At 49.6% G+C, this 130,363-nt stretch overlaps 40 protein-coding genes across 40 annotated transcripts; 23 read left to right on the top strand and 17 right to left on the bottom strand.

The window, feature by feature from the left end:
- Nucleotides 1-484: 484 nt before the first annotated feature.
- On the bottom strand, nucleotides 485-4,249 carry M438DRAFT_278647 (HECT-domain-containing protein; the record flags this gene model as incomplete). Its single annotated transcript, XM_029901021.1, has 3 exons — nucleotides 485-1,470; nucleotides 1,529-3,694; nucleotides 3,751-4,249. 3 exons carry the CDS (start codon nucleotides 4,247-4,249, stop codon nucleotides 485-487), a joined length of 3,651 nt encoding a protein of 1,216 aa, XP_029758090.1.
- Nucleotides 4,250-4,804: 555 nt separating this feature from the next.
- On the bottom strand, nucleotides 4,805-5,706 carry M438DRAFT_347629 (60S ribosomal protein L15; the record flags this gene model as incomplete). The annotated part of the gene is made up of 3 exons (XM_029905945.1): nucleotides 4,805-5,343; nucleotides 5,403-5,559; nucleotides 5,620-5,706. The coding sequence occupies 3 exons, from the start codon at nucleotides 5,704-5,706 to the stop codon at nucleotides 4,976-4,978; spliced, it is 612 nt and encodes a 203-aa protein (XP_029758089.1). The 3' UTR covers nucleotides 4,805-4,975.
- Nucleotides 5,707-6,250: 544 nt separating this feature from the next.
- M438DRAFT_278513 (uncharacterized protein) lies at nucleotides 6,251-6,505 on the bottom strand (the record flags this gene model as incomplete). Its single annotated transcript, XM_029901010.1, has 1 exon — nucleotides 6,251-6,505. The coding sequence occupies one exon, from the start codon at nucleotides 6,503-6,505 to the stop codon at nucleotides 6,251-6,253; it is 255 nt and encodes an 84-aa protein (XP_029758088.1).
- Nucleotides 6,506-8,236: 1,731 nt separating this feature from the next.
- M438DRAFT_252211 (putative glutathione S-transferase) lies at nucleotides 8,237-8,988 on the bottom strand (the record flags this gene model as incomplete). The annotated part of the gene is made up of 2 exons (XM_029899659.1): nucleotides 8,237-8,440; nucleotides 8,494-8,988. Coding segments are annotated over 2 exons (699 nt in total), but the record flags the coding sequence as incomplete, so codon positions are not given.
- A 427-nt stretch (nucleotides 8,989-9,415) lies between these two features.
- On the bottom strand, nucleotides 9,416-13,324 carry M438DRAFT_337436 (multidrug resistance protein; the record flags this gene model as incomplete). The annotated part of the gene is made up of 4 exons (XM_029903993.1): nucleotides 9,416-12,242; nucleotides 12,298-12,954; nucleotides 13,009-13,196; nucleotides 13,244-13,324. 4 exons carry the CDS (start codon nucleotides 13,322-13,324, stop codon nucleotides 9,416-9,418), a joined length of 3,753 nt encoding a protein of 1,250 aa, XP_029758086.1.
- Nucleotides 13,325-13,935: 611 nt separating this feature from the next.
- M438DRAFT_278606 (uncharacterized protein) lies at nucleotides 13,936-16,385 on the top strand (the record flags this gene model as incomplete). The annotated part of the gene is made up of 9 exons (XM_029901018.1): nucleotides 13,936-13,992; nucleotides 14,047-14,070; nucleotides 14,130-14,251; nucleotides 14,303-14,739; nucleotides 14,790-15,088; nucleotides 15,144-15,476; nucleotides 15,527-15,643; nucleotides 15,696-15,922; nucleotides 15,977-16,385. The coding sequence occupies 9 exons, from the start codon at nucleotides 13,936-13,938 to the stop codon at nucleotides 16,383-16,385; spliced, it is 2,025 nt and encodes a 674-aa protein (XP_029758085.1).
- Nucleotides 16,386-17,595: 1,210 nt separating this feature from the next.
- M438DRAFT_64910 (uncharacterized protein) lies at nucleotides 17,596-19,132 on the bottom strand. Its single transcript, XM_029910223.1, has 2 exons — nucleotides 18,703-19,132; nucleotides 17,596-18,648 (listed from the first exon to the last, which is right to left on the bottom strand). Exons 1-2 carry the CDS (start codon nucleotides 19,010-19,012, stop codon nucleotides 17,660-17,662), a joined length of 1,299 nt encoding a protein of 432 aa, XP_029758084.1. The 5' UTR covers nucleotides 19,013-19,132; the 3' UTR covers nucleotides 17,596-17,659.
- Nucleotides 19,133-19,706: 574 nt separating this feature from the next.
- On the bottom strand, nucleotides 19,707-23,902 carry M438DRAFT_347626 (uncharacterized protein). Its single transcript, XM_029905944.1, has 4 exons — nucleotides 23,553-23,902; nucleotides 23,422-23,503; nucleotides 21,052-23,367; nucleotides 19,707-21,002 (listed from the first exon to the last, which is right to left on the bottom strand). The coding sequence occupies exons 1-4, from the start codon at nucleotides 23,723-23,725 to the stop codon at nucleotides 19,998-20,000; spliced, it is 3,576 nt and encodes a 1,191-aa protein (XP_029758083.1). The 5' UTR covers nucleotides 23,726-23,902; the 3' UTR covers nucleotides 19,707-19,997.
- Nucleotides 23,903-24,158: 256 nt separating this feature from the next.
- M438DRAFT_347625 (acyl-CoA dehydrogenase) lies at nucleotides 24,159-25,739 on the top strand. The gene has a single exon (XM_029905943.1). The coding sequence runs from the start codon at nucleotides 24,301-24,303 to the stop codon at nucleotides 25,615-25,617; it is 1,317 nt and encodes a 438-aa protein (XP_029758082.1). The 5' UTR covers nucleotides 24,159-24,300; the 3' UTR covers nucleotides 25,618-25,739.
- A 2,040-nt stretch (nucleotides 25,740-27,779) lies between these two features.
- M438DRAFT_407547 (uncharacterized protein) lies at nucleotides 27,780-31,648 on the bottom strand. The gene is made up of 2 exons (XM_029909902.1): nucleotides 31,263-31,648; nucleotides 27,780-31,205 (listed from the first exon to the last, which is right to left on the bottom strand). The coding sequence occupies exons 1-2, from the start codon at nucleotides 31,596-31,598 to the stop codon at nucleotides 28,083-28,085; spliced, it is 3,459 nt and encodes a 1,152-aa protein (XP_029758081.1). The 5' UTR covers nucleotides 31,599-31,648; the 3' UTR covers nucleotides 27,780-28,082.
- A 3,918-nt stretch (nucleotides 31,649-35,566) lies between these two features.
- M438DRAFT_278784 (uncharacterized protein) lies at nucleotides 35,567-36,208 on the top strand (the record flags this gene model as incomplete). The annotated part of the gene is made up of 1 exon (XM_029901028.1): nucleotides 35,567-36,208. One exon carries the CDS (start codon nucleotides 35,567-35,569, stop codon nucleotides 36,206-36,208), a length of 642 nt encoding a protein of 213 aa, XP_029758080.1.
- Nucleotides 36,209-37,063: 855 nt separating this feature from the next.
- Nucleotides 37,064-42,401, top strand: M438DRAFT_357419 (type II DNA topoisomerase; the record flags this gene model as incomplete). The annotated part of the gene is made up of 2 exons (XM_029907170.1): nucleotides 37,064-37,141; nucleotides 37,200-42,401. 2 exons carry the CDS (start codon nucleotides 37,064-37,066, stop codon nucleotides 42,399-42,401), a joined length of 5,280 nt encoding a protein of 1,759 aa, XP_029758079.1.
- Nucleotides 42,402-43,604: 1,203 nt separating this feature from the next.
- Nucleotides 43,605-46,924, bottom strand: M438DRAFT_398854 (uncharacterized protein). The gene is made up of 2 exons (XM_029909384.1): nucleotides 46,097-46,924; nucleotides 43,605-46,046 (listed from the first exon to the last, which is right to left on the bottom strand). The coding sequence occupies exons 1-2, from the start codon at nucleotides 46,681-46,683 to the stop codon at nucleotides 43,838-43,840; spliced, it is 2,796 nt and encodes a 931-aa protein (XP_029758078.1). The 5' UTR covers nucleotides 46,684-46,924; the 3' UTR covers nucleotides 43,605-43,837.
- Nucleotides 46,925-47,049: 125 nt separating this feature from the next.
- On the top strand, nucleotides 47,050-49,003 carry M438DRAFT_347619 (uncharacterized protein). Its single transcript, XM_029905942.1, has one exon. It carries the CDS (start codon nucleotides 47,213-47,215, stop codon nucleotides 48,791-48,793), a length of 1,581 nt encoding a protein of 526 aa, XP_029758077.1. The 5' UTR covers nucleotides 47,050-47,212; the 3' UTR covers nucleotides 48,794-49,003.
- Nucleotides 48,875-49,978, bottom strand: M438DRAFT_323394 (PQ loop repeat protein; the record flags this gene model as incomplete). The annotated part of the gene is made up of 3 exons (XM_029903008.1): nucleotides 49,883-49,978; nucleotides 49,803-49,820; nucleotides 48,875-49,663 (listed from the first exon to the last, which is right to left on the bottom strand). The coding sequence occupies exons 1-3, from the start codon at nucleotides 49,925-49,927 to the stop codon at nucleotides 48,875-48,877; spliced, it is 852 nt and encodes a 283-aa protein (XP_029758076.1). The 5' UTR covers nucleotides 49,928-49,978.
- A 227-nt stretch (nucleotides 49,979-50,205) lies between these two features.
- Nucleotides 50,206-52,092, top strand: M438DRAFT_301433 (uncharacterized protein; the record flags this gene model as incomplete). The annotated part of the gene is made up of 3 exons (XM_029902096.1): nucleotides 50,206-50,364; nucleotides 50,421-51,581; nucleotides 51,639-52,092. The coding sequence occupies 3 exons, from the start codon at nucleotides 50,206-50,208 to the stop codon at nucleotides 51,774-51,776; spliced, it is 1,458 nt and encodes a 485-aa protein (XP_029758075.1). The 3' UTR covers nucleotides 51,777-52,092.
- Nucleotides 52,093-52,537: 445 nt separating this feature from the next.
- On the top strand, nucleotides 52,538-54,329 carry M438DRAFT_323387 (acetyl-CoA synthetase-like protein; the record flags this gene model as incomplete). The annotated part of the gene is made up of 3 exons (XM_029903007.1): nucleotides 52,538-53,158; nucleotides 53,212-53,232; nucleotides 53,289-54,329. 3 exons carry the CDS (start codon nucleotides 52,538-52,540, stop codon nucleotides 54,327-54,329), a joined length of 1,683 nt encoding a protein of 560 aa, XP_029758074.1.
- Nucleotides 54,330-54,672: 343 nt separating this feature from the next.
- On the bottom strand, nucleotides 54,673-56,489 carry M438DRAFT_376382 (MFS quinate transporter-like protein QutD; the record flags this gene model as incomplete). Its single annotated transcript, XM_029908657.1, has 3 exons — nucleotides 54,673-55,368; nucleotides 55,420-55,893; nucleotides 56,067-56,489. The coding sequence occupies 3 exons, from the start codon at nucleotides 56,487-56,489 to the stop codon at nucleotides 54,673-54,675; spliced, it is 1,593 nt and encodes a 530-aa protein (XP_029758073.1).
- A 2,489-nt stretch (nucleotides 56,490-58,978) lies between these two features.
- Nucleotides 58,979-60,676, top strand: M438DRAFT_376381 (nucleotide-binding domain-containing protein; the record flags this gene model as incomplete). Its single annotated transcript, XM_029908656.1, has 3 exons — nucleotides 58,979-59,908; nucleotides 60,395-60,503; nucleotides 60,648-60,676. 3 exons carry the CDS (start codon nucleotides 58,979-58,981, stop codon nucleotides 60,674-60,676), a joined length of 1,068 nt encoding a protein of 355 aa, XP_029758072.1.
- Nucleotides 60,677-61,625: 949 nt separating this feature from the next.
- Nucleotides 61,626-62,147, top strand: M438DRAFT_260345 (uncharacterized protein; the record flags this gene model as incomplete). Its single annotated transcript, XM_029899770.1, has 1 exon — nucleotides 61,626-62,147. A coding segment is annotated over one exon (522 nt), but the record flags the coding sequence as incomplete, so codon positions are not given.
- Nucleotides 62,148-66,525: 4,378 nt separating this feature from the next.
- On the top strand, nucleotides 66,526-68,296 carry M438DRAFT_347614 (uncharacterized protein). The gene has a single exon (XM_029905941.1). The coding sequence runs from the start codon at nucleotides 66,626-66,628 to the stop codon at nucleotides 68,216-68,218; it is 1,593 nt and encodes a 530-aa protein (XP_029758070.1). The 5' UTR covers nucleotides 66,526-66,625; the 3' UTR covers nucleotides 68,219-68,296.
- Nucleotides 68,297-68,596: 300 nt separating this feature from the next.
- On the top strand, nucleotides 68,597-70,687 carry M438DRAFT_323377 (MFS general substrate transporter). Its single transcript, XM_029903006.1, has 4 exons — nucleotides 68,597-69,542; nucleotides 69,596-69,829; nucleotides 69,883-70,105; nucleotides 70,164-70,687. The coding sequence occupies exons 1-4, from the start codon at nucleotides 68,698-68,700 to the stop codon at nucleotides 70,488-70,490; spliced, it is 1,629 nt and encodes a 542-aa protein (XP_029758069.1). The 5' UTR covers nucleotides 68,597-68,697; the 3' UTR covers nucleotides 70,491-70,687.
- A 338-nt stretch (nucleotides 70,688-71,025) lies between these two features.
- Nucleotides 71,026-73,049, bottom strand: M438DRAFT_407534 (putative transporter). The gene is made up of 3 exons (XM_029909901.1): nucleotides 72,682-73,049; nucleotides 72,239-72,628; nucleotides 71,026-72,189 (listed from the first exon to the last, which is right to left on the bottom strand). Exons 1-3 carry the CDS (start codon nucleotides 72,803-72,805, stop codon nucleotides 71,123-71,125), a joined length of 1,581 nt encoding a protein of 526 aa, XP_029758068.1. The 5' UTR covers nucleotides 72,806-73,049; the 3' UTR covers nucleotides 71,026-71,122.
- A 1,423-nt stretch (nucleotides 73,050-74,472) lies between these two features.
- On the bottom strand, nucleotides 74,473-75,197 carry M438DRAFT_407533 (uncharacterized protein; the record flags this gene model as incomplete). The annotated part of the gene is made up of 2 exons (XM_029909900.1): nucleotides 74,763-75,197; nucleotides 74,473-74,656 (listed from the first exon to the last, which is right to left on the bottom strand). Exons 1-2 carry the CDS (start codon nucleotides 75,149-75,151, stop codon nucleotides 74,473-74,475), a joined length of 573 nt encoding a protein of 190 aa, XP_029758067.1. The 5' UTR covers nucleotides 75,152-75,197.
- A 1,838-nt stretch (nucleotides 75,198-77,035) lies between these two features.
- Nucleotides 77,036-78,412, bottom strand: M438DRAFT_278516 (N amino acid transport system protein; the record flags this gene model as incomplete). The annotated part of the gene is made up of 1 exon (XM_029901011.1): nucleotides 77,036-78,412. The coding sequence occupies one exon, from the start codon at nucleotides 78,410-78,412 to the stop codon at nucleotides 77,036-77,038; it is 1,377 nt and encodes a 458-aa protein (XP_029758066.1).
- Nucleotides 78,413-79,807: 1,395 nt separating this feature from the next.
- On the top strand, nucleotides 79,808-80,782 carry M438DRAFT_337414 (uncharacterized protein; the record flags this gene model as incomplete). Its single annotated transcript, XM_029903992.1, has 1 exon — nucleotides 79,808-80,782. The coding sequence occupies one exon, from the start codon at nucleotides 79,808-79,810 to the stop codon at nucleotides 80,780-80,782; it is 975 nt and encodes a 324-aa protein (XP_029758065.1).
- Nucleotides 80,783-82,140: 1,358 nt separating this feature from the next.
- M438DRAFT_398842 (putative bicyclomycin resistance protein) lies at nucleotides 82,141-83,728 on the top strand (the record flags this gene model as incomplete). Its single annotated transcript, XM_029909383.1, has 5 exons — nucleotides 82,141-82,253; nucleotides 82,308-82,847; nucleotides 82,886-83,245; nucleotides 83,310-83,441; nucleotides 83,506-83,728. The coding sequence occupies 5 exons, from the start codon at nucleotides 82,141-82,143 to the stop codon at nucleotides 83,726-83,728; spliced, it is 1,368 nt and encodes a 455-aa protein (XP_029758064.1).
- Nucleotides 83,729-84,919: 1,191 nt separating this feature from the next.
- On the top strand, nucleotides 84,920-86,598 carry M438DRAFT_376375 (monocarboxylate permease-like protein-like protein; the record flags this gene model as incomplete). Its single annotated transcript, XM_029908655.1, has 7 exons — nucleotides 84,920-85,133; nucleotides 85,183-85,464; nucleotides 85,526-85,817; nucleotides 85,869-85,985; nucleotides 86,037-86,100; nucleotides 86,161-86,338; nucleotides 86,411-86,598. The coding sequence occupies 7 exons, from the start codon at nucleotides 84,920-84,922 to the stop codon at nucleotides 86,596-86,598; spliced, it is 1,335 nt and encodes a 444-aa protein (XP_029758063.1).
- Nucleotides 86,599-87,218: 620 nt separating this feature from the next.
- On the bottom strand, nucleotides 87,219-88,924 carry M438DRAFT_301409 (uncharacterized protein). Its single transcript, XM_029902095.1, has 3 exons — nucleotides 88,314-88,924; nucleotides 88,095-88,266; nucleotides 87,219-87,761 (listed from the first exon to the last, which is right to left on the bottom strand). The coding sequence occupies exons 1-3, from the start codon at nucleotides 88,883-88,885 to the stop codon at nucleotides 87,342-87,344; spliced, it is 1,164 nt and encodes a 387-aa protein (XP_029758062.1). The 5' UTR covers nucleotides 88,886-88,924; the 3' UTR covers nucleotides 87,219-87,341.
- A 678-nt stretch (nucleotides 88,925-89,602) lies between these two features.
- Nucleotides 89,603-94,549, top strand: M438DRAFT_301406 (uncharacterized protein). Its single transcript, XM_029902094.1, has 2 exons — nucleotides 89,603-92,190; nucleotides 92,240-94,549. The coding sequence occupies exons 1-2, from the start codon at nucleotides 89,683-89,685 to the stop codon at nucleotides 94,442-94,444; spliced, it is 4,713 nt and encodes a 1,570-aa protein (XP_029758061.1). The 5' UTR covers nucleotides 89,603-89,682; the 3' UTR covers nucleotides 94,445-94,549.
- Nucleotides 94,550-95,309: 760 nt separating this feature from the next.
- Nucleotides 95,310-97,097, top strand: M438DRAFT_323358 (general substrate transporter; the record flags this gene model as incomplete). Its single annotated transcript, XM_029903005.1, has 4 exons — nucleotides 95,310-95,415; nucleotides 95,468-95,732; nucleotides 95,786-96,303; nucleotides 96,356-97,097. The coding sequence occupies 4 exons, from the start codon at nucleotides 95,310-95,312 to the stop codon at nucleotides 97,045-97,047; spliced, it is 1,581 nt and encodes a 526-aa protein (XP_029758060.1). The 3' UTR covers nucleotides 97,048-97,097.
- Nucleotides 97,098-97,724: 627 nt separating this feature from the next.
- On the top strand, nucleotides 97,725-101,309 carry M438DRAFT_278801 (uncharacterized protein; the record flags this gene model as incomplete). The annotated part of the gene is made up of 5 exons (XM_029901030.1): nucleotides 97,725-99,740; nucleotides 99,799-100,506; nucleotides 100,556-100,802; nucleotides 100,852-101,177; nucleotides 101,238-101,309. The coding sequence occupies 5 exons, from the start codon at nucleotides 97,725-97,727 to the stop codon at nucleotides 101,307-101,309; spliced, it is 3,369 nt and encodes a 1,122-aa protein (XP_029758059.1).
- Nucleotides 101,310-102,032: 723 nt separating this feature from the next.
- M438DRAFT_278825 (uncharacterized protein) lies at nucleotides 102,033-104,482 on the top strand (the record flags this gene model as incomplete). Its single annotated transcript, XM_029901034.1, has 4 exons — nucleotides 102,033-102,176; nucleotides 102,230-103,473; nucleotides 103,782-103,837; nucleotides 103,893-104,482. 4 exons carry the CDS (start codon nucleotides 102,033-102,035, stop codon nucleotides 104,480-104,482), a joined length of 2,034 nt encoding a protein of 677 aa, XP_029758058.1.
- Nucleotides 104,483-104,850: 368 nt separating this feature from the next.
- Nucleotides 104,851-105,363, bottom strand: M438DRAFT_357398 (uncharacterized protein; the record flags this gene model as incomplete). Its single annotated transcript, XM_029907169.1, has 1 exon — nucleotides 104,851-105,363. One exon carries the CDS (start codon nucleotides 105,361-105,363, stop codon nucleotides 104,851-104,853), a length of 513 nt encoding a protein of 170 aa, XP_029758057.1.
- Nucleotides 105,364-106,315: 952 nt separating this feature from the next.
- M438DRAFT_323351 (hydroxymethylglutaryl-CoA reductase) lies at nucleotides 106,316-107,428 on the top strand (the record flags this gene model as incomplete). The annotated part of the gene is made up of 1 exon (XM_029903004.1): nucleotides 106,316-107,428. The coding sequence occupies one exon, from the start codon at nucleotides 106,316-106,318 to the stop codon at nucleotides 107,426-107,428; it is 1,113 nt and encodes a 370-aa protein (XP_029758056.1).
- A 1,337-nt stretch (nucleotides 107,429-108,765) lies between these two features.
- M438DRAFT_278572 (alpha/beta-hydrolase) lies at nucleotides 108,766-109,727 on the top strand (the record flags this gene model as incomplete). The annotated part of the gene is made up of 2 exons (XM_029901016.1): nucleotides 108,766-108,846; nucleotides 108,903-109,727. The coding sequence occupies 2 exons, from the start codon at nucleotides 108,766-108,768 to the stop codon at nucleotides 109,725-109,727; spliced, it is 906 nt and encodes a 301-aa protein (XP_029758055.1).
- A 735-nt stretch (nucleotides 109,728-110,462) lies between these two features.
- M438DRAFT_382708 (general substrate transporter) lies at nucleotides 110,463-112,594 on the top strand (the record flags this gene model as incomplete). Its single annotated transcript, XM_029908921.1, has 4 exons — nucleotides 110,463-110,542; nucleotides 110,593-110,633; nucleotides 110,689-111,626; nucleotides 111,685-112,594. The coding sequence occupies 4 exons, from the start codon at nucleotides 110,463-110,465 to the stop codon at nucleotides 112,249-112,251; spliced, it is 1,626 nt and encodes a 541-aa protein (XP_029758054.1). The 3' UTR covers nucleotides 112,252-112,594.
- On the top strand, nucleotides 112,595-114,464 carry M438DRAFT_64435 (uncharacterized protein). Its single transcript, XM_029910221.1, has one exon. The coding sequence runs from the start codon at nucleotides 112,938-112,940 to the stop codon at nucleotides 114,303-114,305; it is 1,368 nt and encodes a 455-aa protein (XP_029758053.1). The 5' UTR covers nucleotides 112,595-112,937; the 3' UTR covers nucleotides 114,306-114,464.
- Nucleotides 114,465-116,579, bottom strand: M438DRAFT_64434 (uncharacterized protein). The gene is made up of 3 exons (XM_029910220.1): nucleotides 116,378-116,579; nucleotides 115,429-116,283; nucleotides 114,465-115,370 (listed from the first exon to the last, which is right to left on the bottom strand). The coding sequence occupies exons 1-3, from the start codon at nucleotides 116,457-116,459 to the stop codon at nucleotides 114,625-114,627; spliced, it is 1,683 nt and encodes a 560-aa protein (XP_029758052.1). The 5' UTR covers nucleotides 116,460-116,579; the 3' UTR covers nucleotides 114,465-114,624.
- A 2,970-nt stretch (nucleotides 116,580-119,549) lies between these two features.
- Nucleotides 119,550-121,280, top strand: M438DRAFT_337401 (uncharacterized protein; the record flags this gene model as incomplete). The annotated part of the gene is made up of 4 exons (XM_029903991.1): nucleotides 119,550-119,925; nucleotides 120,006-120,169; nucleotides 120,223-120,329; nucleotides 121,229-121,280. The coding sequence occupies 4 exons, from the start codon at nucleotides 119,550-119,552 to the stop codon at nucleotides 121,278-121,280; spliced, it is 699 nt and encodes a 232-aa protein (XP_029758051.1).
- Between the last annotated feature and the right edge of the window lie 9,083 nt (nucleotides 121,281-130,363).

Raw genomic sequence — 130,363 nt, 5'->3', positions numbered from 1 at the left:
GGAGTGCTCGATCACGAAGATGATCTTACTGAGGTGCTTTTGCCAGAGACTGCTCTAGTACGAAGAGCCTCGTGCACTTCCACTGACAGCCAAGTGGTAAGGAACATTTGATAAGATTCCCAGCTTTTTAGTCAGGCCCAGCCATCTTTTGTCATCAACCGCTACTGTATTAGCGTATGAGATAGCGACTGCAATAATCGAACTCCAAAGCGAAGTTGGATGTTAGATGATGATGATGATGACGCAGAAAGAGAATCGGGTGATAGCGATGTGGAAGGTGATAGGAATTCCTTCCTCCAAGCAAATCCAAGTATTACAGGAGCACATATCCAACGCACAGTGATACATTGATTTTTGTAAAAGAAGTTTCCAAAGCATTGTAGGAAAGAAGACGTAAATGAATACAACAGGTCAGAAGGATATACGCTACCAGAAGCTCCCCTGCACCATTACCGTCACCATAACCACCATGGCCATCAAACAATCACTTCAATCCAAACCCTTCACTCTCAGCCACGGCCCTCCAAAGCTTCTCTTCCAGTTTCGCTTTACTCTCATACCCCCAAAGCACAAGCATGTTGAAACAAGTGCGCGCAATAGGAAACCTCTCTTTCTCTTTACCACCAGCTTCTCCTTGTCCAGCTGTTCCATCACCGCCACAGACAATGCGTAAGATCAGGTTCGTGGCGCCGACGGCAGGGATACGGTCGGAGCCTGTAATGAAGCCGAGGAGTTTGCGTTGTGCTTCTGGTGTGGCGCTGCGGAAACATTCCCAGAACCACGAGATTACTGGGACTTGCTCTGCTGGATTGGGTAGGGGTTTGTGAGGTGGAGATGCTTCGCGCCAATTCTCGTATACAGCGACGGCTTTTAGGGAGTCGACGTCGAGAGCTTCGTCGGAACCGCGGACCATGAGTTCGATCTCCTCTGCACGGAATAGGGACAACGCATTGCCGGCGCAGACGGTGAAGAAGCCACGCTTGAAGGGCTCAAATTGCCTAGCCACGGACGTATCGAGCAAATAGCGGATATAAGCGTCAACATACTCGCGTCTATTCTCATTGGTGACTGGTATCGCTTCACCGCCAGGAAGCAGAGGAGTATCAGTCACAACACCATATCGCTCAACACTTGCGACAAAGTCTCGGCAGTATGTCGCCTCAACATCTCCGTCGTATTCAAGAAGGTCTCGTAAGCCCTTTGCAAGCACAGGTCGCCACTCGGCCAGGTCTTCGAGAGTATAGGTGACTTGCGTTCTGCTACTCGAAGGTAAGGCAGGATTTTGGGCCGAAGGAGGGGCCGATGCAAGTAGCTTGCGGAAAGCGAAAGGTGGGAGAGCCACATCGAGGATAGTGGAATTATAGATTGCGAGTCCAAGAAGAGCGCCTACAAGGTAGTACTGATCGCTCGTCTCGAAAGAAGATGGGTTGAAATAGCAGAAGCCTGAGTCGTCGTCATAGAGGAACATGCCTGAGGTGAATGTTAGTCTCAATTCGCCAAAACCGAGGTTGCTGCAGTTATATCTTACCATGGTTAGGATCGAAGATGTCTCTGACGACTGTCAAGAACCACTCCTTCCTCAAGCCACCTGCATCAACACCCTCTTCATCTGTGAAGTGAACCTTGAGGCCCTTCTTCAACTCTTCTGGACCTGACCCTACGGCACCACTGATTTGCTTTAGACTGTCGTCGACCATGCACTCGCGTCTGACACGCAGATGGAAATAGCCATCAATTGATCTGCGCGTCGTGACGGAATCAAAGTAGGCCTCGCGAGCCATGATCTCCATCTGTCGACGAGCATCATACTCCATGATACGAATTTTGGCGCCCATCGAAAGGAATAACGGATATTGACAGAATGTGAACTTCGCCTTCTTCGACTCCCAAGCTTTGAAATCGGCGACCAGATCATTGTAGTCGAGCAGAGTGTTGTAGAAGTCGGAAGTGGGAAGTAATTGTCCATGCATCTTTGTGCGAGGCCGAGATAGTGTGGAGATGCTTGTCTGAGCAGGGGTGAGGCCACCTTTCTTGGTCTGCCATGTGTTATTTGCAGCAAACAACATTGCCATGATTTTGGCAGCGGCCCTCAGCTGCCAATCTTCACTGTAGTCGACCACACTAATTGTCTCCATTTGAGGCATCTTGTTTCTTCCAGCTCCACTGCCGCTGCCACTCAATCCAGTTGCTGATTGGAGCTGAGCGAAAGTGTTTCTTGCAGATCCCGACAGATCAGGAATGAGACCGCCGTCTTGAGGCGTCACACTACGAGGCCTACTCTTACGGCGTGAAAGACGATACGTGACAAATCGCGCTACCAAATCGACCGTCTTGATGAACTGTTGCTCGGGCATCCTACTAAACCAGTTGGTAAGACAACGATGACAATTCTCAGAGGAATTCGCAATCAATCCGAAGATACGCTTGAGAATACCAGCATGCTGCCCTGGTTCGTTTCCAACAGGTGTACCTGGCGGCTTTTGTGGGGAGATCATTCTTGACGCAGACGGTGGCGCCAATGTTGAGCTCTTGAGCCCGGAAGGAGTACGAGGCATGGGTGGTCGGTTTCCTGAGTTTCGGTTCGAGGGATACAACGAGGGGTTGGCCAGAATGACAAGCAAAAAACGTATGTGATCTGGCTCTATGAGAGGTCGAGTGGGCCGCTTGAGGATATTTTCAGTAATCTTCAGCAGTGCGCGTTCAGCATGTAGTCGAGCTTCCGCAATATCCTCATCAATCTCCTTAGCATTGGCAGGGCCGCGAATATGCTCGTCCACCTTCTCCCGGTCGACATTCCTCAGGTTTGCAACTCTGTCGCGCCATCTAAGCCCAGCAGCGTGAATAACATCGTACCAGTGTGTAAGCTGATCCCAATCGATATGAGGGGATCGGGAAGTGGTCAATCGTCTACCTTCTGAGCCATGATGGCCGCGTTTGTCAGATTTGTCGGAGCGGTTGCGAGTCACGCGACCTGTCCACCAGTCTCCGTTCTCAGCAAAATCACCAAGTAGTAACGTTTTTGCATCCATTTGAGAGAACAAATCGATCGGACTTTGATTGACACCTTCGACAGGTTCAGAAGGGGGAGTTTTGATGGCACTCTCGCTTTGTCTGCGAACAGCAACATGCTGACGTACAGTGCTGAAAGAAGTGTTTAGACAATTGTAGTCACCGAAACTGCTCAACATGTAGTCCTCCAGAGGCTTAAATATAACTTTGACGCGATCGTAACGTGAGATATTTCGGTCGTTCGAATTAGGCGGACCAGGACGCATCGGAAGGGGCGAAGAATGGGATCCAGGAGGTGGAGGCGGTCTTCTGATGGGTGGCAGAGGTGGCATTGGCGGTACTAGAGGCTCATGAGGAGCTGTGTATGCCGAGCCGGCCGTCTTCGGACGTGAAGGGCTCTTATTCGGCGAAAGAGAGTTCGAGTATGAGAAATATTGAAAGTCGTCCTGTGACTTCAAGGTGGCAGAAGCAGTTTCTGGCGTCTCGGTCGGTGATTGCGCGAAGCGTGGTGATGGTTGGAGAGTCGCATGGTCTGTCGTCGGATCACGGCGAACGAAAGGATCTTGGAGGACTGATGGACCTGGAGAAGTTGGCGTATCTCCTCTCCGGCATCGTGCTTCGAGGTATGTGATGAGACATCGATCAATGATGGCTCGACTGCGTTCAACGGATAGCGGAAGGATTGCTGTACGGTTATTAGCTATTGGTGATGACTTGCTGATGCAGTAGTTCGAGACTCACGGCGCGGCCCAGGCTGCTGGTTCGGATATGTTGAAGGCTTGGGGTCCCGAGTCTCCTTGACGTAGGGCTCGAGGTCGTTGATGGTCAAGCAATTGGTGCAACGAAAGACCTTGAGATCACGAGGAAAGCGTACAGTGTTGTCGCAGCACATGCATTGACGTGTGGTCAATTCTTCATCCCTCTTGCGACCGCCAATCGGCTTGTCTGACTTAGGTACTCCGGACGGACCAGCATCCAGCACAGGTACCAAGGATTCATCAAGAGGAACGTCTCGCAAGACAGGGGCACTCTTCTTCTTTCCAAAGATCCTAGGTAGCGGGTGGCTAACGGCGCGCGTGTGTGGTTGCTGACGTGGACTCGAGGATTGACCGCCTCGAGGAGACAACGGTGGCTGTTGCTGGTCGCGAGTGAGGCGCGGAGGAGAAGTAGGCGAAGGACGGTTCGTGTTTCCCGATGAACTCGAAGTTAAGGATGTGAATCGCGGCGGCCACAGAGACATGATTTCCCCTGGGGCTTCAAGTGGCTCCTGGCTCGAGATGGCTGAAGGCGAGGGTGGAGGGGTATCTTGTTGACACGGACGGGCAGCAGCAGGAACGGTCGCTGGGCGTACCGACAGGATCAACGACAGTCATGTCCTGGACACGGTTCGAAAGAGGAAAGATTATCTGAGAGGTGTAAATACGAAGCACCGAGCGGTTGAGCTCGTGTTCACCACTATTGCACCATGCGAATGAACCACTCCCTGACATTGAATCCCTGACCCCCGAGGCCCGTCACTAGACTCACTAGACTCACCACTGTCTATTTCTGGGGTTGCCTACAAGTCCCGTTGCCGAACCTAATCTGTCATTCTGGCAGCCGCGACTGACAAGTCCAACCTACTTGTTCCCTCTTGTCCGGAAAAAGTACAGCTGAAAATTGCGACAATTCCCATCCGTTTGCTTGTCGTCCCTGCCTATAACCTTCGGGCGTCGTAAGCCTTTGCATTTTGATCTCTTGGCTCTCGAAACATGTCACGATTCACAATACACATTCGAACAAAAGGAAGTGAGCGGGTAGTGTTGTGATTTTGAATGACAACAATTTGGCTAGTTCATGATAATGCCCGCTAATCCCAGAAATTTTGTGGATGCCCTCGTCCCAATATCTTGACGACATGAAACAAAGACCCTTGCCCAGAACCCCTTTAACAACCACCACGTCAACACCCAGATGGGCGAGACGTTTATCGGTAGCGCCAGAGAGACAGGGTGTTCTGTCTCTTCCAGGTCTTTCTGCGACCGGCAGAGGTGTTGTTGTAACGGTGACCCTTGTTGATACCACGGTTGTGCTTGCCGGTGGAGGTCAAGCCACGGAGTTCGCGGTGCTTGTGGACGGGGTTGACGATCCAGTTGATGCGAGCATCCTTGCGGATGGCCTTGTGCTGGGGGTCGACGAGGATGATCTCGAAGTACTTGTAGGTCGAGTCCTGGTTGATCCAGTACGAGTTCAGGACGCGCAAGTTGGCGCAGCGGCGGCCGACACGCTCCTCGGCGACGGAACGGAGAGAGCGCTGGAACTTGAGCTGGTTAACACCCTGGTTGGTGGGCTTGCCTGTAGGGGAATATTAGAAAGTGTTGACTTTTTTCGCAATGCAAAAACTTCGATCGTACCGTAGGTGGCACCCTTGGGCACGGGGCGCTTGCGACCACCGCGGCGGACGCGGACACGGTAGATAACGTATCCCTGCTTGGCCTTGTATCCAAGACGACGGGCCTTGTCGGGGCGCGAAGGGCGCGAGGCGCGGTGGATGACGTTCAACTGGCGGAGCTATATTGATGTACTCTCAGCAAAGTTCAACGAGTAGCATCAATCTCATGTAGCGCGTACCTCCCAGCAGCGAACACGGAGAAGGAAGCGCAGGACATCAGACTGCTTCTTCTTCTGGAGCTCTTCGACGTATTTGAGGGCGCCCATCTGTCGTGTCTGTCAGCAACTGTGCCGACTCTTTCCAGGACGTTTGCAATCACGATTGATGCAGGATTTCGGTTCGACGTACTTTGACGGTGTTGGATTGCTGGGATTGTTAGTATCGAAGCGCGCACGAAATCAAAAGAGAAATCAATCTTCAAGCGGTTTGAGGAATTTGCAAACTGTGGGAATGCGCTCGGGGCACAACGCCAAGCCGCCACAAAATAACCGAAACTGTCAGCTTGCTTCACTCGTTGAATGCTCTTCTGATCAAAGAAATACAAAAGTCATAAACAATGCAAGCAGTGAAGAATACTTTTACATTCATGACTGTGCGTACTGGCCCATCATCAAATGGGATAATGTTATTGAGATTGGTCGAGTAGTTCATCGATAGCAGGCTGTCTCTGCAAGCTTACTGGGGACAACTCCGACTTTACCAAGAGTTCCTCGCCTCAAAATCATTGTCAACATTGCTAACAAGAAAAGAGAACCACAACTCGAATACAATTTCTCTGCAACCAACTCTGAAGTATGAAATGCTTCTATACTAAGCAAACTCCATCGTCAATGGCAGATCATGGTACATCTGATAGTCAAAATCAGTGCTCCACTCCAGAATAAAGCACTTCACCAAAGCAACAACATCCATCGTGCCCAAAATCTCCCTCTCTGAAGTCCAAAACTCAGTCACATCCAATTTCTTCGCATCGCTGGTCTGTGCAATACATACTGCAATATCAGTAACCACTCTCACAGAGTCACCAGAATCTCCTTTACCAGCACTGACTGCCGCAGCCGCCATGTCTGCCATGTAATCAGAGACAAACTTAGACTCCCACCCCTTGGCTTCCAGTTCAGTGGCATGTTGCTTTACAGCATTGTGCAGTATATTGGCCAATTCAGCTCGATGGCGGTTCATGCGAGATTTGCTGAATGCGACCAGGATATCTCGTAGACCGCGATGTATGCTGTAAGAAAGAGATGACCATGGAAAAAAGTCCATAGCTTGACCAAGCACTTTCTGCTCTTCCTTTCCCACAAACATCTCCACTTTCTTGTCTGTTTCTGTGCTGTCGAGGATAAGTTTGAGTGCATCTTCGGGATCTGGGTGGTGAGGTTGTAGGAGGTCGGCTCTGAGCCAGTCGACTTCGTACACCCTGCCTCCTAGCATGTTGTACAGATGACGTCCACTGTGAGCTCCAGGAAACCCCTTGGAGGCGAACTTCAAGATGTAACGGCCTGGACGCTTGCGGCCAGAGAAGGCAATTTTGAAGGTTGGGTTTGATTCAGTGGAGACGATGCCGGCCATCAACTCCATACACGGTGCTACCCGTCGCTCAAACGAAGAGGGATACACATCCGTTCCTGCCGAGTGTGAATCATGGGCTTCGAAGTGGATTATGGCAGGCCCGCCTAGAGGCCAATCGATACGCCATTGGCCAGAATAGCAGCCATATGCGACACGATGGCCTGCAGCATCGCTGTGGTGATAGACTGGTCGAGCATTGGTCAGGGCCAACATGGTCATTAGAGTTGCTCTGTTCAAAGTGACGCAGGCAGAAGTCCCTCTACGTATGAGAGGTGTTGTCTTGAGATTACTCCAATTACCAGATCCAAGGTTTTTGAGCTCCACCCCCTTTCCTGGCCGGACGATTTCGCTCTCAAGCTCGCTATCCGCAGATGGGGTTCTGGATGTCTTGATCGCTTCTTGATGAACAACAGACAACAACACAGCTCACCCAGCCAAGCCAGCTTGACCCTGCGGAACACGCGATAGATGAACAGTCTTGAGTCCGCAGAATCCACCTTCACGATGTGCAGTCAACACGGGTCCAAGTAGCGGAGGCTTAACTATCTTGTAGATTGGCAACTGTGGTTGGCGTTGGGACCACACACCCAAGTACGCCACGCTACGAGTATCGTGGAAAGGATCAAGCATATCCGTTACAACAGTGGCTTGCGAGATCAAAGTAGTCAAACCGGCCGTAGTGACGACAATAGACAGCCATCCAACCACCGTGTCAGGGGCGTTCGTCATGTGAGAAATACCAGCGACGACTGCAAAAGCTGCAAGATGAGAGCGAAAGTCATGGGTCGAATTTGGGAGCGGGTTCCAGGAAGCCATGATTGTTTGATATGTATGCGATGATAAAAGTACATTGCATCAAGCAAGCTGTGGAGGCATAGACGTCTTTAGCAGAACTACTCCTTTTGGTCCATGTCGGCAAGATACATATCCAGTAGAGTCGAGATTGGCGCGCAACTCGAGTGGGCGCATACACGCTGCGGCTCATTGGCTGGCAATTTGAATAACCGGTTGATGTAATCGGAAGGTCAGGCCATGTCAGAAACACGAACATTGGTTCACAATACTGTTGCAGCTCTCGATCTTGCTAAGGATCATGTTCTGTTGCATTGAAAATGTCAAACTGCCGTTTCTGCATGTCATTCATATCATGTCTTTATAGTCTGCCTTCTCTCAGCTTTCCTCCTCTTTTTGACACTGTCTCGCCAACGCTTACTTGGAAGCCTCCTTCATCTTGGCCACACGGGCAGATGTTCTCTTGACGACATCCTCCTCATTCCAGATGGTGAGAGCGCTGGGAAGCTCAACGACAGCCTTGGCCCACTTGCCAGTGTTAGGCAGAGCCTCGATAGACTTCTTAAGCGACGAAGGCAAAAGGTTGCCCTCCTTGGAGAAAGCGAAGAAGCGGATCAGGAAGGGAGCGATGATAGCCTATACCTCAAGTCAGTACTACAATTATCAATGCGATCGACAGTAAAACACACCTCAGCAAGCGTGGGCTTATCCTTTCCACCAAAGAAGGGACCAGCATTGGCCAGCAAAGGCTCAATCTCCTTTTCAATAGCAGCCACAGTCTCCTTGGCCAGCTTCTCCTTCTCCTCACCCTCAGCCTTCATCATAGGGTACAAGTTTCCCTGCACCTTTGTATTCCACGTGTCCACAAAGAAAGCCAATCTGGCTCTAAACAGCGGGGAGAAAGGGTCGTGAAGACTGCTAGGCAGCAAGTGCGAAGGACGAGCGTCGGCGAGGAATTGTGCGACAATGCTGGACTCGGTGATGATTTCCTCATCGTAAAGACCGGGGACTGTGTATTTGATGGATGGCACAAGACCGCGAGGGTTGATGTCTAGGTACCATTGTTCGCGGGGCTTGTCGAGGTCGATAATTACTTCGTCAAAGTCCAAGCCTAGCTCTTCCAGAGTGATGTGGGCGCGGTGGGCAAAAGGGCAGAGGTGGTTGGTGTAGAGGGTGATCTTGGGTTGGATACCCTTGCTGTCGCCGTGGTTGCTTTCGCCGTTGGTGTAGCTTGCCATGATTGCTGTGTCGTGACTGATTCAAATGTGTGGAGATTTCGAATAGACAAGTCTGATCAGCTTCTTATGAAGGTCATGTTTCGTGATATGCCGTGATCTTTTGGCGGGTGGGGTACTTCGTCATCAATGGATTTAACCGGAGTTATACATTTATCCCTACGGCTGCGGAACGACATAACTTCCGAGGACAAGCATCATTATAAATGGAGGATGGATCTGTTGCAAGTGATTATCAAGCGTGCATGTATCTCATCGATCCTGCGAGGTCCAACCATAGCTGTCAAGATGCAGAGAACTTTTGTGAAGCGAGGACATGGAAGAAGAGAGAGATGTCTAATCATTAATCTATAGAGGAGTAGTTCTATCAGCCCATTCAAAGTGACTGTGACTGACAAAGGCGATAGTATACACCTTGCTGCTTGATCAACTCAACGTGAGTACCCTGCTCAACCACATTGCCTTGATTCAAGACAAAGATTTTGTCTGCATCCTTGATTGTTGAAAGGCGATGAGCAATGGCAATCGTGGTACGACCAGTAGAAGCTTGAGCAATAGCCGCTTGTACCAGCTTCTCGGACTCCGTATCCAGTGCCGATGTTGCTTCGTCAAGTAGCAGGACTTGTGGTTGGCGAATGAGTGCTCTGGCGATCGACACGCGCTGGCGTTGACCTCCTGACAGTCGCGTACCTCCTGCTCCGCATCCAGTTTCCAATCCCTCAGGAAGAGATGTGACAAAGTCCCAGATATTTGCTTGACGACAGGCAGCTTCGACCTCGGCTTCTGTAGCTGTGTCGACCGATCCCAGGAGAATGTTGTCGCGGACGCTCGTGTTGAAAAGACTTGGCTCCTGTTGCACATATGCAATGCCATCTCTGTACTTGCGAGGACAGTAAGAGCTAAGCTCTTTGTGGTGATGCTTGATTTTTCCAGCAGATGGCTCGTAAAATCGCTCAAGTAGCGAGATCACAGTGCTTTTGCCGCAGCCTGAAGCTCCAACGAATGCCACAAACTCGCCCTGACTGATCTCAATATCCAAGCCTTTGATGATTGTGTTTTTTGGGCGAGTGCTGTAAGCAAACTCGACCTTTTCTAGCTCGAATGTAGCAGAGTCCTTCTGGGCCTTCTCGTTCTCAGACGGTTGAAGACACTGGTCATGCATACCAATGCGAGGGTTTTGAGAACGAAGCCAGAGTATCTCGTTGGCGCCAGCACGAGCCTTGCTCAGACTAGTACTGTAGGCGATCATCTGGACTGAACCTTCGGCAGCAAAGACGACTGCGATAAATACGGTGAAGAACTGTGTCGTGCTGTATTCACCATAGGACATTAACCGAGCACCGTACCACAAAGCCAACGCCATAGCAGCAAATTCGATGGCTTGAGCCACAGCAAAGAACATGTTGGCAGTGAGGATCATCTTGCTCGACCTCTTGGTAATGTTTCTGAGTTGTGCCTGGTATTGGTCGATGATGTGCTGTTCCAGTGCAAGGGAAGCAACTGTTCGGATGGCTGAAACTGCCTCGCTCGCGGTAGCTGCACTGTCAGAAAACAGTCTCTCGGTCTTTTCTTCAAGCCTCACTTCCATTCTTAGACGGCCGTATCCCATGCCCACAACAGGCACCATAATCGTGAAGATAGCCACAAGTGCCAGCTTCCAACCAAAAATAATGGCGGTGACAGATGAGGATACCAGCATGATCAAGACGATTAAGAGGAGCGCAGAATTGAGGCCGATAAACTCGAGCAGGTTCGCAGGCGCTTGAGATAAGCGAGACACGATTGCTCCAGTGCCGTTCTCTGGTAAGTCGAAGTACTCCATGTCTTGGTAGATGATATTCTTGAACATGTCTTCACGATAAGCTCTCGAGATGACCTGGCAGACAACATTCGAGACATAACCAGCGACAAAGTACAAAACGCCGTTGATGATCGCCACGATGAACAACATCAACGCGTAGAAGTTTCCTCGGTCGGTCAGCTCTGAGCCTTGCAGCTGGAATGTGGTGATAAGTCTGCTGATGAGAATCGCAATGGCAGGATAGGTTAGACCTCCAACCACACAAGCAATACCGATGATGAGTAGATTCAGCCAGCAGTCCCGGCGCTCTTTGACGAAGATGGCAAAACACTTCAACAAGCTGTAATTGAGCGTGTGTGCGCGTTCATCCTGAGATCTATCAATCTCTTGACCAACACCAGCCGACTCCTTGCGTGACAAGACACGGTGGGCACCAGCTTCTGTAGAAACAGCGTCTTTGTTGTCAGAAGTCTCGTCGTCGTTTCCAAGATCTTGAGCCATCACGAGACGGTAGTAGGCGCCTTGTTGTTCTAGAAGTTCTGCATGGGTGCCTTGCTCTCGGATGACACCCTTGTCGAGTACCACAATCCTGTCGGCGTTCTTGACGGTGGAAAGCTTGTGTGCAATGACAACAGTCGTCCTTGATCCTTGCAGGCGATCGAGTGCGCTTTGTACTTGGTGTTCAGCCTCAGGGTCGAGAGCACTTGTGGCTTCGTCCAGCAGAAGAATTTTGGGGTTTGAGATGATGCTTCGGGCAATTGCGATTCGCTGTTTCTGTCCGCCTGAAAGCATACTGGCTCGCTCACCCACGACAGTTTGGTACCCATCTGGAAGGTTTCTGATGAAGTCGTCTGCATTTGCATCACGACAAGCTTCAACAACTCGAGCCTCGATCTCCTTCTCGGGTAAATCTGCTGCGCCAACGAGACCAAGTCGAACGTTCTGGTAGATGGTAGTGTTGAATAGCACTGGTTCTTGTTGGACGAATCTGACCTGAGTACGGAGCCATTGGACGTCAAGATCGCGAACATCTCTTCCATCGATCTTGATGGTTCCAGACTCCGCCTCGTACCAACGCTCCATCAAGCCCACGATGGTCGATTTTCCGGATCCGGATGCACCGACCAGAGCAATCGTACTTTTCGCAGGAACCTTCAATGAGAAATTGTGAAGGACTCGGACATCTGGTCTTGAGGGGTAGGAGAAGTTAATGCCGTTTAGCTCGATCTCTCCATCGACAGTTGAAGGACGCTCTCCCTTCTTCTCGAGGGGATCAAGGAGAGACTTCCGTTCAATCACCTCAAGCAGTTCCTCAGCACTCGAGGCACTCTTAGCAATAACCTGCATCTGAGGAGCCACTTGGGTGACAGATTGTGCGGCGACAAGGACAGCGAAGATTACTCTGAGCCACGTCAGCAGTCATTTCCAAAGATGTCAAGGTCAAGTATAAAACGTACGTTATAATCTTGCCAGGAGCTTCAATCTCGCCCCTAGCATACATGTGAATTCCTTGCCAGAAGGCGAGGCCATAGCCAGCGAACACGAGGAAGAATTCGTTGCAGTAGAGCACTCCCCAGTTGAGTGACTTGCGCATACCTTGCTTTTTAGCATCGTCCAGAATCTGATTGTGTCTCTCAATCATTCGAGGTTGAGACCAGTAAGCGTGGACAACGCGGATGCTGGAGAATACTTCTGTGGCAAGTTCACCGGCCTTTCCGTATAGTTTCATGCACTTGTTTTCCTGAGAGGCATCAATTGCAACACCAATGCCAGTTGTGATGACGATGGCTGGTAGGATGCAGATTGTGATGAGTGCAAGTTTCCATTGTACTGCCAGAGCAACGATGAATGCTGTGACCAGCGCACTAATGGCCTGAACTATTAACCCAAACTTCTCAGCAATGCCCTGCTGCACAAGGTTGGCGTTCGTGGTCACTTTGACGGCAGTAGCTCCGGTGTTGCCACTGTCAAAAAAGGCAATCTCTTGCCTCAATGTCTTATCGATGCAGTCAATTCGTAGAGCTCGCACAGTTCGCATGGCAGCGAACGAGATAGTGACTGTTCCGACATAGAACACAACCAGTTTCGCTATTGCGAGGTAGACAAGGTATAGACTTAAGGAAGAGGTTAGCATTATTTCTCATTGATTGATCAACTGATATTCGTACCTAGCTCGTGCAATCTCAGAGCGGAAGTGTCCAACACTGATGTTTCCTTGGGCGAAATCATTGAAGGTGTTGACGAATTGGCCAAAAATCAAGTCTAAGAGAGGTAGGGCCGTTCCTGATACGATCATGCAAAGGATACCAACAGCGTACAAGATGATACCGAGTCGGTCGGCATATGTGAACATACGCTACACAACATAAGCTGATATATCTCGGCAAACATGACCTTACTTACAAAATACGCCGACCATCCTTGTGTTTTTGCTGTTTCGCCTTCCGAGCTAGCGACTGAGGACGCCTTTTCGTTATCTGACATTCTGGAGATTTTGAGTTGTGCCTATGAAACTGCATTGCGAAAGTCTAGCAGAAGCCACGATGTTATATTCTAGAGATCAACACAGGCTCCTTGCTGTCATCAGTCAAAATCGTTTGATGTCGATGTCTTTTCGGTGTTCGCGGAGCCCGGCTTGTCGCAGGACATTCTAGGGAGGCTACAAACAGAGACCAGCTTGAAAGGGTGTTAAATACACAGCTTGGCGGCTTAGCTTTGCGCATTTGAGACGGATTGGGAAGGTCAAGCCGTTCTTTACGCTTGACTCTCGCTGTCCGCGGGTCACCGAAGCTTGCGAAGGAACAAACAATCGTCCACTTCTTCATCATCCTTTGAGAATTGTTTGACTATGCAAAGTTATCTCCGCTGCCTGCAAATCATTGCAGCCTGCCACGCGCCCAGTCTTGGCTCATGCAATATATTCATTGAAGGCGCTGTTAGTGCATCTTGCAAAAGCATTCAGGGCAAACCGAACATCTACCATACGCTGTACGGTGCTGGTCATTGACTACGTTCTCGGGTCCTCGGTCATTCTGCTATCCGAGAAGGGCCCAAGACTACTGCTTCCTGTCGATATCGAACGTTTCATAGCCAGGATGACAGATTCTGAGGATGGAGGGTCGACTGCTTTCAGCAAGTCATTGCCAAGAGCTGTATGTCCATCAAGCCAATGCACCGTTTCTTTACTGACATGGAATCGATTCTAGTGTGACAACTGTCGTGTCAGAAAAGTAGGGTTTTGACACCACTCGATAAAGTGTTCAATTGTGCAAGGCTGACAAGCTCTTAGGTCCGTTGTGACAAGACTACACCCTGTTCCAATTGTCGAACTGCTGGGGTTACATGCAAAATTACTAGCCGGCAAAATGATATCACTAAACCACGATCCAGAGTTCTCATTTCTAATCAGTAGTAAGTAGTTGACTCTTAATTTTCGTAATGCTCAATGCTCACCTGAAGTAGCGAACAAAAAATAGACCGTATGGAACAAAGACTCGAAAGTATCGAAAAGTTGTTGCAAGTATTGGCCTCGACAGCGAAGACCCCTTCAGACAACGAACAGTCTACATCGTCTTCGTCAAACTTTACGCCTGCAGGAACTGCAGCTATAGCCGTACCCACTCCTCAAGTCGAACAATTCGAGGGTGAATCATCTTTGGTGGCTCATTCGAGACAAGCCCATGAAGCCCTGCAAAGACTCTTAGAATCAGCACCGATCACGATTCGAAACGACCCTAACACAGTCAGCGCTCTGGCCGCTTTGCGAAATCTCCTCGAGAAACACCGATCCGAACCACCTAGTCTTAACCTGCTGTCGAAAGATGGATCGCCACAAGACTTACAATACTCCGATCTACCTCCAAGAGAGGAGGTGCTGATACTTCTTGCTTACGTCGAAGGTATTGATCAACCTCTTCTTACTGCTGAGCCTGACTGACCCTGAGTTTAGCGGATCCAATGAGCGATCTGTTCACCTGGTGGTTGTTCGAAGACATCGAGGATTTTTACAAAATGTATGACGAGTTCTGTCAATCACCGGTAAACTGTCCACTTGCAATATCTATACTGGTTTACTGTGCGTTATGCTGGCTCTTGGACGGCAATCCGATCATGACAAGAGCGGGAGTCGATGTTACCAAGTACTCTCGATACGTCTCCACATGCGAGAGGCACCTGGAGTCATTAATATCATCCTACAGCCTCTTCTTGGAGCCCACTGAACTCAACATAGCAGCTCTATCTGCAGCTGTATGTATCTCTCTACTTGGGTATATGTGGCAGTACACATGCTGACCGGTCTTAGGGCGCGTACGCGATATATGTGGCTGATGTCAATGCGGCTTGGATCATGACGAGCTCTGCAGCGCGGCTATGTCAATCTTTAGGATGGCACCGTTTGACTCCTGAAAGGTGTGGCGGAGATGAAAAATACCACAGGAAGGCTGTGTTGTTCTGGTCAGTGTACTTTATCGACAAGTCGTTATCACTGCGCCTCGGTCGTGCATCCGCCATGCAGGACTATGATATCTCGACTTCTCTCAAGGACCTTTGTGGTGTCTGGGACCGCCAGGAGGGAGGTCACCATAAAATGTTCGCGGGATGGGTTGAGCTATCAATCGAGATGGCGTCGCTGCAGGTGAGCATTCAACCCGTCTATCCGATACATGCGGGTACTCATCGTTCTAGGGCGTCATTTATGACAGACTGTACTCACCGGGGAGCACGAAGAGTCTTTCAGAGCGACAGAAGGTTGGACAAGATCTCATTATCAAGATCCACGAGATACTGGTACTAAATAACAAAGTCAGTCAAAACAGCTCGATACATTGGTTGTCTATACTGACTCCAACTCTAGTGCTTCGGAAACGGGGACTGGCTACTCGAGTACACTGATTTCTACAAAGAGTCCGGCGACGTTGTTCTCTACAGCCTGTTTACACTCGTCTATCGAGCCATGCCAGATGTCTCCAACGCTCATCAATTATCTCTCCAAGCAGCAAGATCAACCATGCAGGTCCATTATAGCTGCAGCAAGAAGGTCGAAGCCATGGGTGCAGGTGTCAAAATCGAATATATGACTTGGTAGGTCGAATCTCCACATTCTCTAACTCAACTCGAGTACTAACAGAAGCACAGGTCCATCATGCTATGTCCCTTCACACCCTTCATCGTCCTCTTCCGCAACGTAATCACCGACCTCAATCTCGACGATCTGAAACTTCTCGAAGATTTCGTCACCAGCATAGAATGGATCAACGACAAAAGTCAGCGCGAGCCCCTCCAACGCTTCGGCCAACTCTGTCAAGCATTCTACAATCTCGCCAAACACTTTGTCGCTGCCAGGTTGCGTGCAGATAATGAACACAGAGCCATGACGAGTGCGGGTCAAACACTGGTATTGAACACAATGCAGCAGCCTGATTTTGGAACGCCACCGCCGCAGTCACAGTTGGGTGATATGGCATTTCCCGAGGACTTCCAAACTTGGATGGACACGAACATGGATTTTATGAACGACAATTGGTTGGCTTTTGGAACGCTTTGAGGGTGGGTTTTCTACCTTCCTAAGGCTTCCTTCGGTTATCGAAGAAACCATCTTGTGATGCATCAAACCCGACACGACAGCCCATCCAAAACCTGGAGCAGTAGCCTTGATCAGCACCTGCAAGACAGGATGATGATATTCAACGCGCGTCTGGTCGCTCACTATTTCGTGGTTCTACAACTCGTTCGTCATTTTGCTCTATGGTGGAATGTCCTACAGAGCAGCCCGATGTGAGCACACCACATGACTATGGCATCAACGATTCTCACGTGTTCCACACCCAACACATCAACACCCCACATCTTCCACGGATTGTCTTCGGAATCTATACTCCGAAGGTTTCCTTTTCGCGCAACCAAGCCATACTTCATGGAGATAAAGAATGTTCAACTCCTCACATTTCTTCTCGGCTGGCAGGCGTACACGTTCTCACTGCTCTTCTGGAAATTGGTCGGGTTGGCAATCTTTCTCCAATGATGCACAAAAAGTAGATCATCAGTAATCACTGGAGTGTCGCACTGATCATTAGTCCATACCCATCACGCTTTTACCTTTCACGATTACCCTCAACTACAACAATCCATCCATCCATAAACTTCTCCATTACTTTCCTCGACAGTAACATCCAATCGTCATCATGACGTATGTTATTTTTCCCAAATCATTCTCCATGTTTAAAGGTTGTGCTTATCTGCTGTGGTATAGACCCATTTTCCAAAAACAGCCAGAGTTAGAAACACATGATTTCAATTCGCGTCCTCAGTACTCAGTCTGCATATCTAAAACTCTCACATCCGCTACACATACCTTATAGAAACACAAGAAACATGAAATTACCATGTTAGAACCAATCGTGTTGGTGTTACCGTCGATTATATCGACACAAATATTGTAAATGGTGTCACCCTGTCAGAGAGGCTTTACCAGTCTTGGCGCGTTTCAGAGTGCGACATAAGATCAACGTCGATCACAAAAAGATTTGTGCCCGTCACAACACGTAACGATCAAAAACACATGCAGGTCAAAAGGAAGCAGGTGGAGAAATGGAAATATTTGCTCGCTCATTCGAAAGACAAACAACAAAAAAGGATCCCTAGGTATCAATCTGTGTGTTCCCCAGGCGCAATCCTCCTTTCAATAAACTAAAGACTACATTATCGACTCTTTGTTCCGATTGTGCTTTTTGTGATGTTCATGGGTAATGTGAAAAAGTTTCATCAATCTTCGTTGAATCCATCATCGCGACCGTATCAATGTGTGGTGATGTTGGCTCTTTACAGAAGAGGTGCCTCCTCTCTGACTTGCTCGGGGGCAGAGTTCTCGTGGTAGACATTCTCGTCCTTGAGAACGGGAAGAGTGTGTGAGGCGGCGCTGGGCTCGGTGGTAGGGACGCTGGGAGCGTTGAACTCAGTCAAGGGCTCAGTGGAGCGGTCGATGCTTTCCGAGGCAGTGCTCTGGGAGCCGAAGGAGTTGTAGGAGTTACCAGTGGCGTTCGAGGTCTTGTCGGCGGCAGACTGGGCAGTGGCAGAGGTCTTGTCAGCAGCGACCTGAGCGGTGCTGGCGGCAGAGTCGTAAGCGTTCTGAGCAGTGGCCGAGGTCTTGTTGGCGGCGTCCTGAGCGGTAGCGGAAGTCTTGTTAGCAGCATCCTGGGCGGTAGCAGCGGCCTTGTTGGTGAGGTCGTTGGCGGCGTTCTGGATGTCCTCCTTCTTGATCTCTCTCTCGGGCTCGTTCTTGGCGGGGTTCAGGTTGGCAGGGTTGGGGGCATCAGCCTGACCGGCACGGTGCTTGGCCTGACCGATGAGCTCGGAGGCGCGGTTGGAGAGGTCAGTGGCAGTGCTCTTTGCGATGTCGGTGGCATGCTGGGTCTGCTCGGCAGCGATGGTGCGAACCTGCTGGGTCTGCTCGTTGATGATGGTGCTAGCATTCTCGATCTGGGCGTCAATGACCTCGCGGTTGTTGATGTAGACGAGGGGGACGGTGTAGATCAGAGTAGTGAAGAGAAGAGCAAGACCCCAGGTAGGCATGATCTTGACGAGGAAGTAAGAGATGAAGGTAACGAAGAAGGCACCGACGGTGACAAAGACGTTCTCGCCGAACATGATGCGCTGGAACTCAATGACGAAGAAGTTGATGAGTTGCTCAACATCGTCCAGAGAGGCCTCGAGGGTCTCACGGGGGATGGTGTAGTACTTGCGAGGGCGCATCTGCGAGGCGAAGCCACGGTTCATGACAAGCTTGCCCACGACTTCAGCGGCAGCAGTGACTGGAGGGTTGTCAGTTGGAGATCTCATCAGAATGGCTTGGTGGAGCTACTCACTGCCGAGGACGATGTAGAGCGCCTTGAAAAGGTACTTGAGGATGGGTACGTAGCGGGTGAAGAAGATGAAGGTGAGGATTGAGGCGAAGGAGATGGTGGTGACACGGGGGTTCTCCCAGCTGAGGAGGTTGTAGAAGAAGGAGTGGTAGTGGGTCAATGACTGGCCAGTGGCAGCGGGCTGCTCGGGCACTCTCTTTGAGTCCATCAGGTTGGAGTACTCTTGCGAAGTCTTCTCGCCCTCAATTCTGGCCTTCTCGGCAGCGGGGCCGTTGGCGATGTTTTGGTAAGCAGCGTTGGCATCTGAAGACATGGTGAGTAGGAGCTCAGATTTGCTCAATTGTGTACGAGTACTGTGGAGAGAAAGAAGTCAGCAAGGTTGAAGTCGAATTGGAGGACAGCTTCAGTTTGTTGACAAGGCTGATTGGGTAGCGAAGCAGCAAACGCCCACCAGGAAAAAGCTGCCGCTGTAGATTGATGCGTCACACAGCGTGCCTCTTCTCGATGAGCAGAAACCGCCAGAGCTATGGATATGGGAAAGTCGGCCACGTACCTTACTGTTGACGACAGCGTCCTTTGCGTTTTGCAGCTGGGGGTTGAGGTTGGGGTAGTTTGTGTTCGACATTGCGGCGGCTAGTCTGTGAGATGTTCAGCAACGATGCTCGAGGAAGCAAGGGCGAGCAGGTGCAGATGATGCCTACCGATCGATTGGAATAGGAGATGGGAAAAGGTGAAGATGACAGACAAGGATGCGTTGAGGAAGAAGCACGCGACAGAAGAGATGTTAACACCCGCAGCCCGGCAGCTTCCCAAGCTCGCGCCCTGATTTTTGGTGCAAAACGTCATCCGCGCGAAACAATCCGCCATCCGTGCACTTTCACATGCACGACTGTTGCAACAAACACAAGGAACTTTGCTGCCCTCGTCATTGATCGTGCCTTCCCCGATTCGCTGTCTTTCCTGCTGCCTCCAGCCACAAAGACACACATATTCCGGTATTCACTCCACCCAATCTTGTTTAACACATAATGCATTTAGAGAGTAATACCATCGACTTGCTGCCAGAATCTTCTATTCGACTCCCCGTCCTATCCCGACGCTGTATCGTTTCATCCGTCCTTTTCGGATCCACCCAGCATCGCAAACAAATAAAGATCGACCACTAAAAGCCACAGACCCGCTACCCAAAACTCCGTTGCGGCTGAAAAACGAGCCTCATGCCCAGAACAAGAAGAGATGAAAGAAATACGAAATTCTTGTGCTCTTGAATGCACACATGCTCATGCCGTCCATCATGTTTAAGCGTCCTGTCCGAACCTCCAGCCACCTTCCTTGACCACGCGTGCACGCATCTCGCGATCCTTGACCTTTTCCTCTTTCGTGACTGCATCTCCGGTATCAACCCAGCGAGCTGAAGATCCACGCTCACGGAACTTCTTCAATCGTTCGGGGTTCTTGCTGTTGCGGAACACCTCCTCCATCTGTAGCGGTGCGATGGGTCCGAAGATGCTTTCAGGATCCACCAATTGCTGCTGCGTGAGCAAATCGCGAAGTGCTGGTGAAGCAACCCAAGATGGTGCTCGGAAGCCGCCAGTTTGATCATCGTCCGAGTCTTCATCTTCACTGTCTGTGGCAATCTCAGGCAGGTTGATGTTGTCGCCGTTGGGGTACAAGGGCGAGGATTTGGCAGATTTAGGCACCGATTTCTTAGAAATAACCTGAGCTGCCGGTCGTCCAGGAGTCTTGAAGGCGGATGGGGGTGGTCCCTTGCTCGAAGATGCTCCAGGAGGATTGGAGTTTTCTGCAAAAGGAATTCGGGCGGTTGACAGCTTCATCATGTCATTAGGGTGCATGCCTGCTTTGGCGTGCTGTGCGTAATGTTGCGCGGTAACTGTAGCCTTCAACATGTTCTGAGAATGGTGAGCAGCCGGTGGAGGTGCATGCGTGTAGCCATGAGGGAACTTGTTCAAGGTAGACTCCTTGCGCATGTTGGATGGTCTCTTGGGAGGAGCTGTCAATGCATTGTCTGATGGTCGGTCGACCTCATCATCCTCGCCCTCCAGAGTCTTGCGTCTCTTGTCACCTTGCTGCTGGTACGATGCTGGCGCTCTGCCAATAGTAGGACGCTGCGATGACTCTTCTGCATCTTGCTGGAGTGGGCGCTTGGCGGGCTTTGCAGTGTTGGCTTGTGGTGCGGGTCGGTCCTGCTTGGACAGCTGTCTCAATGTGCCGCCAATGTCGCCACGGGGGAGCGTAGATTGTGCTTGTTGCTTCTCCTGTCTCTCCTGCTCGAGAGTGGCAGCCTGAAGTAGTCAGTACATGTAAAAGCCTTGTCAAATAGTCCAAACTTACCAGCTCAGCACTCTTCTTCTGTTGCAAAGCTACCTGTCTTTGCTGCTCGATCTTCCTCTGCTCAGCCTGCTTCTGTGCCGCGATTCTGATCTCTTGAAGTCGCTGCTGCTCAGCCGCCTTACGTTCCTGCTCTGCTTTGCGATCTTCTTCGGCCTTGGCAGCTCGCTTGCGTTCAATCTCGCGCTTTTGTTCTGCCTTCTTTTGAGCCACCTTCTCATCTTGCTCCTTCTTTCTAGCTGCAGCCTCGAGGGCCTTGACACTGCGAACTGAGCCAGCACCAGCGCCGACTGACTTTGACAATGTGGGAGGTTGAGCGCTGCCAGCTCGCGATGGCTGTTGACGGGTCGGCGGAGCGACGCTCATGTCCTGAGAAGAGCTTCCCGGCTGAGTGGAACCAAGTCTCTGTGATCCTGATGCAACCTTGATGCTGACAGGAGCAGGCTTTGGTTGAATGCTACCCAATCTAGAAGGCTTGGCTAGTCTGCCAGGTGCTCTCAGCTTGCCTGCTGGGGCGCCAGTTTTCGGGGGTACTGGAGGGCCTGTCTCATCAACATCGCTTCCCTCGTCCGCAGTTGACCTCCATGATTGTTGAGAAGCAGCTCCAGGGCGAGCGGCAGCTGCGAGTCTCTCCTTCTCCAATCGTGCAGCCTCGGCAGCCTTTTCTTTCTCTGCCTTTTCGTGAGCTTTTTGGGCCTCTTGCTGTCTAACTCTTTCCAGATCGTCCATGGCACTTTGTTCGTCTTTGTTCTTACGGGCGTGTTCAGTAGAGCTGCGGGTGCGTCTGCTTCCACCAGTTGCAGCAAGAGCGGTGGCCGGCCTGTTTTGGCCAAGATCAGGGTACAATCCACCAGGCATCCTAGACATGTCCGGATCAGGGCGCTCGAAAGTTGCAGCAGAAAGTGGGCGGGGAGAAGAGAGTGAGCCCAATTTCGCATGGGCGCTGGCCGCAGCACTACTGCCAAACATGCCCTTGGCAGATTTAATGACCGAGTAGAATTTGGCCTTGGATGCACTGATTGGAGCATCTGCGAACTTCTGTTTTGCTGGAGAAGCGAGAGGAGAAGCGGTAGGAGTAGAAGCGCCAACAGTGGGAGGGAAGTTGGGGTTAGAGACCGAAGTGTTCTTCTGATGATGAGCATGGTGAGGAGCGGTTGCGACCTTTGCGGGAGAAGCGAGGGTGGCTGTTGAGTTGGACTTGTGGTGACCCATGAAATACTTGGATGGCGATTCGCGTAGTGCAGGCTTGGGGATTCCACTAAATGCTGGCTGCGCTTCCTCGACCGAGGCCGAATCAGAGACTTGGTCGTTCAGCTTCTGAGTGTCGACGCCACTAGCGGCACGAGAGCTGGTACGGATAGGAGCAATCCAGTCATCGTCGTCGTCCACAAGCGGTTGAGTATCTCCAGGCATGTTCTCTTGAGAAGCCCCGGCAGTAGACCTGTGTTCGTGAGCGGGCAGAGAAGGATAAATCGGCATGTGAATCGACTTTGAGGTGCGAGGCTCCTTTTGCTGGCCGAGTAAAGTTATACGCTCGTGCAGTCTCTGAGTTGACGTCTTGTTATGTTCATCGGCATCGTCTGCTGGCTGAGAGGGTCCCTGCTGTGTAATACCAAAGCTCTTACCCAAGGCACTGGTACGAGCACCACCGAACGCGTCCATGTGACTACCTCTTGGGCCAATGCTTCGCTTAGCAGTCAGAGGCTCGCGAGCAGGCAGCGCGGCGAAAGTCAAACTGCTCTTACGCGTCAATGGCTTGTCGGGTGTAGATGTGTCGGATGGCGATTTGGCGTTCTCGTCTTCTTCCTCCAGCTCTTCCTCATCTGCCATGTCGTTTTCTTCCTGGGCCTCCTCGGCTTGCCAGTTCTCGTCGGCGAACGGCGCGTTCGAGTCCTGTGTGACGGGTCGGCTACTAGACTCGGGGTCAGGCACAGTGGCCTGGTCATCGTCTTCTGCGACGTTCTCTGCGACGTTCTCAGCATCTTCGTTGGCCGAAACAAAGGAAGCCGTGTCGTTAACTACGGGATCATTTGTGACGTGCTCTTGCAGAGGCTCGAGATCGGGGGCTTGGGCGTGGCTGTTCTTGATCATGGACTGCTGCGAGTCCACATCCATCTCATCCTCGGTCATACCGTGGTAGCCAGAGTCGGTGTTCTCCTTGCCGACGCGTAGAGGGCTTCTTCTAGAAGTTCCTGAGCGAGGGCGCTCTTGGTCGGCATCCTGGGCAATCTGGAATTGGGCGACCTTGGAGTAGAAATTGTTCTTGGGAGCAGGGCTGAAGGTGGATTGAGGGTTGGGCGCAAAAAGGTCAGTCAGAGGCTAGACATCTTGTTAGCCTGCTTTTCATCATCATCATGGTTGAACGTCACTTACGGCACGAGCGGCGTTCTTGCGCGCAGTACGGGGAGTCTTTCCTCGTAGCTTTCCAGGAGTCTTAAAAATGTCGGCAAAGCTTCTGCGCAAAGGTAAGCGCGTGTCCTCAGCAAAGAGTGTGGGCAGCATACACAGGATTGCTGCTGAAAATCTCGGCCATGTGCTCGTTCAGCCATTCCATCTCATTCTGAGCAGCATAGCCAAACTCCTCGACCTCCATGTCCACGAACTCGGCGGCCTGGTCGCGCTCAGTCTGGATCCATTGCGACGAGCCGACAGGGGCCGTCTTGAAACGAGGCGCCATGGTTGTATGTTAGACGCGTTGTTGTTGTGCTTCGACGGCAGCTAGCCAGGGAATGAATGCGCCGAAAGTTGTCTGAGCTGGACGTGCAGTTGATCAGACTAGATCATGTCGTTAGTCGTAATTGGTTGGTGTCGAGTTTCCGGACGACGTGTTTGGGGAGGCGCAAAGATGAGACCTCGAAGCTGCTTTGTTGTGACATGTTGCATGCATGTTTATCCCCGTCAACTTTGGCCCATCATTGTCTTGGCGCCACCTCGACCAATCACGCTTCACCTTACCTCGATGATCCAGACTGTCTCAATTCCGACATTCTACCGATGTCACGAGACAGACACGCTTGCGGTTAAATGTCGGCTAGACAGTCTGGGTCTCCGAGGTAAGCTTCACCGGCCCGTATTGCTTTCTCCCCGCCGCTTGATCAACCTTCCATCATCATCGTCTGAAACCCCTCAATCGGCGTCTTCATCCTCTAGCCGAGTACCAGAGCATTATAACAGTAGGTTGTTCAAACAAGTATTATCTCTGTCAATTCTGTCCCCCTTTTCTCTTTCTCTGCGTCCGTTGTCTCTTTCAAAATGTCCAGACCCTTACTATCTCCTTTCCGTGCTCTCTCAAGACCTTCCCTCATCAAAAGTGCTCTTCAACCATTACCATGGGCCAGGACTTTCTCTGTTTCCAGACCTACTCGTCTAATGGAGACCTCCGGCTTTTCAGAGGAACAATTGGAAGTTCGCGAAGCAATTTCAAAAATCTGCTCAAACTTCACAGATGACTACTGGCTCGAACACGACCAACAAGAGAAATATCCTCACGAACTCCATGCTGCCCTAGCAAAAGACGGCTGGATAGGAATCGCCCTGCCAGAATCCCTCGGTGGAGCAGGTCTAGGCATCTCAGAAGCAACCATGATGCTGCAAACAATCTCCGAATCTGGTGCTGGCATGGCAGGAGCTCAATCCATACATGCAAATGTGTACGCTACACAGCCAGTGGCCAAATTCGCAACCGAAGAACAACTCAATCGTATGCTTCCTAAACTCATTAGTGGAGAATGGCGAGCTTGCTTCGGCGTCACAGAACCAAACACTGGTCTAGAAACCCTGAAACTAAAAACTACTGCTCTCAAAGATGGAGACCACTATAACGTCACAGGACAAAAGATCTGGATTTCTTCTGCTCAGGTTGCGACCAAGATGATATTGTTGGCTAGAACCACGCCTATCGAACAAGTCACCAAATCCTCCGAAGGCCTCTCCCTCTTCTTCATCGACTTCGACAAAACCCAACCCGGTCTCGAGTTGAAGAAAATTCGCAAAATGGGTGGAAGAGCTGTGGATGCGAACGAAGTCTTCTTTGACAACTACCGCATCCCCGCCGACTCGCTCATCGGCAAAGAAGGCCAAGGTTTCAAGATCGTGCTGCACGGTATGAATGCAGAACGCTGCTTGTTAGCTGGAGAAGCGCTGGGCTTAGGGTATGCAGCTCTGCGCAAGGCGTCACAGTATGCCAAGGAGAGAGTCGTGTTCGGACGGCCCATTGGTGTTAATCAGGGCATCCAACATCCACTTGCGCAAGCGTATATGCACCTTGAAGCTGCTAAATTATCGACTTATCATGCAGCTAGACTCTACGATGCTTCTGTTCATGACAGCAGTATTACACAACATGCTATTGGTCTGGCATGTAATACTGCAAAGTATCTTGCTGCCGAAGCGGCGTTCACAGCTTGTGAGAGAGCAGTTCTGACGCTTGGTGGTATGGGATATGCGGCTGAATACCATGTCGAGCGATATCTGAGAGAATGTTTTGTTCCCAGAATTGCACCGGTGAGCAGGGAGATGATTATGAATTACGTGGCAGAGAAGGCTCTGGGCCTCCCGAGAAGTTACTAGTACAACAAGATTGTTGCATCTTTCACACCTAAGCATTGCGGAATCTGTCCAGCTGCGAGTATCTTGCGTTGATTGACTGACTGTAGGAGTATCCACTCATGTATGTATTTCTCCTGAATTCCCTCTTTTCTCCATCTAGTCTCTGCCTTTCTCGTTTACCTCTCCAGTACTTTCAGATCTTGACCCTTTGATACATGAGAACAAGTATCATCCCCTCTCAGCCCATTCATTCAGGAATATGTAAACGGCAACGCACCCATCTCTGTACGCAAAGGCGGCAACCCAGCCACATCTCCCTCCCCCAAAGGCTTATACGGCCTCTCCTCATGCAATGCCTTCACCAAAGCCACCGCCCACTCCGAATCATTTTCAACCCCAAACCTATCCAATTTCGGCGCCATCCTCATCAACATGTTCGCATATTCGCCCGCCAACCAAACCCCCATGAAGTCATCAACATTGTGGACTTGTAGGTTCGTCAGATTAGGCAAGACCGACAATGATGCACCGAGTGCATTCAAAACACTCAAATTATGTGTATACATCAACGTACACGTCTGCAATAATGGACACGCATCTGCCAGTGCTTGGATAGCCATGACCGTTAGCTCCGGACACTCACATCTTATTTCCAACCTCTGCAATTTCGGAAAATTGGCAATCCACTGACGGAAAGTGGAATCGTCAAGATTGGGCATTTGAGCGGGTCTCCAAACTGGTACTTGGCTTACAATAGCCAGAAGTCTGAGGTTTTTGAGACTTGATAGAGCGAGGAGATTTGCGTTGGTGATGATTTGGAAGGCGGGTAGTAAGATAGCCAGGGTGTGGAGGTTCGTTTGGCGGGAGATGGAGGTAAAGAATCCGGCGGTGATGTCGCTGGGGAAGAGGTGGAGAGTACGGAGGTTAGTGGAAGTGTGACGTAGAGCAGAGATCATGGTTGCGGAATCGGTCTTCAAGCGTAGACGTTGCAATCTTGCAAATGGAGCAGACGTGTACAGCAAAGTCTGCTCTATGAGTTCTGGAGTGAGGAAGTCTACATCTAGACATATCAGAGGGTTGACGTGCAGAACATGCGCCAGTAGTTTCCCAGACAGTAGTCCTTGATGTCTGCTCTCTTTTATGTTGTAGAGGCAGAAATGTTTCAGCGATTTGCAATTGGCCATGAACTTGCGAAAACCTTCTGGTTCTACGGATCCAGTGAGGTAGGGTAGACACAATATCTCAAGTCGTGGTGCCAAAGTATCCGCCGTGATCTTGAAGAGCGAGTCTATGGTCGCGGTCGTGGACTCATTACCCAGCGTCAAATCGCGCAGGCAGGGCAAAGATTGGAGGAACTCTGCAAACACGTCGTCGCCGAATTCCCTGACAGCGTGATGGAGCTCGATGCTCGTGATGAAACCACAGTGACTCTTCACCTGACTCAGAATATTCTGAGGCATTATGCAGTGATGAAAGCTTATCGCCTGAAGTTTGGCCTGCAAGTACGGACCAGCCTGGATACTGGATCTTGATCCTGGCTCGCAGGTGTTACCGCACAATCCAAGATACCTCAAGGATGAGAATACCAGACTGCTGTAAGCAGAGCAACGCTTTGGCTCTTTGATGTGGACTACATGTATCTTCGAGGCGTAATACTGACGTCTTTCCAGCGGCTGTATCACAGCCAAAGTTGCCATTCGTTGAGCAGACGGGTAGCTCCAGAGTATACGGGCGCTGAGATCGTGCCATCGTTTGTTGACTTGCACCGTAGAGTGTAGTGTTGCTCTGTCCATACATTCGAAGACATCAAGTTGGAGTTCTGGCGGCAGATTCGAGAAGAGGAAGATTTGATCCATCGTAGTTATTGCGATACTCGCGATCGGACAATCCCAAGATTGTAGTAGCGGTAGTGGTGACTGATGGATTTGATGATGCGTAGGGTTGTGAAAAGATCCAGAAAGAAAATAGAAAATGCTTGCAGGTAGACAAATGACTCAAACCCACTCTGAGTCGTAGTTGTCCTAGATAGAAGAATTCCAGCAACTCCCTCCAGACAACGTCAATAGCGATATTATAGAACATCGTGTTGACGCGGATGCAAGATGCCAAAGTCTGTTGATCATACTGCAACTTCTTAAGAATCGAACTGATGAGCTCTACAGGTGGTAAGTGAACAGGGGGGACGGGGGTATCTGACGATATATTGAACTTTCTGTAACGTTGGGGAAGGAGGACTCGATATTCGGAAGACAAGGGGGCGCTCATGGCACATAAGTAGATGCCTGGGAGGTAATGACGAACCCAGCAACAAGGCACCAGTGGCATGGGGGTACTTTTACGGATCCCGCCGAGTTCTGTTGAGACCAATCATTTCACACCCTTCAAACATGAAGAACCTGACCATCGTGAACACAAAAAGGAAGGAGCGTTGGAGGAAAAACTGGACTACCTTACTCGCTATCCTGATCCTGCGGCCTTTCGATCCTTCATTCTTCTTCATCTTCGTCCTCGTCCTCATCATCATCATCGTCCTCGTCTTCCTCATCACTCACTTCCTCTCCAGCTTTCCTCAATCTCTCCCTATACCCCTTGGCTTTGTCTTCCAGATCCGCCAATACCATCAACATATCCTCAAGCTCTGTTCTAGCCTTTGTAGCTTCCTCCTTCTCCTTTTCAACCTCCTTGGTCTTTGCTTCCAAGTCTTTCTGCAAAGTCTTGGTCTTGTCGTCGTTATCAGATTTTCTGGACTTATTGTTGGAAGTGGTGGCGGCAGTAAGCTTTTTGGTGGTTTCTGCCAACTGCTTTTTCTGTTCCGCCAACTCTTTTTCCAATGCTTTGACTTTGTCGCTGTGGTCGGGAGTGGCAGGTGCGGACTTGGCTTCCGAGACCTGCTTTTCGAGTTCCTTATTTGCAGATTCCAATTTGCTGTTTGTAGCTTTGAGTTCGTTGATTTCGGTTTCCAAATCATTGTATCCTTTTCTTTCACCCTCGAGTTCGAGTTTCAAGCCTGAGATTTCCTGTTCCAGTTCCGAGATCTTCTGCTGCTTGGTATCGAGTTCTGACTTTGCGGTATCGCGCTCTTGGGTAAGCGTTTGGACCTTTGTGGCCTGAGATTTTGCTTCTTCTTCCAAGGTCTTGACTCTCGCCATGGCTTTTGTGTTTACTTGTTGCAGATCCTTTTGCAATGTCTTTGTGGTCTCGAGCTCCTTTTCCAACTTGGCCTTTTCTGCTTTGCTTGCGTCAAAGTCGGTGCGAAGTTTTTCGAGTGTGGAGGAAGTGGCGGCATGGTCTTGCTTGAGAATCTTTTCGCTGCGGGCGTGATCTGCAATTGCGGTTTCATGCTCTTTGATCGTCTTGTCCTTGGTCTGGATGGAAGTATTGAGTTCCTCGAGGGCTTTGCGGTGCTCAGAAGTGATTTTATCAGTGCGGATGCGGTGTTCTTCTGCGGTCTGCTCCGTCGCCTTGCGGTGTTCTTCCGTGGCTTTGTCGACGGCAGTTCGTTGTTCACGAGCAGCGTGTTCAGCGGCTTTGCGTGCCTTGTCGTCCCACAGGGATCGCTCGCTTGCTAGAGTTGCGCCGTGTTGACCCTTCATGCGCTCCAATTCTTGCTTGTGTTGATCGCGGAGAGTCTGGAGGTTATTCCTGCTTTCTAGTTGGAATTGAGCGAGTTGACTGCGTAATTCGCCTGATACTCGTTGCAACTCAAGATCATGATCGCGTTGAAGGGCTTCGTTGATACGTTTGACGCGCTCGACCTCGGCCTCCATTGATCGTTGTGAAGACTGCAAACTTTGGAGTTGATGACGGTACTCGGCTTCGGCTTGGTCGGCCTTTTGTTTGGCGGCTAGATCGTCTTGCTCGATCTGTTGTAGCTTGTCGTCGCGAGTCTTGATCTTCTCTCGCAAATCGTCCAGGACATCGCGATCTACACCAACGTCTGAAGGGCGAACTACCTCGATACCAGGTTCGCGATCAATGACTCGCTTCAGACGACCATACTCGTCTTTGAACCAGTCTACAAATTCATCATCAAACAAGATGGCAGCACCCTCAATCTCTGGTGCGAGGAACTCTGAATCGCGGATGATTGGGTTCTGACGGAATTGCATCAGTGCATCAAAGTACTTTTGGCGGCCAAGTTTGGATGTTAAGAGAGGATGAAGTGTCCGTCGAGGAATAGGGCTGTCCTTGGTACTGAATTCATAGATTGTTCCAAGCAAAATAGCGCAAAGACCAGGGAGTAGAGATTTGATCGGGTCTGCAGCGACTTGAGAATTGGCAGCAAGAAGAGCATTGTCAATCAACACGCCCATGAGAGAAGAGCCTTCGGCCAGACAATCATTAACAGCGGCTGGTTCATCGAATAGGAAGGTGATGAGCAGACTCAAGTATGAAATGGAGATCTGAGGGTCGAAGTCATTTTGCAAAGAAGAAAGGAGGTGGCCGGAAAGCGTCTGGATAGCTGTGATGACGTCCTCACCCTTCTCAGCATCGCCTTCGGATACACCCATCAACATCGCTTTTGCGTCTTGCAGATTGAACAAGAGCTGGCATGTGATGTCGCTGGCAAAAGCAAAGCGGGGTGGGTCAGGGGTGGCAGGGCCGAGTTGAGGACCATTCAGGAGAGTGCTCAAAATGTTGATATCTTCTTCTTCACCCTCAGTATATCCTGCAATAGCTCTTTGAAGGAAGTGGAGCTTTATGCGATCGTGGCCATGGAAGTAAGCCTTGATAAGAGAACAACCGGCAGATCTCAGATCCAGAGTGCGGGCCGATGAAGCAGAGAGTACAAGATTCAGCAAAGCCTCGATCACATACATGGTCTTTTGTTGAGATTTGCCTGCAACGCCGTTGACTGGTGCAGGAGTTTCGGAAGTGACGGGCACTTGGAAGGAAGCAAAGGCTTCTTGTAGCGGGGCATTGAAGATGATAGCGTCGGCACAGGTCTTCAAAGCATTCATACGGATATGCGGAGCGGCCCTCTCGTCGAAAGCAAGAGTCAAGACGAGATGTAGGACACCGCTGCGCCAGAAGACATCTTGATTCTGCTTGGTGCCCAATTCGCCTCGTTCCAGGAATAGGCGCAAGACAGCGAGTAGACCCCAAGCATTCTTCTCGCGATCGCTGCGACTGAAGTCATTCTCATCGTCAGGCGGAGTTGAAGCCTGCTTGATCAAGTCGATCAAACGGGGAATACAGCCGGATTCACGGAAAAGAGCCTGGTTGGAATGGCTGTGTCGAATGAGGTTGGCCAGCAAGGAGAGACAGTCTTGGGCTACTATGCCTCCTTCTGACAGACCTCCCTCGGACTGGATGAGGTTGAAGGTGCGTTGGAAAGCATCCTCAAAAGCAATGAGCTTCTGCAATTCAGTTTGCGACACGTTGGTCAGATCAACCAGAAGTAGCAGGGCAGCATTGCGCACAGCGTCTCTTCCATCATCCAGTACGCCAACCAGTCGGGCTGTTCCAAGAGGTGCTTGCAGAATGCATTCCTGGGTTCTCTCGGGTCTGGCGGCGGAGACAGCTGTAAGTAGCTGGATCGAGTATATACGGGCGTAGTAGTCGGGCTGATCGAGGAGGTCTAGCAGAATGGTGATGTTGTCTTGACGCTGGGCCTTAGCTCAGTTTCGCGCAAACAGTGTAGAAGCAATTGTATAACGACATACCTGACTAAACTCATCGGCCAACCACAGGGCTATGTCCTCGCTGGCCTCGGCACTCTCTCGGTCTGGCTCGAACAACATGAGCAGTGTCTCGAGCACCAGCCGTACTGTATCAACATCACCCTCTCCATCCTTTGTCAAACCAAGACCATCGGTGCGCAAGACGGCGATCAGATCGCGAAGGGAACCGCTGGCGACTGAAGCGGGATACTGTTTCGCGAAAGAGCGGAGGCCGAGGATAGCTGCTCTCCTGTCTTCGAGAAGAGTGGCCGATGACAGGCGCGAGGACAGAGTGGCAATCGTGTCCCCGGCCGTTTGTTTGATTGGCGCCTTTAACATTCTCGACTCTATCTCACGCCATAGACATGAAGTTGCAAGTTCCAAAAACAATCATGACCATGTTCTGGAATCTGAACAGCTCCTATTCCGTGATTCGTGTATCGATACGAGCACCTTGACGCGAGTCACGCACATGCAGAGGAAGCTCGGTCCCATCGGACGTAGTTTTGGAGCAACGCCGACCGAAACTACGCAAGGGCAGCGAGGCGAGTCCATGGTGCAAGTCTCTGCCTGTTCTTCTTAGAATTCATCCACTTTCGTGCCTTCTTACACATTTGTCGCCTTTATTTTTCTTATTGTCAGCGTCGCCAACTTTAACTCGACCCACTTTCAGCTCAATTTCTGGACAAACTCGACCGAATAGTCACATTCGCGCAATCTGATGAGCGCAATCTAGAAGTCGCAACTCTCAAGAAAGAACCAAACTCGACAAGGACGCCAACATGGGTGTCCCCGCCTTGTTCAGATGGCTGTCGCAAAAGTACCCCAAGATCATCTCGCCTGTCATCGAAGAGCACCCGGTAGATGTCGATGGCCAGAAGATCCCCATCGATGCCCGTAAGCCGAATCCCAATGGCGAAGAGTTCGACAACCTGTACCTCGACATGAACGGTATCGTCCATCCCTGTTCTCATCCCGAGGATCGCCCTCCGCCCGAGACCGAGGAGGATATGATGTTGGCCGTCTTTGAGTACACCGAGCGCGTCGTCAACATGGTCAGACCCCGCAAGCTCCTCATGATCGCCGTCGACGGTGTCGCCCCCAGAGCAAAGATGAACCAGCAGCGTTCAAGACGTTTCCGCGCCGCACAAGAAGCCGCCGACAAGGACAAGGAAAAGGAGGAATTCTACAAGATGTTGCGCTCGCAAGGAAAGGAGCCCGAGGGAGGAGACGGCAAGCCCAAGAAGACCTGGGACAGCAACGCCATTACCCCCGGAACTCCCTTCATGGATATCCTTGCTGCCAGTTTGCGCTACTGGTGCGCCTACAAGCTCAACACCGACCCTGCCTGGGAGAAGCTGAAGATTATCATCTCCGATGCGACCGTTCCTGGTGAGGGAGAGCACAAGATCATGCAGTTCGTCCGCTCGCAGAGGAACTCACCTCAGCACGACCCCAACACTCGCCACGTCATGTATGGTCTGGATGCTGATTTGATCATGCTGGGTCTGGCTACACACGAACCGCATTTCCGCATTCTCCGTGAGGATGTCTTTGCCAACGATACAAAGCCTGGATGCTGTCGCATTTGCGGCCAGCCTGGACACATGGCTGCTGAGTGCAAGGGTGTTCCTGCAAAGAAAGAGGGCGAGTTCGGTGAAAAGAAGGGTGGTGCTCCCTTGAAGCCTTTCATTTGGCTGCACGTCGCAGTGCTGCGTGAGTACCTGGCTGTCGAGATGAGTGTCCCCAACCAGCCCTTCAAATTCGACCTCGAACGTGCCCTGGACGACTGGGTATTCATGTGTTTCTTCGTCGGCAACGATTTCTTGCCTCATCTGCCCTCTCTGGACATCCGCGAACAGGGTATAGACACTCTGATTGCCATTTGGCGCGACAACATGTCCACCATGGGAGGCTATGTCACCAAGGATGGCCACGTCGATCTTGCTCGTGCACAGCTCATCCTCGAGGGACTGGCCAAGCAAGAGGATGCCATCTTCAAGCGTAGAAAGGAGGTCGAGGAGCGCAAGGAAGCTGCTGCAAAGCGTAGAGCCCAACAAGCCAACAAGCGTGCACGCAGAGGTGGTCCGAACGGAGACGATGCTCCTGTTACGCCCGCAGGAAATTTCATGGGTAGCCGTAAGCGTGGTGAAATGGTGCCTGATATCAACGCGCTGCCAACCTTCAATCCTGGTACCGCCCAAACAAGTTCAGACCCTCGCTACATGACACACGATATGGTGGTTAACAAAGCCAATGTCGCAAACAAGAGCGCTGCTGCTGTCTTGAAGGAGAAGCTTCTTGCTCAGAAGAATGGAGCTCCCGCTGAGTCCCAGAAGGATGCTGTCGACCAACTGATGGAAACTGTTGATACTTCAGCTCAAACCTCACCGGCTTCTGTCCTCGGCAAGCGCAAGGTCGACGAGGACAACGATGCTGGAACTCCAGGTCGCAACTCTCCCGATCCGGCCCAGAACGGTCCAGCCAAGGATCCTGAAGGCCCTGCCGAAGACACTGTCATGCTCTGGGAGCCTGGTTATGCCGATCGTTACTACGAGCAGAAGTTCCACGTCAAAGCTGGTGATATTGACTTCCGTCACCAAGTTGGCCGCGACTATGTCGAAGGCCTGGCCTGGGTCTTGCTCTACTACTTCCAAGGATGCGCCAGTTGGACCTGGTACTACCCTCACCACTACGCTCCTTTCGCAGCTGATTTCGTCGATCTCAAGGATATGAAGCTCGACTTCCAGAAGGGAAAGCCTTTCAGACCATACGAACAACTCATGGGTGTCATGCCTGCCCGCAGTAACCACGTTCTGCCTGCAGTCTTCCACCCTCTCATGACTGACGAAGACTCCGACATCAAGGATTTCTACCCCGTAGACTTTGTGGTAGATCTTAACGGCAAGAAATTTGCCTGGCAGGGAATTGCCCTCTTGCCTTTCATCGACTCAAAGCGCTTGCTAGATGCTATGGCCACGAAATACCCCCTGCTCACTGAAGATGAGAAATCACGGAACGCTTTCGGTCACGATGCACTGTTGTTCAGCACAAAGCACCCATTGTATGAGGATGTTGCCACGAATTTCTACTCCAAGAAGGCCGGCGCTGCGGAGTTCAACATCAACCCTCAGGTCTCCGAGGGCCTAGCTGGCAAAGTTGAGAAGAACGAGGAATACCTCCCATCTTCTTCCCTGTCGTTCCCGCTTCCCGGTGCCACACCGTTCCAGGATGTTGACGATGACCAGAGTATCACTGTACACTACGTCATGCCTCCAACCAATACCGTGCACAAGAGTATGCTGTTGCCCGGCTTGAAGCCCCCAAACCCTGTTCTTGACTACAGCGATATTGAGTCGACAAGGCAAGCTTCGCAAAAGTCAGGTAGACAATTCGGTGGTGCACCGCTCTATGACCAAGGCTCAGGTCGCGGTCGCATTGACTACGGCGCGGGTGGCGGCTATGGAGGCAACAACGGCGGCTACAGAGGCGGAAGAGGTGGAAGAGGAGGCGGCGGCGGCGGCTACAACAGTGGTCCCCGCAACGATGGATATGGCCGCGGAAATGGTGGTGGTGGCTATGGTGCACCTCCCCCTCCTGGCGGCTTCCAAAACCTGCCGCCTGGATTGGCTGCACAAGCTGCAGCACACTTTGGCAGAAACGGCGGTGGTGGCGGTGGTCTGCCTCCACCTCCTCCTCCGGGCTGGATGCCTGGTATGGCTGCTCCCCCTCCTCAACATCAACAAGGTGGTTACGGTGGAGGTTATAACAACAATGGAGGCGGCTACAACAACAACGGTGGAGGCTATGGAGGCGGTGGCTACAATAATGGAGGTGGCCATAATGGAGGCGGCGGCGGTGGTTATCGTGGCCGTGGCGGAAGAGGGGGCGGTGGTCGTGGCAGAGGAGGCTACGACAGATACTAGGCGTCTATTTTGGTAATCGACCCAAAAGAAGGTCTACAGAAAGTTTTGAAAATATGTGGGAGTCATAAGAACTAACCCATTTTACCGCACAATCATATCTTTTGCCCAACCATCCTTGTCAATGTGATTTTACTCTTGAGCACAGCACATCGTGAATCAATGCCGTTGCTTCAAACAATCATAAATTTGATGACCCTGACTTTGAGCTTCCCCACACTTTCTCAGAGTCTCTCCCATTCAGCTCGGCCTCGACTTCGTCACCTTGAAACCATCAACCACAAAAAGTCAACTCCATCACTACGTGTCTCTTGTTTCCAGCGACCATCCCCAGCCACAATCGCACAGCACTCCATCCGCCCCAAACACATCACACAAACAACCATGGCCGACCGCAAAGGCGCATACGGCGGCGCCCCAGCCAGCGACACATCCTTCCGCAAAACTTGGGACCGCGAAGAATACGCACAAAAAGCCCTCGACCGCGAATCCCGCATCAAAGAAGAAGGAAAAGCCAAATACGAAGCGGCCATTTCAGGAAAAAAATACCACCGTCGCGCGTCCACACCACCCGACGCTCGAGACACGGAAGCACGACGAACACGACTAGATGTTTCCGCACAGATTGGCAAGACAATGTTGGTGCCCGCGGGCTCTGCGGTGGGGAAACGAGGCAAGGGGGCGGGGTTTTGGTGTGATGCGTGTGATTTGACGTTTAAGGATAATTTGCAATTTGTGGAGCATTTGAACAGTAAGCAGCATTTGTATGCTACTGGGCAGAGTGGAGAAGTCAAGAGAGCTACGTTGGAAGATGTGGTTGAGAGGTTGGAATGGTTGAAGAGGAAGAGGGAAGAGGAGAAGGCGAAGGAGACTGTGGATTTGGGGACGAGGTTGGAGGTTGCGAGGGAGGAGGAGGAAAAGGAGAGGGCGGAGAAGAGGAGGAGGAGGAATGAGAAGAGAAGGAAGAACAAAGGTGGAGAGGAAGAGGTCAAGGTTGAGGTGGAGAATGATGGGGTTATCTGTTGAAAGACCTGGACACCTCTTCTCGTTGAGTAGGCTACTTCTAACAGAAGTCATGCAGAGGCCTGCAAGATGAAAGCACCCTTACCAAACAGGCTGGTCTTCTGCCTCTCGAAACCTGAGACACTCCTACAGTTGGGAACAAAATCGATCACCATCGCCTTAGCATCTACCAAGGCTGTCAACAACATATTCAGGTTACTCGGCACCCAGATTTGACTCGCAATCGAGCCACATTCGACTGCTGCGAACACATTGACCAGAGCATTCCGCCATTCCCGATTTCAGCTCGATTAAGAGCTAGATCACAGCCACGAGTGAATGGATTCTGGGACGTCATTTCGAAATCACGTTCAACTAACAGGCAGCGTGTGACCGTCAAGGTCTGCTGCTGTAATGTTCTGCGAATGAAAGCTCAAGCGAGAGCATCTGACGACGATGGTCATTACATGAGAAACGGATTTCGATTAGTGAGAGCATTTCTTCAGTAAACACCACACATCTTCACAAACTATCAATGCTCTTCACAAGCTGTGTTCCAGAATAGATAGTAATGATGGTTGTGCAATTAATCCACGATTTATGACGACGCGACTTCTCGTGTGATGGTCGTGAAAGTTGCCAAGGCCGCAGCGATTTGTGCTTGACGTGTTGTGGTGTGGAGTAAACAAAACAGTTTAGCTATTGTAATTCTTGTGATTGCCCCTTCGAGTCCTTCCTTTCAACCAAACGACGACGACGACACCATACGCCCAGCGACTCAGGACGACGATACTTCAGTGATAATTCGATCGTTCACTTACCCCCTTCGATGATTGTTGATTGAATATTGTAAACCTATTCAGCCAAAAAGCCGGCGCAATGGACGACTCAATGGCAGAGTCCGACTATAACATGGACGCCAGCAGTGACTTTGAACCACCAGTCAAAGCACCAGCAGTTCGTATTGTTCCTTCGTTCCTTCCACTTTCACACCCTAACTTTACTTCAACAATAGAAGAAGGCTGCTCCTGCAAAGAAGGCAGCTGCACCCAAGGCCAAAGCAGCAGCTCCCAAGAAACAAACCACTCTCAAACCTACCAAGACGACGAAGGCCGCCACAAAGAAGCCGCCGACACCGATAAGTGACGAAGAGAACTCCGACGACGACGCACATCCGGCCAATCACGACGACGACAGTCTCCTTGCCGAGACCCCTCCCAAGAAGGCCGCAGTCAAGAAAGCACCAGCGAAGAAGGCAACCAAGCCGCTACAAGAAGTCGACAACGAGAGTTTCACAGCAGAAGGCGCAACCATGGATATCGACGGCGCAAGCGACGAAAAGATGGTCCAGCCCAAGCCGAAGAAGGGCAGCGCCACATCGCAATACCAGAAGCTCACTCAGCTCGAGCACATCATCAAGCGTCCTGACACATACATTGGCTCCGTCGAACGCCTCGAGAAACAGATGTGGGTCTACAACTCGGAGAACGAGGCCATCGAGAGCCGCGAAATCAGCTACGTACCTGGTCTTTACAAGATTTTCGACGAAATCCTGGTCAACGCAGCCGACAACAAGCAACGCGACAAGAACATGAACGAGATCAAGGTCTGGATCGATCGCGAGAAGGGAGAAATCTCAGTGCGAAATAACGGTCGCGGTATCCCAGTCGAGATGCACGAGAAGGAGGGCATTTACATCCCGGAGATGATTTTTGGTCACCTCCTCACATCCTCCAACTACGACGACGATGAGCAGAAGGTCACTGGTGGAAGAAACGGTTATGGTGCAAAGCTCTGTAACGTCTTCAGCACCAAATTCGTTCTGGAGACAGTCGACTCGAAGCAGGGCAAGAAGTACACACAGACATGGCATGACAACATGACCAAGAAGGACAAGGCAAAGATTACCTCGGTGAAGAGTGACGACTACACAAGAATCACTTTCTACCCGGACTTCTCAAAGTTCAACATGGACAAGATGGACGACGACTTCGAGGCTCTGGCCAAGCGTCGCGTTTACGACATGGCTGGTACTTGCCCTGGAGTCAAGGTCTGGCTGAACGACACTCGCATCAAGATTACGAAATTCAAGCAATACATGGAAATGTACACCAAGGCCATCAAGACTGAAAGCTTGATCAATGAGGGCGTTGAAAACCAGGTCATCCTGACTGACAACCCCAACGAGCGCTGGGAGATTGGTTTCGCTGTTTCTGATGGCTCTTTCCAGCAAGTTTCTTTCGTCAACTCGATCGCCACTACCTCAGGAGGAACACACGTCAACTATGTGGCTGATCAAATCATCAACAAACTACTGGAAATTGTCAAGAAGAAGAACAAGGGTGGTGTCACACTCAAGCCTGCCCAGATTCGTAACCACATCTTCCTCTTCGTCAACTGCCTGATTGTCAACCCAGCCTTCAACTCTCAGACAAAGGAACAACTCACAACCAAGGCCTCTCAATTCGGTAGCAAGTGCACGCTAGGCGACAAGTTCCTCAAGGATATCGCAAAGACTGAAGCCGTGAACAACATCATGCACTTCGCCCAACAGAAGGCCGATCAAGTCCTGAAGAAGTCAGATGGTAACCGCCGCACTCGCATGAGCAATACCAAGCTCACAGACGCCAACAAGGCCGGTACCAAGGATGGCCACAGGTGTACTCTCATCTTGACAGAAGGTGACTCGGCTGCTATGCTTGCACTTGCTGGACGAGCTGTTGTTAACCAGGATCTATTCGGTGTCTTCCCTCTGCGTGGTAAGATGTTGAACGTTCGCGACGCATCAGTCGATCAGATTTCGAAGAACGCAGAAATTCAGAACATCAAGCAGTTTATGGGACTGCAACACAAGAAGGAGTACACAGATACCAAGGGTCTTCGCTACGGCCATCTGATGATCATGACCGATCAGGATCACGATGGAAGTCATATCAAGGGTCTTTTGATCAACTTCTTGCAAGTCCAGTTTCCCAGTTTGCTTAAGCTTCCTGGGTTCCTGCTGGAATTCATCACACCTATCGTCAAGGTCTGGAAGGGCGACCCCAAGTTCCCAAAGGCGAAGCGCGACTTCTTCACGATGCCTGAGTACGAGGCCTGGAGACAAGAGCCTGGCCATGATAAGGGCTGGGATCACAAGTACTACAAGGGTTTGGGAACTTCGGATACCAGAGATGCCGAGATCTACTTTAGCGATCTAGACAAGCATCTCAAGGAGTTCCACACCATGCAGGATCACGAGAAGCAGTTAATCGACCTCGCCTTCAGCAAGAAAAAGGCCGATGACCGCAAGATGTGGCTCCAGAACTTCGTGCCAGGAACATACCTCGACATGTCTGGCAAGGAGAAGATCAGCTACGATGACTTCATCAACAAAGAGCTCATCCTCTTCAGTATGGCTGACAACTTCCGTTCAATCCCTTCTCTGGTCGATGGATTCAAGCCTGGTCAACGCAAGATTCTGTACACCGCTCTGAGGAGAAATTTGAAGAAGGACGTCAAGGTCGTTGAACTTGCCGGTTCAGTCTCAGGTCTGACCGCATACTCTTACGGTGAAGCATCTCTGCAGCAAACGATTATTGGTCTTGCTCAGACGTTTGTCGGATCCAACAACATCAACGTTCTAGAGCCCAGTGGCAACTTCGGTAGTCGTCTCCAAGGTGGTAGCGACGCAGCCAGCGCTCGTTACATTTACACCCGTCTGTCTCCTTTCGCCCGCCGCATCTTCAACGCGCATGATGAACCCCTCTTGACATACAACACTGATGATGGCAAGACCATCGAGCCTGAGACCTATGTGCCTGTTGTCCCCATGGTTCTCATCAACGGTGCTGATGGTATTGGCACTGGTTGGTCGACTTCTATCCCCAACTACAACCCTGAAGATGTCATTGAGAATATTAGACTCAGAATGGCAGGAAGCTCAAAGTCTGACATGAAGCCCATGCAGCCTTGGTTCCGTGGCTGGAAGGGAGAAGTCGAGGACATTGGCAATGGACGTTTCAGATTCACTGGTACTGTCACCCAGACAGACAAGGATAACGAGATTGAGGTTACCGAATTGCCTGTTCGCTTCTGGACTCAAGACTTCAAGGCTCACCTCGAAGAGATTATCAAGGCTGAGAAGACTCCCTCTTTCATCAAGGACTACAGCGAGTACAACACACCCGAGAAGGTTCACTTCATCATCACCTTGGACGACAAGGGCATGAAGGTCTCGCTCGACAAGGGCCTCATTGAGCAATTCAAGTTGAGCAGGACCATGGCAACCACCAACCTGGTGGCATTCGATGGCCAAGGCCGTATTCACAAGTATGAGACTCCTCTGGACATCATGGAAGAGTTCTACCACATTCGTCTCGCTTTTTACGAGAAGAGAAAGCAGTACCTTCTCAACGAGATGCAGAAAGAGCTGGACAAGCTGAGCAATCAGTCGCGCTTCATCCAGATGATCATCGACGGCAAGCTCACTGTCTCCAAGAAGAAGAAGGCTGTCCTTGTCGCCGAGCTTCACAAGCTCAACTTCAAGCCCATCCCCAAGTTGGCAGATGCCAAGAAGCAAGGCGAATTCGAAGAGGTCGTCGAGGAAGACGATGATGCTGAAGATCCTGCACCTGGCGCCAACGACTTTGACTACCTTCTCGGTATGGCCATCTGGTCGCTTACCCAGGAGCGTGTTGAGAAGCTTCTCAGACAGATTGGCGACAAGGAAGCAGAGGTCGATGCTCTCATCAAGCTCTCGCCCAAGGATCTCTGGACCAGAGATTTGGATGAGCTTCTCGAGGAGTGGCACACCCAGCTGGAAGTTGAGGAGACCCGTGCTAAGAAGTCAAAGAGCAAGGGCCGTCGCACATCTGCAAAGCTCGGGTTCGGTGGAGCCAAGAGCAAGAAGCGCAAGTCGGAAGATAGCGACGACAGCGATGATGATTTCATCGTTTCTAAGAAACCGAAAACCGCCGCAAAGCCCGCCGCCCCCAGGGCTGCTCCAGCTCTCAAGTCAAAAGTGTCGAAGGGAGCGACTGGACTGCTAGACAATTTCCTCACCAAGTCCAGCAAGCCTGGTATCTTCCCCGTTGTGGACGGAGTCGAGCAACAGCCTATTGAAGCACCTCCTGCAGTCAAGGCAGGTCTTATCGAACCTTCCAACATCACAAAGCCGATTGCAAAGAGAAAGACCGTCTTGTCAGACTCCGAATCTGACGACGATATTGAGACGATCCTTACAAAGGCAGTCGCAAAGGCACCTGTCGTTAGAAAGAAGACAGCCCTTGATACTGAGGATGAGGAAGAAGACGAAGACGTGAAGCCACCTGCCAAGGCTGCGGCGAAACCTGCTCAGAAGCCCGCACCCAAGAAAAAGCCAGTCATTGAGTCCGACTCTGGAGAAGATGTCGACATGTTTGATGCCGCGAAGATGAAGCCCGCCGCTCAGCCTGCCGCTGCTTCTCGTGCCGGACGTGCTGCCGCGAAGAAGCCAATCAAGTATGCCGCCGACTCAGACGAAGAGATGTCCGACGACGACCTCGGTGACATCAGCAAAATGGTCAAGGAAATCCCCAGCGCAGCTCCAGGTCGCTCTCTCCTCAGCTCTGCCCATCGCACAGGCGCAAGCCACGGTATCAAGAGCTCTCACGGCAGAAAGGAAAGTGTCGAACCTGTAGACGACACAGACTGGGCAGAACTCGCCAAAGGCACACCAGCCAAACCCATCGCCCAGGCCAATAACTTCTCAGACGATGACGATGTGAACATGGACGACGACAGTATCTTGTTGTCGACTCGCAAGCCTGCTCCTCTAAAGACAATCTCCAAGAGCACTAATGCAACCAAACCTACGGCATCTACAGCAGCAAAGGCCAAGAAGCCCGCAGTCGCACCAGTAAAGACTCTCTCACCTGCAGCCAAAGCCTACGCAGCCAAGCAAGCCAAAACCGCTGCCGCGAAACCAGTAGCCAAAGCACCTCTTCGCAAGAAGACTGCTTTGGACACTGACGACGAAGATGACGATGCCGATAACCTCGCCAACAGCATTCTTAGCGATGATGAAGGAGACGAGTCGATCGTTGCTAAACCTGCTGCTGCTAGACCTTCGCGCAGAGCCGCTGCCGCTAAGCCTAAGGCTAGTTACAAGCTTGACGATGAGGATAGTGAGGAGGACGAGGAGTTTGCAGAGGAGAGCGAGGAGGAAGAGGAGACTTTTGCTGATGATAGCGAGTAAGGGCGGTGCGTGATCGTGTATCCCACGGTTCGAAGGCGTTCAGGGGTCTATGTGGCCATGGGTGTGAAAGGAAGGCTTGGTCCTTTCTAATGCGGTCGAACAGACGGCAATTTCGTATTTCTTCATTTTGGCATCACGCGGGCTCTTCATGGTTCAGGGGAAGCATGTCGCTTTCCTAGCCTTCTCAATCGAGAGTATTTGTTACTGTAACATCCTGTGCCATCCTTCGTTGTTGTGAATCACGGTAGTTGGAAGTCGAGCGCAGCAAGGTTGACAGAACAATCTCTCACCAGCAGAGCATGTAAGAAGGAAAGTCAAAAACTTTACTCATGTCTGAGCCGGATCAAATTAGGGGTCGTCGATCTGTGTTCCGGGTCGTCAAGGTCAAAAAGGCTCCACAAAATAGATTTGGAGAAATTGAAGCGCTGCTGACTATCCAGTTCTCTTCTCGGATGTTCTTGAACCTCATAACGAAAGAGTGAGATTTGCACTAGAGAGCTTTTTTTCTCGAGTATCCTTGGTACTGTTCTCTGCTGATCTACAAATGAAAAGGACGAAGAAGAATTCGAATGTTTGGTAAAAGTGTTTAGGTAGAGCAGCAGCAGCAGCAGCAGTACAGCGATATCACCTTTCCATCTGCCAGCCACCCGATCTTTGAGAATAGCATTCTGCAATTTTTTGACCAATATATATAAACATCGAAAAACCCAACCACTTAAAAGCTTTTTTTGCAAATCGCCGAGTCCAAATTTTTCTTGATTAATAGTACTTGCTTGCTTGCTCCCAATGAAACCGAAACTTGTTGTTGTGTGGAAAAATGATCTTTTGCATTTTTGGGATAGATATAAGTAGAGGAAGTGTGGATGGAAGTGCTAATAGGGGAAAACAAGGGTTACTATTGTATTTATGGTGAAATGTGCAGTTGACTGGATATATACTATCCTGGATTTTGACAGTTGAGAAGGAATCAGACGTGTTATTCGAGCTGGGAGTGACGGAAAAATTGTCCGAGGATCTCGCTTTCCTTGCTTTGTGAAGACTGATTCGTGGAAACGAGGCTTACGTTTTGATGGACAGTTTGCTCCGGGAGGTTTGCGAGAGATAGTGTTCATGGGCACTGCTCTCTTTCACGCCTAGGGACTGTTGTTGAAAGAGTTCATGCCATTTTGACGAATAAACCAGAAAAGGGGATGTGAAACAGTGGACGATATAAATGCCAATGCACCAGAGCGAGGATGACGGTCAGAATGAGTGCGCGGCTCCAAGGCGCCTGCGTTTCTAACAATTAGGGACATTGTGAGATTTGCAGTGCACAAAGAAGAAGGCAATATAATGTCAATTCGTTCCATTTCAAAACTCGCTATGCTAAATGCTCGTAGTGATCAATAACCAAAGGAAAAAACCTAAACCCGTAGCCAGTGATGCAAAAGAGGAATCTATCCTGATTTCAACCCTCCTCCGCACCAACATCTTCCTTCTCCTTCTCGCTCGACTTGGACCACGACATCCATGTTCAAAGCGGTAAAGTACTGCACCACGCGATCTCTGACGTCTTCTGGGTCTGCTGCTCGTGCGGCAAAGACGTGAATGACGCCCAAAATCTTCTTTCTCTTTTCTTCGTGCTCGTGTTCGTGATGGTGGTCATGGTCGTGATGATCGTGTGCAGCGTGGTCATGGCTGTGGCCGTGATCGTGATCATGTCCGTCGCCAGCTTCATCCTCGACCCAGAACCTAGGTACTGCATATCCAGTAACGCCTCTAAGGCCACTGAGCTCTTGCAGTGCATTCTTGAGTCCGTACTCCAGCTCATCAGGTATGACTAAAAGTAGTTTACCGCCAGAATCGCGGACCAAAGGGACAGCAGCGAGGAAGATGAGGATGGCAATGACGATGGTTGCGAGTGGGTCCCAGAGATACCATGGTTTCCAGAGTGTGAGGATTGTGCTGAGGATGACTGCCAGAGAGCCTCCTGCATCGGCGGCGACATGAAGGTAGATACCGTGCATGTTCTCGTTACCATGGCCATGAGAATGATCATGTCCGTGATCATGTCCGTGATGGGCGTGACCAAAAGCAAACAGACCAACCATGTTGACCAGGAAGCCGAGAGTACTAACGACCAGCAGTTCCTCGACGTGGCGCAGCTCAGTTCCTTCCATGATCCCTTCGACAGCTTCCCAGATAAATTCAACACTGACCAGCATGAGGAAGATACCATTGCCGAAGCCTGCCAGGACGTTCAACTTGCCCCATCCAAAAGGCATTTCTGGGCTGGTGGGCCATTTACTGGCGACAGCAGCGCCTAGACCAATGACAAGTGCCAAGCAATCGAAGAACATGTGAACAGTGTCGCTCAAGAGACCAAGCGAGCCACTGACCCATCCATAAAAGGCCTGTACAAGCATGAAACCAAAGTTGAGGCAGGTAAAGTAAGCAATTCGGCGAGAGTCGCGTTCGCAAAGAATGCTGTGAAAGAGAGAGCCCGGACGGCAACGTGCCAGGAGGAAAGATGTGAAGACTGACGTCTCGGCGTGAGTATGATGTTGATGGCCATGATGATGATTGCAGTGCGTATGTGCAGCAGCATGGGCGTGTGCGTGCCCAGTGTCGTGAGCATGAGCGTGACTGTGTTCATGAGAGTGGGCGTGAGAGGTTGAAGTGTCGTAAAGAACTCCGACGTAGGACAAAGCGGCAATTGCGCCGTTGCAGAAAGTACCGGGCCAAGTATTGGGGGAGAAAAGGAAGGATAAAGCGGCGGTCAGAAGACAGCCAAGCGCCAACCCAGCCTTCTTGTGAGTGCGGAGATGAGCTGGTCGAGCGAAGAGGACCAAGGCAGCAGTAATGGCCATGGAAAAGGTAGAGAAGGTGATCGAGAGGGGCGTAATCGAAGGCGCAAGAGAGAAAATGATGGAAGCTCCTATGGTGAGAATGGAGAGAATGACACCAGCATACAAGGTGGCCGAAGTGTCCGTATGAGTAGCAATGAGTGGAGACGTAGATGAGCCATTTGCTGGCAGAGGAGGGTTTAATACGAAGATGGACAAAGCAAGAGCCAGATAACCAGTTACGAGATGGTAGGTATCAGCGTAGACGGTCAAACCAAAGGCATCACCCAAGACACAAAGTCCAATTGCAGCCAGCGTAAGAGGACGAGCGGTCAGAGAGCCAAGTAATGAGTGCGAATGCTTGTCGGAGCAGGACAGGTTTGAGGCGAGTGCTACCAACAGGATCAAGCCGACTCGCATGCCACCAATCTGGATGGCAGCATAGTACGGCAGTCCGACTTTCAAAGTGCTCGTCACCATGTTGACGATGGAGCTTGTCGTCAAGGAGGCAGGATTTGCCAGACCAGCATTTGAGCTCTTTCGTTTGTCCAAGCCTCTTTCTGATGCTCGTATGCTCGCCAATATCGCAATCAGTAGCAGCGTACCAGAGGTCAAAGTGCATGCTTGCAACAAACTTGATGCATGGTGTGCGTTGGTGTAATCTTCAATCTTCTTTCCTTCTGGAACAGACTCTTGCAGGCGTGCGTATGCAGAAAGTGGAGGGAAATTTGTGTTCGGTGTTGAATAGGCGGCAGATGCGAGGAGGTATGGCAGAGGTATGAGAAGGCCAGTCAAGGCTTCAGGGAAGGAGAACCACGAGCTGTACAAGAGTCAGCAAAGATGATGGGATAACAGGGGAACACGACGAACCTCTTGGCAGCCGCTTCTGAAACTAGAGAAGATGCAGCAGACGGCGGCGCATGTACGTGGCCGTGGTCGTGGTCGTGTCCATGATCGTGGCTATGACCATGGCTGTGGGATTGGTTGTGCGAATGGCCATGGGAATGACTGTGCGAATGGTCGTGACCGTGGTCATGCGATTGCGCATGAGAGTGGCCATGAGAGTGACCATGTGTGCTGTGCGCGCTTTGGGTGCTCTGGCTGTGCGTGTGGGTGCGCGCAGGGCTGTGACTACCATTGGGGTGTTCGAGAATGTGCTCAGGGAAAGCGGCCGAGACTGGTGAGAGAGCATATCCAGACCCCTGACGGAGATGGCCCTTGAACGAAGGCTTCGCAGGCGTCCGTATCGGCGACTTTGGACCAGCAAAGGAATATGTGCGTGTGTGACCGCCATGACCGAGGCCATTAGGGTTGAATTGGTCCGTCTCTTCAAAGTCGAGTCCGCTGTCGAATGCCTCTGCCGCTGTGTTTTGCTTGTCGCTGTCGTCGTCAAAGGGGCTGTCATTCAATGCCCATGATGGCGCATAGCTCATGGATAAAGGTCGACTTGTCGTCATCCTGGACACCGGGTGCGTTGCTCAACGTGGGACAAGATATCGTGGCTGATCACAAGAGATCAATTAGAAGCAGACAACAAGACTTTACTTGGTCGTATCCATCGCCGTATGAATAAAGCTTCTTTGTGTGTCTTTGTTCACTTCAAGTCGCGACTTGAGAAAAAAATAGGTACAATACAAAGAGGAAGTCAAGAACTAGCAACAGCAGCTTCCTTGTCGCTTATCGATTCCCATGTCATGGACGTTGTTCACATTGCCCGCCTAAGAGAGCGAGGAGGGTTCAGGGGTTGGCCTAAACTTTGATCTGAATCATCAAACAGCCTTTCCGTCCCGCCTCCAGATCTTCCGCCCGTCGTTCACCGCCCTGTCCGCTGCCTTGGCACACCACGGCAGAAGCCCACATGAAACACAGCCTCGTTGCGTAGGTGTAGCTATATCACAAAAGTGACGTCGACAGTTTGCAACATCTTGCTTTTCTTCCAAGTCAAGACCTTCATCCTTCCCAATTTCGCAAGGAAAGGTCGTCGACATGGATGTACCATTGATAGAGGAAGGCGGCGTGCATCCGCATCCAGGACGTTCATGGCTATCTCTACTCTGGACTATCCTTCTTCCAATCGCTGTCACAGTATCTACTCTGGTAACTGGATTTATCCTCACTCTGCCGTCTCCATACAATCCTCACCAACAGAACTCGATAGACGAGTCATCATTCTCTGAAGATGACAAGAAGAACAAAGACTCTGGATATGCCTATTATACCAAGACTCGTGGTGCCAACAAGTCCATAAAATCAGATGCTTCAGTCACTGTTCTGGTCCTGGGCGATATCGGGAGAAGCCCTCGCATGCAGTATCACGTCGCCAGTATAGCAGCTTCTGGAGGCCACGTCAGTCTGATCGGTTATCTCGAATCTGAGCTGCTGCCCGAGATCCGCAACAACCGCTTCGTCACCGTCATTCCCTTGGCTCCTCCACCTGAGGCTCTTCGCAATGCCAACAAGATGTTATTCCCTATCATCGCACCTCTCAAGGTCCTCTGGCAAATTGGAACGGTCTGGCATGCATGTGGCTACCGCACCAAGGCCACAAAATGGATGCTGGTTCAAAATCCTCCTTCAATTCCTACTCTGGCAATCGCACAAGCTATGTGTTTCATCCGTCATACACGTCTAATCATCGACTGGCACAATTTCGGCTACACCATTCTCGCATTGAAGCTGGGCAACAAACACCCTCTAGTCAGGATATCGGAAATGTACGAGCGCTACGTAGCTCGCGCTGCAGATGCACATTTCTCAGTCACAAACGCCATGGCTCGCGTTCTGAAGCAGCGTTTCGGTGTCGAGGCCACTCCTCTCCATGACAGACCTGCTGAACAATTCCAACCACTTTCAGCAGCTGAGCGCAAGGAGTTCTTGCACAGACTTCCCGACACTGCGCACTATGCCAAACACATCACTCATGGAAGCTACAGACTCCTCGTCAGTTCCACATCCTGGACCGCCGATGAAGATTTCTCCGTTCTTCTTGACGCTCTCGTAGCCTACTCAGCCACTATCTCCATGTCGCCCACCTTCCCCAAGATTCTAGCCATTATTACAGGAAAAGGGCCACTGAAACAATACTACCTCAACAAAATCGAGCAACTTAACAAGGAGAAGAAACTTTCTAACGTCAAGATTCAAACTGCTTGGTTGAGTAATGAAGATTACGCTTCTTTGCTCGGTTCAGCTGATCTGGGAGTCTCATTGCATACGTCATCTTCTGGTGTGGATTTGCCTATGAAAGTGGTGGATATGTTTGGTACTGGGTTGCCTGTCATCGGATGGTCTCGATTCGAAGCTTGGAAAGAGTTGGTCAAGGAAGGTGTCAATGGTTTCGGTTTCAGCAGTGCTGACGGGCTTGAAACTCTGCTGGAGGAATTGTTCAGAACAAATCACGGACAGACTTTGGCGGCGATTAGGAGAGGCGCGCTGGAGGAATGCAGCAGGAGGTGGGGGGACGAGTGGTTCCCTGTTGCTGGCAAGTTGTTGGGACTGCAGAGAGAGGGCGAAGGCGAGGGCAACAATGTGGATGCTGTTGCTGATGGAGAGTCAAAAGTCATTTGAGGTTGTTGATTAGAAGCTTTCCAACGACAATCCATGTATGTATCTATATATGTAGCGAAAAGTAGCGAGCATCTGAATTTTCTATTCCTGCAGTGCTGTGTGATTGGTGATACGAGAAGCCACCTGTCTATCCCTTAACCCAACAGCACCGACACTCGCCGAAGACGTCCTAAACGCCGACGTCGAAGAAGGCAAATCATGCATATAAACACCCCCCGCCGTGCTCTCAGCCCCATTATCCACAGCATACCTCCTCTGCGTCCTCGCCGACATCTTACCCTGCAACCAAGGCCTCAAATTATAATACCCACCACAAGCGAAAATCCCCAACCAAAGCACCAACTCAACCCCATAGATAACGATGCCCAAAACATCCAGCTCTGGTTGAAAGAAGACCGAAATCAACGAAGTCAAATCCCCCAGCGCATCGATGGAGCAAAAGGTAAAGGAAATACCTCTGACGGTGCGATGGGTGCAAATATCCCAGTAATGTGCCAGCACACCCAAAGCTAGAAACAGAGCGGCCAAGACCGCCATCAACGTCCGCGGCCACTGCACACCTTTATCCTCTCCAATGCGCAACGCAAAGATCAAAGCGACTTCAATCCCAGCCATGCAGCTCGCAATGGGAACAACTACGGCGAGACTACGAGCCACGGACCATTTCTTTTCGTAATAGTAGACTTGGATCCAGGTGGCCAAGCTCAGAAAGGAGAGGATTTGAGGTTGGATTTGCAAGGCGATGTTGAAGGAGGAGGTGATGTTGTAGACGCCCAAAGGTACACCTGCCCATGCCCAGAACATCATCATGGAGGGTTGGAGACCGGTGGCATTGTGACGGCGGTGGTTTATTATGATCTGGGGGATTAGCTTGGGATGTGGTTAGTCTTGTGGTCTTTTGCGTTCGTGGCCTTCTTCCTCGTGACAGATGGTACGGGTGCCTGTCTGAGCAGAGTCACAGTAATACCATGGGAGGGAAGCTCGTGGAAGATGAGTGAAAAAAGCGTACTTGAACAGACCAGCACACCTGCATGTCGCGAGATTAGATTAATTTATAAGAGATGACTGCAGCAAGCTAGAGAGACGTACAGCTCCGAGAGTGCCGAGCACATTGGCAGCTACAGGAACATCCATGATGGATACAGAATGGATACCGGATTGAAATGTACTCAATGATGTGAAAAGTATAGGAAAGTCACAGTATGTGTGATTGTATAGAGGTCTAGAAGAGTCACTGTACTCCTCGCGTGGTGTGATTGGTCGGGACTTGAGGTTCTCCGCAATTCGTCGAGGGTCTAAAAATCACCCGTCGTCGAGACTCGAGCACGGGGAGATTTGGCAAAGGTTATTGCAACGCTGGCTTCTTTCTCCCTTTCCCTTCGACCAGCAGTCTTAACCTCTGTACAATCACAATGGCCGACCTCGCAACACCGTCCGCTGCCACCATGAGCACCATCGACGCAGGCGCCCAGAAGCCCGCCTTCTCCAAGCCCGAGAGACCTGACCAGGCCGACTATGAGAAGTCCCTCGCCGAAGCACAAAAGGCCCTTGATGCCGCTGTTGAGAGACAGGTGCGTGCATAATATACCCACAAGAGCTTCTGATGTTTATTGACATGTGACTGCAGAAATCCATCAAGGCCAAGCTCGACTCGCGCCCCAACAACAAGGAGTCCCCCGAGGCCAAGAGACAGCAAGAGCTCCGCTCAAGACTGAACGAGATCCGCGAGGCACAAAAGTCTGGCAAGTCGAGTCGCGCCCAGCAGATCGGCCAGATCCAGCGTCTCGATGAGCAGCTCAAGTCGCGCATCACAGAGCAAAAGACTGCCCGCAGCCGTGTCGCTTTCCGCTCCGTCGAAGACATCCAGAACGAGATCAACCGCCTCCAAGCCCAGGTCGAGACCGGCACCATGAAGATTGTCGACGAGAAGAAGAACCTCGCCGAGATCACCGCCTTGAACAAGCAAAAGAAGGGTTTCGCCGGCTTCGAGCAGGCCCAGAAGCAGATTGACGACATCAAGGCCCAGATTGCCGAGATCAAGAAGTCCATGGACGACCCGGCAAGCAAGGCTCTTTCCGAGGAGTACACCAAGATCACCACCGAGCTCGACGAGATCAAGGGCAAGCAGGACGAGGTCTTCAAGAACTTGAACCAGCTCCGCGACGAGCGCACCCGCGCAAACGAGGCCCAGCAGGTCGCATACACCAACGTCAAGGAGATCAAGGACAAGTACTGGGCTGCCAAGCGCGCCTTTGCCGAGTACGAGAAGGAAGCATACCGCGTTCGCAGAGAGCGCCAGAAGGCTGAGCGTGATGCTTACGAGGCCGGCAAGCGCAAGCAGGTCGCCGAGGCCAAGCTCGAGGAGGCCAGCGCTCCCGCCTACGGTGACGAGATCCAGACCGCCCAATCCCTCATCCGCTACTTCGACCCTTCATCGCAAGAGGCCAAGGCTGCTGCTGGTCCCGGCAAGTTCGCTGCTCAGGCCAGCCGTACCGTCGAGGCCACTGGCATCAAGGGTACTGCTCTGCCCCGCAAGGGTGAGGCTGAGGAGGACTACTTCGCCGGTAATGGCGGCAAGAAGGGCAAGAAGAACCGCAAGAACCAGAACGCTTCTCCCGCCCCTGACGCCCCCGCTGGAAAGTTCAACCTGTCCTTCGGTGTCATCGAGCAGCTCGCCAAGATTGATGTCCAGCCCCCATCATCCCAGGCTGCCGTTGCCGGTGTTGTTGAGCAAATCAAGTCCAAGCTTGAGAGCTGGCAAAAGGACCAGGACCGCAAGACCCAGGAGGTGAGTTTCTGAGATACCATGAAGACCATAGCCAGCATACTGACAAATATTTCCCAGAACGTCGACAAGGCCAAGAAGGAGATCGAGCGCCTTGAGGCCGAGACCAGCAACGAGGATTCCGCAAAGACCAACGGCAACTCCGCCGACAACGTCGCCGCCGACCTTGAGAAGACCAAGATCGAGGAGACTTCGTAGAACCAAGCGTCCACCATACTTGTGTCTCTCTGAACCCTTCCCAAAAGTTATGCTTCACTTCTTTCGGATTATGGAAAAATTGAGCAAGGAATGCTGGCGGATACAAGAGAACGAGAAGAGAGAGTGATGTTGGAGGGATTTTCTTCCATCCATTTCTTTATTTCCACGAGTGGGTTCCAAAAAATGCCTTTCTTACCCTTCTTATCACCTTTTTTTTTATGTTGCAATCATCCCGATGAGCGTTCAGGGATTTTCTCACTACACTCTTGTCGTCTTTTTTGCATTTCAGGAGTAAAATTGATCCTCTTGTGCAGACACGTCTCTACTTTTGACAGTCTCGGAACCTCTTGTGAAATTTGTTTGCTGCTTCAAGGTGGGCTGCCGCTCCCTGTTCGACATGGTCGTGCAAAGCGCGATTGATTTGTACCTTTCCTGCAACAATCCAACGTTTCACAGCTTCTCTCTTGCACAGCCAAGAATCCATGGTTATGGTCATCCTTGACAGTGGTTCAGAAGTAAGGAGCAAATTACTGCTCAAGTATAGCCTCGGAGTGATGCAGGTAGACGTCTGTATACAGTACCCCGCATCCTCTTCGATCGACACCATCCTTCTCCGCACTCCAACCACAACTCTTCCATCCGAGGCTGCGAAACATGTAAAAGAGCAGTAGCACCTCGAGCTTATTTCCACTCCCTTTCGCAACCTGCGATTTCGCGCCGAACATTCGAGCAAAGAACAATATCTTCAAGATTTCTTGACAATGCCTTTTGAATCTCCCCATCCACCTATCGATCTTCCTTCAAAAGAATCGATCTGGTCCTTTTTCTTCAATTCAACGCATAGCCCATTATCTCAATCTCCTCTACCTTGCCCTCTAGCCGGTTACCTGGACGCCAGCACAGGACATTCCCTCTCCTATCTCGATGTTAAGAATAAAGCCACAGCCCTCTCCACCGCTCTGGTCAATCATCACAATTTCAAGCCCGGCGACACGGTGATCTTGTTTTCTCAAAACTCGATATGGTATCCGGTGGCCATGTTTGCCGTCTTGCGTGTTGGCGGTGTGGTCAGTGGAGCCAGTCCTGCTTATGGGGTTGAGGAAATGATATATGCGCTCAAGACTTCTGGGGCCAAGGTTTTGATGACGCATCCGGAGAGATTAGGGGTTGCTGTTGAAGCTGCGAAAGCTGTGGGGATAGGAAGGGAGAGTGTTTTTTTGTTGGAGGGAGAGGAGAATGGGTTCAAGGGGATTGGTGAGTTGATTCAGATGGGGGAGATGGGGGAACAGGTTGAGGAGTGGGAGGGTGTGAGGAGGATGGGGAATAAGCATGTTTGTGCATTCTTGAGTTTTAGTTCTGGGACTACTGGGTTGCCTAAAGCTGTGAGTGCTGCTTTACCTCATGTTGGACGAGAACCAAGCTGATGTGATTCTAGGTCATGATATCCCATCAAAACGTACATGAGATCAAATCACATACATCTGACAATCAACATGCTAACACCAAAACCAGGTCATAGCCCAATGCCTCCAAATGCTCAAAATCACGCCTCCAGATCTCGATCGCATCCTCGCGGTCCTCCCACTCTTCCATATAACCGGTCTCGTCCACATCCTCCACCTCCCCATCCTCTTGAACGCCCAAGTAATAATGCTCCCCTCCTTCTCAATGCCAACCATGCTCTCCACCGTCACGAAATACAAAATCAAAGAACTACTTCTCGTCCCTCCTTTACTCATCCGCTTGGTCCGCGATCCAGAAGTCGACAATCATGATCTCTCCTGCATCGAGCGCTTTTCCTCCGGAGCTGCCCCTCTGAGCGAAGAAATATTACAACTGCTGCAGAACAAATTTCCGAATACCGGGTTTAAACAGGGCTATGGTATGACCGAATCCTGCAGTTGCATCACCGGTCATCCTCCTTCCCATTACTCCTACAAATACGCCCACGCGGTCGGAAAAATCGTTTCCTCCACCTCCATCAAGATCATCCGCGAAAATGGCACGGAGGCCAATACAAACGAGCCAGGAGAAATCTTGGCAAAAGGCCCACAAATCACCATGGGATATCTGAACAATGATACCGCGACAAAGGAAATATATGATCAAGAAGGATATCTGCACACTGGCGATCAAGGATTCATCAACGAAGAAGGTCTTCTCACAATAACCGACCGTATAAAAGAAATGATCAAAGTGAATGGTCATGCGGTGGCGCCAGCGGAATTGGAAGATTTACTCCTCGGTCACAGTCTCGTGGAAGATGTGGCTATCCTTGGGATACCCGACACTTATACCGGGGAAAAGCCAAAAGCTTTTGTAGTGCTGAAATCAAACAGTGTTGGGAAAGAGGAGGCACTGGGGAGGGAATTGCTGGATTATGTCAGGGAGAGAAAGATTAGATATAAATGGTTAGCGGAGGTGGAATTCGTGGATGTGATTCCTAAGAGTCCTAGTGGTAAGATATTGAGGAGGGTGTTGAAGGATAGGGCGAAGAAAGGGGAAGTGGGTGTTGTGGTCAAAGAGGCGGTAAAGGAGAAGGCGAAATTGTGAGGGTCATGTTCGATGTTACTGTGGTCTTGAATAGAAGTTTGCAGATGCTGGAGAAAAATCAAGACTTTGTTTCACTTTTCTTCATAAGGTGAGTAATTGCGATTCCGAAATTGTCGATGTGCAGGATGTTGTTTGTCGATATATGAGTGTGACCGGAGAGGCCGCTCTCGGTAAACACGTTTCCAAAGACAAAAACATCTTTGCTCGAATTTTGCAAGGTTGAGGAAGAACCCGACATCGACTGAGAATCCAAAGAGTATGAACGAACGTATGTACAAATACAGCAAAAAAGTCTATGCATCTATCATCTAAATCTATATTCCAATTGCATCATCACAAAAATCTACGCCCTATGCTCTGAAGACTGACTCATCCTTTTCCCATTCGCAACACTCATTTCCAAATTCTCATCCTGCAACTCCTGCATCAAAATCGGCTGCGCTTTTCTCGGCGGCTGGATCTCAAACAACCTGTTCATCTTATCCAGAGGCACTGATTTGGTCTCTGGCAACAGATACCACACAAACAACAATGACAACGTGCTCATACCCGCAAAGAAGAAATACATGCCACAGCCATCAGGTCCCATGCCGGAAATCATGTCTGGAGTGAAGCGAGCGATGATGAACGTCCACAGCCAGTTGGCCATGGATGCGGAAACTTGGCCCACGTTGCGAGAAGCGGTTGAGAACATCTCCGAGTTGATGACCCAGGGAGTACCGTTCCAGGAGGGAATGTAGAAGGTTGTCCAGAGGTATACCATGACGATTGTGGCGATACCTTGGGAAGACAGGTGGGAGGTATCTTGGTTGCCTTGGCCAACTTTGGCAGTGATGAGGGCGCCAATGATGTACATGCATGAGGCACCTGCGATGGATCCGTAGACGAGGAGTTGACGGCGGCCCCATTTATCGACGAGCACGGTGAGCCAGAGGACTGTCATGACTGTCTTGAGAACACCGAAGATGCCGGTCATGAGGTCGACGGTATAGTTACTGTTGATACCCATAGTTCTGAAGATGGTGGGGGAGTAGTAGTTCTGATAAGTGTTAGTATAAAAAGTCGCAAGAAGGACAGGAGCGACACTCACAATAGCATTAATACCCGAGAAGTTCTGCAAGACGAAGAGCATATGTCCAAGGAAGAGGCGCCACAAGATCTTTCTGTCGGTGAGTGCGAGCTTGATGGGCTGGAAGAATCCTTTGGGTATCTCATCGTTTGCGGCCTCCATCATCTCGACTTCTTCGATGATGTACTGATCGGTGGGTTCGAGGTTACGGATCCAGCAGAGGTTCTTGATGGCTTGCTCACGGCGACCCTTGCTGAACAGCCAGCGTGGCGTCTCTCTGAGCATAACACTTCCGATCAATACCATACCGGCCGGGACGAGTTGAATAGCGAAAGGAACCAAGAATTGATCTCTTCCAGTAAGGGGCGACGACTCGGAAACACCAAAGATAATCCAGAAGCCTACGAGGCCACCGGTTTGCCATCCAAGTTCGTAAAGACCGACAAGTCTACCACGGATGGCGGGAGGAGCGATCTCGGAAAGGTAAATTGGAACCTGTACAGAGCCATGTTAGCCACCAGCCATTCACAACACTCTCATTGATCACAATCAAGACTTGGGGAGGGACATTGATGCAAGGCGGAAGCGATCGGGATTGATGTGATTGAGAATAGGGGGTGTAAAAGCAAGATGTTGGAATGGGACCATCAAGGGGGAACGTCACTTACCACCATGGTACATCCGCCTACACCGAAGCCAGAGATGACTCTTCCGGCATAGAGGGGACCCAATGTGTGGCTTGGGCTCAATGTGATGCCAGCACCAACAAGGAAGATTGTGATGAAAATCCAGATACTCGCCCTGCGGCCAAGGAAGTACGATGTGGTGTATGCAAAGATGGAACCAAAGAAGGCACCAGCCTGGAAAAGAGAGACGATGTTGGCAGAAATGAAGCTAGACTTCGAATCGCCCAATTTGTCAAGACCATAGTATTCTTGGAATGAATCAAGAGCGACTGTCGTGCCAATGAACGAAGTAGTATAACCAATCATGCAAGAAGAGAAGGCAGCAACGACGGCCGAAAGGTACACACGCCAGTTGTAGACGCATGGCGGCGTAGGTCTGTCTTCGATTTTGGCAAGGACACCCATTTTCGCAGACTTGGTAGGAGGAGGTTGCAAAGACGAGGACGAGGGAGAAGAGTCTTTTGACATGTCCCCTAGGGCTTCTTCTCGGGTCGCCATCACTGTTCGCATCCGACGTCAAAGGCCGGTGACCGTGCTATCCAATGGTCGATTATGACCAGAGGTGGTGAATGATCTGCATCCGAATTTCTCACCCACTTCGCGGAGGTGCGGGTCTAACCAACCAGATTTTTCACGATTCTGACTCAACCCCACAGCAACTCCCACAGACCAAGGGGATTGTGGATCGTACTGGAGTTACTCCGTGGGGTTTTCTTACCTGTTTAACACATCTAATTTGACGAGTGCTAAGAACGTGCAGGCATGCGTGTTCAGCGATGATGCTCATGTTGATGCCGAATGTTGCTTCCGAAGCCATCCCCGGGCCGAGCAGCCGGTTTCTCCTACCTGAATGCGCTTTTGACCGCGCTTGTTACTTCCAGAATGGTCTGTCCCCATTCGCTAGAACCTGTCATAGTCTACTCGAATCGCTGGCGCGCTGTCGAAGTACACAGTCGTTTCCATATCTTAGTCGTGTCGAGGGTGGGCGGATGAGACCTCTCCGCAGCCAATCGTGCCCATCTTCAGACGCATCTTGTAACTCTACAACTTCGAACTTGCTTTGCTCTTTCTTCCGGGTTTACCGCCAGGCATCGCCGCGTGGCCGCCTGAACTCTCTGACTCCTCCAAGACCGGGTTTCGTGCCGAGTCACAACGTCGTATCAAAGGAGACGCGAGCGGCGAGGCTATCGGAACGTGCGCTGAGCATATCAAGGGTCTGAATATAGGTCGCCCAACCAAATGCAAGGTTCGGTCAGCATTGACGGTCGTGCTCAACGTCTAGAGATATGAGGTCGTTGTGGGTCTTCGTTTGGGTCAGATTGCGAGTCCGGAGCAGAGTGCTGTGTGAAAAAGGTGCGGGGACGGAGGTGGGAAGCAGTCACGGCAGTTTGCAGCTTTATATAGGAGATCCTTCTCCGAAAGGACTCTTGGCTGAATGATGCACCTCGGATGTAGGAGGGGTGAGCGGAGAAGATCAACTTCGGTTTCTGATGTTCTTTATGGTCGTCATACCCTTCTTCAGTACCATAGGACCCGCAATCTACAGTGTTGCAAAGGTTTCAAAGTGTTTTATGATACATTGAGGTTTGCGCCGATATCGACATCGCTCGGCCGATGACAGGGTGATACATTCAACAACACCTTCCAATCATTTTCTCTCAATAAAAGAGTAAGCAAGTAGTCTGGCGCTAGCAAACTAACCTCAATCTATGTTGCAATTAATACTGTCCAATCTGAGGGCATGATGAAAGGAATTGATGGTCGTGTCGCCGATAATTCGCAGATTTATGTTTTCCGTTCTTGAATTCTGGCATCTCACTTCGGACACCATCTGTTCTGGTATTGAAAGCAAAGAGAATAATTAGCGCCCTCAAAGAACAAGGAGTACAACGAGTAAACATACACTAAACGTTCTTCAAATTCGTGAATCATCCGCGACGACGCTTGCAGTGTGAAGGCAGAAAAAAAAGGTAGATGCGATCGGTGTCTTCATCATCTCCTCCAAAGCGCGACGCCTGGCTTCACACAACTTTTCTGTATCCCTCTATAGGTATGTAAAACGACTTTCCATGATTGCTGGGGCGCATGATCTCTATAGATGTACTAGATCAGAGGTCTACAAGTCATACCTCGACGCTATTTGACAAAGAGCACCCAGAAAAGCCTTCGAGTAGAGGGCCGATGCGTCGTGGCAGTATGACAGGAAACCCAACGGAATCGATGCTGCATGTGCGCCCGCAAAAGACCCCGAACGTAGCCACCTGGCAAAACAGTTCCTCGTCAATTCCGTAAGAGAGAGTGCTGATAACTCACTCCGTCTGTCCTGCTTGCAACATTCTTGCTCTCATCCTCTGGCCATTTTCAAGGTGCGACCTTTTCCGAGGTCTCCATGACGTCAGCGATATCGCGAATCACAGTGTCAGCACTAAGTCCCTTCGGACAATTTTCGCGTTTCTGTCGCCAAACGAAACACACTGTGTCTGGTTCGAAGACAAGTCATAGTCCGAATGTTCATTCTCATAACGTTACTGTAGCAGGCATGTGCGATCTGGGGCCGTCGCGATGACAGGTCTTATGACGACTGACCACTGACATAGCTGCACGATGCTTCGACCTTGCCAATAGGTAACGACAACACCAAAACAACCTTGTACATTGCGACAGCTTTCGATGATGCTTGTCCTTGATTCCATGGTGGAAGACCTCGCGATACGTGGAAATGCATAAGCCGTCGGTGATAGATCTGACATATCTCGGTGAAGACAAGGATACTCGTGGACAAAACAATGGTGACATCAGTCGTTAATATGTGATTACACAGTCAAGATACAAAACTCCAGCATTCACCACAAGAGGTAGATAACATTCTTTTCGACTTCCCAAATACCAATATCATGTCAAAACCGACAGTTGCCGTCATCGGAAGCGGCTGGGCCGGCTTCGTCCTGTCGCAGCAATTGAATGTCGCCAAATACAATGTTAAGATTATATCGCCGGTTCGAACAATTCAATACACACCTTTACTTGCGAGTGCAGCCTGCGGACTATTCAACTTCCGACTTGCCGAGGAGCCCGTCCGTCGACGCAGTAGACCGAATGTTGACTATTACAAAGCAATCGCCGAGTACATTGATCTTGAGAAGCGCATCATCAGATGCAAGCCATCGGTATCGGAATTCTGGAAAGACAAGGATTACGAAGTTCCATACGACAAGATTGTCATTGCTCCTGGCTGCGACATTCAAACTTTTGGAACGCCGGGTGCCTTGGAGCACGCGCTGTTTTTGAGAACGACCAATGATGCACGCCTCATCCAACAGAGGATACTGGAAATTCTTGATGCAGCGTCGTTACCTGGAGTCACTGAACAGCAGCAAAGAGACATCTTGACTATCCGCGTAGTTGGTGGAGGAGCCATCGGCATTGAGGCTACGGCGGAGCTTTACGATCTCTGGAACCAGGATATGAGATTCCTGTATCCCCACCTTGATGGCAAGCTCACGATCGTCATTCATGATGTTGCACCTACGATCTTGTCAACCTTTGATGAAAAGCTGGGAGACTATGCAACAAATTCTCTTCATCGGAAGAAGGTGGAGCTGAAGACCAGCTCTCATATCGAGAAAGTGGAGCAGGATGCCATATACACAAAAGAAGACGGTAGACTTCCCTATGGCATGCTGATTTGGGCTACTGGCAATAAAGCCAACCCTCTACTCGACAACTTGGACGTCAAGAAGACGGAGAAGGGCATGCCGCGCATCTTGACGGACAAGTATCTGAGAGTCTTGCGACCTGACGGCANACCTCGAATAGTCAACCGGGTATTGATGGAGGAGGCTGTGACAAGATCTGCAGCCATGATATTCGTCGATTATGGTGAAATGGGGAGAATGTCACTATGGAGAAACAGTAGAAGTGAGAGAAATGCAGCAAAGAACGATACCGAGCCGTAGTCGATGCCGCCTGATCCATGAACCCGATTTTGCCTGAGGACATTGCCGTCTTCTCACCAAGAGTCATGATATGGTCAAAGATCCAAGGCATATTCTCCTATTCAATATTCAGGAAATAGGCACTTTCATCTGCGTATTCGTACACGTACTCGAGTGCTATCACCCAGAAAAAGATCTGTCGGCCGGAAGAATGCTCGTAGATCCTATGGCGTCAAATCAAGAGCGAAAAAAGAAGGCTCGCACAAGCAAGAAGGCTTTGAGCTGGTGATTCGAAAGCCGATAGTGCTACGAGGCTGAAACGAAGCTTCTTGGGAGAGGTTGTTTCGAAAATGCCCTCCGCAAGGCACAGGGCAGTTTGAGCCGGATTCTTGGCCAAGCTCCTCGGCCGTCGGCTTGCAATTTGGCCCCGGCCCGAGGCCTTCCGACGCTGCACTGTCGATCATGGGGAGTTCTGCACCGCGACGTGTCACAACATCAGTTCTTCACTCTGACTACTTCCACATGGCTCTGCTTGCTGTTCATCATTGCGCGATTACGAATCTACGAAAGTTGCTGAGACGAAATTCCAATGCGTCGATGCCTCTTACAAGCAACAAATTTCGCTCAGCGTATTGGCAAATCTCTGCCAGTATTTGACCTAGCCAGAAATAGGCACGCGTTTCAACACCGCCTCCCGCACAGACAGCATCCAGTCAATCAATCATCCACGCAACTCTTTCTACACTCCCGTTCCTTCCGTGGTCGCCTGAGTTTGGAGCTGTCGTTACGGAGACTGCTGCGGAGTTTGTAATTCATCACTGCTGCAATGATTGATTACAGCTTTCGTAATCGTCAACAGCTCTTTCCCTGTCAGGATTCAATCTCTGCGACCAGCTGCTGTCAAGAATCATTCTACGTTGTCTGACCGCAATCTCGTTACATGTTCAACGAACAGACATGAACTTGACCGAGCTCCTCAACGTCTTTACTGCAGAAGCACATTCATCTTTTGAGAACTGGGGTTTGTGGAGCATGATGGCCAGTTTCATCTCTACAAGGCTAGAGCGAACTTGAGACTGTCGATCACCATACTTCTTTTCGCCGTGACTTCCTGCGAGGTTCTGCTTTGAGACAGCTAATTTGCAAACCAAGCTGCTTTCGGTCTTACCACCACGAGACTTCTCACGCCTAGCACCGCTACGCCTTCCCCATTACAACAGATTCATGAGTCGTCGGCCATGTCCCGCCTGAACCTTCACCTTGTATCCATCTTGCATGTCAGCAGGGCCATGGCAAATCTGTCAAAATCCTTAATCTCGAGCAAGACTGGTATGATCGATGCTCTGTTGCTAATCCTGTAGCAGGTCAATCCACCCTTTGCGGGTCGATGCATCCTCTGTATAAAGCATGTCTCTTCGCCGGCTCTCAGTACTTTTCGAATCATCCCATTTCGTCTTTCTTTCCTTTGCCAATCAAGAGCTGTGCTCTGAAGCAATTCCTCGTTCTTTGTTTTCGTCATTAATACACCCACCGATCGTTTCAGTCCTTCGTTATACCTTAATCGACAGTATCTCAACGTAAGCACCCGCTTCGCTTCTTTCTCAAGATGAAGCCTAGCACCTACTTGTACCTGGCAGCCTACTTTGGCTTGTCAACTGCCGCCCCCTACAACAAGCGCGATGACTCTTGCACTTGCGCACCTGGAGAGTCTAAGGGCACCACCGTCCTGACCGTCACCCAGTGGTCTACCCAGACCAAGACTCAGACAGTCACTGAGCACGTCACCGCCTACGTTACCACGACTGCTGCTGGTTCAGCAGTCCCCTCATCCGTGCAGACCGACGCTGCCGCCTCCTCGGCTCCCGCTTACGGTGGCGACAACTACGGTTCTTCACCTTCCTCTTCGGATGTCGATGCATCCAACAATACCCCTACCACTGCTGCTGGTAGCGAGTCGGGTGCCATCACCACTCTGCCTACCGCTTCTTTCGGCGAGGGCAACTACGGCGCTACCACTCCCGCTTCGTCTGCCGCCGTTCCGGCCGTTACTGGAACCACCACCATGGGCTCTTCCGGCCCTGAGGTCGTCTACGTGACTGATGTCGTCTCCGAGACAGTCACGACTTGCCCTGTGGGACACACAATAACTTCTGCTGGTAGCACCACCGTCTTGACTGCTCCTAGCGTCATTACTTCGACCATCACCAACAGAGCTACTGTCACTTCGGCCGCCTCGGATGTCGATGCTGCTATGCCTTCTTCAGCAGCTGCCACTCCCGCAGCTTCCCAGGGCGTTCCTGCAAACGGCACCCCAGACACCACCCCTGCAGCCTCCGAGGGTGTTCCTGCAGCCTCCGAGGGTGTTCCTTCCGCTTCGGAGGGTGTCCCTGCAGCTTCCTCAAGCGTTCCCGCTTATGGCGAGTCCACTCCCGCTGCATCTCAGGGCGTTCCTGCTTATGGTGCCTCGACTCCTGCCGCCGAATCTACTTCGGACGTTGATGCCGCTATGCCTTCTTCCGCAGCTGCTACACCCGCCGCTTCTCAGGGCGTTCCCGCAAACGGTGTCCCCGAGACCACTCCTGCCGCATCTGAGGGAGTTCCCGCCGCATCCGAGGGTGTCCCTGCCAACAGCGAGTCTACTCCTGCTGCCTCTGAGGGTGTTCCCGCATACGGCAGCACTGTTGTCATTCCTCAAACCTCGACTGTCATGCCTATCCCTTCGCCTCCTGCCAACTCTGACGAGACCCCCAACAACATGCCTTCGTACGGTCAATACTGGGGAACTGCTACCGGTGGTGCCGCTCCTTCGGGATCGATGCCTGCCGGCGCTGCTGCACCCTCGGGCCAAATGCCCACAAACTGGTACCCCAGCAACTGGCAAACCGCCGTCCCCGTCTCATCTGAGGCTAGCCCTGACACTCCCGCTCCTACATCGGTTGGACCTATCACCGTAACTCTCTACAGCACTCACGTCGGTACCGTCACCTCTTGCGCAGCAGATGTTACTGATTGCCCCGCATCATCGACTGTTCTTTCTACTTCTTTGATCGCTACTGGCACCTCCATCTCCAACGGCCCTTCGGGTGTCGCACAGCCTACTGGCGGCTACACTTGGGGTAACGGTTACTCGGCTGGCGTTGCTGCCCCCTCAGGCTCTGCTCCTGCCTCCCCCAGTGACAACGCTGTCGACGGTGCTCAGGCATCTCGTTCCTCCGTCCCTGCTGGTGTAGCTCAGCCCACTGGCGGTATTCCCGCTTACGGCTCTTCCGGATACGGCAGCGGCTCTTACGGCTCTTCCCCTTCATCCCCTGCTGAATCTTCTGCTGCTGCCTCGCCTAGCGACAATGCTATCGACGCCGCCCAGGGTACTCCCTCCGCAACCGACTCGGCCTCTTCGCCTTCCGGAACTGACGCTCCTATGTACGGTGGTCTTTCTGGCTCGTCCAGCGGTTCCGCATACGGTCAAGGCTCGAACAGCGCTTCATCTCCTTCCGAATCGTCTCCCGCCTCTTCCACAGAATCTACTGGCTCTTCCCCCAGTGACAACGCCATTGATGCTGCTCAGGGCTCTCCCTCAGGATCTGACTCATCTTCACCTTCTGACGTTCCTGCCTACGGTGGTGCTTCCGTCTCTGGCTCATCCCCTGCCTCGTCCCCTAGCGACTCGATCGCAGATGCTGCCAACGGTACTCCCACTGCCTCCGCTTCTTCGCCTGACGTGACTGGTGGAGCTGGTGCAAACGTTGGCGGTGAGGGTTCGCTTTCTGGTGGTCTCGGTGGTGAGGGTTCTCTGTCCGCCGGTATCTCTCCTTCAGCTGGCGCCGCTTTATCAGCCGGTGCTACCCCCTCAGGCTCTCTCGCAGCTGGTGCAACTGGAACCGGTGATCTTGGTGCTGCCGCTTCAGGCGCTGCCGGACTTGGAGGTTCAGCATCGGGCTCTCTCGGCGGATCTGCAGGTTTGGGCGCAGGCATCGGAGCTGGTGCAACTGGAACCGGTGATTCTGGTGCTGCCGCTTCAGGTGCTGCCGGTCTTGGCGGTTCAGGCTCTCTCGGCGGATCTGCAGGTTTGGGCGCTGGCATCGGAGCTGGTGCTGGTGCTTCTGGCACTGGTTCCCTCGGTGCCGCCGCATCTGGCGCTGCCGGTCTTGGCGGTTCAGGCTCTCTCGGCGGATCTGCTGGTTTGGGAGCAGGAATCGGCGGATCATCGACTGGTGGCCTTGGTGCTGCCACAACAGGATCCGCAGGATTGGGCGCCGGTATTGGCGGTGCTGCTGGTCTGGGCGCAGGTATTGGAGCCGGTGCCTCCGGAACCGGTTCCCTTGGTGCTGCCGCATCAGGAGCCGCTGGTTTGGGCGCAGGCATTGGTGGTGCCGCTGGACTGGGTGCAGGAATCGGCGCATCCGGAACTGGTGCTCTTGGAGCAGCCACTTCGGGTGTTGCTGGACTCGGCGCTGGACTGGGCGCATCTGGCTCTCTCTCAGGTGCTGCCGGTGGCTCTCTTGATGTTTCTCTCGGCCTCAACGCAACTGTCGATGTCTGGGGTACCTTCGAGATCCTCGCTGACCACATCCACTCGTACACCGCTGAGATCAACGCTACTTGCAACGGCATCTCCGGCACCGCATCCGCTGCAGCCATCGCCGACGTCAAGGAGAATATCCAAGTCCTCATTACTCTCATCGGCCAGGCCAAGGCTCATCTCGCTACTGTCGGTGGCATCTCGGGTCACAGCAAGGCTGAACTTGCCAGCTTGATTGCTGAGCTCCTCGTTGAAGTCGAGTTCACCGTCAAGTTCGCCATCAAGGTCTGCGGTTACGCCGCTCTCAAGGGTGTTGTTGTCACTCTCGCCACTGCTTGCCACGGTCTGATCACCATTGCCTGCTCCGTTGTCGCTGGTCTCAAGCTTGAGCTTGCCGGTCACCTCAGAGGTGTTGTTGGTCTCGGTGCCTACGTTCTCGGTAGCATCGTCTCCTTCATCCTCTAGAAGAAGCAAAATATCTCCTTTCGTATCATCATCGCATGTAATATAAGCTTCTGCTCTTTTGAGTATTAGAACGACACGTAGTTAGCACACTATATCTTTCCTTAGAAACTTTCGGTATCTTTATCAGAATTGTGATTCAAAACATCTGCGATCATTCCTTCAGCACAACGTGAATGTAGACGTAGCATCGGTACATAAGTGGTTTGTATCATCAAGCAACTTTGGTGAAGATCTGGTTGGCTCGATACTCCAAAGGCTGAGATTAACCACTTCAATTCTAAGGATATTGACATGCAAGAAGTGGTAGGGACAATAAAATGGTACCCCAAGACCTAGAATATTCACTTCTGGTCACGGCCGCGAATTTTCAGAATCAGTTGTGCTTCTGTTGGCTTGTTCTTGATATCTCTGCCGGTCGATATTTGTGTGACCAGTCGTACATACGACGCCGATCAGTGGGGCTATACCGTGGCGCAGAAAGATTCTGAACGATTCACCAGCACTCCTCCATTTAGCGGACTGGCAGTAGAATAGCTATGTTGTCACGGTGATCAGACCGAAGATAATATGCCAAGCTTAGGAAACATTCGAACCCGGTACGACGCGGCAATTTGTTGCTGACTAGGCAGAGTAGCCATCATGTCCATCTGACCAAGCCATACAATCAACGTGTTGATATTGCCAAGTATAGCGTGCTTACGAAGAAACTCACCTTTGTTCGCAGGTAGTACCGACAACAGTATTAACGTTCGGTTCTGTCTGCCTGATGAAGAGTGTCATGGCGAGCACGGCAAAAACGGGCATCGAGAATCAACGGTGATAAGACGTATGCATGGTTTGTCTGTTACCGTCTCTCGTGTCTTCGTTTGACTGAACTATACCGACGTCGTTCATATGTTTGCCGGGCTTGACAAGTAAACGTCTGTCGGTGATCGTCTCGCGTCTGAGTGATCAAAATATTCGAATTCTCCATGCTCATCAAGCTGATCAAGCTGATGCTTCCGATCGGAAGGGAAATTGTTTTCTTATCGCGCAAATCTTCTGAATCGATTCTTCCAAGTACATGCGTTCAATATTTGGTGGGTCGCCTCTGCTTGAACAATTTCCAGGAGAGATGTCGCGACTCGTGATGGTCAAAGTTGTCTCTGAAAGTACCGAAGCTTGGCAAACAGGGGGGTTCGAGACTCCACGCGATGGCGGCATCGTCACCAGCGAAAAGCCTCATCAACTCTTTTATTTGCGCCCGCTTGATGCATGACCATAAACCCCTTTGTGTTCATGCAGCGCATCCTACTTTTGGTTGCTTTAACAAGCCATACTGACTCAGTATGATACCAAATATATATGATAAATGTCCGGTCATTCGCGTGGAGGATGGCATTTCCGGACTGCGACGTTGTGACGGATGCCGAGGACGTTGCAACCGTACGAGATAGGAGCTCTCAAGAAAACCCCCTGGCAACCGCAAAGACGCCATCTGACGACGAATATAACTGTCATGGATGCCTCAAAGATGAGGAGACACGCTCGCTCTCCTTGAACGTCGTTCTCGCATTATACCACACACTCTCTTTCAATCACTTCGATTTGGCTGGTCCAGTCGACTATCACACTCTCTCAAAATGACCAACTACAACACTATGTACGAGAAGAAGCATGATTTGCTACCACAGTCGCCTCGCTGGGCGCAAGAACCAGCATTTTACCACATACGAACATACAGCAGCACAAGAGCGAGAGCCGCGAGGCTGCCAGCTCTCATTGCAGCTTTCATCTTTGCCAGTATCACATTTGTGTTCTTTACAGGGACCGGCCCAGACATGTCATCCACACCAGTTACACAGACAGTACCAGGCAACGTACACCTTCTCATACCGGCTTCAGGAAAAGATGAGAATCTCTGCAAGGCTATCGTCGGAGCAGCTGTTCTCGGATACCCTTCACCAAAAGTCCTCAACTGGGGCAAGACATTCAACGACGCGCACCTCGTCTCTGGAGGTTCCCACATTGCTAAGATTAGCGGTGTATCTTCATATCTCGAGAGCCTTTCTCCGGAACAAGACGAGGACCTGATCATCATGACTGATGGTTACGATACCTGGTTCCAACTGAGGCCTGAGACCCTCATCGAACGCTACTTTGACATCAATCGCCGAGCAAACGAACGCATTCGTCGCGAACTCGGTGATCATGTCGTCAGCACGAACAAGATTGAGCAAAAGATTGTTTTCTCTGCGCAGAAGAGATGTTGGCCTTGGGCAGCAGATGCAGCACCTTGTTATGCCGTTCCGAATTCGACTCTACCTGAGGATATCTTCGGACCCGACACTGACACAGACGTTGGAGACCGAAACCCATACCTCAAGTTCCGTCCACGCTACCTCAACTCTGGAGTTGTAGTTGGCACAGCCGGTGCCATGCGTGTGATGTTCACTGAAGCCTTGAACCGTGCGAAGAAGGATCCCAACTTCGGTAGCGATCAAAACATCTTCGGTTCAATCTTCGGCGACCAAGAAGTATACCGCGAAGTTGTGCGACAAAGAGACATGTCTTGGACGGATCACATCAGCCTCCGCAGCGAAGATCCCAGACGAGGCTCAATTCGCGAGCAAGATCTCGAAGCTGTGAGAAACATGACCAGAAGTATGGAATTTGGCATCGGTCTCGACTACGAGGGCTCCATCTCCTTACCCACTGTATTCTCTGAAGACGACACAGAGTGGGTCAACTTCGACAATACGCCTTGGGTGGACTTCTATAACGTCAAGCGCAACATCGATAAATCACAGAACAAGCTCGTCTTGCACCAGGATATCGCAAAGACACCCGCACCATTCCACAGCAATGGTACCGATGATTTAGAAGCAAAAGAGTGGGCTCAAGTGCCATTGTTTACCAACGTGCCCACTGGCTACACTCCTGCAATCATTCACCATAATGCTCATCGCGATGGCATGAAGAATCTCCGTCGCAAGGTTTGGGACAAGATTTGGTTCCAACCTTACGCTCGTGTTCTCATGGACCAATACATGGATACTCCCCTCACGACTCTGGCAGTCGCAGGAGGCAGACAATGGAGGAACAGTGATGAATGGAAGGGCGGTGTTCGGGATGATGTTGGTGCTTGGTTGCCATACCAGGATGTTTGTGGTGGAACGGAAGATGAAGTCTTCAGAGACGGAAATGGACCTTGGATTGCGCAAGCGCACGCTTGATTTACTTTTGCAAATTGTTGATTTAGCTAGACATGAATACAAACTTACGACATATTGGGCTTGACGGCCTATACAACATATTCTTTGAACCTCCTCGCCCCAAAAAAACAATGTGGATGGATAGTATATTTCTGCTTCGATGCTGACTATAAAATCTGTCCTCCCACTAGTCAATTATCTCCATCCTTAACAGTAATCTCTGAGAAGTTGTATGAATGCATACGCGGTGTTGCGATTTTAGCCGTTTTGCCGCACGGGATTTGAAGAATCGCGGGAAACTGACGGGCAACTTTCGGGAAATGCAAACTATGACTCCCAGCTACGGAGCAATTTAGCTTGCAAATTCTGTCATATTTCCGACAACGCTCAAAGGCGCAAGGCGCAAAGAGTCATCTAGGAAACATGTAGTCCTCTTCTGCACCTCGCTGTGATACAGGAGTATCATCAGCCAATCTATACATCGAATTATCTGGATCACAATGGGCAAACAACCATCTGTGGAATTGACGAGTCTCGGGCTCGCTTCCGGTACTACTACCAGAACTCCTTCGATTTCAGGCCCATCGAACGAATGTAATCCTCAGCCTGTCAACACTGATTTGGAAGCATCATCTGATGATGAGACACCTCTCAACGACGAAGCGAAGGCCATTCTCTCCAAAGGACGAACAATCGTTGTCATTGCACAATTAGTCGGCGTACAACTCTTCTCCAGTTTCTGCAATGGCATTATTGTGATTGGTCTCCCCGCTATAGCAAAGGCACTGGAAATGGAAGCCGGACTGCAACTTTGGCCGACTTCTGTATTCTATCTTACTGCCGGATCGTGTCTCATGTTGGCTGGATCCCTGGCTGATGTTCTCGGAACACGGCCATTGATTTTGTCTGCGAATATCCTGCTTGCCGTCAGCGCTCTGGCTTGTGGTCTCGCGCGCAATGGAGGTGAAATCATTGCGTTCCGTGGATTGCAGGGAGTTGCCAATGCTATGGCTGTTCCAGCTTCGGTGTCTATGATCTCGACAAGTGTTGAAGATGGTCAACGCCGCAATATGGGATTTTCTTGTCTAGGCTTCGCGGGGCCTCTCGGATTTTTGCTTGGCCTGATTCTGGGTGGTGTGTTTGTTGACGGTGTTGGATGGCGTCCAGCCTTCTATCTCGTGGCTGCCGCAAGTTTCACCTTGGGTCTTGTCGGATTCTGGGCACTGCCAAAGAATTCGCGTCCGCACCCTAGACGCAGCATTAAGAAGCAGTTGGCTTCTGAGATTGACTGGGTCGGAACGATCATCTCGACTACTGGTCTTGTGGCTATCTCATATGCTTTGGCGTGAGTTTTCATTGTTCGAACTTGATGGTATGATATACTGACATGACTTACAGCACATTGTCGGCCAGCGTTCACAACATCAAGACTGCAACCACCATTTCACTTTTGGTTGTTGGTATTGCTACCGTTCCTGCCTTTATATGCTGGATGGCATGGCAAGAGAAGACTGGAAAACCTGCTCTCATTCCAAACTCTTTCTGGCAAAATCTCAGCTTTACCAGTGTTTGTATCATGATTCTCTTCAGCACTGCCGTCATCAATGGTATGGAGGTCTATGTCAGCTTGTTGTAAGTTCATACACCCACAACTTACCTAGGCGCAAAGACTAACTCAATACTAGCTTCCAGCAAGTTCAAGGCTTGTCGGCGCTTGGAGCTTCCATCCGCATTCTACCTGCTCTGATCACAGCAGTCATGATCAACATTTCCACCGGCTACTTTGTAAACCGCATGCCCGTCGTATGGATTGTATTAGCTTCTTGCGGACTCACCTCCATATCACCCATGTTGATGGCCATCATAAACCCTCGCTGGACATACTGGAAAATGGCATTTTTCGCTCAAGTAAGCACAGCCCTTCGACCTTCCGAATCAGAGCATCCTCTAACATCATCAACCACAGCTTCTCCAAGGCATCAGTGTAAACGTCCTCTTCACAGTCGGTCTCCTCATCATCTCCTCCATCTTCCCCCTCCGCACACAAGCACTAGGCGGTGCCGTCTTCAACACTTGCGCTCAATTGGGGACTTCGATCGGTCTCACTATCACCTCCGTCATTGCGGATTCCAGAACAGCCGCTTCGGGGATTGCGGATAAGACGTCGCCTGATGCGTTGATGACTGGTTACCGAGCGGTGTTTTGGGCACTGTTTGCTTGGATGATTATCGTGTTGTTGGCGGGTGTGTTTGGGTTGAGGAAGGTGGGGAAGATTGGTGTTAAAAGGGATTGAAGAAGATGTGAATGTGTTTTCGTGGATGCAGATGTTGTGGTTGTGGTTTGACGTGTGGATGTCGCTTTTGAGTTATATCACCACGGCTCATTGCGAAAGTTCAATCTTGTTCGGAATATTATTATTCGACTCTTCATCAGAACCAGGGACATGTATATATAACGCAAACACGATATCCGAAAACCTCTTTGTTCTTGATATTGGATATTCCGTTTACCCCAGATGAAGACCAGACGAGCGATGATGCTCACTTCCAAAACTTGCGATGGTTTGTCGAAGAAAAGAAAGAATGCTTGTACATGGATACAAGTGATTTTGTGGCTTGCCGAGAAGTAGCTTGTACCTGTACCACGGGACTTGTTTTCAAGGTATCCGTTCCTTGGTCAACGTCACTCGGTCTTGGATGCAGAATGAACTACCAATGCTGCAAGCCTCATTTCTGGCAGAAGAAACACTTTACGATCCGCACAAACAAGCAAGTAAAAGGAAAAGCACGAAGGAAATACGTTGTAAAATGTAAAGGCAATATTCACATGCCATATTAAGATCATTGGGTATATACAAAAACGAGTCAGATCACAGCTGTACTCGTGTGGGAAAACAAGAAACATTTAAATCATGATAAAAAGCATCTATGCCTTCTCAAGCATCTCATCGCTGGGAGCGACAGAGGTCTTGCCCTCGGCCTCAGCCTTGGAGCGAGCGGCATCCCAGTCGCCATTTTGCTGGCTGATCATGGGGCGGTAAGCTTTGCTCTTCCATGCCTTGCCGACAGTGTTGTAAAGCTCGTTGACCTCCTCGAGGGAAAGATCCTTGGTCTCGTAGATGAAGGCCCAGACGAAAGCGACGGCGATCCAGCAGAAACCACCCCAGATCCAGAAGATGTTGGGGCCGAGGTTGGCGTATTGAACCTCAGTGAGGTAAGGGGTGATGAAAGCGAGGAGCCAGTTGAAGAACCAGTTGGCGGCGGTGGTCATAGAAAGACACTTGGCGCGGACCTTGAGAGGGAAGATCTCGCCAGTGACGACCCAAGCTGCGGGACCGAAGGTGGAGGCGAAGAAGAAGATGTAGATGCAGATGAAGGCGAATTGGGCGCAGGCGGAGGTGTAGTCGGTGGGAGATGTTGCGACACCAGCGGCTGCGACAATGTACTGCGAGATACCCATACCGAGAGCACCGGCAAGGAGGACGGGACGACGACCGAAGCGGTCAATGGCCCAGAGACCAGGGAAGGTGGAGATGACGTTGATAACGTTGGTGATGACGGAGAGGATGAAGGCACTGGGCAGCCACTGGATGGAAGGGTCGGCAGGAGCGTTTCTGCTGAAGTAGGAGGTACCGTAGTAGAAGATGAAGTTGACACCAACAAGCTGCTGGAGAGACTGGAGGGCAATACCGGTGAAAGTACGCTTGCCAGTGTTGCCCTTGAAGCACTCGAGGTAGGAAGCAGTTCCGAGAGACATCTCATACTCGTAGTTGGCGGTGATCTCAGCAAGCTCGGCGGTGAGAGCGGGGTGGTCCTCGGGAAGGCGGCGGAGGAAGTGAAGCGACTTTCTGGCTTGTTCTTGCTTGTTCTTCTTGATCAAGAAACGAGGGGTTTCGGGGAGGAAGAACATTCCAATGCAGAGAATGAGCGACCAGGCGAATTGGATGGCGAGAGGGATACGGTACGAGCCACTGTCGCCGCGGTCCTTGGTGGCTGGAGAATGTCAGTACTTGTAGTCAGAGATGAAGAGTGAACGACATACCATAGTTGATGAGGGAGGCCAAAAGCAGACCAATGGTGATACAAAGCTGGTAAGAACCAATGATGAAACCACGAATCCACTTGGGCAGAGTCTCGGCTTGGTACATAGGAATCTGAACAGAGACGAGACCGACACCGAGACCAGCGAAGAATCTACCAGCAATGAACATACTCTGTTCGGTGGAAGCGACCTGAAGAATGACACCAAGGTTGAATGGAATGGCGGCGCAGATGATGATACCCCACTTGCGGCCAGTGTAGTCGGCGATCAGACCAGCAGCGAGAGCACCAACGAAGGTACCGACTGAGAGAATGGAGACAATGAGGGAGATCTTTCCACTGGCGGCAGGGTCGTTGAATTGTTCGATCCAGTAAGGCATTTCTTGGATTCCTGGAATTTTGTTAGAACTTTTACTTCCTCTAAATGACGAGGGTTTTAGGCACCTGAGATAGTTCCTGTGTCGTAACCGTAGAGAATACCAGCAAAGGCAGCAAAGGCACCGACCATGATGGAAGGCCATGCGGCACCGACCTCATCGTCGGGCTTTTTCAACGACAAAAAACCCATGATTGTGTGTTTTTCCGGGGTAGTAGTATGGGCACGAGTGAATGGGAATGTCGTATGAGGAGACCACGCGGAGAAGAAGAAGTTGCAAGCGATTGGAAAAAAACGATGATCACTGACCTGTATGGACTGGCAGGTCGCATGCTTCTTATAGAGGAACGGCTTCCAGCGGCACCCACCTACGCACGCCACGCTTTCTGGAAATCAGCAGGAAATTGGCGCCCAGTGCATGGATCGGGAGCCAAACCCACATCGTAAGTCCCGTGTGTTCAAAGAGTCAAAACCGTCAGCTAAACGCGGAGCGCAAGCCTCGCAAGACGAAGGTTTGGAGGATTGGCAACCGAATCGCGGGGCTTGGCCTGGAAGTAGAGTGCACTCCCCATGGCACGCTAGACGTCATGCATGTTTCCGTGTGGTGTTAGACGACACGCGAGCGCCTGTGCGGTGAGGGCTTCTTGTTACATCGCAGCGGTTCCTGCGAAATTATCGGACCGGGACCTGGTCTATCCGCACAACGACTCCATATGGAGACCGGAAGATGCAGAATACCACCGAGGACAAGGCCGAATTGTCGGGGGTTGATGGTGGAGACGTGGGGGGCATCCACATCTAGAGTTTCTGATGCGAATCCTGCGAGAGCCTGAAGAGTTGTGTTGATGTCGTTGAAGTTGACTTCAACAGCATGCTCTTCTGTCGCAAGCGATGGTGAAGGTTTGAGATGCGGAAATAACGATCGCAGTGTGTTTAGCCAAAAGAAGGTGTTTGGAAGAGCCGATGGAAGGCGTCAAATGGCGCATCAGGCGTCTGTCTTGTTCGCGCCACCCGCGTTGTCGCTTGGCGCTCGTGAAAAAGTTCCAACAACAGTCAACAAAGGATCCCGAGCCGAGTCCGTGACCTCCTGACACGGGGTCATGTTCCAAGAGGTCGTCGTTAAAACCACCCCGGGTCCCGCAAAGCATTGCTGCGGAGCAATAGTGTCGGTGGTATCGCGGTCGCAATCAAAAGCTGCTGACTTGACGACTGGAGATTGAGGAGAGGCCAACCCCCCGACTCTCTCCCCCAACTGTTCGGCTCCATCAACTCCAGTCTCCATGCGAATCAGTCCTGTTTCGCGACCCTCGCATCCCCCATCCTGATCCTCCGCAACTCCCTCGTGCTCTCTCCAGCCTGCCGCGAAAAGGACCGAATATGTCTCCAACCATGAGATCTGGATCGTGGAGTCATTCTAGGGAGCATCATCAAGAGCTGGAATCCTGCGTCCAGTGGTATCGGACCACCACAGGAGATGTCGCGTAAGAGAATACGCTGGACTCTTCGAGAAACGACACACGACAAGAGATTCTCAGAGACGTCTTACTGTGCCATATATGTGCAGAGCAGTCTTGTACGACTCGGACCGAGAGATCGCTGTTGGCCAACAAATCTGGCAATCTCGGAAGAGAAATTTCCTGATTCGACGCTTCGAGATCCGCCTCTTGGATGAACTTGCCAACATCGACAGACAACGCGGCGAGCTCAAGGTAGGTTCTTCGCAAGACTACGCCGACCGCAGCCTTTCTCGGTCCATGAAGGTGAGCCAGGATACTTCAAGGTAAGCACCTTTGTGCAAGGCAAGGGGAGAATAAAAAGACAACAGCGCGAAAGCTCGACTTCATGTTTTCATACCCGTGCTATGTTGGTACACTTCCAAATGCAAGATCGCAAACCACAAAGTCGAAAGACCCCCCCAGACCATCGGGAACAAACCCCACACCACGCTCAACAGTTACCATCATCGAAGCAACGCAAGACAGGATTCTTGGACGACTACCAAGACCACAGGTCAAAGCCTCAGCATCGCCGCCATAATCAACACTGCAACCGACATGTCAGAACATTCGAAACAAAACAGAAGGGAACAAAACCAAACACTTACTAGCAACTACCAAGACAAGCCTCGGCATCATGCAAGAAAGCATACCTCTCACCCTCAGGAGGCACACTATCAGTCGGATCGCCATTGGCCCTGAAAGTGCCACAAGTAGGCTCATGACCCTGAAGATTGAACTCGCGCCCGCAAACCTTGAGAGGGCTGTCTGCAGTCGAGGCACAGAAATCTCCTTCTCCGAAAAGGAATTGATGCTGATTGCAGTCTTTGGGGTTACCGTCGGGGCAGTCTTCCGATTCGGAGGTCATGATGTCGGCGCTCATTGCTGCGCTGGGGGCGAGCTGGGGTTGGCCGGAGAAGAAGGAGTGTTCGACTGCTTTGATGCGGAAGTTGAGAGCCTGCGAGGCAAGCGCATAGGCGATGAAGGAGCCGAGGAGTTTGGTGGAAACCATTGTTGCTTGAGTATAATAGGTTTTGAACATATGGAAGAGAGGAGAGGAGGTGAATGATTGATTGATGAATGAGAGGTGAGTAAAGTTTCTACTTCTTATATTCTTCTGTGACACCTCGTCGTCGCATTCAAATGATCCAAATGTACTAGCAGTATCTCCAACTTGTCGTCAGCGTACATGATAATGTGTCATGCCTCTCTTCTGCCATCTTGGCCCTCATGCTTTGTAGAGTGGTTGTTCGATGGTAAATGCAATCCTTCTAGTGGTGAAACTTGTAGTTCTGGGAATTGATGTTGATCTCATTCTTCTTACATCGTCTTCCTGTATTTGACAGTCATGTTGGAAGTGTCAATTATGTATGTTTACCAAGAACAGTAAGTATGATGATCATGCTACCTAGTCTGTGGTTTAGATCCTACCCAGCTCTTCCCACCCGTTCTCGTCCGGTGTCTTTTTTCTCCACTGCTCGATGGTCAATCCTTACACATCTAACACTATGATCGTCGGAGCTGCAGATGTATACTTGATCGTCCGGATTCCTACCTTTGTTGGTTTAGTGAACATTATCCTTGGAGCGAGGTAAGTGGCAGTGAAGCTCGATTGATTTGGCAGGGTAGCCCTGCTAGCAACTTTTGCATCGACATATCAGTTGGTGACTAAGGCATGTAAACTATCTCATTGAGCTGAAGGACATGTTTCGCTATAAATCCGCTTCCTATTAGAGTATCATGTAGTTGTTCTATCCCGGGATGCGCTTCATATCGATCGGCTCGAATTTCTAGGCCGACTTTTCCGCCAGCACCAGCATTTCACAGGAACAGACGATATTGCATCTATAGTAATAATCGCATCCGTGAACCAAACGATCTCTTGCAATCACTTGATCTTTTCCATAAAACAAAGATATAGCAACAAAAAAAACAAGACACAAACACAAAACATGAACTCATCAATTCATCGGCAAGGAAAACACATGATACGACTCCGATACTAAACTATTCTCCGAACGCCGACATCAACACCCCTCGTTCCCAACACTCCGATATCATTATGCAAGGTACGACGACAAGTATGCACAAACCAAAGCCCCAACGGACCGTACCGCTGCACAGCACAAACACACGGCACACCACCCTTCCCATCCCCTGCCGTAAGTCCCTTACCGCACATGCCGAAAAACAAGCCACAAATGTTTTTCTTAACCTCTGTTGCTTATATTTCGCACCTCCATATCTGTACAGTAAAAAATGCATGCAATATATATCTCCGCAAAGGAGTGATTTCGTAGATGTGTTAAAACATGTCAATAATGCAGATCCAGGATTTGAAAAGAAGCTTTGATCACTACGTCCTGTGTTTCCCTGAAATACGCAAATACGCATAACTCCTTACCCGAGAGTCCGGACAACAAGGGGAAAAAGAAAAAAGGACCGACTTTTCCATGGCGTCGAGAGTTCGAGAACGAAAAGCATGGGTCTTCTTCTTCTTCTTCTTCTTCTTCGGTTGTCTCGACCACATGGGAAATATAGAGCATAGCTACCTATATTGGTCTGGGGTTCTCTGGAGATGCGAGCCGATGGGAAAGTGGGATCCGATCAGAAAAATCAGGCGAGGTGATTAGATGGTGGTACGCCTGATCGCTGATAAATCCTCAATCTCATCGAGCAGGTGTTGCGCATGGTAACACAGCAAAACTCGCGTCGAAATCTTGATACCAAAGTCGCGATTGCAAGCATAACGAAAAGCGGAAAAGTGCAAGTTGTGTGAAGTGTAGAGAGTTGGTATTTCATTGACGTTCCGAAATAATAAAAAAAGAAAGACGTGACAAGTTATTTATATACATGAATTCCCCTCATGAGGGAAAGAGTAATAGGACAGCAAAAAAGGGGGTATCGTACGCGCTCGCAGAGTCGATCAAGCATAAGCTTCTTGAGAGCAAGTAAAAGGCGATCTCACAGAGCCAGAAGCGTAAGAATCAACAATATCCTTGACACTGGCATAAGTACCGCAGCCGAGAATGGTCAAACCGATGACAAAGCAAAGTGCGTTGAGAGCGGAAAGTGCAATGTTCTTCTTGCTGGCATTCCACTTGCCCTCCTTGATCAGAAGGAACCAGAAGAGAGCGGGGAAGTAGAAACTGAAGCCTGAGATGAAGAGGGCGGAGGTGATACCGAGCAAGTCGCTGAAGAAGGGGATGGCTTCGGCGATGACCCAGGCGAGGACGATCTGGGCGACGAGGACGAAGATCCAGACGATCCAGCCCTGCTTGGTGTTGGTGTAGCGGATGGGCGAGTTCTTGAAGAAACGGCCAATCAGGTAACGTCCGACGACGGTGGCGTTGATGGATCCTGAGATGAAGATAACGGGGAGAGCAACACCGAAAGCAACACGGGTGACGATGTGACTACCAGACAACAAAGCAGGAGATGCGACATCAGTACCGACGAAAGCGTAGATCAGAGCACCGGTAACAGTGTAGATGATGATCTCGATGATACCAAGAGCCCAGATGGACTTGACGTAGTCCTTGGGAGTGTGCAATTCAGCCATGAAGGAGAACTGGCAAATGGCGAAGGAGTAGGCAAAGACAATGTTGGTGACTGCGAGGAAAGCAGATTGGAAGGTGATGTCGGCTGGGGGCCAAGCACTCCACTCAACAGCAGACAGACCACCGGGTGCATCGGAAGACTGAATTCCAGTCGCAATAATGGTGATACCGATGGCGCCAATAATGGAAGCGAAATCGATGTATCCAAGAATGGCGAATTCGGCAAAAGTAGGAGGAATAGCCAGAAGGAAGAGAAGAATGGCCGAGATGACGGACCAGACAAGGGCGCAAACCTTCGGGTCGTCGACAATGCGAATCCATGCGATGGTGCCGGTAAGAGTGTGCGAAGCCGAGAGAAGGATCAAATGGAGGGTGAACATGGCTCCGACAATTTCCATGCCGACGCGACCAAACATGAGACCGACAGCATCCGAGTAGTGCTCAACGTGAGGGAACTTGATCTTGACTTGTCCGACGACGTAACTCGTGTAGATGGCGAGAATACCGATGCCGACGGAAAGAATGACACCCGCGACCATGCCGACTGCAGCAAAGGCAGCAGGGACCGACAGCGCACCAAGAGCGATGGCCTCGACAATCAGACAGATGGTCAGACGCTTCCATCCCAACTTCTTGAACTTGGCCTCTCCCTCCTCGAGTGTGGCCGTCTTTTCCAGATCAGGTGCGCCGACCTTATCGGCCGAACCAGCCTTGCTCATGCTGTCCTCGTAGTGGGGAGGCATGTTGGCGAGGTTGCCACCAAAGGGACCGAATCGGGCAGCGTCGGGGTGTTCTGGTAGAGACATGTGTGACAGGGTGGGTGACTGAGGGGAAGGGAGCTGGGGATGGGCTCGCTCTTGAAGTAGCAAAGGATTGTAAGCCTATCAGCGACGTAAGCTACCGATTGGCAAATGCGATTGTGTGGGATTTTGAATGCAGAAGGAGCAGCACTGTGCAGGTCGGGGAGAGTTGACGAATGGCGAGGTTTCTGTTACGCACCTTTTACGCGTTGATATTTGCAGCCGAGCAGCAAGAAGCCAAGACAGATGTTGAGCTCTGAAATTGGATCGAGCAGCTAGAAGACAAAGCTTGGACTGACAAGTAGGGCGTGCTTGTAGTGCTTAGGGCGTGCTGTAGGGCGTGGTACGACTTGTTCTACGTGACGACTTGTGGTCGAGCAGTTTGTTCTTGCAGTGGAAAGAAGTCTACGTCAAGGAGAAGAGGATGGAAGAGAAAGAGATGACTGCTTGAGAAAAGCAAGTCGCTGCTTACCATAGACTTACCGTGAGATCCGGACTTGATGAGTTACTGTGACAAAGCAATACCCGCATACGTGCGCTATGGTCGGTCGTCGATTGCGGGTTTTGCAGCGGTCCTTTTGACTTCGGGGGAAGGAGATTCCGACTTGTCGAGCAAATTTTCTACACCATGACGTCGCCGAGAAGTCCGAGCTGTCTGCGCGCCGGCGCCGAAGAGGCACACCACCAGGCCTGAACATCACCTTAGCAATGCTCGGACGCGCTCGCCGGTGGGTTTCGATCAGTCAAAACATCTTCAATTGCTTCGCCGTCGCGCTGTTGTTCTCCGCATTCTGTTATCGAGAAGAAAATCAGTGGCCTGTTCGAGTCGCATGCCGACTTGCTCGCACAGCACGCGAGTCGGACCTGTCAAAGCATAAAATCAGCCAATAGCCGTTGCCGCCGGTCGAGTTTCACTTTCTCGCGGTCTTCGTGCCGATTGTGCTGCCGACTTTCGGCTACGAGTCGGCAAGACCCTTCCGTCTTGGGCAAGGTATCAACATCACCACTCCGAGCTGTATGCGACGGCAGCGACGGTTAAAGCATAGCATACCTCTTCACAATCGTGTGTCTTGTTCGTAGTTGTTTTCCAGGCGCATGGCGTGAGGTCAAGTATCCAGCCTTGTCCAGATTAAGCTCATTTCAAGGCTTGCCCAAGCATTTTAAGCCGCAACTTTGGCGCCCGCAGCAAAAACCAACGCCATCGTGACATACTCACGCTGTTTGTACACCTTTTCCACCAGCCACGCCGGCTGTCTCGACGTCGCTTGTCCAATCGCACTCGTCGCACACGTCGATTCGCGCTCTGCGTGTCCGCCCTTCGGAGTCGACTCGTCGCCAATGAAGATGCTGCGTCTACTGTACAGGCCTTCATACCATCTCCGTCCGCGCTACTCGAACTCGATCGTCTCATCTCTCTGGCTTCTTGGTCAATCTCGCTATCCCACACGTGCCGCCTCCGAAGAAGCGCCTACACATCAACATGTCACCCACATGGCCGAGGACAAAGCTCGCGACAAGGCTTCCGAGGCTGGGGCTCACGAGAACTTACGCGCTTACCAGAGGGATTACCAAAAAGAATACAGAGATCGTAATCGCGAAAAGATCAGAGCTGCACAAAGGCTCTATAGAGAGCAAAACAAGGACAAAATAGAGAGATGGTATCAAGAGCACAAGGAAGAAGCGAAGGCTTACAGAGACCAAAACAAGGACAAGATGAAGGCCTACACAGCCAGATATCATCAACAGCACAAACAACGCGTGGCTGAGCTTGTGAGACAATGGAACAAGAAGAATCCAAGCCGGCGATATGAATACGGTAGACAATTGTCTCTGGAGAATCGAGAACTCTACCTCCAAAAGATGGCCGAGTACAGACTCAAATGCTCGAATCTAGGTCTTTTTGACCGGTATAACGCTGCTAAGAGAGAGAAGTACAACAGCGACAAACAATACAGAATGGCTCGTCGACTGCATACATGGCTCACGCAGTCTGAAGAGGCTCGTCAACTATCCTGGCCCACACATCAACCTATACTGTATGACACGAGACAATCACATCACTGCTCTGGTTGCGGTCATGGCAGGTACATCAAGCTTTGGTGGAGAAAGTTGAGTGAAAACAGGAACCCAACAGGAGAATTCAACTGCCATTCATGCTTCACAAGCGACTGGTCTAGAGCTCTGCCGATTGGACATGGAAACATGTTTGTCAACGACAGACCCCGTCACCGCTCGCTCAAGAAGGCTCCCGACGACAATATCGAGGACAAGACTGAGACTGAACCAAGCGAAAAGCCCGATCAACCGACCTGAAAGCTATTCTTCTACGCTTTGAAGAACTAAAGCTGTACTTTCCGATTCTCCAGAGTCAGTCATTCAAGCTCGACACAATGTCACTTACAATCCACGCTCATCACGGCGATTGGCTGTCTGATACACCCCCGAACCCCCGAAAGACACAAGGTCTGCCATGAACCTTGCCCCGAAATTGTCATGGACTCCGGGCTGAATGAACAAGAATCCCGAGCTTTGCGCAATACTTCCAGACGCCGGATTGTATAGAGACCTCTTGCTGCGTCTTTGCAAGGGTTTCTGTGGTTGATTGCTTCTTGACCATGGCAACGACGACATCGCATCGCATTTTGTCCATCCGAGTTCGAACCGAATTGTATCTCTAGCCTTAAGGTAGGTGAGCAAAAAAGAACACGACCTGAGCACACTCAGTGCAAGTGTGTGCAGATTTCCCCTCTCACAGCCGACAGGTTGTTTTTCTTCCGCTTCAAACCGCATTTCATGTCCATCATAATCACAGTAAGCCACCGATCCCATTCTGTCCATATTTTAATTGGCAGAACAATCGGAAGTTTATTCCATCAACTGCGCAAACATTTAGTAGTTCCTTACAAACAAGTTGTCCGCATTCTTCGTCAACAGCATTTCTTTCTTCTCTCCATTCCACTTCTTTTGCATCGTGCCATCCATATTGGCGTAAAAGGATAATCACTCCCATAAAGCAATCTATCAACCCCAATTACCAAATCTCCCTCCATCAATTTCTTTTTAACCTGGAGAATCCAGCACCAGCCAAATCCCGGCAAGATTATCTGTCGAACGTCGCTGTTACTTCTCTTTGTTCAAGACGTTGGATTGATGAGCTACTCGAAGCGCAAGAAACGCTCGAGTGATCAATGACTAGCTGCCGCAGTCTACCTGATTTGGCTTTCCAGTGCAGACTCGAGTGTGGGATGTGTAAAAAAGACACAACGCCCAGGATGAGTTATGATTTTTAATCATGGAGTGCTCAAATCTGATCGACCCCAAATCTGTCAGCAGCCATTTAGCAGATGGCAGGAGCCAACAAGACATCGTTTTAGAGGTGTTGTGGAAAAAGCGGATGGCAAAGATATTCCGCAATAGCCGCTCCTGCAGCCGCGGTGTACTAAAACGTCAGACGGATCATCAACCTTGTATGTTGATTCAAAAGGCAAGTCTATCGTCTTGAGCATTGATCAATAACACTCTGTCACTTCTTCAGTATTTGCAATCGACTTGGGTTTTAAACTGAACGAAACATCCTGCCTTTTGTTTCTCTTGAGTACTTCATGATGAGCGCCCGTCTCTCACACGAGACTAAGGATGAAGAGTGTGGTGTGAATAGAGATTGGCTACCAATGGGAGGAGGCAAGGGCCATCCATCACATTGTCCGGACGCCCAGGAATACATTGTCGACTTTGATGGCCCGGACGATATTTTGAACCCGCAGAACTGGCCAACATGGACAAAGTAAGGAACTTCAAAGACAAGTAGAGATGACCATTTGTTGACCAAAGCTCACAGGTTGTACATTGCTGTTGCTATCTGCAGTGGAACATTTGTGGCATCTTTCAACAGCGCAATCTTTGCCGCAGGATCCAATCAGGCGAGCAGAGAGTTCGGTGTGTCCAGTGAAGTCACAACTCTCGGAACAAGTTTGTTTGTACTCGGTTTCGCCTCTGGACCTCTAGTTTGGGCGCCTGGCTCTGAGCTCATAGGAAGACGTTGGCCTATGATCCTCGGCATCTTTGGCTCCTCAATCTTCACCATTGGCTGTGCGGCCGCTAAAGACATCCAGACACTGATTATCTGCCGGTTCTTTGCCGGTTTGTTCGGAGCAAGTCCACTTTGCGTAGTTCCTGCTGTCCTAGCGGATATCTATAACAGCAAGTATCGAGGCATGGCGATTTCCATCTACGCACTTACAGTATTCGGAGGACCATTTCTGGCACCTTTTATCGGCGCATTCATAACGACAAGCTATCTCGGTTGGCGCTGGACATTGTATCTACCCGCAATATCAGGCTTCTTCAACGCCGCGATTCTGCTCCTCTTCCTCAAAGAGTCATTCCCACCCTTCGTGCTGATCGAAAAGACTAGAGAGTGGAGTTTGATGTCAACTCTGTGATCCGGAATTATCTTACCCGACCTATACGAATGCTGATTACAGAGCCGATTGTTCTTTTGGTTTCTTTGTACATGTCTTTCATCTATGGCTTGGTCTACGCACTGCTTGGTGCGTATCCCTACGTATTCGAAAGCGTGTATGGGATGCAGCCAGGAGAAGCCAATTTACCATTTCTTGGCCTTTTCATCGGTGTGGTTTTGGCAGTGCTGTCTATTCTCGCCCAGCACAAGTCGTATCTACGGAAGGTGCAGGAGAATAATGGAAAGATCGTGCCAGAATGGCGACTGCCGCCTGCAATGGTTGGAGGGACCATATTCACGATCGGTCTGTTCTGGTGAGTCGGTTTGTATGGTCAAGAATACGCGCGTCCAATCGTACTAACATACACTTAACGTAAGGTTCGCATGGACAGGGTTCAATCCAGATATCCATTGGATAGTCCCTACTGTAGCTGGAGTTTTCATCGGGTTCGGAGTCCTTTGCATCTTTCTTCCATGCTTCGACTACCTTGTAGACGCTTACCTACCAATGTGAATTAATCATCATACCCACCCAGCTCTAAAATTACGATCTTCTGCTGATATCTTTTGCCAGGGCAGCATCTGTCGTAGCGTCAAACATCATGCTTAGGTCCGCCGTGGCTGCTGGCTTCCCCTTGTTTTCTAAACAGATGTTTCGAAATCTTGGAGTGCAGTGGGCGGGAACGTTGCTGGGATGTCTTGGAGCTGTGATGGTCCCCATTCCTGTGCTATTCTGGTTGTACGGTTCAAGATTGAGAAGCAAGAGCAGGATGTTGATGCATGATTCTTCGTCATGATGAGATAGCCATAAGCTTTGTGTTGAAGACGATCTAGAACCAACCTTCCAGACGTCGGACATATTGTGACTTCCAAATTTGGAGCTCCGGATTCTCGTCAAACATCAAAATCTGGAATCTGGATCAAGAAATTCCTCGGGATTTGCACATGCCTCTGCGCAACAATATTTGCTTAGAGGCAATGTTCGTCAACGCATTCATGGTTGTGTACTCCGCTGTAGCCGATAGCCGCTCTATCCGCATGATGATAGGAAACAAGATGGAAGCATCCGAGTACTGTAGAACACACCAAATTTGTGATTTCGATACAGTAGTTGACATCATTTTACGAAGCGCTGGGTGTTCCTGGTGGTGTGATTGAAACCAACAAGCCAGAGTCCGAGGATGTTGAGTGGAAAGGATCTATAAAATTACCCACTCTTCCTTCCTGGTGCCAAGTTATAACACATCAAACTTACTTATCCTTGGCTTCCAACTCCCCTTGATCATCCTGATGGTCCAAAGAGCAACCTCATCAAACCCGAACGAGCACTTACATTCGAGATCTTGGAGAGTCGCCAAAGCTTGCGACAGATGTCGAATGAAAAAGAGCAAATGCAATGGCACACAGCCATGCCATCGCTGCAGGTTGGCCAACGTAATCTGCACATATAAGTACGTTTCGTTTCCAACTACTCAGCACCAAGATAAAATGCTAAAAGGTTTGCTAGTGCGAAAAAAGCCAACATCTGAGCCTTATCCAAAAGGTTACGCGCAATTACTGGAAAATTACGCGCAATTACTGGAAAAACAGCAAAGTCAGCTGACTACATCTTCTTGGCTCTTGGTGCGCTTGTATCGGTATATGAGCCGTGCTATCTGGAGATACTCCACTTTCCGATGGGAAAGCTTGAGCGGGTGTCGAGACGCGTATTGCCGTGTCTTCGCACTCGCGCTCTTCGGAGATTTCGTGCTGCGAGCGCACGGCACGGCTCCCCAACGGCTCAATACTGCTGTATTCAAATTGTGCCAGATAATGTCCATGTCCTTATATGTATTTGTACTTGCAGGAGGTAGAGGGTAAGCTCTTTCCCAGACCAGCCTTCCTACGCCGCTCAATCCAGTCCTTTGCAAATCACAAAGGGTGTTGATAGCCTCTCTTCCATTGTTTCCACTGGTCGTGTTAGGAACTGTCGAGCTGGGAGAACCATCATGGTATTTGATCCATCCAAAGCCGATACTCTCGAGAAGCAGCCGACCACAGCAGGCGGTACCACGATGCTGAGTAAAAACTCAGACGAGGAAAAGACAACAAGTCTACCAAACCCATTTGATCCTTCGCAGTTCCCGGATGGAGGCACAAATGCCTGGCTGTGTGCACTCGGCGGCTCATGTTGCCTTTTCGCCAGTTTTGGATGGTTGAATTGTGAGTGCTCTGCATGTGTAACGAGAGCAGAGATACTGACTATTGCTAGGTATTGGCGTGTTCCAGAACTACTACTCGACCAACCAGCTACGAGATTACTCCTCGAGTACCGTTGCCTGGATCTCATCGTTAGAAATCTTCATCATGTTCTTGGGTGGACCTTTCATTGGCAAAACGTTCGATTCTTACGGCCCTAGATGGTTGCTATTGGTTGGTACTTTCTTGCATGTCTTCGGCCTCATGATGACGTCTCTATCGACGGAATACTACCAGTTCGTCTTGGCCCAAGGAATATGTAGCCCTATCGGAGCATCTATGGTCTTTTACCCAGGCAAGTACTAGTCCGGGGAGAAAGACGCATGTTCACTCCGCAGCGACTAACATTGTCATAGCCATGAACTCGGCGACTTCTTGGTTCCTAAAGAAACGCGCCTTGGTCCTGGGCCTACTTGCTGCAGGATCCTCGCTTGGTGGCGTCATCATGCCAATCATGGTGCAGCGCCTTATTCCTAGAGTTGGCTTTGGGTGGGCAATGCGTAGCGTCGCTTTTCTGATCTTGTTCATGTTGGTTGTGGCCAATCTCACTGTCACCAGTCGCTTTCCGCATTCCCCAAAGCCGCTCGTTTTCAAGGAGTTTGTACGACCATTCGGGGAACTTCCGTTTTTGCTGGTCACCATCGGGTCGTAAGTAGAGTCACCGACGCTTATGGTACATCAGGTGCCTGACATTACTAGGTTCCTATTTTTCTTCGGCATGTGGTTGCCAATCAACTTCATCATACTGCAAGCTGAATCTACTGGAATGTCGTCGCGGCTGGCGACGTATCTCGTTCCTATCATGAACGGTGCAAGGTTTGTTGCGAGATTATTCTGTCGCAAAGAACGATACTAATCAGTTGTCAGTCTTTTCGGTCGGGTCCTGCCGGGATTCGTGGGAGACAAGATTGGGCGCTTCAATGTCATGATAGTTAGTGGCTCAGTATTTACACCTACCGATGCTTGCCAAGTACTAACTCCTTCTGGATAGGTACTTTGTTACTTCACGAGTATTGTTATACTGGCATTGTGGATCCCTGCTACCAGCAATGCTTCAGTCATTGTATTCACCATTCTCTTCGGGTTCGGACAAGGCGCGTTCGTCGGTATGGCGGCTGCGTTGATCGCACAGATAAGTCCTGACTCGAGAAAGATTGGAATTCGAACTGGTAAGCTTGCCCCTAATCACGTCTCTTCGGAGGGGCTTAATGATGATCGGCTCACATCTAACCCCAAAACAGGAGTCATGTATGCAGCCGTGTCGTTTGCCGTCTTAGTAGGCAACCCCATTGGAGGAGTGTTGGCCGCTGGAAATTCTGGTTATACTGGTCTACAGATATTCTGTGGAGTTCTCTGTACTGCTGGGAGCACTTCTATTGCAGCGGCTAGAGTGTTCCTTAAAGGGTGGAAACTTAATGTAAAAGTATAGATAGATACCCCTTGTTTTATCGGACTAATGCACGTGCAGTTACACTAGCATCAATAGAATCTGTAATTAGACCTAACTCTTAAGCTGTGTTCAAGTTGAATAGCTATTTACGTTATACTACTCGAAAATAATATTACTATGTTAATCGAATCTACTCAGTCGACTATAGGTATGGTAGACGCGTTAAGGTATTTGGCTAAAGTCATGTGTTTTCGAGACCGACTTTTAGGAAGGCGGGACTGCCCTGATTATGGTTTTGGGTGTTGCCTACATAGATTAATTAACGCGTAGTCCCTTTCCACCCAAGTCTATTAACGTTATTCCTGATCTCGTCAATCACATACCCCTAGACTATTAACACTACTAAGGCATACTACAACTTTGCTATACACCTCTGACTATAGGATTGATTGATTGACTGATTGATTGATTAATTGAGCAAGGAAAAACCACCACTACGTGCACCCGCACAAACAAACAATACGGTAAGGCTAACACTTTCGGAGAAAGAAACTCTGAGTAATAGTGCATAAGACAAAAAGCAGAGGATGTCGACATCCTTGCAGACACAGATGAGAAAGGAGTCAAAGGACGATGATGGAAGATTAAAAGAAGAGTACACACCGTTCAATTTCTGTAGACGAGCGGACAAGGAATGAGGGGTGGCGACCGAAACAGAGTTTCCATCTCTTCAAGAGACGCTCTGCGGAGACAAAATCCTTTCTTGCGACATGGTTGTACTCCTAACCCCCAAGTACCCATCCTGAATCACAGCCTCCTTCCTTCCACTGGGTCTCCAGCTCTTGTCCCAGACCCAGTAGAAAAGTGAAGAGCTCATGATGAGGATACAAGCAACACATCCTTGGAGAGTCCGAGACCAGTGAGAGAGTATGAAGATATAAAAACCCATGAATTGAGGTCTGCACAAAGGTCGGAATGCTACAACCGATCCAAAGTCTGTTGCGGCGGCAGCGCTGGCAAGCGCGGATGTGACACTGGCGACATTCGAAGATGTAGTACTGCAGGTGGTGGTTACATTCCTCGCAACGACAGGGTTCACGGCGACACACCCATCTCTCGTGATCACACTCGTGGTTCTGCTCGAGACGACCTCTAATTGCGTTGACCAAATGGTCATAATCGGGTCGAGCGGGGGGAGCAAGCTGCTCAGCGCGTTGAACACGCATGAGCGCGGCTCGAGCAGCTGCAATAGCAGCAGGCCGAACATGTGGACGAGCTGCCGGCTGGACGATAGGAGGAGGCGGTTGCCCGACAGGGCGAAGAAGTGGAGCAGGTCGGAAGGCTATGCGAGGAGGTTGCATCGGAGGGAGAGGTGGTGGAGGAGGAGGAGGCTGGTCGGCTTGAGGAATATCAGGTCGAGCGTCTGGGGCGGGTGGGTGGACGATAGGGTCAGGTTCAACATTCTGACCAGCCTCCAAGACAACATCGTCCGGAATGATGAGTGCCTCGGCAGGAATAGCGGCAGCAGCATCGACGCCAGGATCCAAAGCACCTTGAGGTGGGCGGTAAAGTCTGTGGTGAGGATCGCGGTTGGCAATCTGTTCAGCCCGCTCTTGTAAACGCTCTTCGTCCCATTGAGGGCAATCGCATGTTCTTGGAACCCATGATGCTCCACAGACATAACAGAAATGAGCACCGCAAGGGCAGCTGCAGCTTGTCAGTAACAAATCTGATTCGAGAACATGTAGACTTACGTTATGTGGTTACAGCCTGTGCGAAGGTCGACGACACGGCGACAGCTGTAACAGCGCTGCCATCCTTGATCATCCGCAGTCTGGAGGAATTCTTGGAGTGCCTCATCACGAGGACAGTCACCAAGATGAGCAGCAACCTTGCAGATTGCACAGGTTCTCCTTCCGCAGTCGGCACAGCTAGCGATGTTGTCCGTGATGTGGTCGATCGGAATGAAAGTAGAACAGCGCGGGTCGAAACAGTAGGTTCTGTCCTTAGTGTCCAGTTCAATGCTCTTGTGTTCAAAATCTCTGACAAGCTTTGGGTGAAGCACGAGCTTTGCGTCCTCCAGAGGAATGACTTGACGACAGCAGCGAGGAGGGTACAAAGACTCATCTATCATGGAAGCCTGAAAAAGTTCGGTGACACAGTCGCGGCAGTACTGGTGATTGCAAGGAGCCGCGAGAATGTCGAACCAAACAGCGTCTTCGGTGCAAGCGACACAGGTGATGGAGAACTCTTCGTCCTCAGCATCATCTTCATCAGAGGCTGACCCGTTCTTGTGAAGAACATGCTGTCCGCCAGAGTCGTCCATGAGGTGATCTTCTTGCTCGAACTGACGCGCGAGCTCGCGGTCAGTGAAGACTTGTCGTACGGCCGAGATCTCATGAGCAAGGATCTTTCTGTCGTTGAACACAGCGCGAGAATGGCTCTGTGCCATAGACCGATCGGCGAGATAGATGTCGAAGAGGTTGCATTCTTGAAGTTGCAGTCGGAAGGCAAGGTCGTCGTCAGTCACTCGACCTAGAAGCACCATGATGAATGATAGAATGCTGCGGCCAAGCGAAACAGGGGAATGTAAGAAGAGCATGTTGAGTGAGGAGAGGAACATGGAAGATCAGGGCGGCAAACGGGGTGCTTTGAACAAAATGATCGCGCGAGCCTTCACTAAATAGCAACAACCTTACGCGAGGGAAACATAGTGAACAGGTAAGTGAAGAATCCAGATCCCATGGTTGCAGGACAGTATCATGGTGACCAAGCCGGCGTCAATGCCCCTTCAAGCTACATAGAGCATCTAGAACGCATCGCTACACTTACTACACTTACAACAATTACAACAGAGTTCGACCAATAGCTACATCAATGTCCAAGTGATGTGCTCGCGTAAAAGATAGAAAGAGAAGGTCAAGAGAGGTGGTTTTCAGAAAGATTGCGGAGGTGCCAAGCAGGGGGCAGCGGAGGAGAGCTTTGACCATGAAAGCGGCATCATCGTCACATGGGTTCGGAGATGCATCAAGACCGAAACATTGAACTTGTCGACTTTGGGAAAGGAAGCCCCAAACACGCCGAGCGAACAAGAGAGAATGAAGCGATAGAAAGTCGCAGCTCATGATGCAAGCGAATTTGCCCGGACGACCGCAGGCTCAACTCCAGGCCGTATCGACAGGAGTCTTTGAAGGGCAGACGGTCATTTCATACATCTCAGGCAGCGCCCTCATCATCTGCAATAGCCCCGACTCGCTTCTTCAGACAATCTACCATGACGAACTCCCTCCAGCATCCGGACTCGTCGCCGTCTCCTACGACCATCGAAGCGCAAAGATTGCGACTGCCTCGGCCGACAATGTCTACGTCTATGTCTTGCGCGAGGAGATCAAGGGACAGTTGCGCTGGTTCCTGGACATGACCTTTGAAGTCAATCAAGAGAAGGAAAAGGACACAAAAGCGAGCTGTATACGGAGTTTGTCATGGGGAACCGACGAGGAGCTACTGGTAGCTTCGGACAAGGTCACGCTGCTGTCGACGCAGGACCAAACCATTCGCTGGACTCGTTCATTGCCGTCACCCGTGTCGCATGCCACCTTCTCGCCGTCCGCCGCACTCCTTGCTACCACCTCACAATACGACCGCCTCGTCAAGGTCTGGCGACGTCTCTCGTTCGAGTCTGCCATCTTCGACTATGCCTACCTTGCCCACCCAGACATTGTCACCCACGTTGAATGGAGGTCTGACTCGGCAGAAGAGGATGTTCTTTACACAATCTGTCTCGATGGAAAGCTGCGCGTTTGGAAGACAGGCCTGCCGCGGCAGATGGACGTGCTTGGAGTTTACGCAGACCTCGATCTCATGACGGCCGTCCGCCCTCTGGTTCCCTCGAACCGTCGCTACGCCTTCCTCATCCCGTCCACCGTCTTCTCCGAAGCTGTTGAGCACGCCCTCAGCAGTCAAACTCTCCCCGCCGAGCGACATGCTATCGAGTACATGAAAGAGCTTGCGAAAAGTCATCCAGACATTGTGGTTGTCACGGACGATCAAGGGCACATGAGCGCTTGGGGGCTGGAGAATGTTGGATGCAAGAAGAGGACAAGCATATATGAACACGGCGACTTCTTCCACGCTACCCATGTCGAGAATCTTTTCTTCGACTTCTCCAAGAAAGCAGACATTTCTGAAGACAACGCACGCATCATCAACTTCCCTCTGCCCGGACAGCCAGGAGACATTGCCTTCTTGGTTCACCACTTTGACGGCCGCCTTCAATGGTACCAGGGCAAGGTACACCATGTTTTTGATCCTTCACCAAGGAAGCAGCGCATGCGAAACCTGGCTTCTTGGACTGGCCACTCCTCGTCAGTCAAGAAGCTCATCCGTACCGCGAATGGATCGGCCGTCATCTCTCGTACTGACACTAATGAAGGAGTTGTTTGGAAGCATCGTGGCAACTTCCTGGTCAGAAAGAGCAAGACAAAACTACAAGAACACATCCATCGCACTGCACTGCTGAGGGACGGCGACTTCATTGCGCTTCTCCACCATGAAAGCATTTCTCTTTGGGACGCTCGCCTTGCCAACGCAAAAGAGATTGGTCGGTGTACTTACTCGGTGTCGGGCAAACCACTCTGTCTCATTCTCCTTCCTACCCCTGAAGATGCTGGTCATCTATCCTACCTTGCCCTTGTCACTGCCGACATGCACGGTATTGTCTGGGAACTGAATCTGGCATCGTCTTCGCCTTCCATGACTGAGTTCTGTACCTTCCAGCTCGGGCGCATTGAGAACTTGTCATATTTCCTACCCGTCGACCCTGCAGGCAGCTCCCCTGTTGTTTCTGGTCTCTTCGACACTTTCGCTCAAGACGTTGCTGTTTCCTGGACCACGACTGGTATTCTCCACACGTGGACAGCCAAGATCGACCGCCAGAAGAAGTCTGTGACTTGGCTCAACATTTCTACCACCGACACGGGCATACAGAATCCTTCCCTTGGGAGTGGTACCTCAATCCGCAAAGCTGCTTTGGTCGATAAGTCTCGCTCCACGCTGACTATCTGGGATACCAAGAGTGCGCGTCTTGACTATGAGGAGACTTTCGATAACCAAACGATTCAAGACCTTGACTGGGCTTCAACACCAGACAACCAGTCCATCCTTGCGGTCGGATTTTCTCACACAGTCTTTGTGTATACTCAGCTTCGCTATGACTATGTGAATGAACGTCCTTCTTGGAGTCGCATCAAAGAAGTCAACACTCGCCACCTATCCCCTCATCCTATCGGAGACTCTGTCTGGCTTGATTCTGGAAATCTCGTGGTCGGTGCTGGCAATCAGCTTTATCTTGCTGGCAACCAGATTGATCCGCAAAAAGACCTGTCACCAGACCTGCAAAGCTCAACACCGCACAAATCTTCGACCCGCATTCAAGATGTCGTTCGCAGACTCAATGGTCCCTTGCCTGTCTTTCATCCGCAGTTTATCTCTCAATGCATCCTCGCTGGCAAGATGGATATCGTCCACCGCATTCTGCTCAATTTGCAAAAGACACTCAAGTTCTATACCGAAGGCGACGAGCTTGACTCTTTCCAAGGACTTGACGTTGACGACTTCATGTCATCCACCGAGGTATGCTATTACGACTTGTTCATTCGTACACCAGCTAATTCCATGATAGAAATTATCAAACTCAAGCAAGCAATTGCACAAATCATACAGCACTCTCGACATGCAAGAGGAATCCACATCTGTCACCGAAGAGGTCGCCACGTCCATTGTCTCGCTACTTTCCGAAAAGTCGATACCGCAACTCTCAAGTACTGAACAACTCAGCCTTGCCGACATTGTAGAATGTGTTGGCATGGCCGAAAAGCATCGTCGCTCAATTGATGACAACGCTGCTCGCTATCTACTATTCTGGAGAGAGACAATCATGCGTTCTCGCCAGTCTTCTTCGCCTGCTGCGGTCACTTGGAGAGAAATGCTATGGGCCTACCACAGCAGCAGTCAGGATATACTTGTCGATCTTATCACACGCCAAAACAAAGGCCAGATGTCATGGTCCCATGCCCGCGATGCTGGTGTCTTTGTTTGGCTTACAGACCGAGAAGCATTGCACCAGCAGTTTGAAGCTGTTGCCAGAAGCGCATATACCAGCACCGAATTGCGCGATCCAGTCAACTGTTCTCTTCATTACCTCGCTCTACGTAAGAAGAATGTCTTGCTTGGACTGTGGCGCATGGCTACATGGTCAAGAGAACAAGCTGCAACAACGCGTTTGCTGAAAAACGACTTTACCGATCCCAGATGGCGCACAGCTGCGAATAAGAACGCATATGCGCTGATGGGCAAAAGACGATTCGAATATGCTGCAGCCTTCTTCCTTCTTGCCGACAATCTTGACTCTGCTGTCTCAGTGCTCAGCAATCAGCTTGGTGATATTCAACTGGCCATTGCTGTCGCCCGTGTCTATGGTGGAGATGATTCACTGGCACTCAAAAAGTTCCTGAACGAGAGGGTGTTGCTTACTGCTGCACAAGAAGGCAACCGCTGTCAAGCATCTTGGGCATACTGGATGCTCGGTGAACGTTCTTTGGCCGTACGTGCTCTTGTCAGTCCTCTGCATTCGTTACTCGTACCACCAGGCTCACCACCCGATTCACTCCAAGCCAAGAGTTTCCGCAATGACGATCCCGCTCTTGTCATTCTCTATCAACAATTACGAGAGAAGAGCTTGCAAACCTTGAGAGGTGCACTCATGATTACCGGCCAAGAAGAGTGGGAGTTCATCACCAAGTCTGCGACGTTGCTCCTCCGCATGGGCTGTGATGTTCTGGCTCTTGATCTGGTACGGCATTGGGAATTCCTGCAACCACCGCCAATCACGAGACAGGTCGAAGAGGAGAGCGAAACGGAAGAATCCGTCGCAGATTTACCACGTCGCAAGCTTTCCAGAACGACTACCGAAGACTTTGATCCCAGGAAGCTGTTGCGCAGAAGAAGCAGTCTTGTCGTTGCTGACCTACCAGAAGGAAGACCTGTGGTTCATGAGAATACTGCGCCTTCAATGCTGGATGGCTGGGGTATGCCGTCGTCACCTGCGAAACAATCATCTTCATTACTCGATCAATGGGCCGTGCCCACACCTCCGGCAAGCAAACCTGCCCAATCAATGCTCGATCAGTGGTCCGTACCCGAAAGACCCAAGCAGACCACAAATCCTGCACCTTCAATGCTCGACAACTGGATGCCACCGTCTCAACCAGTCTCAAAGCCTGCGCCTTCACTTCTTGATGATTGGACGGCTCATCCTGCCAAGCCGAAAGTCGAAGAGCCAAAAGCTCCAGCGCCGTCTATGTTGAATCAGTGGTCCACACCTGCGTCTGCAGTACCGAAGCCGGTTTCAAAGCCAGGCTCATCCATGCTTGACGAATGGACCACGCCTGTATCGAAACCTGTCACTGATATTCCAAAAGCCGCTCCACCGTCCATGCTTGATCAATGGACCGAGCTCGCACCTGCTCCCCCCAAGGCAGCGCCCTCAATGCTCGAAGAATGGAAGACACCAGTGGCAAAGCCACCGAAGCCTGAGACTGCAGCTCCTTCTTTCCTCGACAATCCAACAATGCCAACCTCTATGCCCAACTCGGCTGAGGATCAGATTAAAGAGGATGAGAAGTCAGACGGTATCGGCGACGATGACGACGATGCGAAGAAAGAGCCCAAGAATGGAGCTTCCGGAGAGAAAGAAGACGCGAAGAGCGATGCAGTGGGGAAGAAAGCGGAGGAGGAACACAAGATGCCAAAGGGCTTGAAGCAACCACCCCCAGAAGCCTTTAAAGAGCCGGATCCTAATTCTTTACTTGATGCGTTTGGGTTTTGATCAGTCAACATAGCGAGGCGTTCTGAGGAGCATTGTCTTTATATCTGTTTGTATAACATTGCGCTTTGTTCTTGCTGGCAAATGTCAATATGACCTTCTCATTTGAAAATCATTTCACCTGTGCCGAGATGTTTATATCAATTGCTTGTGTGACCAATGCGATTTCAAGCCTTCTTGCGCGACAGCAAAAAGCTTATGAGGTCAAGAACGCGGAGCAGCGGAGTTGCTTGCCGCTTCGCCGTTGATCATGACGAAAACGTGTAACTTTCCCACCCTCTTCGCTCCATCGTGACCTCTATCAACCACACTTTGTGATCTGGTCGATCAACTGTATCGACATGTTCCGCAAGATCTGTCGCATGCCTGATGTCGATGAAGTCATGTCCCCTTTTGCAGTGCCCTCTCACGATTGCCATTATCTATGTGGGGTCTTTTGGAAACCCATTCAGGGTTGATTCCCATGCTGCCGAAACCGTTCTCTTACAAAATAGATAGCTACTGGAAGTCTTCTGGCTCTTCTGGTCTTCCTTTGATCACTGACTTTCAATTAAGCTGTCATATTGTGATGGAGGTGTTGCCTGAAGCGACTCAAAGCACTACAAAACCAAAGATCATCAGCGGCTGTAGTGACAATTAACTTCAGATGGCAGATGCGCCGCTGATGTACAGCTTCGAGCGGAGCAGCCCCTCGGGGCATGCTTGCTTATACACATTAACGTTTGCTTCCCGAGACCATCAATGACATCGACTTCAGCCAATGCCATGCTGATACGCTGTTTGAATATGATCTCTATAACTAATCCCTTCCTCCGCGTCTGCGCGACTGCTATCTCCTTTTCAAAACATCTATATCGTTCTTGCAACCATGGCTTTGTCACATACAGGGTTCCTCGGGGACCGGATGACCGGTAAAGCGCTGGAAATCGGTGTCTGCGCGACGGCATCGGCTGGTTTCTTGTTGTTTGGATATGGTGTGTTGTTACATCCTATTGCGGTCACACTCTTGTCTAATCAATCCCATAGATCAGGGAGTCATGTCTGGTATTATCACTGAACCCATCTTTCTTGGAACTTTTCCGAAAATGGCAGAGGACTACAAGTTAGGATCCATTCAAGCGCTTGTGGTTGCCATTTACGAGATTGGTTGCCTTATTGGATCATTCATCATCATTGGATACGGAGATAAACTCGGACGTCGACGAGCAGTTTTGGTCGGCGCTGCAATTATGCTTGTCGGAACAGCTATTCAAACATCTTCTACCACCCTGGCACAACTCATCATCGGAAGGTATGTCCTTCTGCCTTTAGTCAATGCTTGGAAAATCACCTAACACTACACAGGATAGTTACGGGCGCTGGAAACGGCATGAATACTTCCAGTATCCCGGTTTGGCAATCGGAAATGGCACCTCCGAAGATTCGTGGCTTTTTAGTGCTTTTCGAAGGCGCCCTCATCACCGGCGGAGTCATGATCTCGTACTGGATCAATTACGGATTTTGGTTTTACAACAAGAGCTCTTTCCAATGGCGATTTCCAGTTGCCTTCCAAGCTTTCTTCGGCATCATCCTTATTATCGGCATTCTCGCATTCCCCGAATCTCCTCGATGGCTACTCAAACATGGCAAGGAAAAGGAGGCTGCTCAGATCATGGCTCGTCTCAAGCAATGCGACGTTGATGATCAAGAATTGCAAAAGGATATTGAGGATATCAAGAAGATCAATGAGATTACTGCAGGCCGCAAACTGACGGTCAAGGAGTTCTGCTCGAACGGACCTGACATGCATCTTTGGCGCGCTTCCATCGCTTTCGCAGCCCAGGCTTTCCAACAGATTGGCGGAATCAATTTGGTCACTTACTGTAAGTTTGGAAATCCCCAAGGACTCACAGAAAACATTGTTGACAATCACAGATGCAACTGTCGTCTTTGAAAATTCCCTCGGCTTTGATCCTACCTTCGCGCGTCTCCTTACCGGCGTCCTCGGTACCGAATACTTCCTCTCCGCCCTTGTCGCCCTCTTCGTCGTCGATCGTCTTGGCCGCCGTCGCCTCATGATGTGGAATGCAGCAGGCATGGGTCTCGCCATGATGGTCGCTGGTATCGGCTTGTCCGTAGGCAACCAGTCCGGCGCTTACGCAGCCACTGTCATGATCTTCCTCTTCAACACCTTCTTTGCGATCGGCTGGCTCGGCGTCACCTGGCTATACCCCGCAGAAGTTACACCCATCCGCATCAGAGCCGAAGCAAACGGACTTTCTACATCAGCGAATTGGTTATTCAACTATGCCGTCGTGCAGTTGTCGCCAATCATGATCAACACCATTGCTTGGAAGACCTACTTCGTCTTCATGTGCTTCAATTTCGCCTTCATCCCTGTGGTTTACTATACTTTTGTCGAGACCAATGGCTACAAACTCGAAGCGATGGATACCATTTTCCAGATCGCCCACAAGAATAAGGAGAATCCTGTTTGGGTTGAGAAGAGAGTGCGCAAGGGCAATACTGATGAAGCACATGCTGTGGAGAATAGATCTAGCTCGACTGGAAGCGGTGAAGGTGAGAAAGAGAAGGTGGAAGATACGGAGCACAAGGAAGACGCCTAGGTGTGCTTGTACCTTACTCTCTCTTGAAAAAAAATATACCTTATTTACCCTATTGTCTTTCTAAACCTCTCCTAGTGGGTTGTTCTTTCTGTTTCGCAAAGATTATGCATTACTACGACTGGTACCTGTGATAGTTTGGTCAGAATCTCCGCATCTTATCTGATCCTGAGAGGATGACCCTGACCCGTGGCTGATCATGATCACAATCGAGGATCTGAACGCGACTGCTACAATGAAATACAAGAGCTGGCCCAAAACTTCTCGGCCTGACCAGCCATATGGCATATAACGATACGTTACTGTGTCATCTGGATGTAGCAAGGATGTTAAGTATCTCTGTACAATTGAAGGAGGCGAACAGGTCAAGATTTGTCCGTGATAGGAAAATGGATAGAAAGGAGCCTCGTTGACAACGAGATTCTCCAGATGGCAACACTTTGCTCGAAACTTTCGGAACTGGACCCTGCAAAGCTGCAAAGAGTCTCCAGGTGATGTCACCAAAAGCGCCATCAAGCCGGTTGTGAAGTCTGGACCCGGCCGCGAGCCAACGGGAATGTTGTCCGTCGTGCAGCAACTTGGACATTGGCATTATTAGCATTTGCATCCGATTTTGCTCGCAGCGTCTCCTTTCCCATTTCGCGCCCCCAGTCGTCTTCTGCCTCGGGCGCAGCATTGCAATGTCATTAGTGACATCTCTACCGCCAGAACTGGACGTTTTCCTCGACTTTATCTCCGACGACGACCGCCCCACGTTCATTCTCGAGTACTCATCGCAACCGAAGGTCGTCTTTCGCAACAACGCGCTCAATGCGCTGCTTACCGGATATTCCCACGACTCGCGATTCTCCATCTGGGTCAACACATTGTACAAGATCATCGGCGACCATGCAGGGCGCCACGCACGACACATTGCGAAACTAGGCGCTTTTGCGTCGCGACTCTGGTCGTGCAAGCGATTGAGAGGACCTTGGATAGCCGTCTTTCCTCGCCAGGAAGATCCATCCGAAGACCGACCGACCGTCCGGAAAAAGCAAAAAGAGTCGGATCACAGCGAACAACTATGGTCAGACGAGGATGGCGAGCAAGAGTCGGACAGGGACAACCCGGATGACTGGGAGAGTGTCGCAACAGCCAGTACAAGGGACATTTCACAGGAAGGCCGAGGTGCTGTTATTCTTGAAGATCTGACGGTAGACTGGCTCAGGTTCCCGCAACTCACCAGCGATCCGTGGATACAGTTCCTTGCAAAACACGACTGGAGCAAGACAGCAGCAGGTCCTATGCACACTTGGCACCCTACGCTTCGACAGATCTTTATGACCATCTTATCTTCTGAAGAACCACGCGTGATATACTGGGGCAACGACCTTCACATGTTTTACAATGAGGCGGCAAGATTTGTTGTTGGAGAAATGCACCCGAAACCGCTCGGTAATTCCTTGCAAGAGGTTTGGGGGACTTCGATGTGGTCTCACCTTACGAAAATGCTTGTCTCCGGTATCGAGCGGCGCAGACCCACACACAACAAGAGGACTGAACTTGTCGTCTTCCGCAACGGCTTTCCGGAAAGTGGCTTCTTTGACTTTGTTTTCCTACCCATTCCTTCGGCGGACGGTCGTTTCCTTGGCGTCTTCAATGAGTTTACAGAATGCACGACAGCTGTACTGCAAGAGGATCGCCAGCAGGTTTGTAAACAACTTATCGAAGATGTCGCTCGGGCGACAGAGACACGGCATGTATGGGAGTCGTTCATGCGCAATTTGAAAGATTGCAAGGACGTATCATACGCGACAGTATACTCATACGGCTCGATCAAACTGTCAGGCTCCGAAACACCATCCTTGCGGGCCCAGTTCTCTTTTGGTGATGAGGGACACAGCAGCGTCATTTCTCCTTCGATCAAGGAGGTCGTGGAAGGGTCTGCCAACAAAGTCTTGGTTCTGGAACGATCGAACTCAACTTTGCCAGAAGAATTGGCAGTGAACATTACAGATCAAGGCGTTGTCCACACTTCTTACGTCTTGCCAATCGATGATCTCTATGGTAAGGGTGTTTACGCAATTGTCGTGATAGGATCAAACCCTTTGAGAGCAGTTGATGCTGGCAGCATTCAATTCTTCGAATCGCTTCGTGATTTGTTGTTCAAGTCGATTGCTCTGCTATCGCTACCCGCCGAACAGCGACGAGCAAACGAACTTACCACTGCATTATCTCATCAACTGGCGGCTGCAACCTCCAAAGCAGAGAAGAGTGAGAAGAATTTTACCGAGATGGTTCATCACGCACCTATCGGCATGTGTATGGATCGCGGAGATGGTTATCCTGTATACGTCAATGACATGTACCTCGACCTCCTGGGTACAGATAGGACGAGTTTTTACGACGCCGCGAGAGCTGGTTTCTCATGGCGGAGCTCAGTCTTTGAGAATGACGCTGATTCTATCGAAGATTTGTGGTGGTCTGCCGTCAGGGGCGGGAAAACGACAAGCTTTGAAGTTCGCATCAAAACCGGGATTTCGCATCGTTGGCTTGAAGTATTTGTACAACAGCGATACGATGAGAACGGCATGCTGGTTTTCATTTTCTCATGGCTCACGGACATCTCTGCCAGAAAGTTGATGGAGTTTGTGGCGGAAGAGCGACTGACAGAAGCGATTGAGAACAAAAGAGCTTCGGAGAATTTCATAGACATGGTAAGAATCATTGTTTCGTTGCTTTTACTGAAAAGACGAAAGTCTGACGTTTTGACAGATCTCACACGAGATGCGCAACCCTTTGTCCAGTATTTTACAACTCGCCGACAGTATACCATCGACATTACCTCCTTTAATAGCAGACGAGAAACACAAAACCTCAACAATAGAAGGGAATATCAGCAACTTGACAGAAGATGCGCGGAATGTGCTTCTCGACACAGCACAAACAATCACACTCTGCGCCAAACATCAGAAGAATATTATAGACGAAGTTCTCACCTTCTCCAAGTTAGATTCCAAGCTTATAGTGCTTGCTCCGGAAGCAGCCCAACCACTGGATATCATCACGGACGTCTTGAGAATGAATAAACCGGAGCTTGCCCAGGCAGATATTGAAGGTTCTCTGAATGTGCAAGCAAGCTTTACGGATCTCGGCATTGATCACTTCTTACTTGATCGTGGCAGAGTTTCACAGGTCATCATCAATTTCATGACCAACGCTATCAAGTTTACGAGGAGTTCTGATGTCCGCAAGATTCAGATCAATCTTGGCGCGTCACGAATCAGACCTACCGCCGACAGTTGTCATGTCACGCTCATAGAGCCTCGCGAGAAAGGGCGATCTTTGTCGATAGGTCCCGTGACCGAGGATGATGTCTTCTTATCCTTCAGTGTGCAAGATACGGGATGCGGTCTTACTGAAGCCGAGACGAAAAATCTGTTTCAGCGATTCAGTCAAGCTTCCCCGAAGACTCACAAACGAGTGTGTATAACGCTTGACTCTTTCGTGATGTGCGCTAACAGTTGAATAGTATGGCGGCAGTGGTCTGGGCTTGTTCATCAGTAGAGAATTGGTCGAGCTGCATGGAGGCCAAGTAGGAGTATCAAGCGAGGCGGGGAAAGGCAGTATATTCGGCTTCTACATCAAAGCGACATGTACTGAACGACCACTCGAAACTGCGCCAAGCTCTCCAGAGATTGGCAAGTCATTGACAGCACAAGATCCGCCGGTGGGTGCTTCGATGAGCAAAACAGAAACACAGGACTTGCATGTTCTTGGTAAGTATGAAACTATTGCACAAGGATAGTATACTAATACCATTCACAGTGGTCGAGGATAATACAATAAACCAGCGGGTCATGTCTCAACAACTCTCACGACTAGGATGCGCCAAAGTCCATGTCGCCAATCACGGTCTTGAAGCACTTGACTTCTTATCAACAACCACATTCTGCAATGGGGAAGTTCCGCTTTCAGTTGTCCTCCTGGACGTGGAGATGCCAATTATGGATGGTTTAACCTGTGCTCGTCGCGTCCGCGAGCTTGAGAAGTTGCAGGAGATTATTGGGCATGTGCCTATTTGTGGCATCACGGCAAACGCTCGCACTGATCAAATCGCTTCGTGTATTGAAGCAGGAATGGATGAAGTCGTGGTAAGTGATACACTGTTATGGATATGATGTTGGACCAAGAACACTGCTGACACAATTCAGACGAAACCTTTCCGAATGCCCGAGCTTATTCCTCGCATGCTGGCGCTCGTTGATAAACACAAGTCGCTGTGAGCTGAAAGTATGCGACGTGATTAATTATAATGCGAACCCCTCTACGTCCAAAGTATGGACAGAAACCACAAACATCCAATCTCACAGTACGAGTGACCATGTGGGAACGATTGGCAAAAGGCACGATGCTTTTCAACTCGACGCGACAGCCCAGAAAGAGCTTCAGATTCGAGTGATTTCTGAGTGCGAAGCAGAATATCGAGGCAGCGACGCCTTTCTCGACAATGAATCGCGCCGGCCAAGAAGCAGTGTTTTTGGAAGATGCCTCCGTTGAAAGGCGTCTTTGGACCGGAAAACACGGCGCTTGTACGAGAGTGTAAGTAAATGGCGCAGAGGTGAGGGACAAGATTGGAAGGCGCAACGGTACGTCATCTGACCATGGTGGACGCGTCGGTCCCGCCGCAATTCATCTACATAACAGCCAAGCATCTCCATCGTTGCAAAGACCAAACAAGCATTGCGATTGAAGATAAGCATTGTTGATCACGAAATCAGGACCCAAATCCTATCATGAGTGACGAAAAACCCAGACTCATGAACAAACATTACTGCCCTCGTTGTGAATGCGAAATTGATGCGCAAACCAAGGCGGAACATGATGACTGGCATTTTGCGAAAGACCTGGATGAACAGGATAACACTGCCGTTCTCAGCCAAAGCCAATCAGTCGCGCCTCCTTCCTATCAATCACCGACATATTCGAAATCTGTTGTGCAGAGCGACATGAAACAAGACCCATCATTCACGCATGCGAAAGCGACACACAAACAATCGGGTGGCAAGCAAGCGCCCGGGAACAATGCGACAACTAGTCGGCGACATGTAAATGCTGTCGACGAAGCAGCTACATTGAGAGCCAAGGACGAGGTATGAAAGCAATATTCTGCTCGATGCTTCCGCCGATTAACATTTGCGTGCAGCAAATGATGCAAAATGCTCTTCAAAATCTCCAACTTCGGTATCGCATCTACAATCCCGAGATTGAGCCCGAACACGAAACCGAAAATCCATGCAGCTGCCCCATCCATCAGTACCAGCGCATGAAAAGGAGTCGTCGCAATGTCCTGGAACAATGGTCTGCTGCAGTCATGTACCCTGGCGAGAAGGTATACAACGACTTCATCCCAAGGACCCCTTTGTTCAGCAACAATCCTTACCTGCTTCGCATCACGTCACCATACGGCTTTGGCGGCTCATCATGGTCGAGGTCGCATCCTCAGCCAAGCTACCATGTCAAGTTCATTCATCAGACTATTCAGCTGAACAACTCGCTGAACCATGAGGCTCAGAGGAAAGTCGATGCATTAGAGCCAAGGAACAGTATCTGGGAAGACAGAGTACCTGAGATGGCGATGTCGCAGTTGTTTGTAACCTCGGAAAAGGATAAATTGCACAATGGCAACGACGACATCAAGGGTTGTCCTCCGGAAAAAGGAAAACTACCACCGACATCGCGAAACAATGATTTGCCCGAATCTACCAAGGTGTCGAGATTTTCTGCGTTCAGGAAAGCTGTAGGAATCAAGTCTTCGGAGGAGAGAGCTGTTGCAAAGACCGAAAAAGAGTATAACAAAGGTCTCGAAACTCGGAACAACATACTCCAAGAGGAAGCAGCTCGTTGGCCAGATCACGACACCCGACAGATCGTGGCAGCCTATCAGAACAAAGTTGGCATGGAAACAAAGATCGCTCACCTCCGCGCTTGTCAACCTTTGCAGTATCTCCATCTACTGCGGGCAGGTTATTTCGAGCCAATACCTGTGGCTTGGGCAGATCAACCATCGAACATCCTCACGTTCAGCATTGAGGCTGCTGGTGGATGGCGAGGAATCACACCTTCCTGGCGAGGATACGAAGACACCGCGGAAGAGCGCTTGTACTGGGTTTTGAACCATCGCGAAGGTCCAGCCGGTGTACGTATGAAGCCCGACTTTATCTCAGAGATGAACATGGCTCGCGATCGCATGGCCAAAGCTGTTGAGCCACCACCAGACTACTATTCCGCCAACGATACCTGCCACTTGCAGCACACCTCCGAAGGTTACTCGAAGCAGGTCATGCCGCCACCGTTCAGGTCCAGCGATAGACCCGAAGTCCCTACTGATGATACCATGATTTTGCTTGATGTCTCTGGCTCCATGGACTTTGATCCTCTCCGACCGAAGTAAGTCTACAATCTTGACTGACGCGCGGGAAAAAATTGAGACCGAGCCAAGATCTCTGCTCAAAGACTACCTATCGCACCATCTACCAGAAGGCAAGATACTCTTGACGAGCAGCTCTTTGTCCAAGGAGATCATGAAGAAGATCTCCTTGGACGTTGAGATCAAAGTCAAAGATATCCTGCCTTTCGACAGTGGATTGAGTGAAGTGGCTCGGCAGGCGAGAGCTTGATTTGTATATGCTTTCTGTCGTCCTCGAATCCGTGTGATCAATTGTTTGAATGGAAAACAAGGCTGACCTTCAATGCAGTTACGATCAATACCTTATCACAGGCTACTCTCATTCCACGCAGCCCAAGAACAAAGGTAAATTCCCTCTCCCTTTCAATTGTGACCAGCGGATACTGACTGTCATCAACAGATGTCGCCAAAGCTGTCATCCGTCGCTTTATTGACGCGATGGCGAACCACGATCACGAATTTCGCGGCTACGACCTCGTCACCTTCTCAAGCCATGCCAAATTCGCCGGCACTGTCAATCACACGAACCTTGATGCGACATGGGACAAGGTCAAGATCGGTGGAGGCACTCGTGTCATGACCGGCTGGCAGAGAGTCAAACAACGACACTTTGAAAAGCATTCCGAGTCTGCTATTTATCACCCGATTTACGGATGGCAAGCAGGTCCGGAAACTCCCATGCTTCGGCTGCTTCTCCTCCTTGACGGCGAAGCAACGGATATGGACGAGTTTGAACTTGAATTGCTGGGTTTGTCGTGGGCGCATGTCACGATCTTCCTTATCGGAGTCGACGGATGTCCGCATCATCACCGACATGCAAATGAATTGCAGCGCATCAGTGATGTGAATCATCACGTCTCATTTGTGGACGCGCAAGGCAATACCCCAGAGAGATTCGTCACGCATGAGTTGTTGAAGAGGCATCTGGGGTATGATTTGTCCATGTCCGAATTTCAGGAGTTGGAAGAGCTGCCTCCGTATGTTGAGTGAGATCAAAGGATCAGACATAATCATTATAAATAGCGCATGCCAATCTTGATTCTTGACTCTCCCTGTCCGACGTGATCGATGCTGCTACTACCCATCAAAATGCACAAAGGTATTTGAAATTCGCAGAGGGTCCACTGAGAGCTTGATTTTTTGCTATCTCACTGGACAGCCTCCTGGATATTAATAACATTGTGCCTTTTGACATGTCGATTTTGAAGAGAGTCGGACGCTTGGAGTAGCTGCATACGCGAGCCAGTGTTGGCTTTCTTTGCACAGTGTAGTCGATGCTACTATTCATCAAAATGCACAAAGTTATTGGTAATTTGGAGAGGGTCCGCTGAGAGCTCGATTTGTTTCTTATTTTTTTGTTAACTTGCATCCTCATCTCCCTCTTCACTCCCACTCATTTCGGTCTCATCTTCACCCTCGGCGGCAGGACTGCTTTCGCCTTTGTGACGGCGAAGGGGGCGGTCGTCATCGTCTTCATCTTCATCACCGTCGAGCATCTGCTCACGATTGCGAGTCGTAGCAGTGCGCGGGGGAGCGCGAATGGTGGCACTTGTGGCCGAACTTGCATCTGCCGGAGCAGGATCCTCATCTTCTTCGTCGGGATTGTCGACGTTGGGAGGTGCAGGGTCGATGTTTCTGTCGACCACTGCGGGAGTGGGAGAGGCGTTGTTGGCGGGATCATCGTCCGAGGCCAGGTCGTCTTCGTCGTCTTCTTCTTCTTCTTCTTCCCAAGTTTTGGGAGGCTCCGGGGAGTTGCGGCGGACTGCATTGTTCGAGTTGCCAGCAGCATCCGCGGCTCTTCTCAGGTGCCAAAGGGTCCAGGCGGTGCCAGGGTTGACGGGCTCACGGCCCCAAGGTTCGTCAAGGTTCATTCTCTATATCCCGCATTAGATGTATACAAGAATGGGCAGGAATAAGCACAAATAACATACGAAGAATGGGCAGAAGGTGCGACAAAAGAAGGAGGAAGGAATCCCACAGCAGAAAAGTTATTATCAACCGCGCTTTCCATGAGAATTACTTCACTTCCAATTCCCAAGATTCTTCACTTTGCATTTCTGACGACTTACTGTTCAATATTAAGTGCTCTTGGAGAAAGGTCGCTCTTGAAAACGGATGACACAGTCCCTCTTTAGTGGACATGAACCACTTGTACAACATCTTGTCTTTTGATTTGCATCAAATGACTCAAGTACCAAGGAAGGAAAGGGCCCTGCTGAGCAGATGGAGTAAGACAAGAACAGAACGAATCTCATTGCATAAGTGCTTGATCGTTTTCATTGCGCCCACAGCATTTACAAATATACCCTGGTACATTTCCAAAGCGGAAGACATGCTCATCCACGAAGTGCAGCTCTCGTAGAGACGGCCCAGATCTTGGCAGCCCATTCTTATTCGCTGCAGCTCTTATCCATGCAGTGGCCCATATGCATGCGCTTTTTGAACTGCAGTGACGGCAGCACGATTCCAAACACAGCCTTCGAGGTCTGGAAGCGAGCAGCTGAAGATAATTCAGCTCCCAGATATCGGTCTCGCCGTGCGAAAAGCCAAAAGCTAATGCATGAAGAGTTAACCAATCGCGAGATGGAGCTTCATAGAGGAAATAGTGATGGACTCAGCCTTCATGAGAGTTTGCTTGATTCCGATACTGAAAACAATATCTTCAAGACATTCCTACCGAAACAATCAGATGTCTTCTAATCTATTTTACACTCATAACGATTGTTCACAACCTGTGTCATCGATATGGTATCAACAACTTCCAACGTCACAAGTACTGCAGGTCCTTCTGATTCTCAACAACCACTCGTTCACTCCAAGGCTATGGCTATCTTACCCACCAAAGACTACCCAAACATTGCTTCAGGAGGGACGCAGGGCGATGCCTCAAAGATCCGCGTGGAAAATCTCATTGGATTTGCAAGAATACCACTTGGTCTCGCAGGGCCTTTGACCATACACGGTGAACATCAGAAGAACAAAGTGTACGCACCACTGGCGACCGTCGAGCCCACTCTCGTCGCAAGCTGTTCTCGTGGATGCAAAGCGTTCGAATCAAATGGAGGCATCCACGCTGTCGTTCTTTCTGAGGGCATGTCTCGAGCTCCGGTGTTCCGCTTTGCAAGTCCCGTCGACGCAGTTTCCTTTTACCGACAGATTCCTGGGTTGGAGGAAGAGCTGAGATGTTGGGCCGAGGATACAAGCAGGTTCGCCAAACTGGAGAAGGTGGTACCGCACCTTCTCGGCAAAGACGTTCACGCCAGATTTGTTTACACTTGTGGCGACGCTTCAGGTCAGAACATGTCGACTATTGCTACGCACAAGGCATGTCAGAAGCTGCTGGCCGCGCGTGGAACCGAGCTCAAGATCATCGACTTTCAACTCGAAGGGCAAATGGCTAGCGACAAGAAGTTTGCAAACATTCATGTTTATGAACCTCGCGGTGTCCAAGTTTTTGCCTGGGGCGTGCTTTCGGACGCAGTCTGCAAGGTTGTGCTTGGAAACTCTGCGGCCAGAATCCATGGCGCGGTCATGATTGGTCAACAAGGTGCCATACGTGCTGGTATGATGGGAAGCAATGTCAACGTCGCCAACATCCTTGCAGCCATGTTCATCGCGTGTGGACAAGATGCAGCTAGCGTATTAGAATCGGGATGGGCTCAACTGACATCCGAATACGACAATGAACGGGAAGAATTGACTTTAAGTCTGTTCATTCCATCGCTGTTGATAGGTTCAGTTGGGGGTGGCACAATGTACAGCACGCAGAAAGAGGCGCTGGAAATGGTAAAGTGTGCTGGAGATGGAAGGAAATGGGCTCTTGCGGAGACCATGGCTGCGTTCGCGCTGGCACTTGATGTCAGCACGGTCAGTGCTATGGCGGATGATAGCTTTGCAAGGAGTCATGAACGTTTGGCAAGGTCCAGCAAGATATGAGTGTCTTGTAAGACCTTGACGAACTTTCGGACAAAAGGAGATGTTACAAAATTTCTAGCAGGCACGACTTTCTATCACCGAGTTCAAGAACCCAAATTGAGCAAGTCATCCAGGTCCATGGCCGTGAAAAGGCACTTGTGATGGGATTGAGTACCAGCTCTGGCGCGCAGCAGAGATGGTGAACTAGAGGTGGGACGGAGTTCGCCGAGGTCGCAGATTTGTGCACGGGCGCGCTTCTTCTGACTGCGACTTTCTTGTTCGGTGACTTGTCGCAAATGTCAACACCCGGTTGATTGAGCTCTCGTCGCCCATCCTTCTACATGCCCGCCATCACCATGTCGCGTAAATCCCGTACACTCTTGCGCTCGCTATCGCCATGATCGCCGATATCACCGTCGCTTCCGGATGCCCCATGACCTTCGCCTGTCGCTGTCTATCCGCTGCTCGCCTTGACCCAAGACCAAAGCGCCCACCGTCAATCGCAGCGCCGCCACGCAGCCTGCGCAAGCGACCTTCAGCTGAACACGAACGATTGATGAGAAAGAGCATGGGAATAACGCTTGAGGCGCTTGTGTCAGCGATGAGTCCACGACTCTCTTGAACGGCCGTCATGCCCGAGTCAACAGCTCGGCCTTGAACCATCCTCGTGTCGCTTCGTGCGCCGGCCAATACCATCTGTCGCAGCCTACCTCTTTCTGACCGTCACACTCATCGTCCTACTGCTGTTCAGCGCACAAGCGACTCACTCAACCACCTCGAGCGGTCCGCAAAGAAGAGCCGATACCTCTCCGCGTCTTTTCGTGCTTCTTTGCTTTGGTCGTCCACCCCGAACCCGACCTCTCCGTACTCAGTCTACTCTGCCATCCCGGAATTCGCGTCATCAGGTAAAAGAAAGAGGTGGAGTCATGCAAACCCTTCGCCAGTCTCTGCTTTGATTTGCAGCATGCGCTGATCGCTGAGTCTAATCGAGCTATCTCGCTGAGGGCGCATTCACGAACGTTGCTTTGGCTCTTGCCATTGTAGCCGCTGCTGTGCTCGCTGTCTTTCGACGGCGATTGGATCATACATCGGGGTCCAAATGAGATGGTTGAAAATGGTGCTTCATGAACGTTGTAGTCACATAGTATGTTCTTGAATGACAACGGCTCTGCTTCTATCTCAATCTGAAAGACATGAAGACGGTCGAATTTCCCCGCACTCTGTGAGCAAGCTGTCCATCAAGGTGCCTTTCCATCTGGTGTTCCAGACTTGGCGTCGGCGTCCGCGGATGGCGCGGCTTTGCGAAACCTCTGTTCAGTGCTGCGTACAGTGACTTCTTGCTGTAACTTTATACAATCATGGAGTTCTTCAAGACAAATGATGGCTGCAACATTGCCTATCAAGACGTTGGTTCCAAGTCGCTACCTGTATTGATTCTTGTACGTGACACAATATCCACCGCTCTCATTCTCGAGTCTCATCCTTCGACACGTAGTTACACGGTTTCACCGGCTCATCTGAGGTCTTTCAACAAAACATTCCCGCTCTGTCAAAGAGATTCCGTGTGGTAGCACCTGATTTGAGGGGCCATGGTGCCTCTGAGAAGCCGCCGCATGGATTCCACGTCTTCCGTCTGGCAATGGACTTGCACAACCTTCTCGGCCATCTGAAGGTTTCTCAACCCGACACCGTGAAATGCATCGCTGGAAGTCTCGGCTGCTCAATTCTGTGGTCGTATGCAGAACTCTTCGGCACTGGCGTCTTCTCTCATATGATCTGGATTGACCAAGCACCGATGCAAAATTACGCGAGTGACGGGAGTTGGGGTAGTGCCGAAGGAAACCGCGGCATGAATTCTGCAGCTGCTGTCGCAAACCTCAAGGCGACACTCAAGTATGATCCCGACAGTGTGTACAAGGGTACTATCGCTGGGTGTTTGGGTTACAGAAATCATCCTGTCGAGGGCGAATCTATCAGCGACGAGACCAGAACTGCCGACGAGGAGTTCTTCTTGGCTATCGCAAGAAAGGGAAACCCTGAATGGTATGGCAACTTGATGGCAGATCACACTGCGCTTGATTGGCGACAGAGTATTGTGGAAACCTTTGGAAAGGCGGAGAGCAAAACCAATGTGCTTGTCGTCGCCACAAACAGGAGTGGATGCTTTCCGGCTGCTGGACCAATGGCAGCAGTCTCTTTTGCCAATTCCAAAGCAGAAATCCCTCGAGCTAGAGGTGTTGTCATTGAATGGGGAGGCCATTGGTGTTACTGGGAAGACTCGGTGAGATTCAATCAACTGGCGCTAGACTTTCTGCTATAGAAAGAATATAATGGCGATTAACTAGGGATGCGGACGCCGAAAATCTGAGCCTGTTAATACTACCGCCTCTAAATACATCATGATCCGGTCATGTGGATACTGTGCGCAATGGTTCAAGGTTTGTCAAAACCAGGAGCCAGACCTGAGGTCTATAACCAAGTCTGGATTTACAGTGATGATTCTCTGGTATCACACTGTTTACTCATTCATCCACTATGCCCAGCAATCATGTCCTCTGACTGGGGTTTCCGTGGAGGAATCTAGACTTCCCTATAAGCTTCCCGTCAAGGTAGCGCCTTCGCTCGACGCCCACGACCGAAGATCCGGGATCAGGTACTTTTATCTTCAACCCTGGAATGATTAGATAACAGGAAAAACGACATAGGAAAGGATAATTAGGGCTGTCAAAGTGATGCTAGTATCTCAATTACCTGAACGATATTCTCCTCCTTGCTGATCGGAAGTGGCCGCCCTCCACGATTTCGAGTCGGAGCGGGGGTGGAGTAAGCTAATCCTGATTTGGGGGTCATAGCCTACGGTGCTACGACAATACTACGTGACTCCGCAAAATCCTACTCTGGGGCTACCGATTGCGTGTCCGGGGCTTGCGGGGCTAGTTCATGTATTATAGCAACGCTTTCGCGCAGTATTTCTCTCGGAGAGAGTTATATAAGGATCATCTGGTCGCCCTGAAGCAGTCTTCGATTGCACATAGCTCTCTTGCTTACCGACATCATGGGTGCACACTCGAACGCGACAGTCTGGCAATCCATTCAGGGTAATCCCAAGGTTCTGTTCATCGCTCTGTTCGCATCGTAAGATCGCACTTTTCAACTTCAGGAGCTATTCACTTATACTTGAACAGACTCGGTGGTTTCGAATATGGTTACCAGCAAGGTGTCTTAGGTAGGCGAGCTCCTTGTGAACATTGAAGTCGTTCGAGAGTTGACACTCGAACCAGGCCAGTCCTTGGTCATGACACGATTTACTGAGAACTTCCCGTCCGTTGTTAAATCCGCTGGAGCAACTGGCTGGCTCACTTCTATTCTTCAACTTGGTGGTCTTCTTGGATCTCTTACGGCTGGCATCCTGAGCGAGCTCATCTCGAGAAAGTACACCATGTTTGTGGCCTGCTGCTGGGTTGTCTTGGGCAGTTTCCTCTATGTTGGTGCTCAATCAGGTACGCCAGCACCTTTGTACGCCGGAAGATTTTTCACTGGTATCGGCGTTGGACTGTTCAGTGGTGTCGGACCGCTTTACAATGCCGAACTTTCCGCTCCTCACATGAGAGGCCTACTCGTCTCCTTCTATCAACTTGCAACCATTCTTGGCATCATGCTTTCTTTCTGGGTGGGTTACGGCAGCAACTATATCGGTGGCACCGGCGATGGTCAGTCGAATCTCGCATGGCGCCTCCCTTCGATCATTCAAGGTATTCCTGCTGTAGCCCTTGCTTTCGGTATCTGGTTCATGCCATTTTCACCCAGATGGCTGGTCAAGATGGGCCGTGACGAGGAAGCCAGGAGCACGCTTGCATGGCTCCGCAAACTACCAATCGATCACGAGGAGCTTGAGGCCGAATACCTCGAGATCAAAGCAGAAGCACTGTTCGAGCAGAAGGCATTCGCTCGCGACTTTCCTGACCTCGCTGAGCAGCGACAGAGCCGTCTCAAACAGCAGTTTGCACAATATCGTATGTGCTTCCGATCAAAAGACAACTTCAAGCGCATTTGTACCGCATGGCTTGTCATGTTCTGGCAACAGTGGTCTGGCATCGATGCGATCATCTACTACGCCTCAAATGTTTTCATCAGTCTCGGTCTCACAGGCGGTACAAATGCTTTGTTGGCCACTGGCGTCACTGGTGTCGTGTTCCTTATCAGCACTATTCCTGCCATGGTACGTCCAGCTCTTACACCTCGAGTGTTCGAAACTTGAATGCTAACCAGGGAAACAGCTAATCATCGACCGAGTCGGCCGTAAACCCATGTTACTGGTAGGCTCTGCCGTCATGGGTGTTTCCATGGTGATCGTTGGTGTCATCGTCGCCAAGTTCAGTCATGATTGGCCAGGCCACGTTGCTGCGGGCTGGACCGCCGTCGCACTCATTTGGGTCTACATCGCTGCTTTCGGAGCTACGTGGGGACCTGTATCTTGGACTCTCGTTTCGGAGATTTTCCCTCTTTCTATCAGAGCGAAGGGTGCTTCGATCGGCGCATCGTCAAATTGGCTCAACAACTTTGCTATTGCATTTTTCGTTCCTCCTATGTTGAAGGCATGGCGTTGGGGTACGTACATATTTTTCAGCGTCTTCCTTGCCGCCGCCATAGTGTGGGTGTGGTTCTTCCTTCCTGAGACCAAAAATGCTACTCTGGAAGAGATGGACCGTGTTTTCAACAGTCAGGCGGGCGAGAAAGATGCTGCACTGCTTAGAGAAGCCAAGCAGGAGGTCAGCATGCTTACAACCAGGGTCTCAATAGAGAAGGGTAAAAAGGGTCATGTAGAGGAGATTCATATGGTCTAGATGAGCTATTACTGGCGGTAATGAATGAGAACAGCGACAGATGAAGAATCAAGACTTTCACCATTATATCAGCGAATCTCAGTTCTTCATAGTTCTGCGATCTACTTGACTTGACTCTACGAGAAATGATCAGAAGAAGTAGCCACTAGCCACACTGTGGTGATGCCTAAGAAGTAGACTAAATCATGCATTCGCGTCGCAGATGCTACCATGATATGTTCATGGCTGGTTCTTCGAAGCAACATTGTCATGCGATGAGTTCGCCACAACGTCGGAACGCATTCCTACTCTGGCTTTTACCCTCCCGATGTGCTAAAGTATGTAACTTTGACTCTTAAGCCGCGGCGATACGCATCGTTCTAGCCATGAAAGTGCATAGTAATTCTAAGTAAGAGGACGTCGTCCACAGAGAGCGACTATCTGAAGCTCTCTCGTTGAACCCAGCTCTACTTTCGAAAATCATCGTGTATTTTACCAGTGACAAACTTTAGCACACAGGGCCGGAGAGCGCAAATTCGTGCAGCACACGGGACTTCGCTTGCCAGATCTCGGCTCCAGCCGCCAGCGTGGCTACGCCCCCCCTTTTGGGTATAGCTTTGGGACCCACAGAGCTGACACCGCTGACATGAATATATTTTTTCGCGCCCCGTACATGACACCTGATCGCGTGCTTCTCAATAGGCGTTATGGCGACACGTGCGTCAGAGGATCCGTCGATGGATCCACGGTTTCACAATCTCCACGAGGAACTCAGATCTGTGCTCTTCGATGGCTTGTCCGGTCTCTCACCCACCCAACTCCGTCTCGTCCAAGTCGGCGGTTCGGAAACATCACCAAGCTTGAACTTCTCGTCCGCAACGGTCAAGATACCTCAAGCGCGCCTCGTACGATATCTTCAGAACTGGATAACCGAGTGTGCGCCGCAGCTGGACAAGTTTGACGAGGAGCAACACTTCCAGATTGAAGTTCCACTTGTCGCTCAACGGTCTCCTGCTTTGCTCTATGCTATCCTTGCCTTTTCGTCGCGACAGATGGAAAGGCGAGGTATGGTGCGAGGATGCTACGACAGCCTCGAATTGTATCAAGAAAGTATACGATTGTTGGCACCTGCACTCCGGGCAAAAGACTCGGTCACATTGGTGACGGCTTGCATTCTTGCTGTATTTGAATTGATGTCTAGCGAAACAGGAAATTGGAGACGCCATGTCGAAGGCTGTGCTTCACTCTTCGAAGTATTTGGTGTTAATGGCTTCTCAGGCGGTTTGCTACAAGCCGTCTTTTGGTGTTATGCCAGGATGGAACTTTGTGGAAGCTTCACATCTGATGGTGCGGAGACTATGGTTTTGGCAATCGAGAAATGGGTACCGGAACTGGATCGGTCCCTAGTATCCTCAGAAGATGGCGAAAAAATAATAAGGTCGTTCTTCCACGAAAAGAGCCGAGAGTCCCATGACGCGCATGCCAATTGGGCGATATATTTGTGCGCAAGAGTATGCGACCTGAAGTTTCGCAGAACAAGTTACCTGGAGCTTGGTCGTACCGAATTCAGCGACAAGAGACCCTTCTCGCAACAATGGCAACAACTTTGGAAAGATTTGCATTTCTGGCTCGATGAGCGTCCTACGACCATGAGACCTATGACTCTTGTCGAGGAAGACGTCGAGCTCTATTTCCCATCTATCATCTTTCCACACTGGGCGGCAATCTCAAGCAACCAGGTATACCATGCTGCCTGCATTCTGATGCTAGAGATGCAGCCATCCGGGAGCGGTCTCGATCGTCAGACTTTGTCGCTGTGGCATGCGAGGCAAGTCTGCGGCATCTCGTGTGCGAACCCACACCCAGGGAGTATGGTGAACTCGATACAGCCTCTTTACACTGCAGGTAGGCTGCTCACACATCGTGGTGAGCGACAAAAGATAGCTCAATTGCTAGAGAACATCGAGCGCGAGACTGGATGGGCAGCTTTATGGCGCCTAAGAGACCTCGAGGTCGAGTGGGGATACGAGGGCGTCATTGACTGGGGACATAAATCTATAACCTTCGCGAAGTAGTACGTGGTGTGGCCCAGACAGCTGTACTCGTCGCATTGGAGTTGCGTACCCCCCCCGCGTGCTAGATTGTGTCACTCTTAGCCATCTCTCGCGATCGTAACTAAGGTTATATGGGCTAAAGGGATGCACAATGTTTTTAAAACCAGTGCAGACCTCCGCTGAGAGTCTGAAAGTCAGCGTTTTTCAGTGGCAGGCTGCACTAATCGCAAAAAGATTCTGCATTTCTACAGCATGCGCGTGACAAAGTTCAGCACACGGGGAGGTACTAAATTCTCACGAGTCGCAAGTCAGCTTATTGGTTTGAAGATGAATCAGCCTATCAGGACTGAAGCTCTTCCCCGAATGCAGGCGACAGATTTGGCGGGTCATCCTGTTGGATCGATTGCCAGCGTGTGCGAAGTTCGGCGATATCCTTTTCCATGGGGATCCGTGTTTTACTCGAGATCTCATTGAAGCAAGATAGAAGTGCTTCCTGCTGGGATGGGTGCGACATTTCTTTGGCGACAGAAAGCAGTGCAGCAATGACTATCGGGTCCCACTGCTCATTGAAATGATTACCAAGCAGCATGCGTGCAACCTTTTGAATATGCCAACTTCGTGATCCTAGGCGCAGAAAGGTCGATGTTGCGTTTGCAAGACGAGGTTTTTGTGATAGCAGAATAGCTGCTGAGATGTGCATGACGAGGCTTGCTTGCAGAGCAGTGGCGCTTGTGAACACATCAATGGGGAAGGGTTGCTTGTCACTAGCATCTTCATCTGAGCCTTCGAGCACAGGTCTCATCTTGGGAGGTCGGTCCTGGAACCATGCCATACATCTACTCCAGAGTTCAAACCACCGATCCCATTTGGAGGCGTGTCGACCGACAGGCTGTAGAAACGATTCGTGGAAACCAGATAGCATAGGGATTAGTTCGAAGTGAACCAGACGCAGACAGAGTGCAAGGCAACAAAGACAGCTGTCGTAAGATGAGGGAGGATCATCGACGTCGCTGATCAAAACTTCGACCAGAGGAATCACAAGATCAGCCGAAGGAGCCTTGTTCGTTGCAATGGATGCTGCAAGATCTACTCGCCACATGCTTCAGTATGATCTACATGTTTTCTCGACTTTGTCATTACTTACCCACTTTCAACTGCAAGCGAAGGAGCGACTTCAAAGGCTCCATTGTGAGTTCAAACTCGCCACTCAATAGAGCTGACATGACCAAACGCGCCTCACGAGTAGAGGCGATGGTGGCCCATTCGGAGGGCGGTGTATCGAAGACGCTACTGATCGCGAGCAGCGAATATCCGACACTTGCGGTAAATGTATCCTCGTGAGCTAGTCGTTCCAGAAGTTTCGAGGGCACTGTCAAACCATCAGACATGATATGTTCCAGGTCAAGATTGTCGTCCCTCAATCGTGTGCAAGTGGAAATGCAATCGGAGATGATCTTGCTGTCGCGAGCTAGAGATGTTATCGCCGGACCGAACATTGACTTGCAGTTGTTGGACTCAATCCAAGGTACCACTTGATATCTGAAACGTAGCAGAGAAGATCGTCTATTCATTGATCGCTGCTGCCACGAGCGGTCGTCGATTGCCCCTAGGGGTATGATCCCTGCATAGGTCATGTCACCCGCGAGATTTTCTGATGTCCAGGCTGTATTCGGATCGATGTCAGTGGGATTCTGTGTAGCGGCAGTCACCGTCGCGGTAGTGGAGGCGATGAATTGAGGGGTCGAGGGCTTCTCAATATGGCTGACTGATGAATTAACACCGCCAGCCTCCTGGTAATTGACCATGTCATTCATCAACTGCGATGTTGCGACTAATGGCGGCGCTGCGACAGCATGGAAGTTACTGTCAACTTCTAGTCGCGTTGCGTCATCATCTGCACGATATGTTTCCGGCCCATCGGATACAAACGTCCAGTCGCCATATGTGCATGTCACGCTCCTCGTAGAGCAGTTCCGACAACTTGGCTTCCGCTCATCGCCTAGTTTCGCTCTCAGTAAATGCTGACGACAAAGGCAACGGAGTTAACGCGGTCTACCGAGATCGCGCTTCGCATGGAAGGAGGGCGTTCTTACATTTCCTCCGCCGCTTGCGACAAGTCAGGCACCCCGTACGAGAGCGTCGCCTGTTACCTGGTATGTGTCGCACCGAAGGCATGGCCCCTCAGGTAAGGATGTTGACTCTATAGGCTTTGAGTAGGTAAAGCAGAAATATGTTTTGCCTACTTCAGTATACTCTCCTACACTGTAGGCCTTTCTCATTCAATAGAATGCGCGGGATACGAGAACGAGAGCCTACTGTAAGCCCGTGTCGTTGTTGTTGGCCTCTCGCTAATCCTTTTCTCCAGTTCTTGGCCAACGTCATCGACGTTCTCTACAACTAACCACACTTCATCTTCTTCCAGAGCTCATCGTCGTCTTCCAGAGTTAAGTTCTTATCCCATCCTCACCTTTCTCGCGCTCGGTGAACGAGTCCGAATAACTGCTACAGTCTGAGTGATCGTGATGTCTGAGGGCCCAAAGGCAACCTATATGAATCGCTTCCTCAGAATTACCAACATCGCTCAGATTAGTTAACGCATATTCTGGCGGTTTCATCGAGCGCACCAATACTTTACTCGCTTGTTCTCTGCTTCAATTCATGCTCTAATCTGTTCCTTTCTCCAGTTCCTTTTCTTGCGACGACAACAACAACAGCGGTCATTGACCAAGGCGGAAGAGCGGAAGAGGCTGAGTATTCAAGTATTGTGGTGCGACAATTACCTTTTTGACACGATACTTACTAGTGCACTCCACTGTTCTTCTTCACTCCAGTTTTAGATTCCCGAGCCCTCCGAACCGAACGAAGTTGAAGTTGAAGGCGGTAGAGGATTGGTGATGGCATGGTGTTGTTTAATGATGGTGGTTGAGTATCATTGGCGTTGTCTTTTGTTCATTTCAGATAGCACCAGACAACAGGTCGCAGCACTTACTGCCTGCTTGTGTGACACCAGACTGACGCTGACACTCATCATCGCAGCTGCTCACTCTTTCAGGCTCTCCGGACTTGGACTTGGATCTGGCTCTTCTTCTCTGGCTCTTCTTTGGATCCGGCTCCGGTCTTTGACTATAGGCGTGCTGTCTTAGTCGTCGTGCTTACTCATGTCGTGCTTGTTGTTGTTGTTGTTGATTTGTCTTTTGTAATGGTAGCAGTGCCAATTTGCACTCTCTACCATCTTTTTCATGGCAAGTACCAAATTTTCCACTTTTCTGTCAAATCTTCCTTTCTTCCATCAAGAAAATGCACTCCTCCTCACACAAGTTTGAGAGCGCGCGCAAGAGATGGAAAAGAAATGACTGTTCTGTTGTGGCAAGAATTGGATGAGTTGAGATGGATTTTGGTTGATGTTGATGGTTGTTGTTGTTTTGTTGGTGACTTGTTCAATGGGATTTGTCCTTGATCAAGTCTGTTGTATCAGGGCGCAGTATTGAGCAGAATTGCTGCTTCTTGTCGCCGTATTTAGTCTTGGGCGATTTATTTTGCCTTGTCGGCGCCGCATGAATTTGCCTTGGCGAAATTCTACAAGTCCTGCCGCCGTCTTTGTTATCTTCGCAATCAGTCAGTCAGGGTCTTCTCCGCACAGTCCGGTAAGATTCTCTCTCCAAGCCGAGCATCAAATCATTGCTGACCTTGCTTTGCAGTAGTCATTTCCGCTTTTGAAGCCGCAGTCACTATGGCTTTCGCGGAAGCCTTCTTGTGTCCATCGACACTCATGCTCATCATCATCGCCTTGATTTTGTCTTCCTTCTTCGGAATCAGCTTGAACACTGTTACTTGCCTCCCTCTCCCAGATCAAGTCCTTGCCAAATTCATTCTCTTCGGCTTGAAACTCGGCACTCCTCAACGCCGTCGCCGCAGTTCAAGGCTTTTTGCCTTCTCCATGCCTTCTCCATGCATTCTCCATTGTGCTTCTCCAGCTTTAACCGAGGCAAGTTAGTCCTCTCTTCTGCAGTACTTCAATGTGCTGACCGTGCTTTGCAGTATTCTCTCTCTCATCTCTTTGGGATCTGCGCTTCGGCGCAATATCAGAGCTCTTTCCATCTCGCGCTCGGAGACAGCTATTCCCCTGAGCCAAGCTTCCTTTCCAGCTCCTTGCTCTCGACACTTCCTTTTATTCGACATTTGCGCCACATATTCCATCTTTGGTGCTGCCACCCACGTATCATCTCCGATCTTTCGCAAGCTTTCGGTACGTCATTGTTGTATTCACATTTTCTTCTACATCCATTGACTAACTCATCATTACAGCCGCTTACACACTGTTTCTCTCTTTCGCAACCAGAGCGATCCGGACTCTGGCGTTCACTCGCCACAACCTTGCGCATCTTCTCAGGAAGACTGATCGCTGTCGCTATGAGGAGCTGGGCTTCTCTTTTCGCTACCCCTTGCTCTCGACAATGTCTTAAGCTCTTGCGCTCTTGCGTTACTCCTCCACCAACCCGTTCGGCTTATCGCATTCTTGCTGGCACTCACGAATCACTTCCATCGCTCAGCCGCTCGCCATAGTCCTTTTTCTTCTTGGAATCAGGGCACTTGAGAGTCTTTGATCGCTTTCTCCTCTTCGCCCTCTCCCATATACTCTCTATTCCCACCAATTTCTCAGCGACATGTTTCACACTGGAATGTCGCTCATGCTTGCTTTGCCCTTCAAAGACTTCTTTGTTCTCTTCTCATCCTGGTCATCACCGCTGGTTTCGCCAGGGCCTCTGTTTCACGCTACCCTGCTCTAATCTGCTCTACTCTGTCAATGGTACGTCTCTTCCGGAAACCTTCTCTTGGACTTTTGACTGACCCTAGCTTCCAGCTCTCTTCTCCTCTTCTCCTCTTCTCCTCTTCTCTAGAGCCTCGTTCGCACAGCCCAAGTCATGCTTGCTGCGCCCCTAATCCCACCCTCTTCTCGGCGCTTTCCTTCTCGCCATGTCTGGCCGCAGACATCTCCACACACTTCTGCGCAACAGACGACGACGATACTGGCGAATGCAGGCTCTACCAAAAGATCTACCGCTCTCTTCAGCGATTGCTCCTCTGTTTCTCGTTCCCGAACGCCAGCACGCCCTACACCATCTCTACACAGGTTCGCAACAACTTGCCCAGATTACACTTCAAGATCCTTTTGACTGACATTGAACCAGGTCATACCTCTCTGCCTCCTGAACTCCTGAGCGCCAATGCCACTTCCGCACGTCTCCATTACCACCACCACCAACAATGTCATTGTTGCAGTACTTCAAGATCTGGTCCGACGCCCGTCCGTCTCTTCCTCATCAACTCCTTGCTTTCGGTGACGAGGGCTCTGCTTCACCTCCGCGCCACGCTCCACGCTGCTTCTCCAACGCCAAAATCGCACTTGCATCACTCCAGGATGGCTTTGCTGCGGCACATCTTGCACCCGGGAGCAAAAACACCCTCGCACTCGCCATCATGCACAACTTCCAGCTGTGTTGTGCACAAGCTGTCTCCGCCTGCTTGAGGCAGTCCGTAGAGAACAGCAACGACCTCACTGCCGGCCACTTCGCTCATCTTCTCGTCGAGACCGCTTGTTCCTACGACTACACTTCTCAAATTTCTCTACCGTTCTTGCAAAGTAGCCGCCTTTCTTCTCTGGCTTGCTGCTGTTACTGCTGCTACCCGCTCTCACCAAGCTCCACTACTGTTTGGATCAAGCACACCTCTTGCTACTCCAACACCTCAAGACCACCTTTACCGCCAGCAACCTTCGCCACAGCTTACTGCTCCCATCATCATCGCCTGCTGGCATGCGGTCTCTCAGCTTCATGATTACAAGTCTCTTTGTCTCTTTGTTGACGCTCTCTTCTGCTTCCAACCAGGTATCTTTTCAGCGTAAACGTACTCTGTCAATCTTGACTGACCCCCCAAGCAGATCCACTCATACATCTTCAAGCTCAAGAAACTCCCAGACCCCCTCACGCCGATGTTTACCGCCGCCACCACCATCACAGCAAAGGAAGACCTGAGTCTTGTCTACGAGTTCGAGATTTCCTACTTCCTTCGCCCTTTTACCTTTCAGCCTTGCCGACATTTACGTCTCTCGGAATCTTCCTTCGGCTTGAAGCTTTCGCCCGTCAATCTTCGCTGCCGCTCCTGCTGAACATTCGCATTTCTTCATTGGCTTATTGTTGTTGCTGCTACCATTTGGGTCGCCAATGCCCTGCTTCTCCGAGAATCTCACGAGTGCCGCCATGACACGTTACTTATTGGCGTTGACTTTTTCACCGCAGGCTTCACTGCCGTCCTGGCAATACAAACATCTCTCTGCTTCGTATTTCAGAGTGCCACTAGCATGCTGCTGCTACTGCACTTCCAAATCTTCCGAGCTTCTTTTCAGGCACGATCACATCGGCGTCTCTTCCTTCGCTCCATACGTTTGCTCTTTCACTCAATCATGACTCTCTTTGTCTTCTACGACCCACAACTTCACACGCTTTGGCCTGCTGTCCGACTCCAACAGGCCCATCACATGTTTTGTCTGGAGTTCTGCGCCATACCTGTATCTCACCAACAGTCTGTCGCAAACCCTTGATTGGCCGAAGCCATCGGTGCGTCCAACGGACCTTTTGGGACAACGACATGCGCCCGCTGTTCCCACTATTTGTTCCAACAACCTTTGCCATACCTCAAGTCCATCCCCGCTGCTGTTTTCATTCTCTTTGAGTCTCCGTACCGGTACAATCTCACCGAGGCTTCATTTCCGACTCAGGCAATTATTCTGCTTCTCCAAGCGCCCCGAGATATCTACCGACGTTCCTGGCAACTACCAGGGTTCACTGCAAGTTTGGGACAGTCGCCCATCCTGTCTCTCTGCATCTGCTAAGGTATTGATATTGATCCACGCTGTCTTCTTCCACTTGCTGACATGTTCCAGACAGACAGACCTTCTCCTCTCCATCGCCACTTACTTCTCCGCAATACGTTCCTTGATCACGAGCTTCCAGATCAGACGACATCCTCTTCAGCGTCTTGCACAATTCTCCTGCCCTGTCTTGGTGCTGAGTCTTCCCGCCCACGCATCACTGCAAAGAAAGATTGCTTCCATAACTCCTTGTTGCTCCCAACACCTCGGCCTGGTCCTGCTGTTCTCTTCAACTCTGCGCAAGCTTCTCGACGTTAGGCAAGGCAGCCCAGCTTGCCACACCACAATCGCCCTGTCTTGACTTGCGTCTCTTCTATTGAATTACACAGTTCTTCAATCAGCAGAGTCGTTCACCGCTCGTGGTACCGCCATCACCAGCCCTGCCGCCTCCAGCTCCAAGCTGCCGCATCTCTCGTCATGTCTGTTGAGAGAGGGTCAATCATCATTCCACCACAAAGCACAAGGCTCTTGTTGCTCTGCCATCTCTTGCTTTGCTACGCCTCTTATTCTCTATGTCGTCTCAACGTCGCCAGGCCCTTACACGTTCTTCTCTGGGTTCTTTTGCCACTGCTTCTTGCTATCACATCTCGGTACCTTTTCTCAGCCTTCAGATTGCCAGGGTCGTCTGCTCAATCCACTTCATCGCAGATAATCTCTCACTTCTTGGAACCCTTTGCTTCGCCACAATCCAAACTTGTCTTGGGCGTTGCTGCACTCTTCACTTCGCTTTGGCCAATCTCGCCACTGCCGCCTCCCTTTTCACTCCTGCTTGAAGGACCTATGCTGTTATTGCTCCGGTCAATGAATCAAATACATAGGCGTGGATTCGGCCCCGCAGTACTCTGGTCTTCAAGCAGTTCACGACTTTCGGCAACTTTCTGCGCCGAGGCTTCAATCTCATCTTCTTGGCCACCCCTATCACCTCAATTATACTCCCTCTCGCCTGTAAGGCCTTGCGACCATAGCTGCAAAAAGGCAGGATCCTTTTGATGATTAAGTACATGTCCAATGAGAGCGATACTGCCCCTTAATCTCTTTGGAGCTACATCGAAAACTCAAAATCATTGTGCCTTTTGACTGCTATGTTGTAGGGAGCCTTTGCTAGGCTAAGAGCTCGGTTCTAGTGCAATTCCTGTGCCCCTACGTCTACGTTATTCAATAGGGATGTTTCCTACATTAGAATCGATAATAACAAGCATCAAAAGTAGATAATGTGCTGTATAAATTTGGAGTTGTGATTGTCCTTGTTCGCATCTCGCTGAAATTCTGAGACTTCCGGCATGTTCTTGCAAGCTTTGTCGTTTCTTCACTCTCACTCTCACTCTCACTTTTGGTCTTACTCTCACTCTCACTCTCACACCTTATGCGCAATCAATCAATCGCACATATAAGAGACCACCTCTTCTCATCATTCTCTTCTTCTCTCCACTACTTCTACCTCCACTTCCTTTTCTTCCTTTGAACACAACACAACACAGTGTCACAGAAAGATCTCTGCTTCCCCTTCTTTCTCTCTCGAAACACAACAACACACTTCATCATGGCAGACACAGTCACTAAAGTCCTGCAAGCACTCGTCTATTGTGGCAATTGTAGAAAGAGCGAAAACTGCAACAACATGACTTCGACCGTCATTGGCTCTGCCTGCAACAAATGCATCCGCGAAGGCAAGCCCTGCAAGTCACTCGGCAACGACTTGTACATCCAAGTTCGCGATGAACTCTAGAAGACCCTCGTCCCTACCGACGCCGCCGATCTCTAGACTCAAGTATTTAACAAGCACATGGTCGAGCACCCTACTCTCGTCTAGGACGCCATCGTCTTCGCCTCGACACTTAAGCACCCTAGAAGACCCCCTAATTAGAGACCTAGACATAAGGGCGACTATCTAACCGTGTCCGGTCTATTAAAGATTAGAAGAAGCGTTTAGGGTTAGGAGATCACCGCCGACAACTGCGCCGCCTTCTATATCTTCTACCTGCTCTTTAGCGCTGCTCTCTTATAGAACGCCCTACTATATAAGCCTTATATGTCCTTAGTCTCTAGCGTTACTAGCGCTATGCGCACCTTATAGCACATCTAGTCTAAAGTCGACCATTACGCTATTACGCTAAACTAGGAACCACGCATAGCCCTTCTTAAGGACAACGTTACCGTAGTGCATATAATGACTCTAGAAAAGATACCCTAGTATAATAACCTTATTATATACATCGACTCTCTCCTAGGAGATAAATAGGGAGTTAACACCCGTAGAGTTAAGGCCTACTATACCGAATAGGTGCAACATCTCTACACGTCGTACTACATTATGCTTAAGCATAGTAGAGTAGCTAATTATAAGGACTGCTTACTCCTTCTTTAGCCCGCTACTAAAGTCTACGACGAGGAGGTTTAGAATGCTTTAACTAAGCCTAGTACCGATAAGGATAAGCACCTACTCTAGAAGCTAATACTAGTTCTTAGGGTTAGGGTTAGGGGTTTAGTATTTAGGCTACTATAGAATGAACTATATCTAAAGGGCGAGCCTACTCGCTTGCTTCTAGAGGTCTAACTCGGCTCGGATGTAGCATAGCAAACTACTTCTAAAGCTACTCGTACTATACGAACTCCTCCTCGATCTACTCCTTCCGCTTCTTAGCTTAACTATGTTATATATCTAAAGGGACCCTAAAGGAATCTCTACTAACATGCCGCTAATCGGAGAGGTCTATCTATATATAACTAGTTAGTCTTTCCTCTAGGATCGTCCGACTTAAGAGCCTAGAAAACTAGTATAGACCGCGTCCTCTAGATCGTCCTACTTATAGTTATTTCGATAAACCCGCCTAGGGGGAAGAGACTAGAGACATAGTAGCTTGCCGCTCCGTACGACCTAAAATATTATCCTAGAGATATAATAAATTAGCGTAGGCGACGCTAACGTCTCTCGGATTTTACGGGTCCCTAATAGGGCTATCTTAGCTAAAGGAAAGTAACCCCCTTCCTTCTAAAGTAGGGGACATTATGTAGAATAGGGTAAAGTCCTTTTTAAGCGCGCTACGGTGCGCTAGTAGTCCTTCTGTTCCCTCTATATATAGAGGTTCCGAATTTTATTAGTAAAGTTAATCTAGGGGACCAAAATATAATGGAGAATCCGTATCTCTAAGAGTTTATCGATAGGTAAGCCGAGGGAAGAGCGCGATGCTAGAGCCGCCGCTAGTATAAGCTATTAAATGTTTAGGAGAGCTCTCGTCTAAGGATTTAATTATCGCTTATTAGAACGTCCCGCTTATAAATCTCCTAATAAGGTCTCTATTAGTTAGAGTTTTCTAAGGTCGTCGCCTAGATCTATTGTCCTTCGTTCTCCCTTAGTAGTATTAGGCTCTAGCGACGTAGGAGACGTAGTCCTACTNTTTTTAAGGTAAAGAAAGTGGATAGGGGGGTATAATCTATTTATAGCTAAGGTTATAATTTTATTAAGGGGTAGGGTAGAGTAGTAGAGATTGTTAGTTTTTTCTTATGTTAGAGAGGTTCGAAGTTTAAGAATAAGAGTAAAAGATTAAATAAACATAAGAAGAAAAGAATTTGAAGAAATGAAACACATTAAAAGAAGTAAGATAGGTAGAGAAAAGGAAAAGAAAAAAAGGGTAGAGTTAAAGTTTCTAAGTAAGTTTAGGGTTATATTGTATGTTAGGTATAGTTATTATATTACGCCACATGTTATAAAGGGACATCTTCGTAATAGAAAGGCATATAAGGGTGTTAGAGGAAAGAAGATTAAGGAGATTAAGGAGTAGATAATAGGTTTAGAGGGGTTAGCGATGTATATAGAAGATATAAGATATCCTAATCGTAGAAGTTTAGGTGTTAAAGAGATAGAGGTATTTTCGGGTAGTTATATTTATTATTAGTAGGTTAGAGAAGGAGAAGGAGATAAGATAACTTGTGATTATAGATTTATAGGAGGTAGTAAGAGAGTAATGTAGGAATATAGGAGGAAAGTTCATAGTTAGGTAAATATCTTAAAGAAAGGAAGGAGAAAGAATAGTAAAGAGAGGGAGATTTTTTAGAGAAGTAGTATAAAGTTTTAGCGATTTTTTCGTTTAAATAATTAGAATGTCGCGTTTAAAGTAAGAAGAGATGTTATTAGGGAGGAAGAAGAAGAAGGGGGAGTTAGTAAAGGTAAAGGTAAAGAATAGAGTAGAAGTTTAGAAAAGTTAATGTTAGAAAAGAAGAATAAAAATTAGAAGATGTTAAAGAATAGAAGGGTTAATAGTAAGATTAGAAGAGTAGATGTAGACAATTAGTTAAAGATGTCGCGTTAGAAGGATGTATTAAAGGGTATAAAGATAGAAAAAGTGAAGTTATAGTTAGAGGATATTAAGGAAGAAGGGTTAGTAGTGTATAAGGCGTTTGTTAGAAGATTAGTAAGGAATATAATAGTAGTTATAAGAAGTTTAGACATAGAACAATAGTATTTAAAGATTCTAAATAGAAGAGAGGCTAGTAGAAAATAAGATAGAAAGCTAATGTATATTAGACAGATAGTGTCTACATTAGAGTAGTATATAAAGGTGTAGAAGATGTTATTAAGGTTTATTTAGAGGATATAGAAGGGTATAATAGAAAGTGAAGATAAAGGTGTTTTGTTTAAGGGAAGGCTAGATTTTGTTTTAGGTTAGAAGGAGAGAGAAGTGTTAGGTATATTAGAAATGAGAGTAGAAGAGTTAATAAGGGTAAGAAAGGAAAAGAAGAGAAGGTTTAGAGGGAAGGGAAAGGACGTTTAGAAAGATGAAGAGGTAAAGAAAATTACTGCTAAGGTTAAAGAGTGTTTATTAGATATGTAGGTAGTAATGTTAGGGATAGAAATAAGAGGAGATAGTAGGAAGAGTGTATTTATTTGTAGTATAGCTTGTTTAGGTTTAAATTTAAAGGTTAGTAGTTAGAAAGAGGTAGATAGTTATATATAGGTGTATGCGGCGGTGTTAACTCTTAGGAAGTTGTTTATGTTATATAATTATTAGTTAAAGAGAAAGAGAGAGGTAGATTTATTAGTTATTAAAAGGGGAATGTTAGAAGATTAGGTAGAAATAGAGGTAGAGAGTTTAGTAGAAAGGTTAAATAGAAGGGTAAGGGAGTTATTATTTAGTAAGGTAGAAGGTTTAAGTAGGAAGGTAAGAGTAATAGAGTTGTTAATAGATTAGATAAGTTATAGAAAGTCGATAAAGATGAAGGAGAAGAGTTAGAAGAGTAAGATATAGTAGTTAGTTAATTTTGATAGGAAGATAATAGCGTTATTTAGAAAGAATGTTCGTTTAAGAATAGATAGTATAAAAGGTATAGTGTAGGATTTGTTAGGAGAGTTAGAGGTAAAGATGAAAGAAGAGTTATTGTTTTTTAAGAAGAGTTAGGATTTAGAAAAGAAAGGGTTAATAGTTAATATAAATCTATTAGTAGATGATTAGAGAAATAAGGGTATTAGGTACTCGTTTATAGGTAATGAGAGAAATTTAAGGGAAGGTAGTGCGTTAGGTTTTAATGGGAGTACGTAGTTATTAAGGAGAGTAATAAGGGAAAAGAAGTTAAGAAGTTTGTTTATAGTAAGGAAAGTTATTAAAGGAAAGGAGAACTAGGATTTTGATCGTATAAAGTGGAGTGAGTTTAGAAGGAAGTTAAAGTATTAGAAGGAGTGTTTATTGATTTTAGTTCATTTAACAGCTAGTGGACCTACCCCTACATACAATGCTATTTTAGGAAAAATTCCTAAAATAGCGTTTAAAATAGCGTTTCTAGAGAAAAAGTCTAATAACTCGTCTATACTAATGCTATTATAGGTTTTAACTATTGTTTAGNGTACTTTTAGGGGGTTTCTATACTAATATAACATTAGAATTTAGCTAACATAAATAGTTATAAAGTTATTAGTAAGCAAAAACTTTTTAGAGGATAAGTATAATAACTTATCTATACTAATGCTATTATAGGTTTTAACTATTATTTANATAAGAACTTTAGTAGCACGATCTAGTTGCTAGTTATTTAATAGGATGTCTACGTCTATAACTAGTCTAGAACCCTCGAGTCGCTCTATTAGCTCTCGCTTTTGCTCGCGTTCGGCCTTTATAAGTCTAGATAGATGTAGTAAGAGGGAACAGCTTTTATAGCCTCTTCTAAAACTTCTATCTAGATTGCACTTATAGCAAAAGCTAAACATAAAACTTCCTTACTAATACTAGAAGAGATTATCTTACTTAGAGATAGGCGCTATAAGACTAATGTCCGCTATAAATAGTCTAGGTACCTTTCTTAATTTAGGCGTAATAACTTTAGTAAGGTGTTTCTAACTAGCTTCCTCTAGAACAATAGAGGAGAGCTTACGTCGAAGGTACTATTTAAATGTTTAAGGTCTCGTAGTAGGGTCGATTTTGTTTTACACGATAAACGTATTCTAACTAAAGTTATAGGACAGAGCGTATATAAATGCTAAAGAAAATAGCCTTAATTGTAGCATGCTTATAATCCGTTTAAGCGGGTTCTATATAGGTAATTCGTTAAGGATGCGTTAGAAGGAGGTCCTTAATAGCTAAAATCTCGACTCTAGTAGAGGAAGACCGTATATGTTCATTACAATATAGTACAATAACTTAGAATTAGTAATCTAGAAGATTAAGTCTTATATCTTCGTAAGGTAAGCTCGAAACTTAGTAGTATTTAGCGAGTAAGAGTTAGCCTAGGCAACAACTAGAGGTGCACTATACTTAAATATAGGGGCGAGGTACCGCTTAAATACGCGTAGTCTATATGTAGGACCCTATAAATCCGAAGAGATTAATAGGAAGTTAGCACGCGCTATAGCCGTACTAATACGACGAGTAAGATATGCTTCGAAGTTAATGCCTCGCGCTATTATTAGAAAACTAAGGTAGTCGTACTATTACATAAGCGGAATCTACTCTATCCTATAGTTAAGAAAGAGCGCCTATAGGATTAGATACTATAACATATAACTATACTTGCGTACGTTTAGTCTTAGACCGTTAACATCTAACTAGCGTTCTATAATCTATAGAAGCCGCTATGCCTCGTTATAGTTAGTAGGAAGTAAAGTACTATTATTAGCATAGAATAGAGTGTACGGTATAGGGTCTTTTCTAAGGTGTAAATAGTTAATGTTAAGCTCTATAATTAAGCCATCTATAAAGAAGTTAAATAGATAAGGTAAGATCGGAGAGCCCTATAATATACTATAAGTCTGCTAGAACTAGTCCGAAGCCTCGCCGCTTACTAAGACCCTAGATTAGACGTTATCGAACGTAAGACTCTTAATTAAGGTAAGCAAGTAGGATAGATAACTACGCTCGATAAGGATACGTTTAAGTATAGAATAGTCTAAGATATTAAACGTAGACTTAAAATCTAGGAAGACGGCGATCTTACGTAAGCTAGTAGAAAGAGCGTAGTAAACTATCGTAGCATTAGTATATGTTAAATAGTAGCTACAAAAGCTAGCTTATGCGGGGTAGATCTTAGCCTATCCGTCATAATCGAATTAAGAGAGTAAGAGACGTTTAAACACCTTATAAAACATGTAGATTAGTGTAATTAGGCGAAGGTTATTAGCATCCTATGGTTTAGTAGTGTCTTTAATTAATAAGTAAATCTTGGTTTCATTCTAAGTAGTAGGTGTTCTTATAGATAAGAGACACTATACGTATAAGTAATAGAGCGACTATAGAAAAGCGGGATAGTCTATAAGAGCTTTAAGGAAGCGAATGTGTAGACCGTTAGCACCGCAAGATTTAGAAGTATCTTATTACATAATTTCTAGCGTAATCTAATCGATCGTAAATGGAGATAGAAGGTAAGGATAAGCATAAGGAAGAGCATAAGAAGTAAACTATTATAAAATAGCCGTCGTACTAGTAACAGTAGTAAAGCACGATAGCAGTTTTAATAGTAGCGATAACCGTTTTAAAGAGGTATATCTCCCCTTTAGTAATATAAGGTTCTCGTTTAGTGCTATAACGTTCGTTGCCTTTGCTCTCTTCGTTAGTATAATAACATCGTTCTCTTTAGAAATAATTATAGCCTTTTTATAAAGCTAAACACTATTTTTAAACGATTAGTTATCCTCTAGGGTTAAGAGGGTAGGTTTTACGCTACCTATTGTTATAGAAGAGGTAGTAGGGGTAGTAGTAGTAGTAGTAGTAGTAGTAGTAGTAGTAGTAGTAGTAGTAGTAGTAATAGTAATAGAAGTAGTAGTAGTAACAGTAATAGAAGTAGTAGTAATAGTAGTAGTAGTAGTAGTATTATTACTAACCTCGCTAGTCTTAACCTCTATATTGCCTCTTGCTCTTCTTTTTCTCGTTCTTTCTCTATTACTATTATTAGAGGAAGTAACGTTACTATCTATACTCTTCTTAGATCGATTGTTAACTTAACTAAGGACTAATCTATAGATCTTCTAACATAATGTTATAAGTCTAGTGTTAATCTTGTCTATAACTACTATAGCTTCTATCGTAGACGACGAATGTAAGGTCTTAAAGTTTTTAGTAATCTTAAGGAGCGCATTATCCTTAGCTAGATTACTAATCTTATATTAAGGAATGTCGTTTTTCTTATTAACGCCAATAGATAGACTATTAAGACCTCTTTAACTCTTAACGGAGCTAACTATAAGATGTAGTATATAGAGATAGTCTATTCGGATCTAGGTATAGTTCTTATTATTAAATAGGCGAAGGGTACACCTTCTTCGATGTCTCCCTTTTATAAAATAGTAGTCTATAGTAAGTTGGGTCTAGAACATCGATGTCGAAGACGTTTTAGCCTAGACTTTTATAAAGTAATAGATTAGGGCCTAATCCATTTAATTTTGTATAGGGGAGGAAATTTTAGGGGGGTCCGATCTATTTGATTTTAGGGGGTCCGATCTGTATTAATTAGGTCGATAAATATTTAGAGTAGAAGTAGGATATTTGTAATTGCCGCACTACGAAAAAAATGGCTTACTATGCTTCTAACCTTCTATAAAGTTATAGATTAGGGCCCGATCTATTTAATTTTAGGTAGGGGGGAAATTTTAGGGGGGTCTAATCCATTTAATTTTGGGGGGTCCGATCCGTATTAATTAGGTCAATAAATATTTAAAGCGGAAGTAGGGTAT

This window comes from Aureobasidium pullulans (assembly GCF_000721785.1).
Source record: "Aureobasidium pullulans EXF-150 unplaced genomic scaffold scaffold_16, whole genome shotgun sequence".
NCBI classification, from domain to species: domain Eukaryota; kingdom Fungi; phylum Ascomycota; class Dothideomycetes; order Dothideales; family Saccotheciaceae; genus Aureobasidium; species Aureobasidium pullulans.
This window is presented reverse-complemented; position numbering and strand designations above follow the sequence as displayed.

Excerpts from the sequence above, each read along its gene's own strand:
- M438DRAFT_407547 (XM_029909902.1), bottom strand. The coding sequence starts at position 31,598 with ATGTTAAAGGCGCCAATCAAACAAACGGCCGGGGACACGATTGCCACT. Across the intron at positions 31,206-31,262 it reads TGGCCGATGAGTTTAGTCAG|CGTCAAGACAACATCACCAT; the intron begins GTATGTCGTTAT and ends GCTAAGGCCCAG.
- M438DRAFT_398854 (XM_029909384.1), bottom strand. The coding sequence starts at position 46,683 with ATGACGACAAGTCGACCTTTATCCATGAGCTATGCGCCATCATGGGCA. Across the intron at positions 46,047-46,096 it reads TCAGAAGCGGCTGCCAAGAG|CTCGTGGTTCTCCTTCCCTG; the intron begins GTTCGTCGTGTT and ends ACTCTTGTACAG.
- M438DRAFT_347626 (XM_029905944.1), bottom strand. The coding sequence starts at position 23,725 with ATGGCGCCTCGTTTCAAGACGGCCCCTGTCGGCTCGTCGCAATGGATC. Across the intron at positions 23,504-23,552 it reads ATTTTCAGCAGCAATCCTGT|AAGCTTTGCCGACATTTTTA; the intron begins GTATGCTGCCCA and ends ACCTTTGCGCAG. Across the intron at positions 23,368-23,421 it reads GCAAGAACGCCGCTCGTGCC|CCTCTGACTGACCTTTTTGC; the intron begins GTAAGTGACGTT and ends CAAGATGTCTAG.
- M438DRAFT_64434 (XM_029910220.1), bottom strand. The coding sequence starts at position 116,459 with ATGCCTTCGGTGCGACACATACCAGGTAACAGGCGACGCTCTCGTACG. Across the intron at positions 116,284-116,377 it reads TCGCAAGCGGCGGAGGAAAT|GCGATGAGCGGAAGCCAAGT; the intron begins GTAAGAACGCCC and ends GAGCGAAACTAG. Across the intron at positions 115,371-115,428 it reads TCGCTTGCAGTTGAAAGTGG|ATCTTGCAGCATCCATTGCA; the intron begins GTAAGTAATGAC and ends TGTGGCGAGTAG.
- M438DRAFT_64910 (XM_029910223.1), bottom strand. The coding sequence starts at position 19,012 with ATGTCTTCAGATGCCAACGCTGCTTACCAAAACATCGCCAACGGCCCC. Across the intron at positions 18,649-18,702 it reads GCTCTACATCGTCCTCGGCA|TCACTGCTGCCGCTGAAGTC; the intron begins GTGAGTAGCTCC and ends ACAACCCTCCAG.
- M438DRAFT_347625 (XM_029905943.1), top strand. The coding sequence starts at position 24,301 with ATGTCCAGACCCTTACTATCTCCTTTCCGTGCTCTCTCAAGACCTTCC.
- M438DRAFT_301409 (XM_029902095.1), bottom strand. The coding sequence starts at position 88,885 with ATGGACGACTCTGGCGGACAGCATGTTCTTCACAAGAACGGGTCAGCC. Across the intron at positions 88,267-88,313 it reads ACAGGCTGTAACCACATAAC|CTGCCCTTGCGGTGCTCATT; the intron begins GTAAGTCTACAT and ends GACAAGCTGCAG. Across the intron at positions 87,762-88,094 it reads AAGGTGCTTTGGATCCTGGC|CTTGCTCCCCCCGCTCGACC; the intron begins GTCGATGCTGCT and ends CGCGCTGAGCAG.
- M438DRAFT_64435 (XM_029910221.1), top strand. The coding sequence starts at position 112,938 with ATGGCGACACGTGCGTCAGAGGATCCGTCGATGGATCCACGGTTTCAC.
- M438DRAFT_301406 (XM_029902094.1), top strand. The coding sequence starts at position 89,683 with ATGATGCAAGCGAATTTGCCCGGACGACCGCAGGCTCAACTCCAGGCC. Across the intron at positions 92,191-92,239 it reads ACTTCATGTCATCCACCGAG|AAATTATCAAACTCAAGCAA; the intron begins GTATGCTATTAC and ends ATTCCATGATAG.
- M438DRAFT_347619 (XM_029905942.1), top strand. The coding sequence starts at position 47,213 with ATGGATGTACCATTGATAGAGGAAGGCGGCGTGCATCCGCATCCAGGA.
- M438DRAFT_407534 (XM_029909901.1), bottom strand. The coding sequence starts at position 72,805 with ATGGGTTTTTTGTCGTTGAAAAAGCCCGACGATGAGGTCGGTGCCGCA. Across the intron at positions 72,629-72,681 it reads CGACACAGGAACTATCTCAG|GAATCCAAGAAATGCCTTAC; the intron begins GTGCCTAAAACC and ends ACAAAATTCCAG. Across the intron at positions 72,190-72,238 it reads GGCCTCCCTCATCAACTATG|CCACCAAGGACCGCGGCGAC; the intron begins GTATGTCGTTCA and ends GACATTCTCCAG.
- M438DRAFT_323377 (XM_029903006.1), top strand. The coding sequence starts at position 68,698 with ATGGGCAAACAACCATCTGTGGAATTGACGAGTCTCGGGCTCGCTTCC. Across the intron at positions 69,543-69,595 it reads GCTATCTCATATGCTTTGGC|CACATTGTCGGCCAGCGTTC; the intron begins GTGAGTTTTCAT and ends CATGACTTACAG. Across the intron at positions 69,830-69,882 it reads GAGGTCTATGTCAGCTTGTT|CTTCCAGCAAGTTCAAGGCT; the intron begins GTAAGTTCATAC and ends ACTCAATACTAG.
- M438DRAFT_347614 (XM_029905941.1), top strand. The coding sequence starts at position 66,626 with ATGACCAACTACAACACTATGTACGAGAAGAAGCATGATTTGCTACCA.